The sequence below is a fragment of the Podarcis gaigeae genome (assembly GCF_964106915.1).
Source record: "Podarcis gaigeae genome assembly, chromosome: 13".
In the NCBI taxonomy this organism is placed as follows: Eukaryota; Metazoa; Chordata; class Lepidosauria; order Squamata; family Lacertidae; genus Podarcis; species Podarcis gaigeae.
This window is the reverse complement of record NC_139689.1, coordinates 5,284,963-5,405,928: the sequence shown is the minus strand read 5'-3', so window position 1 is coordinate 5,405,928 and position 120,966 is coordinate 5,284,963. Positions and strand designations below refer to the sequence as shown.

At 47.5% G+C, this 120,966-nt stretch overlaps 3 protein-coding genes and 1 long non-coding RNA gene across 8 annotated transcripts; 1 reads left to right on the top strand and 3 right to left on the bottom strand.

Annotated features, from left to right (window-relative positions):
• The first annotated feature begins 15,322 nt into the window (after window positions 1-15,322).
• Window positions 15,323-41,253, top strand: LOC310828826 (arachidonate 12-lipoxygenase, 12R-type-like). 2 transcript variants are annotated; one of them, XM_083706737.1, is made up of 14 exons: window positions 15,323-15,542; window positions 17,767-17,971; window positions 19,015-19,099; window positions 20,734-20,856; window positions 21,965-22,068; window positions 25,199-25,371; window positions 28,406-28,549; window positions 29,500-29,703; window positions 32,250-32,336; window positions 33,765-33,934; window positions 35,343-35,464; window positions 35,616-35,716; window positions 36,587-36,757; window positions 40,208-41,253. In XM_083706737.1, exons 1-14 carry the CDS (start codon window positions 15,522-15,524, stop codon window positions 40,385-40,387), a joined length of 1,890 nt encoding a protein of 629 aa, XP_083562863.1. In that variant the 5' UTR covers window positions 15,323-15,521; the 3' UTR covers window positions 40,388-41,253. The 2 variants fall into 2 exon arrangements, with proteins under 2 accessions (XP_083562863.1, XP_083562862.1); XM_083706736.1 differs by lacking the exon at window positions 15,323-15,542 and adding an exon at window positions 15,640-15,894.
• A 2,166-nt stretch (window positions 41,254-43,419) lies between these two features.
• Window positions 43,420-66,740, bottom strand: LOC310828824 (hydroperoxide isomerase ALOXE3-like). The gene is made up of 14 exons (XM_083706733.1): window positions 66,309-66,740; window positions 58,779-58,983; window positions 57,973-58,054; window positions 57,087-57,209; window positions 55,020-55,123; window positions 53,102-53,274; window positions 52,004-52,147; window positions 50,531-50,734; window positions 49,069-49,155; window positions 48,800-48,969; window positions 47,924-48,045; window positions 47,023-47,123; window positions 44,800-44,970; window positions 43,420-43,695 (listed from the first exon to the last, which is right to left on the bottom strand). Exons 1-14 carry the CDS (start codon window positions 66,453-66,455, stop codon window positions 43,504-43,506), a joined length of 2,025 nt encoding a protein of 674 aa, XP_083562859.1. The 5' UTR covers window positions 66,456-66,740; the 3' UTR covers window positions 43,420-43,503.
• On the bottom strand, window positions 53,578-55,013 carry LOC310829142. Its single transcript, XR_014557188.1, has 2 exons — window positions 54,356-55,013; window positions 53,578-53,989 (listed from the first exon to the last, which is right to left on the bottom strand). It is a non-coding gene; the product is annotated as an uncharacterized lncRNA (long non-coding RNA).
• A 3,782-nt stretch (window positions 66,741-70,522) lies between the features above and the next one.
• On the bottom strand, window positions 70,523-120,557 carry GUCY2D (guanylate cyclase 2D, retinal). Of its 4 annotated transcripts, none has more exons than XM_083706566.1 (21): window positions 117,465-120,557; window positions 105,720-106,627; window positions 100,495-100,796; window positions 97,750-98,104; window positions 96,613-96,697; window positions 96,374-96,470; window positions 95,894-95,986; window positions 93,118-93,201; window positions 85,837-85,917; window positions 85,471-85,647; window positions 83,378-83,534; window positions 82,425-82,574; window positions 81,000-81,148; window positions 80,749-80,912; window positions 79,928-80,120; window positions 78,840-79,014; window positions 78,548-78,646; window positions 77,058-77,152; window positions 75,384-75,469; window positions 75,134-75,260; window positions 70,523-72,567 (listed from the first exon to the last, which is right to left on the bottom strand). In XM_083706566.1, exons 2-20 carry the CDS (start codon window positions 106,435-106,437, stop codon window positions 75,176-75,178), a joined length of 3,345 nt encoding a protein of 1,114 aa, XP_083562692.1. In that variant the 5' UTR covers window positions 106,438-106,627; window positions 117,465-120,557; the 3' UTR covers window positions 70,523-72,567; window positions 75,134-75,175. The 4 variants fall into 4 exon arrangements, with proteins under 4 accessions (XP_083562692.1, XP_083562694.1, XP_083562693.1 ...); XM_083706568.1 differs by lacking the exon at window positions 117,465-120,557 and adding an exon at window positions 112,154-112,416; XM_083706567.1 differs by lacking the exon at window positions 117,465-120,557 and adding an exon at window positions 111,952-112,147.
• Window positions 120,558-120,966: the final 409 nt, after the last annotated feature.

The following is a 120,966-nucleotide window of genomic DNA, read 5'->3' as shown; positions in this document are numbered from 1 at the left end:
GTTTTCCGCTCCTATTGAAATCAATAAAACTGTTGTGAACTCGTACCGGGACACTGGGTCTGACATCACTAGCGTCTCAAAAGATTTGGTTTTGCCTAGTCAGATGCAGGAAAGACCCTTAAAAATCAGTCCTTATGGGGTAGAAGAAATTTTGCAGCCCACAGCAATAGTCCCCCTTAAATACAAAGGTTACAGTGGGGACCATCTGGTAATTGTTCATGATCCAGAAGTTTGCAAAAGCCCAGTTTTGGTTGGGAATGATCTTGGGTTTCAAGTTTACTTGCAACAACAGCTAAATGGGGAATCGGTAACTGTAGCAACCTCCCCCACCCCCACCCCCCGGCAGGGAAGGATGTGGTGGAGTCCGAGACTGGGTTGAATGAAAAACCCGGAGGGGAGGGAGAGTTACCTGCCTTGGATGAGGATGCCAAGAAGGACCTTGGTGGTTCTATTGAACTGGGAGATCTGGGAGAGTTTGCTGCTGAACAAAGGGCTGACCCCTCCTTGCAGGGATGTCGGGAGGCGGTTGGAGCCCCTCTTCGAGGATCAAAGAAGGCCCAATTTGTGTATAAAAAGGGACTTTTGTATCGGCAATTTGTACCAAAAAAGGTGAAAGACAAGGATTTTGTTTTGCAGCTAGTGGTTCCAGAGAAGAAGCGATCTACTGTTCTTAGCTTAGCCCATGAAGACGGCTTAGCAGGTCATATGGGACTGCAAAAGACTTTAGAAAGACTTACTCGTTATTTTTACTGGCCTGAGGTGTATCAAACAACTAAAGCATTTGTACGTTCTTGTGTGATTTGCCAGAAGGTGGGGAATGACCGTGATAACTTGCCCAATGAGTTACAGAGTGTCCCCTTAGAAGCAAATGTTTTGGAAAAATGGGGAATTGATCTAGTGGGCCCCTTACCAAAACCCGCTCAGGAAAGCAGTATCTATGCGTGATCATTGATTATGCCTCTCGTTATGTGTATGCCACAAGTTTGACCAATACCTCTGCTAATAGTCTGGTTAAGGCTTTAATTTCTGCCTTTTGTTCCCTAGGAATTCCTAAGGTTTTGGTGAGCGATTTGGGAACTAATTTTATGGCTAAGGTCACCCATGAGGTTTTGCGTTTGTCTGAGGTGCGCCATCATACCTCTATTGCTTATCAACATCAAGGAAATGGGTTGGTGGAAAGAGTGCAAAAGACCTTGGTTCAAATGCTGCGCAAGTATGCCCTGGCCCATGGTTCCAGTTGGGACCAAGATTTGCCTTTGGTGGTGGCTGCTTACAATGATGCCCATCAAAGAAGCCTTGGGTTTGCACCTAACCAGCTATTTTTTGGAAGGCTTCTGAATACCCCCCTCTCAATGCTTCGAAAAGAGTGGGAAGGTTCAGAGGAAGAGATAAAACTGCCTTCTGTCAGTGAGTACTTTGCTCAACTAAAAGGAACTCTAGCCGACGTTTGGCAATTGGCCAAAGAGAATTTAGAGAATGCCTGATTAGAACAAAAAAGAGTACATGATGCCAGAGCGGTGTGCAAACAGTTTGAGGTGGGAGATCAAGTATGGATTTTAAGACCGTCTCGCCCCCACAAGTTAGATGTGAAATGGCAAGGTCCTGGTGTTGTGGAAGCAAGGCTGAGTCCTGTGCGTTACCTTGTAAGTTGCAAGGAATTGCACCCTGCTGCTCGCGAGTATCATGTTAATTCCTTGAAAGAATGTGTTGAACAAAAGATCTCTGTACTGGCCATTACGCGTAGTCAGGAAGAGGTGCCTGCTTCGCCTGTGGATCTTTTAACTGAGTACAAACAGGCTGGAAGCATTTCTGATGTATTGCAGTTGCCGAGTTTAAGTGAGACTCAGGCTAAAGAGCTTTATGAGGCACTGCAACCCTATAGCAACACTTTCAGCACCAAACCTGGTAAGACTCATCTGGCTCAGCATCATTTTGTCACGGGGGACGCCCCCCCTATTTCCTCACGTCCTTATCGGGTCGGTGAGGCACATGCGCAGAATATTGAAACTGAGCTGAAAGAAATGCTGGAGTTGGGAGTTATAGAACCTAGTAAAAGTGCTTGGGCTTCGCCCATAGTGCTGGTTCCAAAACCCGACGGATCCATTCGTTTTTGCGTGGACTATCGGAAAATTAATTTAGTCACTGTTCCTGATGTGTTTCCTTTGCCTAGAATTGACACATTGATTGAGAAGCTGGGACGGGCGAAATTCATCACAGTCATGGATTTGACGAAAGGTTATTGGCAAATCCCGCTGTCCCCAGAAGCTTCTGAGAAGTCTGCCTTTGTCACTCATGTAGGCTTGTACCAGTTCAAAGTGTTGCCGTTTGGATTGCGAAATGCTCCCGCAGCCTTCCAACGGCTAATTAATTCCTTGATTCATGACCTAAATGAGTTTTGCTGTGCTTATTTGGATGACCTGGCAATATTTTCTGAGACATGGCCAGAACATCTTAAACATGTGCAGAGAGTTTTGGCCCGGTTGCAGGAGGCAAACCTGACTGTTAAAATATCTAAATGTCAGTTTGCCCAAGGAGAAGTGGTGTATTTGGGATTTAGAGTGGGGTCGGGAAACATCAAGACCTTAGAGGCCAAGGTGCAGTGTATTCAAGATTGGCCTCGCCCCATCGTGAAAAAGGATGTACAGTCTTTTATAGGGTTGGTTAATTACTACCGACGCTTCGTTAATCACTTCTCAACTCTAGCTGCACCTCTTACTAACCTTTGTAAGAAATCCCTGCCAGTCAAAGTAAATTGGACTGAGGAGTGTCAGAGGGCTTTTGATTTGTTAAAGCACGCCCTTATGAGCTCCCAAGTCATGCTGGCTCCTGATCAGAGACGTCCGTTTGTAGTGCAAACTGATGCCAGTCAAACAGGGCTAGGAGCAGTTTTGCTTCAAGAAGATGAAGAAGGGAATTGGCGTCCTGTGGTTTACTTAAGTAAAAAGTTGTCCACTGCTGAACAAAATTATTCAACCATAGAGAAAGAGTGTTTTGCTTTGGTCTGGGCCCTAACCAAACTGCGGCCTTATCTGTGGGGTAACACCTTTGAGGTTCAAACGGACCATTCTCCCCTGTGTTGGTTGGAAAGGGTAAAATCATCCAATCAGAAACTGCTTAGGTGGAGTATGGCCCTTCAAGATTTTCAGTTTAATGTCACTCACATTGCAGGAAAGAACAACGTTGTTGCTGATACTTTGTCTAGAATGTACCAATCTGTGCCATGAAACTGTGTAAATATCGGATTAAGGGGGTGCTGCTAGTGATGTATGGTTTTAAAAGCTGCTAAAGCCCCCTGGACCGGATGATCTACCTCAGTGTGTAAATAATTTTCCTTGATGAAATTAGGGGACTTTACCCTTAATTTCATTCTAGAGGGGAGGGTGTAGTAAAGTGGGAATATTTAGAAAATTATTCTTTGGCCAAGCAAAAGAGAGTGAGGCCTTGTGGGAGTTTCATCAGCCACAAGGACCCTGGGAAAGGAATTGTGTATCTTTAAAATTCTAGACAACTGACTCCTCAGCTGAAAGGTTTATTAGAACCCAGGATGTCTTGATTAATGAAGGATCTAACACCGGAGTTCAATGATGTAAACATCCCCCCTCCCAGTGTTGTTATCTGCCCTTGAATTGCCTGGGAATGTGTCTCTGGCAGAAGGGAGGAAACCCTTTGATTTAAAAGTTTGAATTCCAAATTGGCCCAGCTGTCAAGAGGTAAATTGATAGACTAGCAAGCCGATCATTGGTGCGTTCAAAAAATAATTTGAGTTTATGATTGGCTTGAAAGTTACGACGCAGGTTGCAAATTGGAAATAAAAGATCAGAGAATCCTCTGCTCTTGGCCTCTCTGCCTTTGCCCTGCAAATCGCAAAGATGCCCGGCTCTATGGTTCCAGCTTTATAGGCCGCTATTCATCTTTTGAAATGGAGATCTTCGATCGTCTTCTACTTGCAGAGGCTTAAAGAACATTAACTATCCTATCTTTGTGTTAGAGTTGTAAGTATGTAATCTTAGTTAGTCTATGTAGCTTTGTTGTTTTCTTACCTGTAACGTTCTAAAAGATGTGCCTGCTATTTTAGCATGTTTCTTATGTTATTTTAAAATAAACATTTTAAAGATGAAACTGTTTTAGTTGTGTGCCTTTCCAAAAGGGAATAGCTAAGTCCTAGCCTTACGCTTGGTTACGCTATACCGTAGAACTTCTGCCTGCAAGTCTGTGGATACAGCTGGTAGAGAAGGGGACAGCCAGGCTAATGGGTCACGGCCTTCTCCCTGGGTTGTGATTCTGGATCCCCTGGATTAGAGGGAGTGGTGGCAGCCCTACCGGGTTTTGTTTGTTCTGTTTTGCAAAAACGTATGTTCGTCCGCCAACCCTGTCCTGGGCGTCCTGGTCTGGCCGGAGAGCAGAGACAGGAGAAGGGAGGGGCAAGAGGTTGGGGGACGAGCATTACTACAGTATCCAAATCTCAGGCCTGCCTCTCATCCCTCATCGATGATTTCATATTTCCGTGTCTCAATTTTACCTCTCCAAACTTGTCTCTGGCTCTGCGATCCTCACTCATTCAGAAGACAAATAACCTTTCGTCCATGGAGTGCAGATTTGCCTGTGTAGTGTACTCTTCCAACTATTTTTTATTTTTTGCTCTCGACGCTTCATCTGGCTCCATCCAATCCTGGCTTTTATCCAGCTCTCTGAAGTTTGTTGTTTCGGCTGCTCCCAAATCATTAATCTTTCCCGTCCAGCTGTTGTCCAAAGAAAACCTCCTTCTAAGACTTAGAAATGCAGTATCTTGCGCCTTGTTGAATTGTTCTTAAGCAGACTGTTTGCTATGTTGCAATATATGCTCACACAACACATTAAACTCCATCTCGATCCTGTCACTAGTTGTTGTTGTTTAGTCGTTTAGTCTTGTCTGACTCTTCGTGGCCCCATGGACCAGAGCACGCCAGGCACTCCTGTCTTCCACTGCCTCCCGCAGTTTGGCCAAACTCATGCTGGTAGCTTCGAGAACACTGTCCAACCATCTCGTCCTCTGTCATCCCCTTCTCCTTGGGCCCTCCATCTTTCCCAGCATCAGGGAGTCTTCTCTTCTCATGAGGTGGCCAAAGTCTTGGAGCCTCAGCTTCAGGATCTATCCTTCCAGTGAGCACTCAGGGCTGATTTCCTTCAGAATGGAGAAGTTTGATCTTCTTGCAGTCCATGGGACTCTCAAGAGTCTCCTCCAACACCATAATTCAAAAGCATCAATTCTTCGGCGATCAGCCTTCTTTATGGTCCAGCTCTCACTTCCATACATCACTACTGGGAAAACCATAGCTTTAACTATATGGACCTAGTCACTAGTTGTTGTTGTTACTCATTTAGTCGTGTCCGACTCTTTGTGACCCCCTGGACCAGAGCACGCCAGGCACTCCTGTCTTCCACTGCCTCCCGCAGTTTGGTCAAACTCATGCTGGTAGCTTCGAAAACACTGTCCAACCATCTTATCCTCCGTCGTCCCCTTCTCCTTGGGCCCTCAACCCAATTCCCTTGGAGATTGATGGCTTTCCCACAGAAATTGCCTTCTTCTCGATGGTGATAACCTCTGAATGGAGGAGAGGTCTACAAACAGGAATGTAGCCCTGCTGGCGAAATGGGGCATCCATTTTCAGGGGCAGTAAATGGGAGAAACAGGGACGCAGGTGGCGCTGTGGGTTAAAGCCTCAGTGCCTAGGACTTGCCGATCGAAAGGTCAGCGGTTCGAATCCCTGCGGCGGGGTGCGCTCCCGCTGCTCGGTCCCAGCGCCTGCCAACCTAGCAGTTCGAAAGCACGTCCGGGTGCAAGTAGATAAATAGGGACCGCTTACCAGCGGGAAGGTAAACGGCGTTTCCGTGTGCGGCTCTGGCTCGCCAGAGCAGCGATGTCACGCTGGCCACGTGACCCGGAAGTGTCTCCGGACAGCGCTGGCCCCTGGCCTCTTGAGTGAGATGGGCGCACAACCCCAGAGTCTGTCAAGACTGGCCCGTACGGGCAGGGGTACCTTTACCTTTACCTTTACCTAAATGGGAGAAGGGCCGTGGATCAGTGGGAGAGCACCTCCTGAGGGCCATTTGCCAACAGTGGGAGGAGGGGCGGTGGCAGAGCCACTGAATGGGCATTGTACCTTTGTGCAGTAAAATGTGCAGGAAACCTCTACACACACAGAGAGAGAGAGACGAAGTTGTAATTGTTTGCATATACTGCATGTATTAAGGGACGTGGGTGGTGCTGTGGGTTAAACCACAGAGCCTAGGGCTTGCCGATCAGAAGCCCCGCGTGGGGTGAGCTCCCGTTGTTCGGTCTCTCCTCCTGCCCACCTAGCAGTTCAAAAGCATGTCAAAGTGCAAGTAGATAAATAGGTACCACTCCAGCGGGAAGGTAAATGGCGTTTCCATGCGCTGCTCTGGTTCGCCAGAAGCGGCTTAGTCATGCTGGCCACATGACCCGGAAGCTGTACGCCGGCTCCCTCGGCCAATAAAGCGAGATGAGCGCCGCAACCCCAGAGTCGTCCACGACGGGACCTAATGGTCACTGGTCCCTTTACCTTTATTGCATATATTATTATTTTTTTCATTGAATTTATATACTGCCCTATACCCGCAGGTCTCAGGGGCTGTTCATAGAATAAAATCAGAATATAAAACCACAAAATGCATAATCAAAATAAAAACAACCCAATAGTGACATATTATACTACTTTTTTCATCTGCTTTTTATTTTTATTTTACTTTGTTCAAGTGAAATATTTTGAAATGGGGGTACCAGTTGCCAGGAATCAGAAGTGAGCAGGGCACGACTGTTGCGTTTTGGATCTGACCGTTGGGTTTCTCATCAGGGCAGCTGTGAGAAAAGGATGCTGGGACAGATGGGCCTTCTTTGGTCTGATCCAGTTCTTCTCGTGCTTTTGTGGATAGTGGAGAAAGAAGAATTTGGAAGGCTGGGAGTCATTTGGCAAAGGCTCGTTCTTTCCTAGGGAGGCCTGCTCTGTTTTAAGATGAGCCAGATTTCCGAAACAGAACACTGGGAGGCCTCAGGCCAGCGTGGAGACGCCAACACCCAGGAGAGGCAGGAAAGCTGGTTATGCACTGCCAGATTATGAGAGAGAGAGAGAGAGAGAGAGAGAGAGAGAGAGAGAGAGAAAGAAAGAAAGAAAGAAAGAAAGAAAGAAAGAAAGAAAGAAAGAAAGAAAGAAAGAACAAGAAATGTTTGCTATGCAGAAGGAAGGAGGGCCACTCCTAGGTCTTGTTCAAGAACGCAGTTCAGTTTTAAAAGCGCTGGTAGCATTAAGATAAATTCAACAGTAATAATAAGTTTTGATGGATGCAACAATGGATTACTGAATAGTTTAGCTGATGTAAAATATGCAGGGATGGATGGCATGCAAAATGAACCACGGAAAGAGAAGAGGGGAAGGCATTGATTTAAGGTTGCTTAAATGAATATTCTGAAATGTAAATCAGGAAATTTCATAAAAATTATATATATATGAAAAGAACACAGTTCAGCAACTTTGCCCTCACGTTTTCACAGACAAGCACCTTTGGCCAGGCTTTTTGCTATATTTTAATTCTTTGTGGCATCTGTCCTTTATGTAGCTCTCATGCTGCCTGCGTGACCTGTTATTGTTGCTCTTCTAGGAAAACATTAGTACCATCCTACTAAGTAAAGGGACCCCTGACCATTAGGTCCAGTGATGGCCAACTCTGGGTTTGCGGCGCTCATCTCGCTTTATTGGCCGAGGGAGCCGGCGTACGGCTTCCAGGTCATGTGGCCAGTATGACTAAGCTGCTTCTGGCAAACCAGAGCAGCACACGGAAACGCCGTTTACCTTCCTGCCGGAGCGGTACCTATTTATCTACTTGCACTTTGACGTGCTTTCGAACTGCTAGGTTGGCAGGAGCTGGGATCGAGCAACGGGAGCTCACCCCGTCGCGGGGATTCAAACCACCGACCTTCTGATCAGCAAGTCCTAGGCTCTGTGGTTTAACCCACAGCACCACCCACGTCCCTTACCATCCTGCTAGAAACCACCTATTGCCTGTGCAACTCTCCTGCTTGTTACTGTTATTCCCTCAGGAAAGTGTTAATACTATCCTGCTAGAAAACACCCATTGCTTGTTTGAAGACTAGGAGACTTACTGGCATCTGAACACGAGAAGAAAAACCTCATTCTCTTCTTTATCTACTCAATGAAAGCAGAACATTGCGGAATTTTTAGCGCTGATTAAAATAATGTTTATAAATTCATAACTTTTAATGAGTTTGCAAAAGTATGGACTTAATGAAGAAGTTCACACAAAGCATTCGGAGGGGAATCATAGCTATGTTATAACTCTGCACCATGTGCAAAGTCAGAACAGTTTCGAGCTCTTTTGGAAGTGAACTTATCAATTATATCATTAAAATCAGTAAGACGCAGTTTATCATTTTCTATGCAGAGCATGCTTAGATCAGGCAACTGATCTTGGAATGCTGTGGACCATAGATCATTCTTTATCCTTTTTAGTCTGGAAAACGAGCTTTTCCCAGTACAATGAATAATAATAATAATAATAATAATAAATTTATTATTTATACCTCACCCATCTGGCTGGGTTTCCCCAGCCACTCTGGGCAGCTTCCAACAAAATATTAAAATACAACAATTCATCAAATACTACATTAAAAGCTTCCCTAAACAGGGCTGCCTTCAGATGTCTTCTAAAAGTCAGATAGTTGTTTATTTCTTTGACATCTGATGGGAGGGCGTTCCACAGGGCGGGCGCCATTTGTAACCATTAAAGACAGGGAACAATCTGAAAATTGTTTCCACATTTGGAAAAGCTGTCCGAATTTTCTCCTGGAATATTGTCTGGCGCATATCTTGATGGCTGAAATTTTATTTTCGTTTGATGTGCAGATGGGGGCACAAGAATTTATCGACTAGACTAAGGTCAACATCCTTTGGGTACAATAACATCTTGACACTAATGTGAATCTGTTCCTTGGTTGCTTGCAAGATCACCAAAAATGAAAAATTGCCAGCTGCACTCCTATACACGGCTCCTGTTTTGTCTATATTGGCTTCAAGAGCATCCAGGGATAAACTTGTCCTGTAGAGAAAGTTCATCTAAGGCTTTGGGTTGCTGCCTGTTGATTGTTTTGTTCTTTTCATACTCTCTGCCTTCTTTTGACAGTTTTGTACTCTACATCTGGTAGAGGACATTTTGTTCGCTGTTCAGTTTCATCAAAATTAGTCCAAGTGTTTGATACAAACTGCAATGGTGAGCTGTAAATAGTGTCCTATTTTGTAGTCTTTGGAGTACATTGCTATCTTTATGAAATTGGTCTAGTAAATATTTCCAGTTGATGAAAATGAATTCAAATTCTTCCATTTTCTGCAGAAGATTTTTAGCCTGCCATCAGTTTCACCACAGTAAATATGGCTGAGGGCTTTGACAATGTAATAACTTTTGCTAATAGCTGCAGTAGCTTTGGCATGATAAATGTTTTGGAACTTTTGACTCAAGAGGCAAGAATTATTTTTTTTTAGCACTACTCATTGTTTTTTAGAAGCTGAGGAAAAACAAAAAAGCTCATTTATTGGGGCAAAAATATCCACGGTATCCTGGCACCAGTCAACTGTGGTTTGTCCAATGAGATTTAGGGAATGCCCGGAGCATGGAATAAACTTTGCAAACTTGTTCTTTTCCAGAATTTTTTGTTAAATGCTGTTATACCTTACAACTATATTGGCTGCATTGTCACATGATTGACTGGAATCTGCTTCAAGTTTATTGAAATAGTTCAATATCGTCTCAGCCTTACTTTCACTGGCATGATCTTTCAGTTCAAAAACACTGGTAATCCATCAGTAGGAAAAACATATCTAACAAAGACAATGAGTGATATATAATGAATTGAAAAGGCTGTTTAAAATAACCTTTGTGAAAACAAAAACAGGAGCTTTTCTTTTGGGAATTACAGGGACAGAACTACCTAAATTGTATAGAAATTTATTTATGTATGTGACTACAGCAGCAAGAATGTTACTTGTCTCAAAATGGAAAGAAACAGAAGTCCCAGCAAAGGAAGAATGGATACAAAAACTTGTGGAATATGCAGAAATGGCAAAACTCACCGGAAGAATAAGAAATCAAGATAACGAACTTTTTATAAAAGAATGGAAATGGCTTATTGAATATTTACAGATAAATTGCAAACAGATAAAAACATTGGCAGGATTATTGTAATAACCTGCAGTTTCATAAGAGTTTATATTTAAAGTAGACAATTAAAGGAGCAAATTAAATGAATTTGGATATGCAGAAGATATCAAAAAATAAATTTAAGGAACCGCAGAAAGAGGGGGAAGGAAGTCAGACAGACAGGAAGGAAGGAAAGAAAACCTGGATGTACATTTCCAAAATATAAGATAAAAAACAAATAAAACAATACCTACACACAGCAACAGTATTTTGTGCTGTGTAGGCTCCTATTTGTTATGTGCCAATGGCTTTCGATACCTATTAGGTCTATAAATTACCGTACAGCATGTATTCAACCCAAAAAACAGAGACAATTTGTTGTTGACAAAGGACAGCTGGACATATAAAGGGCCCCATTATCTTCAGTAGCTGAGGGCCTCATCAAATCCGGCCCTGAGTCAAAATCTTCTATTATTGTGATTCATAGTGATATAAAAGAATCCTCACTTGTTCTCAAAACGCACACTATAATGAAAAAGACAGTGATCTGATCATTTGCGTGACTTCGCCATGTGATTCTGAGTACCTTTTAAAGCTTCTGTAAAGTTTATTAAACCGTAAGTGCTCACTTGTGTAACTGTTATGCAGTCCTAGCTTCATATGCCATGTATTTAATGTTATTAAGCAACTGGGCCTGCCTGATTTTTATTTTTAATTAATTAGTACTACACTGCTAGAAACTACCCACTGCCTGTGTGACCCTCCTACGGTCCCTGCGCCTCCTTTTTATGGAATCAGTGCCATTATTTAAGCAGGCCAGCGCAGTAGCAAAACAAAGCAGCGAACCCACCTCCTAATAGGTTTCCAAAGGCAGAAAATCTAATTAGTGCCTCCCTTCCAGTGGCCAAAGTGTAACTCTGTTTTTATAAAGCATCAGTCAAATAATTGACCAGTTGCCAGCTTCTAAGGGTTCCAAAATTCAGCACCTCTAGTGACCAACCGCTCATTTCTTCTGCTCCCAATGTTCGGGCAGTTGAATCCTGACAAGATAGAAGTACTGTTTTGGGGGGGACAGGAGGCGGGCAGGTGTGGAGGACTCCCTGGTCCTCAATGGGGCAACTGTGCTTGGGGGCTACCAAGTAGGGGCTACTTGGGGCTACCATTGAAGGTGACCCAGAAACTGCAACTAATCCAGAATGTGGCAGCCAGACTGGGGACTGGGAGCAGCCGCCGAGACCACATAACACCGGTCCTGAAAGACCTACATTGGCTCCCAGTACATTTCCGAGTATAATTCAAAGTGTTGGCGCTGACCTTGAAAGCCCTAAACGGCCTCAGCCCAGTTTTCCCAGCCACTCTGGGCAGCTCCCAACAGAATTAATGATAATGATAATAATAATAATGCAATAAAACATCAAACATTAAAAACGTCCCTAAACAAGGTTGCCTACAGATGTCTTCTATAAGTCAGATAGTTGCTTATTTCCTTGACATCTGGTGGGAGGGTGTTCCACAGGGAGGGAGCCACCACCGAGAAGGCCCTCTGCCTGTTCCCTGTAACCTCACTTCTCACAAGAAGGGAACTGCCAGAAGGCCCTCGGAGCTGGACCTCAGTGAACGATGGGGGTGGAGACGCTCCTTCAGGAATACTGGGCCGAGGCTTTCACTGCTTCTAACTCTCTGCAGGCAACCCACAATTTGCACAGGGTAGGGGGCATTTTGGGTCACTGCACGCTTGCGTGAAAACCCGTGAAATTGAAACGCCCCGTTCTGCCCTTTTAGTGACGTCTTTTATGACATTTCCAGGTCACTTCTGGGTTTGGCGATTGTGCACAGATCAGTTGCACCTAAAAGGGGGGGGGCAACCGGTTCTCTAAACTCTGGCTTTATCTGTTGAGAAAGGGGCCCCACCCATTTGCCATCTCTCTCATAATCCTTTTGATCCTTTGTTCTCTTAATGGCCCATCACCCGGCACTTGCCCAAACATTAGTTCGATCCAGGAATTAGAGTTGCCTGGCGCATATTTTAACACTCCAGACTTTGATTGAATTCTAACACTTGCTGAATCCTGGGATTATAGGAGTCCAGCACTCACAAACTCAAAAAAATATTTCAGGAGATTGAATATTATGTTAAAGAGAAGATCCCTTACCCCATTTTAATACTATCTTGTGCTTTAAAGAAATGTGGCGTGAATCCTGAAATACTGTTCAAGGAGGGAGGAGAGTCAGGTTATATTCATTCAATCAATATTATTTTTGTAACACAGTTTGGGAGGGAAATTTAAATAAATTGTTAACGGAAAAATCCGAGGGCTCCCTTGGACAAAAACAAAGACACCAACCAGGATAACTTGGAGCAAAACAGCAGCCTGTAGGCTTGGCCTTTATTGATCTGTTGCAACAGGGTGCTCCCCTCACTTGCAGGAGAGAGGAAAGACACCGAAAAAATGGTGTGCAAGGTCTTATAAAGACTTTTGAAATTCCCATCCTATAGATCAAAACCACCCCCCAGAAACATCATACATACATCACAGAAAGGAGGGGTTGAGGGAGGAGTTGTGGTGGTAACCTGAGTGTCCTGTCACCTGGCTGGTTCCCCCTTTCCCCCTCCCCATGAGTACTTTCCAGGTGACAAAGGGGAGTTTGCAGTTTTCTGCCCCCAGAGGGAAGTGCTGATTATTGTTCTTTGTTCCAGTCCGTGCTGAATCCACTCCCATATGCAAGTTCTTTGTGGTTTTTTTTTTAATATTTTTTATTGATTTTCACAAACATAAAAGATAACATAAAAAACAAAAATAACAAAACATACAAACACACATGACACGACTTCCCCAAACCTCCCCTTCACTGCACCCTTATTTTTAGAACAACAATTTTTAGCAATCCTTCGTTCAAATTCATAGCTAATTTTCTTTAAAAAAATTTTTTTTAAAAAAAATTAAACTTTAACGGCTATAGTTCTCTATCTCATACCCCTTGACATCTTAGCATTCCAAAATTTTGCAACAGTTCTTAAGATATACTTTAAATTTTCCCCAGTCCTCTTCCACCGTCTCTCTCCTCTGGTCACGGATTCTGCCGGTCATCTCAGCCAGTCCCATAAATTCAGTCACCTTGGTCTGCCATTCTTCCAGAGTAGGTAATTCTTGAGTCTTCCAATACTTTGCTAGTAGAATTCTTGCTGCCGTGGTTGCGTACATGAAGAATGTTCTGTCTTCCTTTGGTACCATTTGGCCGACCATGCCCAAGAGAAAAGCCTCCGGTTTCTTAGCAAATGTCCTCTTAAGGATTTTCTTAATTTCATTATAGATCATTTCCCAGTAGGCCTTAATCTTTGGGCAGGTCCACCAAAGGTGATAGAAAGTTCCTTCACATTCATTGCATTTCCAACAATTATTATTGGGCAAATGATATATCTTTGCTAGCTTGACTGGGGTCATGTACCACCTATATATCATTTTCATTATATTCTCTTTTAAGGCACTACATGCCGTGAATTTAATGCCTGTGGTCCATAACCATTCCCAGTCTGCAAACATAATATCATGACCAATATCTTGTGCCCATTTAATCATTGCTGATTTTACTGTTTCATCTTGCGTGTTCCATTTCAGCGGCAAATTATACATTCTAGACAAATTTTTAGTATTGGGCTCCAATAATTCCGTTTCTAACTTTGACCTCTCCTTCTGAAATCCTAATTTCCTGTCCTGCTTAAACATCTCGTTAATCTGATGGTAATGTAACCAATCTCGGACTTTAGGTTTTAGTTTCTCCAAGCTCTGTAGTTTAAGATTTTCACCATCATGTTCTAAAATTTCGCAATATTTTGGCCAATCTGAATCCATATTAAGTTTTTTTTACCGCCTTGGCTTCCAGGGGTGACAACCACCTGGGGGTTTTATTCTCCAACAAATCTTTATAACGGTTCCATACATTAAACAATGCTTTCCTGACAATGTGGTTTTTAAAGCCTCTATGCACCTTTACCTTGTCATACCATAAATATGCATGCCAGCCGAAACTGTTATCATGTCCTTCTAGATCTAAGATGTCTGTGTTCTCAAGAAGTAGCCATTGTTTCAACCAGCAAAAAGCTGCTGCTTCATAGTAAAGTCTTAAGTCCGGCAGGGCAAAGCCCCCTCTATCCTTTGCATCAGTTAAGATCTTAAATTTTATTCTGGGCTTTTTGCCCTGCCAGACAAAATTAGATATATCTTTCTGCCACTTCTTGAAACAATCCATCTTGTCCAAAATTTGCAGTGTCTGAAACAAAAACAACAGTCTCGGCAATACATTCATTTTAATAGCAGCAATTCGGCCTAACAAGGAGAGTCTCAACCTAGACCATATGTCAAGATCTTTCTTCACCTCCAACCAACATTTCTCATAATTATCCTTAAATAAATTCACATTTTTAGATGTTAAGTTCACCCCCAGGTATTTCACTTTTTTTGTTATTTCCAAACCAGTTTCCCTTTGAAAGCAAGTTCTTTGTGATCTTGATGGTCTTCTGTCTAGGACCATCAGGGTTGGCATAGCAACTGGGCAGGGCTCCTGTGGATGTGCTGGGATGGTGAAGGGATTATGGCTGCCCTGTATCAAACCTTCCCCATTTTGTAGTCCTTCCTTCATGGAGTAAAATAAAAGTGGAACAGTGCAAATCCGATGTGTGGTTGATTTTCTATGAATTTATAACAGAAGCGTAGCGTATGTAGTGTGTGAGTGTGAGTGTGTGTGAAGTTTGTACAAACCGAATGATGGGGGGGGGGGGCTTTCCTGCTACAAAATGATGTGTTGATTAAAACAAGTAAGTAGAAAAATAAGAAGACTATCCTCTGTAAAGTAGTAGACGTGGCGACGCAGATCTTGCTGCGACAGCAGAGTTGGCAGCGAAATCCTTCGAAGTAGAAGGAGGCCCAGTTCCAGTTTCAGGCTGGATTAGTGCTGCAGCCTAACAGGCAGCTGACCTGGCAACATTGGGCATTATCCTGGCAACCCATCAGCCTGTGGAAATATGTTCCAGCGGCAGCTGGTATCGCATACTATGAACCCAGCCAATCCGATTACACAGCATGGTATGCTTGCTTTTGAAAGCCTGCGAGAATCTCTCATGTCAAGATTGCAGAGCCAAAGATAATCATTCCAGGTGAGGAGTCCTCTGGTGTTGTCATAATTTGTCACCCATTAGGTTTTTTTTTTAATCTTTCCTGGAGATAAAAGTAAGCCGGCTTTGCCTGCAGCCCCCGGCCTGAACCCAAGATCTCCCAGCATCTGATAAAGCTCCTGCGAAGTGAAATATCCCACCCACCTGCATGAACCTGCACCTGTCCCAGGTGAGTGTGCGTGGGAGTCAGGAGGGGCCGACTCCTGTTCACTCCCAAATTCTCTTCCAAGCGTCAGGCAGTGGGGGAACTGGCTGGGCTTCTCCTTTGAACAGCCAGACTCTGGGCGGGAAGCAGGAGGAGGGAGGGGGAAAATAAAAACCTCGCTGGCTTTCGTCAAGGTTTCTGGAAAAGTCCCGCAGCTGCAGCGTCCATGGCTAGTACCTACAAAATCCGGGTTGCCACAGGCAACTACCTGTGTGCAGGGACCATGGATTCGATCTCCATCACTTTGGTGGGGTCTCAAGGGGAGAGCCCCAAAACCCAGCTGGATAAATGCGGCAAAGACTTTTCGCCTGGAGAGGTGAGTGCTTTGGGTTTTCGGAATCCTGCCTAGCTCAGCATTGTCTACACTGATTTCAGCAGGATTTCAGCCCTAATTTTTCATTTCATTTCAGTTTTAATTCATGTACAGCCTTTCTATGTTACTATACACAAGGCAGTTCACAGCAACAAAATATACAGCGAAGAACACACACCTTATAATCATCTGATCCAATACAAAAAGTCATAACGAAATGTAACTTTAAAATGGAACGACTTATATCAAATAAAGTAATATGTAATAACCTATTAGGGACGCGGGTGGCGCTGTGGGTTAAACCACAGAGCCTAGGACTTGCCGATCAGAAGGTCGGCGGTTCAAATCCCCACCACAGGGTGAGCTCCCGTTGCTCGGTCCCTGCTCCTGCCAACCTAGCAGTTCGAAAGCACAAAGTAGATAAATAGGTACCACTCCAGCGGGAAGGTAAACGGCGTTTCCGTGCGCTGCTCTGGTTCTCCAGAAGCGGCTTAGTCATGCTGGCCACATGATCTGGAAGCTGTATGCCGGCTCCCTTGGCAAATAAAATGAGATGAGTGCCGCAACCCCAGAGTCGGCCATGACTGGACCTAATGGTCAAGGGTCCCTTTACCTTTACCTAATAACCTATTAGAATACAATAGTGCACGATAAAATTAACTCTCAAAACATCAAACAGAAACTTAGCAATGACAATAAACAATGATCAATACAAAGGACTGAAAGGCACAATGCATAAAATACCACGGTGCATGCAAAACTATGTAAAAGGATCAGATTAAGAAACAAAGGCAACATCCAAAATGATTATTTTTTTGAAAAAAAATCTATGAATTCCACTGCTCCTTTCCCAGCTGCTTCTGCTCTTCTGATAGCCTAGCGATGGGCTAAACCTTCGTGTAGATGCAGGTGATGGGGTGAGCAGGTGGAGAGATAAAGTCAGAACTGATTTATTGTGTACAGAACACTTTTGGGTTGGGTTAACTCTCAGGCTTACTGCCGGAATCCTTTAAGAAAGTCCTGTGTCCTTTTGCCGGAGGGGAAGGCGGTTGCGAAAACACCACCTTCTTTGCGTTTCACAGCCTCTCCCGGTCGCCATGATGCCTTAAACAATGGGTAGGCAAACTAAGGCCTGGGGGCCGGATCCGGCCCAGTCGCCTTCTGAATCCGGCTTGCAGACGGTCCGGGAATCAGCATGTTTATCCATGAGTAGAACGTGTCCTTTTATTTAAAATGCATCTCTGGGTTATTTGTGGGGCCTGCCTGGTGTTTCTACATGAGTAGAATGTGTCCTTTTACAGTGGTGCCCCGCAAGACGAACGCCTCGCAAGACGGAAAACCCGCTAGACGAAAGGGTTTTCCGTTTTGGAGGCGCTTCGCAAAACGAATTTCCCTATGGGCTTGCTTCGCAAGACGAAAATGTCTTGCGAGTTCCTGCGGGGTTTTTTTCCTCCCCCCCCCTTTTTCTAAGCCGCTAAGCCGCTTATCAGCTGATCCAATAAGCCAATAAGCCGCTAAAAGCCGCTAAACCACTAATAGCGCTAATCCTCTAATCCGTCAATGGATTAAATGGATGAAAAAACCGCTAGACGAAGAGAATCGCGGAACGGATTATTTTCGTCTTGCGTGGCACCACTGTATTTAAAATGCATCTCTGGGTTATTTGTGGGGCCTGCCTGGTGTTTTTACATGAGCAGAATGTGTCCTTTTATTTAAAATGCATCGCTGGGTTATTTGTGGGGAATAGGAATTCATTCATTTCCCCCCCTCCAAAATATAGTCCGGCCCCCCACAAGGTCTGAAGGACAGTGGACCGGCCCCCTGCTGAAGACGTTTGCTGACCCCTGCCTTAAACTCTCCCCTTCTGCCTCTCAGGTGGGTGAATATGTGGTCCAAAGCGAACAGGACTTGGGCCCCATCCTGCTGGTCCGGCTGCACAAGGAGAAGTACAGCATCTTCCCTCATACAAACTGGAACTGCAGCTATGTTGAAGTGGCCGCCCCCCAGGGAGAGACATATCGCTTTCCCTGCTACCAGTGGCTTCTGGGGTACCAGACCCTCGAGCTCAGAGAAGGGGCAGGTGAGAGACCTTGTCCGGCTTTCTGGTATTTCCACAGAGGGGAAGGAGTGACACCTTTCTGGCTTGGCGTATCACACCCAAGACTTCCTCCCTACTCGATTAGCATTCCTCGTGGCCAACAGCTCCGTGCTGCCACAGCCACCCACTCCATGAAGGACATATACAGTGGTACCTCGGGTTACAGACACTTCAGGTTACAGACTCCGCTAACCCAGAAATAGTGCTTCAGGTTAAGAACTTTGCTTCAGGATGAGAACAGAAATCGTGCTCCGGCGGCACGGCGGCAGCAGGAGGCCCCATTAGCTAAAGTGGTGCTTCAGGTTAGGAACAGTTTCAGGTTAAGAACGGACCTCCGTATTTTTCGCTCCATAAGACGCACTAAAATGTAAGGGGAAATGTGAATGCAGGGGGGGAGGCAGGGAGGAAAAGCCCCCGTGGCTCTTGCGGGCTTTCCCCCCGAAGGGAGAAGGGACTGACGCAGCCAGTGCACTCCTGTGGGCTTTTCTACGAGGTGGGGAAATTCCCCCACCTCCCGCAAAAGCAGGGAGAAGATCTGGGAGTAGCTGCTCCCTGAGGTGGGGGGAGAGGAATAATATTTTCCCCTTGATTTCCCCCTCTGAAAACTAGGTGCGCCTTATGGAGTGAAAAATATCGTAAGTACTTAACCCAAGGTACCACTGTATATATTTCATTGTAATTATGATTATTATTGACTTGCTCTTTAGCCAAAAAGGCTCCAGGTGCGGCTTACGAGGTCTGTGGCAAGGTAGTATCTGCCCTGAGGCTGACAGTCTGAAAGTCATGACACAAAAGGAGAAAACGATGGGGAGGGAAGAGGAAGGGAAGCAAGCTCAGGCTTGAGTTCTGGAAGCGGCAGTCCTTATTAGAATTAGATCTCTGGTTCTACAAAGACAGGGCTGTGGCCTCAAAGCTGGCCCTGGGTTCAGAGGGATGGAGCCAGGTTGCCAGAGAAAGCCCCGTCCTGCGATCTTTCCTCTCCCCCAAAACTCTCTTTCCATCCTGCCCGCCTCTCTTCCCTCCAGCCAAAACCGTTTGCATGGACAAGGAGAACCAGCTGCTCTTACAACATCGGAGGGATGAGCTGCGAGCGAAGCGACAGGCCTACAGGTGAGCAGATTCTGTGGCTAGCTCACCTGAACAGGCCGGGAGTCGGCTGCCGGAACGAGGCAATCTGTCAACATTGGGTTCTCCCCAGACAGCACCATATTGTACAATTTAAAGCACATTTCATACATGGTGTCAGGGAACTGACATCGGAGCCAGAAGTGGAGGCAGGGCTCCCAAGCGATGCCGCAGAAGGGCCAAGCAGGGAGAGAGGGAACTCATCGGCTGGGGAAGGAAATCAGCGTAACACCAGGGATAGAGGGGGGCGGATGGGGGAATCGGAGAGGGGGCTCCAGGACTCTTCGCCGGAGACCAGCGGGGAGAGCACAGGTCCTCCGCTACCCACACCCACCCTGCGCAGAAGACTTCAGCGCAGGGAAAGTAGGCGTAGACTTGGCGTCAAAGAACTTCTTTGCTGGAAGAAGTTCAAGAAACGCCCACTGACGGATTCTGCTAGCGACTGAACAGCCACGAAGTGAAGAGCTGTCCAGCCAGGAAAGGTTTAACCAGGCCACCTAGCCAGGAGTGGCGGCAACTTACGCACGAGCAACCCCATATAACCGTTACACATGGCTTCCCCCAAAGAGCGCATGCAGAATTTACCGTATTTTTCGCTCTATAGGACGCACCCGACCATAGGACACACCTTGTTTTAGAGGGGGAGAACAAGAAAGAAAAAATCTCCCCCTCTCTGCTCAGGGCCCCTTCAGCGAAGTGGCAGGAGAAACGGAGCCCCTTCCATTTCTCCTCCCACTTGGCTGAAGGTGCGCTGCGCAGCTCTCCCTCTCTGCTGAAGCCAGGAGAGTCTTGCTCTCCCGGCTTCAGCAAAAGGAACCCGAAGCCTTCGGAGCGCAGTGTGAGCTCCTGCTGCACTCCGGAGGCTTCAGGCGGCTATCCCTGAAGCCTGGAGAGCGAGAGGGGTTGGTGCGCACCGACCCCTCTCGCTCTCCAGGCTTCAGCGAAAGCAAGGCAAAGCCTCCGGAGTGCGGAAGAAGTGCTCCTTCTGTGCTTTGGAGGCTTCGCATTGCTATCGCTGAAGCCAAGGAGCCTGCATTCGTTCCAGTGGATGCACACGCATTTCTCCTTAATTTTTGGAGGGGGAAAAGTGGGTCCTATAGAGCGAAAAATACGGTAGGTTCCCGAGAATCTCAGCAACTTCCTAGTCCTCATGGTTGGCATAATATGCTTGGAAGTGTGAAATCTCAGGAGCCGAATAAGATTTCAGGGCGCTCCCTGAACCATACATTTAAAGCACTTCCTGCAAAGGAAACTGGGAGCTGTCCTTCGGCAAGGGTGCTGGGAATTGTAGCTCAGTGAGGGGGAACTACAGTTCCCAGGGTTCTTTGGGAGAAGTCGTGTGCGTTGAATGTACGGTGTGGCTCTCCCCAGAGTTTCTCACTTTTCCCTTCCACATTTCCAAATCACTTTGAGGGGCTTTTTCTATGTCCCTGTGAGTAAAATGAGCTGCATTTTACTGCAAAATTCCCTACACTCGTTTTTTTAAAGCTTTTGAGTAACGCACACATTTCTGCAAGCAATTTTCATCAAATATTTGTATTTTTGCTGACGTTAATTTTTATGGAGTTTCCCCCCATTTATGGATTTTTGCAAACATTTATGTTTATTTGTTGGGGCAGATATAAAGAATATCAACCGGGCTGGCCCCAATGCCTAGATGTTGACTGCGTAGACAATTTGCATCCAAACGATCAGTATTCCTGCCGCCGATACAGTGCCTTCCGGGTGCAAATGGTGGCTTCGTAAGTATCTGTTGGGCCATGGGCGGCAGAGGCGGGAGCTGGAGGAGGGATGAGAGTTCCCCAGGATCTGAACTTGTGCAAAAATTCTGGTTCAACCGTTTTGCTCATAGCAAATTTCTCACCCTGACCTGGCCACTGTGATCCATGCAACGGTCACCTCCAGACTGGATTATTGTAACTCGCTCTACGTGGGGCTGCCCTTGAGACTGACCCAGAAACTCCGGCGGGTGCAGAATGCCGCGGCGAGACTCCATACGGGGTCCTCGCTGCGAGATCACATTCACCCGGTGCTTTACCAGCTGCACTGCCTCCCGGTGGAGTACAGGATCAGGTTTAAGGTGCTGGTTTTAACCTTCAAAGCCCTATACGGCCTAGGACCCTCGTACCTACGGGACCGCCTCTCCTGGTATGCCCCGCGGAGGACCTTAAGGTCCACAAATGACAACATTTTGGAGGTCCCAGGTCGCAAGGTGGTTAGACTGGTCTCCACCAGGGCCGGGGCCTTTTCAGTACTGGCCCCGACTTGGTGGAACGCTCTGTCACAAGAGACTAGGGCCCTGCGGGACTTGACATCTTTCCGCAGGGCCTGCAAGACAGAGCTGTTCCACCAGGTCTTTGGCCAGGGCACAGCCTGACCCCCTCCTTTGGCAATCCTCACAGAACTCTAGCCCAATGGTTGCCATTAATCTGATTTGAATTAATTATATAATGAAATGATTTTAGAATGTTTTATCATTTTACTGTTGTCGGCTGGGGAGGGCGGGATATAAATATATTTATTATTATTATTATTATTATTATTATTATTATTGATTTTAAATGTACCGACAAGGGAACAACCGTGAATTGGCAAGAATGTACCTGTGTGTGGAATAAGCGGTGGAAGTATAAAATTCCCAGCCTTTTGGCCATTAAGGCTTATAGAGCAGACAGGAACTCAACAGGTGAAGTTCCTCGCTATCATGCTTATCTATGCTGTGGGAAATATCTATGCTGTAGCTGTTTTATTTCTGCCAGTCATTTGGGGGGGGGGCAGAAGCAAAGGGAGCTTTCGAGACCCAGTTTCCCGCACTCTTCAATACGTTTTATTTTCCTTTCTGAATGCCAGAGAAGTTGAGTTGAAACTGAAGGGCTTGCTGGATTGTAAGAATTCTTGGCGGAAGCTGGATGATGTACGAAGGGTTTTTTGGTTTTATCGATCCCCTGTTTCAGGTCAGTATCTTCATCCAGACCACATTCATCCTATAAATTATTATTATTATTATTATCATCATCATTATCATTATCATCATTATCATCATCATCATTATTATTATTATTATCATTATTATCATTTCTATACCACACTTCATCCAAAGATCACAGGGTGGATTACAGTATAAAAACAAAACAAAAAACATACCATGACAACAAACAAAACCAATAAACTCACCCCAAAGGCCTTGTTCTTGTTGAGTCGTTTAGTCGTGTCCGACTCTTCGTGGCCCCCTGGACCAGAGCACGCCAGGCCCTCCTGTCTTCCACTGCCTCCCGCAGTTTGGTCAAACTCATGCTGGTAGCTTCGAGAAGCACTGTCCCACCATCTCGTCCTCTGCCTTCCCCTTCTCCTTGTGCCCTCCATCTTTCCCAACATCAGGGTCTTTTCCAGGGAGTCTTCTCTTCTCATGAGGTGGCCAAATATTAGAGCCTCAGCTTCAGGATCTGTCCTTCCAGTGAGCACTCAGGGCTGATTTCCTTCCGAATGGAGAGGTTTGATCTTCTTGCAGTCCATGGGACTCTCCAGAGTCTCCTCCAGCACCAGAATTCAAAAGCATCCATTCTTTGGTGATCAGCCTTCTTTATGGTCCAGCTTTCACTTCCGTACATCACTACTGGGATAACCATAGCTTTGACTATACGGACCTTTGTTGGCAAGGTGATGTCTCTGCTTTTTAAGATGCTGTCCAGGTTTGTCATTGCTTTTCTCCCAAGAAGCAGGCGTCTTTTAATTTCATGGCTGCTGTCACCTTCTGCAGTGATCATGGAGCCCAAGAAAGTAAAACCTCTCACTGCCTCCATTTCTTCCCCTTCTATTTTCCAGGAGGTGATGCGACCAGTGGCCATGATCTTAGTTTTTTTGATGTTGAGCTTCAGACCATATTTGTGCTCTCCTCTTTCACCCTCAATAAAAGGTTCTTTAATTCCTCCTCACTTTCTGCCATCAAGGTTGTGTCATCTGCTTATCTGAGAGTTTAATTAGCCAAAGGCCTGGGAGAAGAGGAATCTTTTTGCCTGGCGCCGAAAGTGATGTAGTGAAGGCACCAGGTGAGCCTCTCTAGGGAGAGAGGATTCCACAAATGGGGAGCCAACGTAGAAAAGGCCCTTCCTTTTATTGCCACCATCCGGACCTCATACGAAGGAGGCCCACGAAGAAGGGCCTCAGGTGATCACTGGTTCCAGGGCAGTTCATCTGGAGAGAGGCAGTCCTTGAGCCGTTTAAGGCTTTATAGGCCAAAACCAGCACTTTCAGTTGAGAACGGGGAACTACCGTATTTTTCGCTCTATAACACGCACCAGACCATAACACACACATAGTTTTTAGAAGAGGAAAACAAGAAAAAAAATATTCTAAACGAAACAGTGGATGTATGATTTTTGTGGTTCATGCTATGGCCACAGACATGTGACCTGACAGTGAGTTTGGAGTAGTCCAATGCAAAAATCCTGAGGATCCATGTGGATCCATGCTTTGTAACCATGTTTTGCGCCATTGCGGCCCCATGAAACAGTGGGTGCGTGATTTTTTTGGTGCAAGATGTAGCCAGGGACAGGCTATGTGATCTGATGGTGAATTTGGGGTGACCCAGTGCAAAAATCCTGAGGATCCATGTGGATCTGTGCTTTGTAACCACATTTTAAGTGGGGAAGGAAGGAAAAGCACTCAAGGGACAAGGAGCACGCATGGGGTGTGTGGAGAAGGATGCTGCTAATAATGCCATTTAGCGAGCTGAGTGGGGAGGAGAGAGGGACAGAGAGCCTGCTTGCTTTAAAGGAGCCAACTGGACAGGAGCCGCTTACACTCGTGTAAGCAGCTCCTCTCCTCTCCTCTCCCGCTTTGCTCCTTTAAAGCAAGCAGGCTCTCTGTCCCTCTCTCCTCCCCACTCAGCGGCTCTTCTCCCGCTTTGCTGTTTCAAAGCGAGCCACGGAGGAGGGAAGGAAGGGGATCCATGGATCCTCTGCTCACAACTGCAACAGATCCCCCCCGCCACCCGTAGGCATTCCCTCCATAACACGCACAGACATTTCCCCTTACTTTCTAGGAGGAAAAAAGTGAGTGTTATGGTGCAAAAAATACGGTAATTGGCAGCCAGTGCAATTGCGCCAGGATTTATGTTATCTGCTCAAACCATCTTGGCCCGGCGAGGAACCTGACTGCCGAATTCTGCACCGGCTGAAGTTTCCGAACCATCTTCAGAGGCAGCCCAGCATATAACGGGTTGTAATCATCTAACCCCAAAGAATTCTGGGAGCTGTAGTTTGTTAAAGATGCTGAAAGTTGTCAATAGACCCCTGTTCCCCCCCTCAGAGGGGTAAAATCCCCAAAGTTCCCTTTGAAAAGGGATTGATAGTTAAACCACTCCGGAAATGGCATGGCTACGACCCTAAAATCTCATTCAGCTCCTGAGACTTCACAGTTCCAGCATCTTTTCCCAGCCATAAAGACGGCAAGTTCCTCTGGCTGAGATTCCCAGGAGCCTAAATTCTGTACCTGCTACCACTGTCTAACTCTAAGCCTTTTTCTGTGGCCACGCAGAATCCTGCCAAACATGCAGACCTATTAGACCCACTCGGTCTCGGTCCAGTATACCTGAAGGAGCATCTCCACCTCCATCGTTCTGCCCGGACACTGAGGTCCGGCGCCAAGGGCCTTCTGGCAGTTCCCTCGCTGCAAGAAGCCAAGTTACAGGGAACCAGGCAGAGGGCCTTCTCAGTGGTGGCACCCTCCCAATGGAACACCCTCCCACCAGATGTCAAAGAGAAAAATAACTACCAAACTTTTAGAAGACATCTAAAGGCAGCCCTGTTTAGGGAAGCTTTTAATGTTTAATAGGTTATTGTATTTTAGTGTTTTGTTGGAAGCCGCCCAAAGTGGCTGGGGGGACCCAGCCAGATGGGTGGGGTATAAATAATAGATGATGATGATGATGATGATTACTTTATGGATGGGAGGAACTGAGGACTGAAGGACTTTTGCGGTTCGTCCCTTCTGCCCCCACCTCTGAATAAAGGCCTCCTCTAGCACACCCACCAAAGGAAATCTGCCCTCTCTGATACCTTACCATGTGCATCTCTGTGTCCCCAGAATACGTCAGCATGCACTGGGATGAAGATGCTTTCTTTGGGTACCAGTATCTCAACGGAGTGAATCCCGTCGTCATCCGACGCTGCACCGAGATCCCCGCCAATTTCCCCGTCACACATGAGATGGTTGCCAAATCCTTGGAGAAGCACACCAGCCTGGAGGAGGAGCTGAAGGTAAGAAGACAGGACAGGCCCCCACACCTTCTGAACACAGCCTCACAAAGTCCTCAGCTGCCATCAGGGATGCCCTTCGCTCCATCCTCTCGCTTTGTTACTTTTTCATGAATTGTTGAGCCCACTTTGCTGCTCGTTCTCTTTCGCAATTTTGATGCTCTTTCGTAAGATTCTGTAATTGTCATTGAAAGCTTTGGTTGTTTGCGTTGTCTCCAATAATTTCACATAGTTTTGCTACAGACTTGGGATATATGAGTCAATGGAAAGAAGATACAATTTATATTATTAGACAGGCAGCTAGATAGATGCCACTTTTCTTTTCTTTTCAAAATAATTTTTATTCATTTTCCGATACGATAATCTTTATTGTCATTGTCCCATACAGAACAACCAAATTGAAAAATCTACATCAGACATTCAAAAACCAACAGGCCTGCTATCCCAGCTATCCCAGCCTGGTTAACCCCCTAAAAACTCTGATACCCCATAATTAAATACAGTATACTCCCACAGAGACTACCTTACGCTACGTTTAAAACCAAAATTGCATTTGGGTAGAAACTGTTTCTCAGGCGGCTAGTCCTAGTCTTTATAACCCTGTACCTTCTTCCAGAAGGCAGAAGCTGAAAGAGATCATTTCCGGGGTGCCTGCTATCCTGCGCTATCTCTGCAGCTTTCTTATGGCACCTGGAAGCATAGATTTGATCCAAGGTGGGAAGAGTGCGCCCAATTATTCTCTCTGCAGTCTTTACAACCCTGGACAGCATTGTTTTTTGCCTGACCGTGCAGCTCCCAAACCACACACACAGACCGTAAGTTAATACACTCTCAACAGTACAATTTGAACATATATAATTACATCATTATTTCCACTTGACCTCTTTGGCTCTTTTGAGCCTATCAACCTCCTCCCCTCCCACCTCTTGGCTTTCAAAGTAAACCTTCATATCACAGCATTTTATATATTTGCGGGCCCACGCACTAACCCTGTCCTTGGGTCCCCTACCCCCCCACCACAAATGATGAGACCTGACAACAAGCTATGGGTTCGAATTGGCCACAACTTTATTGAATTCAGATGTAGGCAACCTGGAAATGGCCTTAGAAGGTATTCCTCTCAACCCCACGGGGGGGCTGAGGATGTGGAGGAAGAAAGTGAGGGGACCACAACTGTGAACTTACACAGCACACCCACGCACAACACCGCATTGTGAGTTTGGCCTACGTGCTGCCTCTCTAGGGCCAGGGACTCCCACAAACACCCTTTAACGCAGCCTTTCTCAACCTGTGGGTCCCCAGATGTTGTTGAACTACAACTCCCATCACCCCTAGCTAGCAAGGCCAGAGCTCAGGGATGATGGGAGTTGTAGTCCAACAGCATCTGGGGACCCACAGGTTGAGAACCGCTGCTTTAACGGGACCTGCAAAAACGCCGCGGCCACCCCCTTTCACTTGAAGATAGACTAAAGGATACCACCCCCTTTCACTTGAAGATAGACTAAAGGATACCTAACATGAGTCTTGGCCGGGGAGCAGCCCCTAAACGTACCCCCAGGCCACACCCCCACTGGCAGCCCATTGGCCCACCAGGTGAGGGGGCCAAGCCCGCAGTTACCTGGTGAGTGACACCTGGCCAGGTGGCACTGCTCGGGGCCGCAGACTCCGCCCACCTGTTGGGAAGGGGTGAGCGGGAATTTCCAGTTCTAATAAGACAACACAAAATACCTCCAAGTTTAAATAAATATAGAAACAAATATATTTTAGATGTCCTCCTTATGTTGAGATTCGTAGAGACACCATTGATCCTTTGCTGAAGAGGCTCACTGATCTTTCAGACAAGTCTAAACTGAATTCTCTCCTCTTAGGCAAAGATCATAAGACGACCTGGCTGGTAGCCAGATTCTGCGCCCAGATTTGTAGGCATATATCATCCTCTAGAATAAAATAGCTTACTAGGGAAATGCTGAAGTTGTCCTTTGGGGCGCCTCAGGGTCAATTTCTTATGGTAGCCCAAATCTCAGTTGTACAGGTGTATGTATATATCTCAATTTTAACTCATGAGCTATTGCTGCAGTCTGTTCCGATTGTATATTTTATCTTTTATGAACGCTGTTTTTCTTGTGTTGTATTATGTGAGCTGGTCTTTGACCGTAATAAATTATCTCTCTATCTCAATATAGAAAGGTAAACAATTTCTCATCACAAATCTTCAGATAACCCTACTAGTGTTGTTAATTGTTTACAATGATCTTTCAAATATCGTATAAATTTGCTCCAGTCCTTTTGGAATACTTGTTCAAGCTGCTTTCAGATTTTCCCCGTCAGCTTTGCCAGTTCCTCAAAGTCCATCGTTTTCATCTTCCACTCTTCTTTCGTGGTGTTTCTTGTTTCCATTTTGGGGCTAAAAGTGTTCTTGCCGCTGTTGTTTCATACATGAACAGTCTTTTATCTTTTCTTGGTACCTCTTCACCTACTATACCCAGTAAAAAGGCTTCTGTTTTTTTAAAACAAAAGTGGTTTTGAACATTTACTTTAACTCATTATATATCGTTTCCCAGAAAGCCTTTACTAGACAGATGCCATTTTTCATTTTGGAGGCATATTATTCTCCTACCTCACCCCTCTGTCCTATTAATGGCAGGCTTTGACTTACAGAGGGGACGCGGGTGGCGCTGTGGGTTAAACCACAGGGCCTAGGGCTTGCCGATCAGAAGGTCGGCAGTTCGAATCCCCGCAACAGGGTGAGCTCCCGTTGCTCGGTCCCTGCTCCTGCCAACCTGGCAGTTTGAAAGCACATCAATTGCAAGTAGATAAATAGGTACCACTCCGGGGGGGAAGGTAAACGGCGTTTCCGTGCGCTGCTCTAGTTTGCCAGAAGCGGCTTAGTCATGCAGGCCACATGACCCGGAAGCTGTACGCCGGCTCCCTTGGCCATTAAAGCGAGATGAGCGCCACAGCCCCAGAGTTGGCCACGACTGGACCTAATGGTCAGGGGTCCCTTTACCTTTACCTTTACCTTTACCTTGACTTACAGAAGGGCACCATCTTCCTCATCGACTGCCAGATTCTGGAAGGCGTTCCGGCCGCCAAACTGAACGGTTCCCTCCAGCATATCTCGGCTCCTCTCTGCCTCCTGCACTCGACTCCCCTAGGGGAGATGATCCCCATTGCCATCCAGGTAACGCCCGTCTCCCTCTGGGGTGGCAAATTCCACCAAGCCCCCCACCCCGGAGCTGGAGGGATTAATTCTCTTCCTCACCCTCTTTCTCCCCCCCCCCACCCTCTTATACCACAACGCTCAGGCACTTCTGTTATTTCAGTTCCCACGAAACAACCCAGAGCAACTGATAATAAAATCATAGATTTTTCAGCAGGGGGCCAGTCCACTGTCCCTCAGACCTTGTGGGGGGCCGGACTGTATTCTGGAAAAAAAAATATATGATGAATTCCTATGCCCCACAAATAACCCAGAGATGCATTTTAAATAAAAGGACACATTCTACTAATGGAAAAACACACTGATTCCGGGACCGTCCGGGGGCCAGATTTAGAAGGTGATTGGGCTGGATCCGGCCCCCAGGCCTTAGTTTGCCTACCCATGGTTTAGAGCAGTGGTGTCCAAACTTTTTTTCAAAGAGGGCCGGATTTGATGAAGTGAAGGGCCATGAGTTGTTGAACTTTTTTTAGGGTTGAAGTCGTTGAAGGTTTTTTGGGGATTTTTACCCCTGGACATAAACTGCCATAGGGGCCAGATTAAACTGATTAGGCCCCCGAAATGGACTTTGGACATGCCTGGTTTAGAGGATAAAGATTCCTGGCTTTGTGCTGTTGCCTCAAGGACGGGGGCCTGGTGGATGAATAGTTTTGTACAACTCAGAAGTGCAAACTTATTCCTACGGAAGCCTGACTGCAAAAAAAAATGGGTTTACTCCGTGTTGACCTGCGACACCATTTTCACTTCCCTCCCAAGCATAGCTGTCAACTTTTCCCTTTTCTTGTGAGGAATCCTATTTGGAATAAGGGGATTTCCCTTAAAAAAAAGGAAATGTTGACAGCTATGCTCCCAAGGGACTAGTAACTTGCTCTCGAAAAACAACGACGGCCTCAACAATGTTTTCCTGTTTCCAGCTCACCCAGCAACCCGGACCAGAGAGCCCCGTCTTCTTGCCCACCGATTCAGAGTGGGACTGGGCGCTGGCAAAGCTCTGGGTGCGAAACAGCACTTTCCACATCCACGAGGTGCTCACCCACCTGCTGTACACCCACCTGGTGGTGGAAGTCTTCCTGCTGGCCACCCTGCGGCAACTGCCCATGTGCCACCCGGTGCACAAGGTAGGTTTGGGTTGCAGGGAGGGCCGGCCCTGCCGTTGGGCAGCGTGAGGTGGCTGCCTCAAGCGGCCACATTCTGGGAGGCGGTGGTGCCCCTCAGCTCTTCCTCCTGAGCTCCCTGACCCTCTCCTTGGAGAAGAGAGCTGTGTATCACAGCTCTAGGTAAAGGGACCAGAAATATACTCGGAGTCGAGTGTGGATTTCATGCTCTTTATTCAGCTCATAGTAGTGAGGAGGAATGGAAGTTCCCCCAGAATGTCTGCTTTATATATATTATTTACACAATGGGGCCCACGTGATTGGCTAATTCTGGGATTCACCTGTAGGCCAATCAGGTTGCGGATTCACTTCCACCTGGAGCTGGATTGGGTGGCTCCTGTGGACCAATCAGACTGCTGCATTCTGAATCCTATTGTTTTAGGACCAATCAGACTGCTGCCTTTTGGATCCTATTCAACTCAGTACATAACATAGTTCATGGTCCCTTTGCGGGCAAGACAGGACAACATAACAAGACCCCTGACCAGTCGCAGACGACTCTGGGGTTGCGGCGCTCATCTTGCTTTACTGGCCAAAGTAGCCGGCGTTTGTCCACTTCCGCAGACAGTTTTTCTGGGTCATGTTGCCAGCAGGACTAAGCCGCTTCTGGCGAAACCAGAGCAGCGCACGGAAATGCCGTTGACCTTCCCGCCAGAGCGGTACCTATTTATCTACTTGCACTTTGACGTGCTTTTGAACTGCTAGGTTGGCAGGAGCAGGGACTGAGCAACGGGAGCTCACTCCGTCACGGGGATTTGAACCGCCGACCTTCCCATCGGCAAGCCCTAGGCTCTGTGGTTTAGACCACAGCGCCACCCGCGTCCTCCTAGTCACACCGCTAGTCCTCCTCATTTGTGGCTACCCTGTTGACATCCCTCAGGGGCATTGCAGTGCCCCCTTGCAAGTACTGAAGCTGGATTAGTTGCTACATTTTCTGGAATGGGTACATGACATTTTGTCCTTTGAAATTTACGCCTCTCTGAATTTTTTTCATGGCAGTTGTTTTCCAGTCATGCACAGCAAAAATGCACATAACAGGGCAAAGTGTGCATATGAATGCATATAATAGTGAAAAGAAGGTACAAAATTGGATTATTATTATTATTATTGTAATAAATGAAAATCTGCCCTTATTCCCTTATGGGGGACACAAGAGCCCTTATAGAGTCCTTTGTAGGTTCTCCATCGGCCGGAGAAAATAACAGAGGCCAACCAGAGAATATTGAGAAGCAAAGCAGCTAGTAAGCCTGATCTTTATTGAACTGTTGCAACAGGGTGCCCCCTTCACAGGCAGGAGAAAAAAGAGGATCCCAAACAAAGGTGTGCCCGCCCTTATAAAGACATTTGAAATTGCCCACCCTGGAGTCCAAGACCACCCCCAGATACATCATCCCTACATCACAGAAAGGGCAGTCTACAGCAGAAATCTGAGTGCGTTGTTTACCTCCTGTCTGGCAGGTTACCTGTTAATGCTTACTTGATTGGATACCCTGGGGAGCCTGGCCAGTCTTTTGTAATGATAAATACTTAGTTCCTGAGCCAGGTCACAGGCTCACCCTATTCATACACAGACATACCCTTAAGACAGGATTTGTGAAGGAAAAGACAATGGGGAGGCTTTTCCACTTTGACCTTGCAGAGAAATCATTTGGTCAGTTTGAGAATCAAAATGGTTTCGGGGCTGTTTTCCTGTGCTGCTTCAGACATGTGGTTTATATATTTATGTACGTGGTTGCTTGGTACATTTATGAACATTTATTATATATATAAGACCTTAATTTTTTTATTTCATTATTATTAGGGAATTGGCTTTGCAACAAATGTGTCTGTTAAGTCCAACAGCATGCAAAGACACATATGTTGGGAGAAATTCACTCTAAACCTCCTTCATGGGATGTTTTTAAACAAAGGGAGGGGTGGTCATCTGCCACAGATTTTTTAACTGCGTTGTAGGGGGTTGGACCTGTGACCCTTTGGGGTCCCTTAAAGGTAAAGGTAAAGGGGCCCCTGATCATTAGGTCCAGTCGTGGCCGACTCTGGGGTTGCGGCGCTCATCTCGCTTTATTGGCCGGGGGAGCCGGCGTACAGCTTCCGGGTCATGTGGCCAGCAGGACTAAGCCGCTTCTGGCGAACCAGAGCAGCGCACGGAAACGCCGTTTACCTTCCCGCTGGAGCGGTACCTATTGATCTACTTGCGCTTTGACGTGCTTTTGAACTGCTAGGTGGGCAGGAGCTGGGACAGAGCAACGGGAGCTCACCCCATAGCGGGGATTCGAACCGCCGACCTTCTGATCGACGAGTCCTAGGCTCTGTGGTTTAACCCACAGCACCACCCGCATTGGGGTCCCTTACGATTCTGCAATTCTATGAAAATATTTGTGGAGGGAGGACATACCCAGAGTTGGCCTGAGCAAGGTTTGGGGAAGGGGATGATCTCACCTCTCCCTTGGGCTCCCCCCACCCTCTGTGACCTCCTTTCTCTGACCTTGTTTTATCTCTCTCACCTGCAGCTGTTAATCCCACACTTCAGATATACGCTCCATATCAACGTCCTGGGCAGGGGGAATCTCTTTGCTCCAGGCGGCCTCATGGACCTGGTAAGCGCGGATTTGCTTAACCCTTAGTAGTCTGATCCTGGGGGCAGTTGCCCATGATTAAGATTTTGCCCCACATATGGGAAATAAACTGTTAATAATAATAATAATAATAAATTATTTATACCCCACCCATCTGGCTGGGTTTCCCCAGCCACTCTGGGCGGCTTCCAACAGAATATTAAAAACACGATAAAACATCAAACATTAAAAACTTCCCTAAACAGTGCTGCCTTCAGATGTCTTCTAAAAGTCAGGTAGTTGTTTATTTCCTTGACATCTGGTGGGAGGGAGTTCCACAGGGCGGGTGCCACCACCGAGAAGGCCCTCTGCCTGGTTCCCTGTAACCTCACTTCTTGCAGGGAGGGAACCACCAGAAGGCCCTCAGAGCTGGACCTCCGTGTCCAGACTGAACGATGGGGGTGGAATATGCACAGCTTGCAGACATATAGAACATATAGAATGAGAGAACAAGAACATATGTTTAGAGAAGATTGGAAAGCGTTTATTGAATATATATTGGAAATAACTGTACAGCCAAAAATGCTGGCTGCATTGAGATAAATTCAGCTGTGTAAATAAGTTTTGATGGATGGAATACTGAATGGTATAGTTTTTGTAAAATATGCAGGGGTTTTTTTATATGTAACATGAACCATGGAAAGAGGAGAAGGGAAGTCATTAATAATAATAATAATAATAATAATAATAATAATAATAATAATAATAATTTATTTATACCCTGCCCATCTGGCTGGGCCTCCCCAGCCACTCTGGGCGGCTTCCATAGAAAGCAAAAATACAGTATCACACATTAAAAACTTCCCTGAACAGGGCTGCCTTAAGATATCTTCTGAATGTCAGGTAGTTGTTTATCGCTTTGACATCTGCTGGATTTTTGCAGATAAAATCACTCAGATTCGGGAAGATATCTTAAGGATGTAAGAAAGAGTACTTTAAACTGTAAAACAGAAAATTTAATAAAAAATTATATACAAAAAAAGAAGAAATAATCATAATAGCAGCAGCAGCAGCAGCAGCAGCAGCAGCAACAACAACAACAACAACAACAACAACAACAACAACAACAACAACAACAACAACAACAACAACAACAACAACAACAACAACAACATGAATACAGGTGCTTTCCTGTTTCTGAGCTCAACAGCTTACCTGCTTCACATACCATCCAACTTTTTCAGACCCCAAACTGGGACATGTGTCTTCTGGGATGCTCTCCCAGGAGATTTTCCCGACCCATACCTCTCTGCCCCTCCCAGGTGCTTTTTCAGCGCAAGAGCACCCAAAATGGCTGCCGTGATCTCTCATAAAAAAACGAGATGTCCCTTTTTCCCAGGGCACTTGGCAGCTTTGCATCTGCTCCACTGTGTTTCAAGCTCCTGAAAAAGGGCCTTTTCTCTCTCCCAGGCCACGGCCACGGGCTTCCACGGTCTGTCACACCTGCTGGCTAAAGGTCTTTCAAAGCTGACATATTCCACCCTCTGCCTCCCCGACGACCTCCGAGAGAGGGGGCTGGAGTCGCTCCCCGGCTACTACTACAAGGAGGACGGCATGAAGCTCTGGGAAGCCATCGAGAGGTGCGATCCTGGCTCTGGGAGGGCGGAGAGGGACAAAGCGGAAAGCGAGAGCAAGCCTTCCTGCAGGGGACGCTGGGAGGGCTGCAAAGGCAGACCTCCAGCCCATCTCTTCAAATCCTGGAATTCCTAGACTTGGGAAGGAACAAGATTTAAACTACAGTGGTACCTCGGGTTACAGACGCTTCAGGTTACAGGCGCTTCAGATTACAGACTCCACTAACCAATGGCGTAGCGTGGGTTGTCAGCACCCGGGGCAAGGCAAGTAATTTGCACCCCCTAACCCGTGGATTTGCGCCCCTTAACCCTAACCCTAACCCCCAGATGTTGCGCCCGGTGCGGCTGGCCCCCCCTGCACCCCCCACGCTACGCCACTGCCGCTAACCCAAAAATAGTACCTCGGGTTAAGAAATTTGCTTCAGGATGAGAACAGAAATCGTGCTCCGGCGGCACAGCAGTAGTGGGAGGCCCCATTAGCTAAAGTGGTGCTTCAGGTTAAGAACAGTTTCATGTTAAGTACGGCTCTCCGGAACGAATTAAGTACATAACCAGAGGTGCCACTGTATTGCTAAGTAGTTCACGTCATTTGCAAGCATAATCTCACAGGGGAAGAAGCCATCATTACGGACACGCTTAGGTCAAGAGAGTCTCTCTGGCGCCTTCGTCGGTAAGATAGTTCAACCATCTGATATATCAGTCTGTGAGACTAGATGAGGCCAATGGAGGCCCATCTACTGCGGCATTCTCTTTTTGCAGTGACCAATAATAATAATAATAATAATAATTTTATTTATACCCTGCCACTCTGGGCGGCTCCCAACAGAATATTTAAAAAAAACGATAAAACATCAAACATTAAAAACTTCCCTGAACAGGGCTGCCTTTTAGATGTCTTCTAAATGTCAGAGAGTTGTGTATTTCCTTGACACCTGGTGTGAGGGCATTCCACAGGGTGGGAGCCACTACTGAGAAGGCCCTCTGCCTGGTTCCCTGTAACTTGGTTTCTCGCAGGGAGGGAACCGCCAGAAGGCCCTCGGCGCTGGACCTCAGTGTCCGGGCAGAACGATGGGGGTGGAGACTCTCCTTCAGGTATATTGGGCCTTTGAAGCCGTTTAGGGTTTCAAGGTCAGCACCAGCACTTTGAATTGTGCTTGGAAACGTACTGGGAGCCAATGTAGGTCTTTCGGGACCGGTGTTATGTGGTCTTGGCGGCCGCTCCCAATCACCAGTCTGGCTGCCGCCTTCTAGTCTAGCATACCACAGTCATTCTTTGCCAGCTGGGGACTGATGGGAGTTGTAATCCCACACCTCCGGAGGCCAACAGATTAGGCACGAGAAAAACCATTTTCTCCTCCTGTGTCCTCACCGGCCACTGCCACTGACTCTTTCCCTTCTCCTCTCATTGCTGCAGCTTTGTGAAGGGCATTGTCCATCTCTACTACAAAAGTGACGGTTCTGTCAAGGAGGATCCTGAACTCCAGGCCTGGGTGGCTGAGATTTTCGACAAGTGCTTTTTCCATCGAGAGTCCTCTGGTAAGATCTGCTTCCCGCACCCTCTTCATCGCAAGCTACAAAAATGGCCGCCGGACCCTGAATCGCCTCATGCTGCGACCACCTCTCGGGGAGGTTGTGGGGGTCAGTTGAGCGGGGCGGCATCTTGACCCCGATTTTGCTCTCCTTCCAGGCTTCCCTGAACATCTAGAAACCATTGCCCAGCTCACCAAATACCTCACCATGGTAATATTTACCTGCTCCATCCGCCATGCCAGCGTCAACAACGGCCAGGTTGGGGTCTTCATCTTTCTCTTGCTCTTTAACTCTGTGGAATGCAAATGATTGCATAGAGAGGGAGAGGAGAGGGAGAATCGTGTGTATGTGTGAGGGGTGGGTCAGAACAGCATTCCTTATCCTCATGGAAGGGGACGCGGGTGGCACTGCGGTCTAAACCACTGAGCCTCTTGGGCTTGCCGATCGGAAGGTCGGTGGTTCGAATCCCCGCAATGGGGTGAGCTCCCGTTGCTCTGTCCCGGCTCCTGCCAACCTAGCAATTTGAAAGCATACCAGTGCAAGTAGATAAATAGGTACCACTTTGGCGGGAAGGTAAATGGCATTTCCGTGCGCTGCTCTGGTTCGCCAGAAGCGGCTTAGTCCTGCTGGCCACATGACCCAGAAAGCTGTCTGCGGACAAACACCGGCTCCCTCGGCCTGAAAGCAAGATGAGCGCCGCAACCCCATAGTTGCCTTTGACTGGACATAACCGTCCAGGGGTCCTTTACCTTTACCTATCCACATGCCCCCCAGATGTCATTGGACTCCAGTTTCTACCAACCACAACCACCACAGCCAATGGCCAGGGGAAACAGGAGTGGTCTCCAGCAACACCTGGAGGGCACCAGGTTGGGGAGGAGTGGTGTAGACAATTCTGAGCCAGGTGGGCCAAGGGACGACATCCGTAGAAGGCAGCTTTCAATGCTTGTCCCCCAGTCTCACCCAATGGAGAATCTCCTTCCTTCCTCCAAAGTCCGATCCCAGCGAACATCCTGTGGATCTAACAGGTAACCCATCTCCCCTGGTGGAGGCGGAGGAAGGGTGCCAGGGGTGCCAGGTATCTTTTGACCACCCAGAGCCCTCTAACCTCCAACTCTTCTTCTCCAGTTTGATTTTGGCGCCTGGATGCCCAACTACCCCTCCTCCATGAGGAAGGCACCCCCGAAAATCAAGGGCAGGGCGACATTCGAGAGCTTCCTGGAGACTTTGCCGGACGTCAGCACTACCTGTAACACTTTGCTGCTCCTTTGGCTGCTTAGCAAGGGACAGGCGGATAGGGTACGAGGAAGATGGAAGGGACCTTGATGGAGAGTGTTTATTGGGTTGTTATTTTGATTATATATGTTGTGGTTTTATGTTTTGATTTTGTTCGGTGAACTGCCCTGAGACCTCCGGCTATACGGCGGTATATAAATTCAATACAGTGGTACCTCGGGTTACATACGCTTCAGGTTACATACGCTTCAGGTTACAGACTCTGCTAACCCAGAAATAGTACTTCAGGTTAAGAACTTTGCTTCAGGGTGAGAACAGAAATCGTGCTCCAGCGGCGCTGCAGCAGCAGGAGGCCCCATTAGCTAAAGTGGTGCTTCAGGTTAAGAACAGTTTCAGGTTAAGAACGGACCTCCGGAACGAATTACGTACTTAACCCGAGGTACCACTGTAAATCAATCATCATCATCATCAGGGGTCAGCAGACTTTTTCAGCAGGGGGCCGGTCCACTATCCCTCAGACCTTGTGGGGGGCCAGACTATATTTTTTGGGGGGGGAATGAACGAATTCCTATGCCCCACAAATGACCTAGAGATTCATTTTAAATAAAAGGGCACCTTCTACTCATGTAAAAACACACTGATTCCTGGACCGTCTGCGGGCCGGATTGAGAAGGCGATTGGGCCGGATCTGGCCCCCGGGCCTTAGTTTGCCTACCCATGATCATCATCATCATGGACCCTTAGAATTGTAGAGTTGGAAGGGAAACCAAGGATCATCTAGACCAACCCGCCCGCAATGTGGGTATCTCAGCTAAAGCATCCATGACAAGTGGCCATCTCCTCCTTATCCGGGACACAGCACAGCCAGAGCAAGAAAAGGTGTGTGCTGTATTCTGCTACAAAGCAACCAAAGGGCCAACCTGAATGGGACAGTGTCGAGTAGTGGTTAGTGTTGGACTAACTCGGCGATGAGGCTCCCTTGGTGAAGTTGGGCTAGTCATTCTCTGTCGGCCTGGCCTACCTTGCAAAGTTGTTGTTAGGGTAAAAGTGTGTTGAGGAGAAACCATGTATGCAGCTGCCATGAGCCCCTTGGAGGAAAAAGGGGGGGTGAAGGGTGGGATTCAATTAGGTTTCACTCACTGAAATAAATGCACACAGTTAATTCGTTTCAGCGAATCTGCTCTGAGGAAAACTTAGTTCAATCCCACCCTAAATGTAATAATATTAGGAATATCGGGGGTATTAGATTCAGTTCACATTTATAGGCAAAATTATCTAATTCACACTTTTTGGGGGGGTGGGGAACACAAATCGAAATGCAGCCATCCATTGGAAGTTGTAATTCCCTGAATTCTGCAATGCGATTCTTTAGCCAAGCAAGATGTTTACAAAAATACAACATAATCATTTGAAAAATTGTATATGAGGCAACATTTCAGACAAAGAGGTCATATTAGGAGAAATCCGCACCGAAATGCTGATTAATTTTCACGAGGAATTGCTTTTTATTTTTTTATTTTGATACTTTCGCAAATTCATTGACATGTGAATAACTGAATTTTAGAATGGCAAAATGAGAAACTGAGAAAAACCAAAGCCGACAGATTCGCCCATCACTAAGTAATATAATCTGAAATTCATTTTATTTATTTAACAAATCTTACATGCGGTTTACTAGAACAAAACACCTCTAAGCAATTTATTGTTTTCCTACAAAGTGGTTCAATTAATTGTTACGGCTCTGAATTTTATTGCGTTATTATCTTCCTTAGTGGGTCATGGGCTATTACCATCAAAAAGTTATTCCCAATGTTGAGTCAGAATCTCCTTTTTGTGACTTTAATCCATTGGTTTAAAGTCTGGAGCAAGACAAAAAAAGCTTGCTCCATCTTCTGTGGAACATACCTTTAGCTATTTAAAGATGGCTATAATTGTCACATCTCAGATTCCTAAACATCCCCAACTCCTTCCACCATTCAAACTTGTTCGCCCTCCTCTGCACACCTTCCAGCTTCTCAATATCCTTTTTTAAACTGTGATGCCCAGAACTGGACACAGTATTCCAGGTGAGATCTGACCAAGGCAGAATAGAGTGGGACTATTACTTCCTTTGTCCTGGACACTAGACTTCTGCTGATGCAGCCTAGAATAGCATTAGCCTTTGTTGCTGCTGCATCACGCTGCCAACTTGTGTTAAGCTTGCGGTCTATTAAGGCCCCTAGTTCCTTTTCACATGGTCTATGCTTTTTTACAGGGTGGGGGGTAGAGGGCACTGGGGACGAGTTTATGTGGGATGTAATCCACTGGGAGCAGTCAAGTACAACATTCCTTGTTTTCCTAGAGTGGACATGCAAGGGAATGTTTGGTCCAGCCAGTTGAAACTTCCTGTTCCTCCTGGCCCGGAGCATCCTTCCTTGCGCATGGGACTAGTGGGTGGGCATGGCCTTTCTAGACCTGGTAAAAGGACGAGGCATGTTGCCACTCTCCCTCTTTCCCATCTTCTTTTCATCCCATGAACTTCCTGGAACGAACTGCTGGCTGCCAGCCAAGCAGTCCCTCAGGTCATCTCCCTTATGGGGTAAACCTGTTAGTATAAGTTTGTAACTTTAAGCCTTAAGCCTGTCTTCAGGGATCACACTGTGCTCTGCCTGATCGTGAGTAAACTTTCTTCTTATTGCTTATGAATAAGAATATGGCGTCTTTATTCTTTTAGGAGGGATTCAAGGGGCTGTTGTTGTTGAGTCGTTTAGTCATGTCTGACTCTTCGTGCCCCCCTGGACCAGAGCACACCAAGCTCTCCTGTCTTCCACTGTCTCCCACAGTTTGGTCAAACTCATGTTGGCCACTTCGAGAACACTGTCCCACCATCTCGTCCTCTGTCGTCCCCTTCTCCTTGTGCCCTCCATCTTTCCCAACATCAGGGTCTTTTCCAGGGAGTCTTCTCTTCTCATGAGGTGGCCAAAGCCTTGGAGCCTCAGCTTCAGGATCTGTCCTTCCAGTGAGCACTCAGGGCTGATTTCCTTCAGAATGGATCAGTTTGATCTTCTTGCAGTCCATGGGACTCTCAAGAGTCTCCTCCAGCACCAGAATTCAAAAGCAGCCATTCTTCGACCATCAGCCTTCTTTATGGTCCAGCTCTCACTTCCACACATCACTACTGGGAAAACCAGAGCTTTAACTATACAGATCTTTGTCAGCAAGGTGATATCTCTGCTTTTTAAGATACTGTCTTGTCTTACCAAGCAAATATTAGAACACATTTCAATCTGGACAAGCCAGATTGAATTGCGTATTGTCTTAAGAAATTCACACTAGTTTGCAACTAGCTTTCTGCTGTGTAAAGGGGACTGCACTTTGCTGTGTAAAGGAACTTGCTAATGCAAGTTAGGATGTTAATAAACAATATATCCTCTCCTGCCACCCTGAACATTCCCACAGTTTCTAGCACCAAGGGGGCAGTGGCTGGGAAACACCTTTTCTAGAACCTCACCCTCGTTTCTTGTCTCCCTCCAGAGACCGCTGGGGTGCTATCCTGATGAACATTTCACAGAAGAGCGGCCGAAGGAGGTAATCGCAGCTTTCCAGAACCGCCTGGCCCAGATCTCCATGGAAATTGAGGAGCGGAACCGGAGACTGCCTCTTCCGTACCACTATCTCAACCCTCCGGAAGTAGAAAACAGCACGTCCATCTGAGCACAGCTGTCTCCCAGCCTGCTCTGCAAAGAGGCGCCTTGAAGACTACGGATCCTAAAAGGCAGAAACCCAAGGATAGCAGCAACGGTGCCCTATGGACCTGCCACACCCCATAGCGTTGAAACGTTGAACCTCCAAATTGGGGCTTTGAGGCCTGATGTTTGCAAGGGTGACCAGATCAGGCAGGAGAGTGGAGTTGTCCATCTTTTCCAGCTCTATTTTGTACGGCATTCACTACTGTTGCTCCTGAAATTGCTCACCTGCTCCTCCAACACCCCCCAAAAAATATATTGGAGAAACTGCAGAACATCACATGGCGATGGTCCATTCGAAATGCACCTTGGCCTCCTTTCTGCCGGACCCCTAGGAAATCTCAGGCCTCCAAGGCTAGATTTGGGACAGGTAGACAAAGTTGCATCTTAACCTAGTCGAACTGTGGAAGTCATTCCCACGGGAGGCAGTGATGGCTGTCAACTTGGGCAGCTTTGGAAAAGGAGCACACAGGATAAGGCTGTAAACGTCTGCGAAGCCTCAATGGCTAGCTTCTCCCTCCACTGTAGGAGGCGACGTGTCTCTGAAAACCAGTCGCTGGGGCTCATCTGTGGGGAGACCACTGCTGCTGATCTCAAATGCTGCTTGTGGACTTGCCCCTGGGATATCTATGTTAGGATATAGTTCCGTTCCACCTTAAAAGGAACAGGCATGACTGTTGTGTGTCTCATGCCTGTTTACATTCCAGCACAGCTTGCTGGGAACTTCCGTTGTATATTGCTTTTGCTATGCTGCTGTTTGCTTGGACACGAAGGGAAGCAGACATGTTTTTCCTTTGTTCCTGATGCTGAATAAACGCTTGTAAATAACGCTTACACATGTCTCTGTACGCCACTTCCGTTGTGAGAAGTTATTCACTCGGCTGATAAGAGCGTGCTCAGCTTCTGAAGGCTTCTGAGGCTTGAGTCGCTGATTGATGCTGTTCTGAGAACCGGAGTTTGCCCGGCTGCTGGCCGGTGGCTGGAGCCAGCTGGGGGCCTGCCAAATGCCCCCCCCCCCGTCTCCCCGGACGCATCCCAACAATCTGCTTGGCTGCTGTGAGAACACGATGGTGGACCTAGATATGTCTTTCATCTGACTGATCATGTGCTCTTCCTTCCTTACTAAGTTTCGCTAGTTGCAAAAACGACCGGTTTTCCAATTTGTGCACCAGTTGCTCTTATTGTGATGGCCTGGGAATCGGATTCAGAGGCTGAACCTGAGGAATCCCAGCCTGCACAGGAGTCCCTGCCTCCAGAACCATCTGAGCCGGGGCTGAGGCTTGAACCTGAAGGGCCCTCACCTGTGCTGGATCCTCAGGAGCAGACACAAGCTGAATCCGCTCTGGCTCCTGAGATGATGGAGGACCCATTGCCTGCAGGTGCTCCACTCTCAGCCCTGTCAGGGGAAGCTGAGGTTGCCTCTGGGTCCGGTAACCTTCCAGCTTCTCCTGAGCTGCAGAGGCTCAGGACAGAGAGGCGGAGGGAACTAAGTTCCCGCAGGAGGAGTGCTTGCCTCCAGGCCAGGAGAGGCAAGTCACCTGTGGACCGGGGCTGCCCTATGCCTCAGGGCAGATAAAAGCCAGCCAGCCCAGTCCCAGGTTGTGGGAGCAACATTGCTGGTAGCCTCTTCCTGCCTGCACCCTGTCCTGCTCTTCTGCCAGAGTTCCTAACCATGCCCAACTCCTTGCCTTGGACCCTGCTTCAGCTTTGGACCGGACACAGACCACGCCGCACGGTACCCCCCCCCCAGGACCAGCACACTTATCTTTGGACGCTTTCCCTCTGTATTTCTAGGGAGTGACTAATAAACATGTCCCTTTCGAGCTTGCCTAACCATTACAGAATCATAGAATTGGAAGGGACCCGAGGGTCACCCAGCCCAACCCTCTGCAATGCAGGATTCTCAACGAAAGCACCCATGACAGATGACCATCTATTAATATATCTTGTGCCCCAAATATTTGGTTTTGGAGAGTTGTGGAAGTACTGTAACTATTTGGGATTCACTTTGAATTACATTTTTGAGGAGATGTATACAAATGCCCCCATTTCCCTAGCAATCGGGATGTCTTGGGTTACCCATGTTTCAAATGTTGTGGCTTCAGCTCAGGCTTCGCTCAATGGGGTGGTGGCCCCCCGATGTTTCGGACTACAATTCCCATCAGCCCTGGCAACATACGATCATGTCACGGGTGCTCAAGTTGAGATTCCTGCATAGCAGGGGATTAGACTAAATGACCGTTGGGGGTCTCTTCCAACTCTACAATTCTATGGCTCTCTGTTGGCTGGGGCCGATGGGAGTTATGTTCCAAAACATCTGGACGCCACCCTGTGCGTCCAGTAGGGAGTAGGATTATTGTGACTAAGGAACAAAGCCCCAAGCAGGAGAGTCAGAGCAATGTTGGGCGTTTGCTTGAATCCAAGGTTGTGGCTATGGAACAAACTAGAGTCTCTTGGGATCAGCTCAGGTTGTATATATAGTATGTGTAAATAAACCATATATCATAAAGACACCACAGTCTTTGCTGTGCCTCATTCCCAAAAGGGAGCAAAAACCCTGGCGAGTGTCTGGAACCCCTAAAATCTCACACCACTGAGAGATTGCGGTGGTGTGCAACACTGGTGTCAGAAGTGGGATCTGTGTTTCCTGGAGGAGGGCCTGTGAGTGAAGCATGACTGAGCTGAAACGGAGGGCGGAATAGCAATAATCCCTGAGCCACTTGAACAAATGGAGCAGCAAGAGAACCAGCAGTTCAGTGAAATGAAGCAGAGTGCATGAGGAGCATCATTAGAGAAAAAAGCGTGACTCTATGCGAGGTGAGGGCCCTGCTAGAAGACGGTGCTAACTGTATGTCATAGGATACTGGGGCTGATGGGAGTTGTAGTCCAAAACATCTGACAGGCAGCTGGTTGCCGAAGTGTAACTTGCAATACCCACCCCAAAGTGACTCACTGCGCTGAGGCTGATATTCACTGCGTCTATGTGAATCACACTTATCAGAATGTGCACCCAAATATAGGCAAATGTAATACGGTAACAAATATCGGAAGAGCGGCGTGAAATGGATTCACCACCCGCAGAGCTTATATAGCGACGCTGTTCTCTATCTCAGGCGGGTACAGGTACTCATAGCCAGAAGGGATCAGTTTGGAGACAGACTCGTTCCTTTCCTCGATTTCCTGGGAGATCCTCTGCAGGTCATGCTGAAAAGCCTCAATGAGACCTTTTGGAGCATCCTCCGTGAAATGCTCCTCAGGATATTTCCCCAAGCGTATCTGTCAAAAAGAGGGAAAGTATCTGGCTAAGCAAGAATAGCAGGCCCCAAGAGGCAGATACGATGGAGGAGGTTAAGGGGTGATATGATAGCCATGTTCAAATATATAAAAGGATGTCACATAGAGGAGGAAGAAAGGTTGTTTTCTGCTGCTCCAGAGAAGCGGACACGGAGCAATGGAGCCAAACTACAAGAAAGAAGATTCCACCTGAACATTAGGAAGAACTTCCTGACAGTAAGAGCTGTTTGACAGTGGAATTTGCTGCCAAGGAGTGTGGTGGAGTCTCCTTCTTTGGAGGTCTTTAAGCAGAGGCTTGACAACCATATGTCAGGAGTGCTCTGATGGGGTTTCCTGCTTGGCAGGGGGTTGGACTCCATGGCCTTGTGGTCTCTTCCAACTCTATGATTCTATGATTCTATAATTCCAGGATGGGGTTGCCAGGTCAGGATCATCCCAGACCCTGAGATTTGAAGGCCCCTGGTGATGTCACAGGGCAGGCCCTGGAGATGGAGGTTAATTGGGAGAGGGGAGAAGAAGAGAGCAGAACCACCCCCGCCCTTGCAACCGGTTCCTGTCAGGCTGTAGCTTGCAACTGCATGCACAGTCTTCTTAATATTTTCACTGTTGTTATTAAAGGCACTCTTCGTCTTTTAACCACAGAACTGTAGGGTTGGGAGACAACTGAGGGTCATCTTGTTGAATGGTCTCTTTAAATGTGAAGGTTCATTATTGTTCCACAAGATTTCTTTAAGGGCCAGAGCAAATAACATGACCTAGTTTTACAGCTGTGGATCAGTACAGCAGGTGCTGTGTTAATTAAGCTGTGTCAGCAATTGGGTATAGTATATAAAGAGCAGCACCTAGCTCCAACAGTGCCCTGGTGGTTGGGTCATGCTTACAGATATATTATAATTAATGTAAAAGGAGTTTTTGTTTTTGTTATTAAAACCTAGTTAAATTATTTTGTGTTCCTTGCAATGTGTGGTCTCCCCAGCAAGCTTTCTGCAGCACAACTAATCTGCAAATAGCCAACACATCTATCCCAACCCCCGGCAAGGCGGGAATCTCAGCTCAAGCATCCGTGGCAGACGGCCTCCCACTCACCATATCTGGAGATTTGGAACTCAGCAACCACAACGTGCTCAGGATGGTGCAGGTGGTGTTGATGGGCGGGATGGTGTCTAAATAGCCCTTCAGGTTTGCTGCCCCCTTGGTCTGAGGCGGCGGCTTCCTCATGGAGGGGGGGAAGTTGGGCATCCACGCCCCCAAGTCAAACTGTGAATAAAAGCAATCGCCCCCCCCCCAAGGATTAAGAACGCAAAGAGGTGAGCTATGCAATCGATAGGCATACAAATTTGTGAAATAAAGATAAATACAGGTGAAACTCGGAAAATTAGAATATTGTGGGAAAGTTCGTTTATTTCAGTAATTCAACTTAAAAAGTGAAACTAATATATGAGATAGACTCATGACATGCAAAGCGAGGTATGTCAAGACTTTGTTTGGTATAATTGTGATGTTTATGGCGTACAGCTAATGAAAACCCTAAATTAACAATCTCAGAAAATTAGAATATTAAATGAAATCAGCAAAACAAGGACTGCAAATAGAGCAATACTGGACCTCTGAGAAGTAGAAGCATGCATATGTACTCAGTGCTTGGTTTGGGCCCCTTTTGCATCAATTACTGCCTCAGTGTGGCGTGTCATGGATGCTCTCAGCATGTGGCACTGCTGAGGTGTTATGGAAGACCAGGAAGCTTCAATAGCAGCCTTCAGCTCTTCTGCATTGCTCGGTCTCATGTCTCTCATCTTTCTCTTGGCAATGCCCCATAGATTCTCTATGGGGATCAGGTCAGGCGAGTTTGCTGACCAATCAAGCACAGTAATCCCATGGGCATTGAACCAGGTTTTGGTACTTTTGGCGGTGTGGGCAGGTGCCAAAGTCCTGCTGGAAAATGAAGTCAGCATTCCCACAAAGCTCGTCTGCGGAAGGAAGCGTGAAGTGCTCCAAAATCTCCTGGTAGACGGCTGTGTTGACCCTGGACTTAATGGAGCACAGTGGACCAACACCAGCTGACGACATGGCTCCCCAAATCTCTTTTCTGATGAGAGCAGCTTTTGCATCTCATTTGGAAACCAAGGACCCAGAGTCTGGAGGAAGAACGGGGAGGCACACAATGCCAGATGCTTGAAGTCCAGTGTGAAGTTTCCACAGTCATACATGCTTTGCATGTCATAAGTCTATCTCATATATTAGTTTCACCTTTTAAGTTGAATTACTGAAATAAAAAGAGACGCGGGTGGCGCTGTGGGTAAAAGCCTCAGCGCCTAGGGCTTGCCAATCGAAAGGTCGCGGTTCGAATCCCCGCGGCGGGGTGCGCTCCCGTTGCTCGGTCCCAGCGCCTGCCAACCTAGCAGTTTGAAAGCACCCTCGGGTGCAAGTAGATAAATAGGGACCGCTTTCTAGCGGGAAGGTAAACGGCGTTTCCGTGTGCAGCTCTGGCTCGCCAGAGCAGCGATGTCACGCTGGCCACGTGACCCGGAAGTGTCTTCGGACAGCGCTGGCCCCTGGCCTCTTGAGTGAGATGGGCGCACAACCCCAGAGTCTGGCAAGACTGGCCCGTACGGGCAGGGGTACCTTTACCTTTACCTTTACTGAAATAAATGAACTTTTCCATGATATTCTAATTTTCCGAGTTTCACCTGTATGAAAGCTCTGCTCCATCGGAAATCTTGTTGGAAGTTTCAGGACAAAGAAAAGACTTTGCCACACGTCACATTCAAAACAAAAAAAATTCCTTCCAGTAACACCTTAAAGACCAACTAAGTTAGTTCAGAACTAAGAAAGCTCCTACCAAGAACTAACTTAGTTGGTCTTTAAGGTGCTACTGGAAGGAATTTTTTTTGTTTTGACTATGGCAGACCAACACGGCTACCTATCTGTAACACGTCACATTGTTAAACTATGGAACTTGCTCCTGCAGGAGGCAACGAAGGCCGCCAATCTGGACGGCTTTGAACAAGGATCAGGCAAATTTATGGGCTATTGATGGCTTCTGGCCAAAACAGCTACGCTTTTCTCTTTTGGCCCATTGACACCATAAAAGTAATCTGGTTCAACAGTCATTTTAGCTCCCCAGAGAACCATCAGAGCTGTCTTCAGGGTGGGACATTTTGGGATCTTTTCCCAGTATTCTTTGGGGCAAGCCATGAAAGTTAAAACTATCATATAAAACCCAACATAGGCTTGTAGGCAGGCCTGCTTAGTCTGCCTCGCGATGTCTACCTGCCTGGAGGTAAATATGAGGGCGCACCCCTCTCCTACCTGCCCACTGTTGACGGCAGAGTGCTGGGCCGAGCTGGTATAAATTGCCATCGTGAAGAACTTCTTGACCTCTTTCACAGTTTTGAATGCGGAAGGGATGCCTGCGAAGAGGAAGAGGAAAGCTAAATCCACAACAGTTATTAATCAGGAGTGAGTCCTTTCAATAAGGAGGGGTGCAATATACGGGCAGGCACACGCATTGTGTTGCCATATGCAAATCTCGTTAGATTTCTTTCAAAAACTATGTAGTCCTCATGATCAGCTTTAACATAATGAGCATCTATTAATGGTTCTATACCGTCCGACATTTCAAGGATAAATTCCAGGACACAATTTTCCAGGGCACCATCTACCCGTTTTTTCTCACGAGGGAATGGCGGCCATTTTGAACATGGTCATATTGAACGATTTCATGCCACAACACCCCCCCCCCAAAAAAACAGCGCTTTCCCCAGGCATGGCACCCAAAATTGCATGTTTTGGGGTGCTCCACAAGACTGCAGTCCTCAAAAACGCTTTTTTTGGGGGGGTCGCGGTACAGAAACATGCAAAATCATGGTGTCCAAAATGGTCACCATTCTCTCGTGTGAAAAAACAGAGTGTCGTGGGTTTTCAGGGACACTTGCAGGGTATGTGGTGCTGGACCTTTCAGGACTGTTGAAACATCCAAGAGTCAGTTGGCAGATATTTTCACTTTCTGTTTTATGGGGACTATTCACCTGTTTGACCTATTGACCATATACCTCAGTCCCATGTGACTTAGAGTCCATTGAACAGCATTAAGGTACACTGAGGAGCATGGCATGCATGGCTACTTTTATAACCATTGGTGGATTCTTAACCCCCTCCCGCTGTTCATTGCTATAGGAAATCCCATAATTTTATGAGGGCTGGGCAATACCAGAGGACTCTTGTTTCAGGAAGCCTTTTGTGAAGACGTCATTTATCCAGGACTGCAGCTCAAAATCATCCTGCACAGAGCGGTCGTCTTTGTAATACAAGTCGACAATGCCAGAGACAAATCTATGGGAAAGAGTCAAATAAAGGGGAAATAAGAGAAAGCTCAGCTTGCAGAATTGAGACCTCCTCGTGGACCACTTGGTCCTCCACCCACAGAGAAAGGAGATTGTGGGATGCTAAGTCTCCTCCACATCCAGCACATTAATAATAATAATAGGGCTGTAAAATAGAAATAGAGGAGGGAACTGGATCAAGGGGTTATAGCCCTTCTGAGCTACAAGTACAGACACAAAATTCCCTTCACTTTGTCAATGGTGAGCTCCTAGGAATTAGTTGTTGTTGTTGTCGTTGTTGTTGTTTATTTATTTATACCCTACCCATCTGGCTGGGTTTCCGCAGCCACTCTGGGCAGCTTCCAACAGAATATATTAAAAACACGACCAAATATCAAACATTAAAAACTTCCCTGAACAGGGCTGCCTTCAGATGTCTTCTAAAAGTCAAATAGTTGTTTATTTCCTTGACATCTGATGGGAGGGCATTCCACAGGGCGGGCGCCACCACCAAGAAGGCCCTCTGCCTGGTTCCCTGAAACCTCGCTTCTCGCAGGGAGGGAACTACCAGAAGGCCCTCAGCGCTGGACCTCAGTGTCCAGGCAGAAAGATGTTCCACCACCTGAGTCGGAGCCCCCCAACCCCCCCTTTGTATTCCTGCACACAGATGCAAACACACACACACACACACCACGTCCACATCCTTGAATTTTGCTCCAGGCAAAATGGAGACCAACACAGTCCCACCCACGCCCTTCCCTGACCTCTCCACGGCTGCCCAGATCTTCAGGCCGTCCTCCTTGTAGTAATAATTGGGCAGCGAGGACACCCCGCGAGCTTCCAGGTCTTCTGAGAGGCAGAGGGAGGAGTAGGTCATGGTCTTCAAGTCCCTTTGCAGCAGCTCAACCAAGCCCTGCAGTCCAAGGCCAGTTGCCTGGAGACATGGGGTGGGGGAAAGGGAGTCACAACCTGGAAGGAGCAGTAAAACCTGATTCTTCTCAGGCAGGGTAGCGAGACCCCCAGGGCAGCTTACCTTGTCGAAGACGCCATCCTTTGAAATGAGGCGCTCCCGGGCCAAGGCATTGATGTGGAGGGTGTAGCGGGTGTGGGGGATCAGGAGCTGTAGAAGACGGGAGAGGACGGCTTTGTTAATGGCTTAAAAAAAAGATAAAGCGACCCCTGACCATTAGGTCCAGTCGTGACCGACTCTGGGGTTGCGACGCTCATCTCGCTTTACTGGCCGAGGGAGCCGGCGTACAGCTTCCGGGTCATGTGGCCAGCATGACTAAGCCGCTTCTGGCGAACCAGAGCACTGCACGGAAACGCCATTTACCTTCCCACCGGAGCAGTACCTATTTATCTACTTTGACAAGCTTTCGTACTGCTAGGTTGGCAGGAGCAGGGACCCAGCAATGGGAGCTCACCCCATCGCAGGGATTCGAACTACCGACCTTCTGATTGGCAAATCCTAGGCTCTGTGGTTTAACCCACAGCGCCACCCACGTCCCAGTTAATGGTCTAATGTACATCAAAATGGGGAGTGAGTCTATAATGTGCCAGTATTGTATGCTGTGAAGCACAGCTGGAAATTTCGAAGCACCGACCAGAGAAGAGTGCCAGACCAAGCTGATGGAATGGCAAGATCGGAAACCAGGAAGGCCAAATATTTGCTTCAGGTTGTGTGTTTTCAGTTTGCGTCCTGCGGCAACCCAGAAGTACCGGAAAGGGTTACTTTCGGGTTTCGCCGCTCACGCATGCGCAGACGCGCAAAAATGATGTCGCGGGCATGCGCGGAAGCGGCAAATTGCGACCTGTGCACGCGCAGACACGGGTTGCGTTCCTTTCAGGTTGTGAATGGGCCTCCGGAACAGATCCCATTTGCAACCAGAGGTGCCACTTTTTTTGAGAGACCACTGTAAAGAGTTGAAATCATTGGCAGGAATACAATGACACTAGTAAAGTAACATGAACTCTGGATACTAGGGATATATAATAGATGTTGTTTAGTCGTTTAGTCGTGTCCAACTCTTTGTGACCCCTGGACCAGAGCTCACCAGGCACTCCTGTCTTCCACTGCCTTCCACAGTTTGGTCAAAATATAAGAGACTTTGGTCGGCCCTCAAGGCCCTTCACTTCATCAAATCTGGCCCCCTTTGAAAAAAGTTTGTACACCCCTGTCTTAGAGTATTAGGATGAAACTTTAACACATGATAAAAGCCTGTGGTGTCATCAGGACAAGTTATTTGTTGTTTACTTTTTTTGTTTACTGTTGTAATATTTGTTTTCTCAAAATTTATCTTCTGTACCATGAAAATAAATAAAAGCATTATTAAAAAAATAATAATCTGTGAGCATCCATCTTGGGTGCCATACTCTCTTTGTTCCAAGCTACTGAAGAGAATGGATGTGCTTCCTTTCTGTCTCCAGTGCAGTCTTTTGGGTAGGCCCGGTCCCAAGTTCCACCAGGCTCAAGGACACGGAATTGGCAGTCTCACCTTATAGAGCGGGTGGCACATGGGGAGGTGACGCAGGGTGGCTATGGTGAACACCTCTGCCAGCAGGTGGGTTCGGAGCAGGTGGGTGAGGACCTGGTGCACCTGGAAGTCAGCGTTTCGCACCCAGGTCTTGGCCAGGATCCAGTCCCATTCGGAGTCACTCGGTAGGAAGATGGGAGCCTTTGGGCCAGGGGTCTGGCTGAGCTGTGGGGGTGGCAGAATACAACATTGGCTCCATTTATTCCTACTCTCTGTTTCCTGTTTCTTGGACAGTCTCTGATCCATAAGAGGACCTATACCATGATTGCAGAGGTTCCTCAGGAGTCTTTGGTGAGATTCTTCATCAAAAGCTTTTTGATAAATCTAGTTACAATAAATTGTAAGTTCTCTGCCCTGCTTATCAGGCTCTGGGATGCTGTCACGAGATCGGGAGAGCATCCCAGAATCCAGTAAGCAAGGCAGAGAAATTGACAGCACTTTCCATGCCAGGAAAACGAAGCGTCACAGCTCTTTGCCTTGCGTGCCATTAATTTGTAGGATTCCAAACAGCCATCCTTCAATCATATAAGTGCCGCCAGGAGCCGGTCAGCAATAACTCACACGGTGTCAGCGAAATTAACTCTTCATTCAAAGAAGCGAACAGCTCAGAAGGCCAGGCCTAGTGAGCACACAACTATTCCTGGTAGATCTAGCCCAGGCATCCCCAACCTGCAGCCCTCCAGATGTTTTGGCCTACAACTCCCATGATCCTTAGCTAACAGGACCAGTGGTCAGGGATGATGGGAATTGTAGTCCCAAACATCTGGAGGGCCGAAGGTTGGGGATACCTGATCTAGCCCCAATGAGGTCCCCAGGCCTTCCCACAGCTACCTAAGTCTCCTCTTCCCCCAGGACCTTCCTAAGCAATCTGAGACTCCTTTGACTTGTCTCTCTTTGCTCCGCCCTTTTCATTCCTCCCCGTGTTCTGGGAGACCAGGCAGGGAAGGGAGCTGGAAGACCCCCTAGATTCTTCACCATCCTCATTTCTGTTTCCTGGCCCCCTTTCTTTCCACTCTTCTCTCCTGGCTCCGAGTCTGAACTGCTCTCTGCCGCAGCCTCTTCCTGCTCACTAAACCCTGTTGTCTCTTCAGCTTCCGACACCTTCTCCTCCTAGTCTGCTCCCTCTTCTGCCTCTTACAGCTCATTGTCGTCCTGCCACCACTCCCCAGGCACTGAGCCTTCTTCCCTCGGGGGCTGCCCGGCTGGTGCCTCCCACCATTCCTTGGTACCCAGTCAGTCCATGACAGTAAGGTTGAAATCGTGCAAGTTGACTCTGTGCAATTGACAGCATTACCCGATTTAAAGTACGAAGTTGCAGAGTACCGCAGAGAACCACCAGAGGTCGCCTTCGGTCCATGATGGAGGCACAGCCTCCCTTCCCCACTGCTATCTCCCAAAGCATCTTCTGAGCCCCCAGCCACCCCAACCTGTTACCTGGATGGCGAGGGGCATAAGCTGCTCCTGGGCTGTGAGATGCAGCAAGCACAGGGGGGCTGCTAGGTATTGCTGGCGGTTGTTATTGATTCCTGCAGACAGCCCCTCCAGGATGCGGTAGTCAGCAATGAAGATGGACCCCTTCTGTTTGGGAGAAGAACACAAGCCTCTGTCACGGCTCCATCTGGTACACAGGATGAGACCCTACCTGCCCGCTGTCTGTCTCGCCAGAGTGGTGCATGCTCTGGTTAGCTCCCGCTTGGACTACTGCAATGCGCTCTACGTGGGGCGACCTTTGAAGGTGACCCAGAAATTGCAACTAATCCAGAATGTGGCAGCCAGACTGGTCACTGGGAGTGGCCACCAGGACCACATAACACTGGTCCTGAAAGACATACGTTGGCTCCCAGGACGTTTCCGAGCACAATTCAAAGTGTTGGTGCTGACCTTGAAAGCCCTCGGTCCTGTATACCTGAAGGAGCGCCTCCACGTCCATCATTCTGCTTGGACACTGAGGTCCAGCGCCGAGGACCTTCTGGTGGTTCCATCACTTACAGGGAACCAGGCAGAGGGACTTCTCGGTGGTGGCACCCGCCCTGTGGAACACCCTCCCATCAGACGTCAAGGAAATAACTATCTGACTTTCAGAAGACATCAGAAGGCAGCCCTGTTTAGGGAGGTTTTGAATGTTTGATGTTTTATCTTGTTTTTAATATTCTGTTGGGAGCCGCCCAGAGTGGCTAAGGAAACCCAGCCAGATGGGCAGAGTATTAATAATGTTGTTGTTTAGTCGTTTAGTTGTGTCCAACTTTTGTGACCCCCTGGACCAGAGCACGCCAGGCACTCCTGTCTTCTACTGCCTCCAGCAGTTTGGTCAAACTCATGCTGGTAGCTTCGAGAACACTGTCCCACCATCTCGTCCTCCGTCGTCCCCTTCTCCTTGTGTCCTCAATCTTTCCCAACAAATAATAATAATAATAATAATAATAATAAACAATATCAGCAGCAGCATCGAGGAGAGGTGTGCAGCTTGTGTGCCACTTCTGGTGCAACAGCGTTTCACCATCAGCCGAGCTGCAGAGCGTTTTCCCTCCTCACCTCCAGCTCCTTCTGCAGTGTGGTGGAGGCCCCAAGGGACTTGGCCACCATGTCCTGAGTCACAGGGAAGTTGGATGGAATCTCAGTGCATCTTTGGATCATTCTGGGGTTCAGACCGTTCAGAAACTGGTACCCAAAGAACACGTCGTCTTTCCAGTGCTTCACAACGTATCCTAGGAACAGAGGGAGCTGTCTTAGACCGTGGAATTGAAACAAGCGAGAGCCTCAAAACACAAGAGCACCAAGTCAGGGCTGAAGTGTGTGGAGATTCCCCTGCATGGGGAACATCTGATATGGGAAGGGTCTCAGTTCCTCTCTTCCTGATCCCGGATAGCTTAGTCTACCTTTTACATGGGTCTGCCTCCTGGAGTCACGAAACGAATGCAAAATTAATAGAAGAGTCTGATCTTCTGGTCAGTTACCAATCAATTTTATTTTATTTTTAAAAGGTGCATTCGGGGTTTTTTTCTTGTTAGGGGTTTTTTTTTGGGGGGGGAGGAGGCTGTACAGTTTTCCTTTCAGTGTCAGGCAGTGTGGTGTAGTGGTTAGAGCCACTCCCATCATCCCTGATCACTGGCAATGCTGGCTAGGAATGATGGGAGTTGCAGTCCAACAACATAAAGGGACCCACGGCTGAGAAAGGCCAGGTTAGAGTGTTCTGACTAGGACCCGGGAGACCAGGGTTCGAATCAGCACTCAGGCCTGAAGCTCACTGAGTAGCCTCAGGCCAGTCACTGCCTCACATTGCAACCTACATCAAAGGGTTGTTGGGGGATTAAATGAGGAGTGGAAAAACTATATAGGCCACCTTCCAGTCCATGGAGAAAAAGGAGGGATATAAATGCAACCAATCAATCAATTCCTTGTTCTCTTTTGCTGCCTACTAACCTGCCCCGTTAGTAGGGACGCGGGTGGCGCTGTGGCTTAAACCACAGAGCTTAGGACTTGCCGATCAGAAGGTCGGCGGTTCGAATCCCCGTGATGGGGTGAGCTCTTGTTGCTCAGTCCCTGCTCCTGCCAACCTAGCAGTTCGAAAGCACATCAAAGTACAAGTAGATAAATAGGTACCGCTCTGGCGGGAAGGTAAACGGCGTTTCCGTGCGCTGCTCTGGTTTGCTAGAAGCGGTTTAGTCATGCTGGCCACATGACCCGGAAGCTGTACACCGGCTCCCTCGGCCAATAAAGCGAGATGAGCGCCGCAACCCCAGAGTCGTCTGCAACTGGACCTAATGGTCAGGGCTCCCTTTACCCAACCTGCCCTGTATCTCCCAACTGAAAGCCTCAAAGACTGGCCTGCTGCGTTGGATTGGTAATTATGACATTTAGTGATCTCATTTGCTCAAGAGCTTATAACTGTTTTGCAACTAGAGGAGGTTAGGAGGCGATTATGCATTTTTCCCAGCCTGATTGCTTTGTCAATGCCAGTTATTACTTCATACCATTAATTAGTTGCAAACTGTCTCAAATTGCTTTACGTTGCTTCAAATTTCATTATAGGTACATTGCTTCATTATTTTACAGACTTTGCTTTATAGCCAACAAATTCCGCAGGCTTTCCTAACACCATTAAGCTTTGGACACCCACGAACCGAGCTACTCCCTGTTCCGCTGCTGAGCAAATTAAAAGCTTGACTGAAGGATCCCGTGAGCGTCAGCGCGTTGGCCAGGATTTGACGCTAACCTCAAATGGATCTCCACATGAGGAGGTTCGGGTGTTGTTAAATCAGTGGCAACCGCTTTTGGGGCTTCACAGGTCCCATTCACAGTAGGTTCCATTGTGTTGCTAAATCAGGAAAGAGCCCAGGACCAGATTTCTGGAAACCAACCCCGATCTCTAGGTAGCTGCAAACGAAATTCACACTATGGGGGTCTATCAGAGGCTGCTTGCAGTGAGTTTTGAACAGGGCTACCATCTTACTGGACAAATCCGTCTCGGTGAACAAGAAGACTTTGTTAATATCTTCCAGCTTCTCCCAGGACTCTTGGCTATCGGAGTACCCTCTCAGCTTGAGCTCCACCTGCCTGGAGTCAGAAGGGAACAATGTGGGGATGAACGTCAAGGGCTGAGGATGAAATGTGCTCTTCCTTGTCCTTTAAAAGTGCCCTATGAACAGGAAACAGCCCCACCACACCCCTCCGCCAATCTACTACAGTGGTACCTTGGTTCTCAAACTCAATTCGTTCTGGAAGCCCGTTCCAAAACCAAGGCATGCTTTCCCATAGAAAGTAATGCAAAAAGGATTACAGTGGACGCTCGGGTTGCAAACGTGATCCGTGCGGGAGGCACGTTCACAACCCACAGTGACGTGTCTGTGCACATGCGGGTTGCGATCTGGCGCTTCTGCACATGCACAAAGCGTGATTTAGCGCTTCTGCACATGTGTGACCGCCGAAACCCGGATGTATCCCATTCCGGTACTTCCGGGTTTTGGCGCGTCCATAACCCAAAAAAACACAACCTGAAGCATCTGCAAACCATGATATGACTGTAATCTGTTCCAGACTTTTAAAAACAAACCCCAAAACAGCAATTTGACATGAACTTTACTATCTAACGAGACCACGGATCCATAAAATGAAAGCAATAAACAGTACTGCAGTCACACAATCAATCAATCAGTAGCTGAACCGGGTTCCACACAGTCACACACCAAAAAAAAAAAAAAAGAGCTACAAAAATGCAAAATGAATAGCGAAAACAGACAGACCTCAGCGTAACACTCCAAACGGAAGTGTGGCACTCAAATCAATAGCATAACACTCAAAACGGAGCACGTTCGGCTTCTGAAAAATGTTCGCAAACCAGAACACTTACTTCCAGGTTTGCAGTGTTTGGGTTCCAAATTGTTTGAGAACCAAGGCGCAAGGTACCACTGTACTTACTGACAGCATTTGTACACTGCAATAGCAATACTCTTTGGGCAGCTTCCAAAGCTAAAATACAACAACGAATCAATCATCAATAGAAGTCAAGGCGAGAATTTCAGCAGCGGCCAGTAAAACAGTGTAATACGATATAGAGAGCATCACTAAATGCAAGAAGCCATCATCTCCACCCCATGACATTCTCATGGAGGAAAGACATGGTGGATGAGCAATCTCACATGCTCTTTCTGAGGTGACCTGCCTGGCACCAGCCTTGTCTTCCTTCTGGCGCCACACAAAGACAGTCTTTTGCTGGATAGCTCCGTCGGTTAGAGTATGGTGACCAAGGTCGCAGGTTCGATACCCATATGGGGCAGCTGCATATTCCTGCATTGCAGGGGGTTCGAGTAGATGATCTTTGGGGTCCCTTGCAACTCTACAATTCTATTTTCCTTGGTATTTGGGCAGCGCAAATGATATGATACTGAAATGTTCCATCTGCTATCAATATGTGTACATAATTTCATTATTATATTATTATTGCTTTACTTTGGTTGTCAGTCACTTTGGGACTTTTTTTGGTATTTCCTGCATGGCAGATTTCTGAGGGGATATCCTGAGATCTTTCCTAGGCACTGTAGGAGGTGTGAATGGCCAGAGCAACGTTGACTAGCGTCATTCCTCCTTCCAGAATTCTCCTTCCCCTTGTCTGCTTGTTATGTATTCAGTGGTCTGTTTTTGCCTGAGCTTGGGTCTGGACTAAGGATTCTGAGGCCCTGTGTTCTGATTCGATACATGTTGTCCAATCACAGAACATTTCAGGATTCGGGCCTCTGCCATTGGCCCTGAAACTCTGAGTCATGATTCGCAGTTTGGAAGTTTAGACAGCCAATCACATTGAGAGTGGGAGTGGCCCAGGCCTTCAGAAATGTATATAAGCAGTTGCTTTGCCCCTGTTGTCCAGTTCTGTTGTTCTTGCTGTTGCCTCGTGGGAACCCACCTATACTTCACTGTCTACCACAGACCCTGGGCTGGAACTGCCTGTGCGTAGCCCAGAAAATGGTCTGTGTTAAGGAACGTGATCTGCCACCAACATTGCAGCTTCTTTCCCCAAACTTACTGGGCTTTGGAGCGATTGACAAAATCCGCCGCTTTGACGAAAGAAAACCTGATGTTTGTGTCCAGTTCCTTGGGGGATGCAACGTCCAGATGGAAAGGAACGCCCTCAGCAAACTTCTTCCACCTGTGCAGAAGGAAATCAAGATCACAATGTCATGGACCAGCCACTCTGGGCAGCTCCCAACAGAATATTAAAAACACGATAAAACATTCAAAACTTCCCTAAACAGGCCTTCCTTCAGATGTCTTCTAAAAGTCATATAGTTCTTTATTTTCTTGACATCTGGTGGGAGGGCGTTCCACAGGGAGGGTGCCACCACCGAGAAGGCCCTCTGCCTGGTTTCCTGTAACTTTGCTTCTCGCAAAGTGAGGGAACCGCCAGAAGGCCCTCGGAGCTGGACCTCAGTGTCCGGGCAGAACGATGGGGGTGGAGACGCTCCTTCAGGTATACTGGGTGAGAAGCAAAGCTACAGGGAACCAGGCAGAGGGCCTTCTCGGTGGTGGCACCCACCCTGTGGAACGCCCTCCCATCAGATGTCAAAGAGAAAACAACTACCTGACTTTTAGAAGACATCTGAAGGCAGCCCTGTTCAGGGAAGCTTTTAATGTGTGACATATTAGTGTATTCTTTGTCTTTGTTGGAAGCCGCCCAGAGTGGCTGGGGAAACCCAGCCAGATGGGTGGGGTACAAATAACAATTATTTATTATTATTATTATTATTATTATTATTATTATTATTATTATTACACTCTGAACATTGGAAATGAGGAATGAGGACTAAACACACCCACCCCTGAGAGCTGGAGGCAGAACCCAGGAATCCATTACACAGACACACAAACACACACAGGTTGCCTGTCTAGAAGTTTACAGCAGCCACACTCACTCGTAGCAAGATTGTCTTTGCTGAAGCTGCTTCTTCCGGTGGTCCTTGAGCGAAGGAAGAGTATCCATAGCTGGTGTCTTCGCTGGAGGGACACAGAGAGAGAGAGAGATGGTGTTTATTATGTCAGCCTGCTTCATTCGGTTCAGATCTGGTACAGTGCTCCCTTGGTTCTCAAACGCCTTGGTACTCAAACAACTTGGAACCCAAACCCTGCACACCCGGAAGTGTTCCAGTTTGCGAACTTTATTCGGAAGCCACACATGCTCCGTTTTGAATGCCTCGCTTCCGTTTGGAGTGTTACACCGAGGTCTGTCTGTTTTTGCTATTTATTTTGCGTTTCTGCGGCTCTTTTTTTGTTTTGTTTTTGTGACTGTGTGGAACCCAGTTCAGCTACTGGTTGGTTGTGTGACTGCAGTACGTTGCTTATTACTTTCATTTTATGGATCAATGGTCTCGTTAGATAGTAAAATTCATGTTTAAATTGCTGTTTTAGGGGTTGTTTTTAAAAGTCTGGAACGGATCGATCCATTTTGCATTACTTTCTATGGGAAAGCGTGCCTTGGTTTTGGAACGCTTTGGTTTTGGAACCGACTTCTGGAACGGATTAAGTTTGAGAACCAAGGTACCACTGTAGTTTATATTTTCTTATGAACAGTAAATACCATTTATCACTATGTTGGGGGGGCATGCTGTCCAAACAATCAACAGGCTAAAAGATGATTTTGCAGAGTAGGGACCTTCTTCGTCTCTCTCTCTCTCTCTCTCTCTCTCTCTCTCTCTCTCTCTCTCCAAGCAAGCGTACTTACCCGATCCCTCCCTCAGCTCCAGGGTATCAGAGCCCGCAATCCACTGATAGCATGGAAATCTATAGACTTCTCCTTTGGGGGACGTCACGGTGACAAAACTACAGTACCAGCTAGTGGACAGCAGATTAGACACAACTTCTTTGTGGAGACGGAGAAGCACGATTTCCCCCAGCTCCTGCTCACAGGTGACTTTGTAGTCCCTCACCTGCAACAGAAAAGTCGGGAGATCCAGAGGCAGCCTTAGAAAGCAGGAAGGGATGATAAAGAGACAGATTTCAACTCCAGGTGAAAAACCTCACCTTTAACTTAGCCTGTAGGCTCTATGGGAATTATCAAAGTCCTCAGCCATCCTTGGCGCTGCGGACCTCAGAAGAACCCCATCCTCACTCAGGCAGCTAGCTGCTTGTTGGACTAACCTACCGTTATTGATGGATGCAACAAATAGAATTTACTTGCCTCAGCAGCCCCTTCCCCAAATAAAAGCAGAGACGGTGTTTGCATCCCTACCCCACCCCCGTGATGGGTGAGTCATTCGAAGATGGGCCAGAACTCTGTCTGCAAAGATAGCAGTTTCTGGGAAGAAATGGGGAATTATTATTATTATTATTATTATTATTATTATTATTATTATGTATTTGTACCACACCCATCTGGCTGGGTTTCCCCAGCCACTCTGGGCAACTTCCAACAAAGATTAAAAATACATTAAAATGTCACACATTAAAAACTTTCCTGAACAGGCATCTGATGTGAGGGTGTTCCACAGGGCGGGCGCCACTACCAAGAAGGCCCTCTCCCTGGTTCCCTGTAGCTTTGCTCCTCGCAGTGAGGGAACTGCCAGAAGGCCCTGGGAGCTGGATCTCAGTGTCCGGGCTGGACGATGGGGGTGGAGACACTCCTTCAGGTATACAGGACCGAGGCCGTTTAGGGCTTTAAAGGCCAGCACCAACACTTTGAATTGTGCCTGGGGAAGTGAGCTTATCTTGAGAAGGGAACTTATCTCGAAACTTGCTTGGAAATGAATTTCCCCAGGAGAGGAACTGGTGGGGTGGGGTTCTTGTGTTTTACTTGCTTGCAGAATTCTATCTTGTTCTGGATGTCATCAAATATTCTGCTGATAGTTGTTTGTCTCACACTACAAAAACCCTGCTCTGATCTGGGTATGGCGCTCAGCTTTTGGGAGCTATCCCACTGCAGCCAGATTAATAAACCAAAGGCTTTTCCTCAGAGAACCCGGTGTCTTGTCTTATTGACTGAGAATCCTGCAACATTATAAGAAAATCTGGGGGTCCAACTCCCCATCAAGAGATCCAATACCCCAGAATCTTCCTGGTGTAGAACAGAATGTCCCTATTTTCATCAGAGAAATGCTGGAGGGTATGCAATAGGTGTGGATGAGGCCCATTCATTCATTCATCCATTCATTGCATTTATGTACTAGCCCTCATCCAGAGGTCACAGGGCCCTCCTTCCCCCCCCCCAAGCAGCTCACGGGGGTGTACACAGGTCACCCCATCTCATTTAATCCCCACTACAACCCTGAGAGGTAGGGTTAGGGTGAGAGAGGCAGTGACAGGCCCCCAAGGTCACCCAGTGAGTTTCATGGACGAGTGGAGATTCGAACCCTGGTCTCCCCCAGGTTCCAGTCCAGCAATCTAACCATTGCACCACACTGAACTGCCTACACTGAGTCAGACCATTGGTCCCTCTAGAGCCATACAATCCATCACTGGGGAAGCTGAAGGGTCTCATTCCCTTCCAGGGGGCCACATGTGGATGGTGGGCTGCTCAGAGGCAAAGGTGTTGTTGTTTAGTCGTATAGTCATGTCCGACTCTTCGTGGCCCCTGGACCAGAGCACGCCAGGCCCTCCTGTCTTCCACTGCCTCCCGCAGTTTGGTCAAACTCATGCTGGTCCCTTCGAGAACACTGTCCCACCATCTCGTCCTCCATCGTCCTCTTCTCCTTGTGCCCTCCATCTTTCCCAACATCAGGGTCTTTTCCAGGGAGTCTTCTCTTCTCATGAGGTGGCCAAAGTCTTGGAGCCTCAGCTTCAGGATCTGTCCTTCCAGTGAGCCCTCAGGGCTGATTTCCTTCAGAATGGAGAGGTTTGATCTTCTTGCAGTCCATGGGACTCTCCAGAGTCTCCTCCAGCACCAGAATTCAAAAGCATCAATTCTTCAGCGATCAGCCTTCTTTATGGTCCAGCTCTCACTTCCATACATCACTACTGGGAAAACCAGAGCTTTAACTATACGGGCCTTTGTTGGCAAGGCAAAGTTGGGGCAGAGCAATTAATTTTAATTTCACCTTTGTACAGTAGACCAATTCCTACACATGCTTGCCCATTCCTCTGCCCTCCACCCGGGCAAAGGAGAAGTATTATCAAAATTCCAGGATGTTTTCCACCATTGTGCAGTCACATGGGGAGGGGTGCATCCTGCGGAGACTCTCCAGGACGAGATAAGAGGGGCTGGAAGATTGCATTTTGGCCCTAGGATTGTGTTTCCCCACTCCTCATTCACACTGATTGCATACCCTTCGAGTGATAAAGAAACTAAAAGGAGGTGGACTACAGTTAAGGATTTATTATGTTTTCAGAATGTATTAGAAAAATTATACATAAAGCTTTATTGTTTTGTGTACATTTGAATGTAAGATAAAACATATGCAAAGGGACTTGACAGGAAGTCAACGTTGAAGAAAAGATTTTGGAAGATAAAAGGGGGGGGAAATATTTACTTTATTATCATTTTCTGTGCGGGTGTGGGAGTGTGGGTGTCTGCACATATGTGTGCTGTTGTATGCAATGTTTGGGAGGAAATAAGACGGTAAATAACAAATAACAAACTAAATATCGATGTATGTAAGTTTTATTTCTTAATCATATTTAGTGGTAGTATGGCTGTATTGTTTTTTGTAACATAAAACCATTCAATAAAAAATATTTTTTTTAAAAAAAAAGATTGCATACCCTTCATTCATAAATAAATGAAACATAAATGCAATAAATAAAAATATTGCATTCCTTTGCTGGACTTGGTTTTCTTCAGAACAAGACCATTACAAAAGCCGCTTGCAACAGAGTACAGCTTAAGTTAAGAAAGAAAACGTAAGTTTCACAACCTAGTTCTTCCGGATATTCTCCGGTTATGGGAACCAATGGTTTGCCAACAGCAAAGAATGAAGGAAGGAAGAAGCCATAATACTCACTTCTGGGGAAAAGAGGAAACACCCACCAGATTTCCCTACAGGAGGGCAATCCGTTGCAAGTTACAGAGTAGAAAACAGGCGGTGGGGGAAGGGTTAAGCACCAGCTCAACTTCCGCTGCCCTTCAATGCCCCATTATAGCTCTTGCACTCAGAAATGCAGCCTGGATTCTGTCAGAATGTGGGGGTTTTTTTGTTTTTTGAAAATGATTTTTATTGATTTTCAAGTTTTAACAGTAATATAATACCGTAGTAAGAGATTTTACTTTCTTGGGCTCCATGATCACTGCAGATGGTGACAGCAACCACGAAATTAAAAGACGCCTGCTCCTTGGGAGAAAAGCAATCACAAACCTAGACAGCATCTTAAAAAGCAAAGATATCACCTTGCCAACAAAGGTCCGTATAGTTAAAGCCATGGTTTTCCCAGTAGTGATGTATGGAAGTGAGAGCTGGACCATAAAGAAGGCTGATCGCCAAAGAATGGATGCTTTTGAATTCTGGTGCTGGAGGAGACTCTTGAGAGTCCCATGGACTGCAAGAAGATCAAACCTCTCCATACTGAAGGAAATCAGCCCTGAGTGCTCACTGGAAGGACAGATCCTGAAGCTGAGGCTCCAAGACTTTGGCCACCTCATGAGAAGAGAAGACTCCCTGGAAAAGACCCTGACGCTGGGAAAGATGGAGGGCACAAGGAGAAGGGGACGACAGAGGACAAGATGGTGGGACAGTGTTCTTGAAGCTACCAGTATGGGTTTGACCAAACTGTGGGAGGCAGTGGAGGACAGGAGGGCCTGGCGTGCTCTGGTCCAGGGGGTCACGAAGAGTCGGACACGACTAAACGACTAAACAACAGTAACAAATAATACCGTAACATAACCACCATTATATCATTTGCTCTCAGTAGCACCTAAGAGACCAACTAAGTTTGTTATTGGTATGAGCTTTCGTGTGCATGCACACTTCTTCACAGCGACGACCAGAGCGGCAGCAGCACCACACATAAGAGGAAGCCCTTCAGCTGCATCCTCAGCGCCAGCCCCATGAGCTCGCCAAAGCTGCCAGCCCCCTAGCTGCTCAGCCTCCCGCCGCTGTGGGAGCCATGGCCGACTGCGTGTCGGTGGCGGCTCTATGAATAAAAGGCCGCGTCGGAATTTACCTCAGCACTGCGCAGGGATCAATCAGTCCCCGCGCCGCTGAAAAGGCGTGTCGGAGATGCTTTCTGCACCGCGTTTAGGCAAATGTCGACGCGGCCTTTTGGCCTCAGACCCTTAACGGGGGTTTTCAAATGGCTGTGCAGGCAGATTCGTGACCCTTTCACGCCGCATCTGGCCCCCGGGCCATTGTTTGCCGACCCCTGGTTTTTGCCATAGTATGGTGACCTTTACATAGCTTCTGTATTTGTTGCTGGTGGCAGCGGGGAGATGATGGAGGGAAGCATAGTGGTGGTATTTAGTCCCCATGTTCAAGCATTTATGCACAAGTATGTGCTGTAGAGGGACGCAGGTGGCGCTGTGGATTAAACCACAGAGCCTAGGACTTGCTGATCAGAAGGTCGGCGGTTCGAATCCCCACCACGGGGTGAGCTCCCATTGCTCGGTCCCTGATCCTGCCAACCTAGCAGTTCAAAAGCACCTCAAAGTGCAAGTAGATAAATAGGTACTGTTCCGGCGGGAAGGTAAACGGCGTTTCCGTGCACTGCTCTGGTTCGCCAGAAGCGGCTTAGTCCTGCTGGCCACATGACCCGGAAGCTGTACGCCTACTCCCTTGGCCAGTTAAGCGAGATGAGCACCACAACCCCCGAGTCGGCCACGACTGGACCGCAGGGACCAATCAGTCCCCACGCCACAGGGGTCCCTTTACCTTTTATGTGCTTTAGAAGCAAATTGACCCTTTCCATGCCTTCCTGCCAAAGATGTCTAGTGTTATGTATTGAAGTTCTCACCTTCGGACATTCCTTGGGTGCCGGCCCTGGTAGTGGGAGTCACTGGGACCCGTTTGTACCAGGTGGCCCTCGAGAACGGACGCTTGTGGCGCCAGCACATAGACCCTCTAAGGCGCAGGGTTGGGGATTTGGACACTACCGCTGTGCCCCCAACTGTGGCCCCAGCTCCGGAGCGGTCACTAATGGAAGGCGAGGCTCCGCCTACATCTTCTTCACAAACTGTCGGGTGTGGAGCCGAGCCAAGCCATTTCGGTGGGTCTGCCTAGCTCTCCAGAGACTCAGACCACTGCCGTGCCTGACCATCCGCCGAGTCCGCTCTCGGTGGTTCCTTTGACAGCAGCGGAGCCAGGGAACTTGGGCTCAACACCACGTTTGGTCACACCACAGTCGCAGCCAGTATCGGGCGGCCACCCGGACTCTGGTACTGGCCCTCAGCGGTTTGGCAGGGTTTCCAAGCACCCAGCGTATTTAAAAGACTATGTTCACTGGTCAAACTGCACATGTAAAGCTGTATGGTGAATAGGGTCAATTAATATGCTTATGTGCCTTACTGACACCAATAAGGGTATTGCTGTATGTAATGGAACCACTATGATTGCAACTCATGCCTTATCTCGGTGTGGAGGGGTGTTATGTATTGAAGTTCTCACTCTCGCCACCAGGAGTATCATGTACAGTGGTACTTCGGGATGCGAATGGGATCTGTTCCAGAGCTCCGTTCGCATCCCGAAGCGAACGTAACAAGCGAGGGCGCATCTGCGCATGTGTGGGTCACATTTTGCCACTTCCGCGCATGCGCGTGACGTCATTTTGAGCGTCTGCGCATGCCCGAGCAGCAAAACCCGAACGTGACGCACTCCATTACTTCCGGGTTGCCGTGGAGCGCAACTCGAACGTGCTCAACCCAAAGCACATTCCACCTGAGGTATGACTGTGTATAGTTTTCACTCAGGTTCACGTCAGTTAATTTAGGCGGGAAACCCTGGGTTGTTGTTGTTACAGTGTTGACAGCCGGCTGCCTATAAAAGCAGGCCAGCTGAGCTGTTTGCTGTTCAGTTCCGTTCCAGCTTACTTATAAAGAACTACTTGGAGAAATCTCTGTGTCGTCTGCTATGTCCACCCACTATTTAATAGCTAGCAGTGGCATAGCGTGGGGGGTGCAGGGGGGGACGGCTGCACCGGGCGCAACATCTGGGGGGGCGCTCGCACTCGCAGCTCTCTGCCCCTACCTGGCTCACTCACTCTCTCTCACTGCAGTGCTGGCTGTGTGAATCCGATCCGAGCCGCGGGGTCGCTGCCCACTGTGGAGGGGGTGGGTGCCAGGCGTGCGGTGCGGAGAGAGAGCGAGGGACTATCTGGGGGAGGGACAGTGCAGCGGCGGCCCAGTGCAGCGCTGAGCATGGGAGAGAACCACACCAGACCAGACCAGGCAGCAGCAAGAAGAAGCTGGCAGCGGCGGCAGGTTAGGGGTTAGGGGGCGCAAATTACTTACCTTGCCCCGGGTTAGGGGGCGCAAATTACTTGCCTTGCCCTGGGTGCTGACAACCCACGCTACGCCACTGATAGCTAGGAAGCCCCTGGGGTTGAAAATGAGCTCTGGGGCCCCATATGCATGTGTTATGCATTGATATTAATTGGAATCTGTATAATTGGCAAAACTCTGGTAATATTGGGTCAATATCGGAAAATTAATAAAGAAAATGTTTTCAAAAGAAATTACATGGGTGGAGCCTTGAGATTCCTTCTCCTGACCTAATTTTAAAGTCATCAAGTTTCAGACACAGTTAAACTTGCTTGGGGGAAAGTGGAGAAGACCACACAAAATTAATAGGGCCAAGATGTCTCGTATTATTTTGAATTAATATTCTATGAAATCATCATTAGACATTTTTATATTGATGGGTTTTTATTCAAAACTCAGTGCATATAGAACACTCTGTTTAAATGTAAGTGGAAGCATTTAACTGGAAAACCACTGACTTGTTACATAGTATTGGGAAGGGGGGGGGAAGCTATGGCCAGAGGCGTAGAAATAAACACACCTAACTATTTATCAGCAAGTTTTAACATGGAATGCATGAGCAGGCGAAAGCGAAGGCTGATTTCAGGCACGTATCAAACCAGCAAAGCAAACAGACAAACACAATTGCTCCTCAGGAGAAAATGCAACAACAGATTTTTCATTTTCCCAGTAGCAGAAAAGCATACTTAACATTTTACTTCTTAAGTATTATTTTTTTGCTCCTTGGGGAAGATTTGACTCTGCTTTTCAGTTACCCAGCTCACTGGAGGGAAATGTAAGATATGCCCTTTTTTAAAAAATAAATGTTCTGCTGCCTGCCACCCCCCACAACCCATCCTGTTCAGAACTACTCACCGCTCCTCTGTAGAAATCTGGGCCCCAGTTGTCCAGCACAGTTTTGGGGCTCTCGCCATGGGTGCCCACCAAGGTGGCAAAAACTGAGTCAATGGTGCCAGCGCGGAGCTGCTTCCCAGTCACCACCTGGACGTTGTATGTGGCCATGCTGGAGGCTCAAGTAATGTGGGCTAGCTGGCGTGCACGACCCCTTGGGAGCGGGTTGTTCAGGACGTCCCAGGCACCCTCCTCTCTACCTCCTCTCTCAATAATGGGTCGTGCGAAGAAGCCAACCTTTTCAGCAAAAAGGAACAGCCCCACCCTTCCTACATCAGAACTCCACCCCTGGTGCCCAGGTGTCAGAAGAAGATAGTGACCTTCAACCCACCCATGCCTGGAGTGGCCAAATTCTTTGGCCTGATCCAGGATGCCTGTGCAAGAGAGATAGAGAGAGAATGAATAGGTGCTTAAGGGAGACTTGAGGAAAGAGGAGGAAAAGAAAAGAACAAAGTGGGCAGAGATTAAAGAAACAAAGTGTGGTTTGATTTCATCATTTTTGGCAACAGTAAAATGAACGATTCATCTCCTCCTTCGCAGTATAGGAAGGTTTGCGGGGGTCTTGAAATAAACAACTCTTTTGATAGATTTAATAAATTTTGGTGTGTGTTATGATTTGCGTGTAAATGATTATTCCTTTGCTACACCTGTGGAGGAGTACAGTGGTGTCTCTGGTTAAGAACTTAATTCGTTCTGGAGGTCCATTCTTAACCTGAAACTGTACTTAACCTGAAGCACCACTTTAGCTAATGGGGCCTCCCACTGCTGCCGCGCCACCGGAGCACAATTTCTGTTCTCATCCTGAAGCAAATTCTTAACCTGAAGCACTATTTCTGGGTTAGTGGAGTCTGTAACCTGAAGCGTCTGTAACCCGAGGTACCACTGTACTGGGACATTTTTATTCTTATGACACCTGGAACCACAGGGTCTGTTGTTGGCGTTTCAATTGCAGTTTGTTAGCTGCAGTGCTCCAGTGTAAGTTGGTTTGCTGGCTGAGGGAAGGGTGAGGGTGCGCTGCAATCGCCTCAACATACTTTGCGTGGACAGGCGGAGTCCCCCACATCCCGGGCGGCCCCTCCTGTCATGTGGAATAATGACTCAAGACAACGTGCTATGGGATTAAATTGGCCACAACTTGTATATTTCAGATGTGGGTAGAACTTGGCTCAGGCATTGGGCATTATCCCTCCCCAGCTGGGGACCTAGGGAACATCAGGGTTATCCATTCGGGGGGGATGGGCCGGCTCTGGAGAACATATGTTCAAGCAGAGATAGCCGCCCCCGTTACACCGCTGGCGCCGGGGAGAGCAATGACGACCTCTCGGCGTACGGTCAAAGCCTCCCTTCAGAAACCCCTTTAACAGGGAACCCTGGCATCGCCGCTGCAAAGAGGAAGATAGACTAAAGGATTCCGCCCAAGGCCTGATATCGCCAAAGTTGTGACATTTTGCTACGGGAAAGGTAAAACCTGCCAATGCAGGGGAATTCCTTTCCAGCACTTTAACAGCAACCTTAACGTAGCAGCGCCTGCATACCTGTGAAGAAAAGTTAACCTGCAAAATAAGACTGAACTGAGGGTGGGTAGCGTGGGAGAAGCTCTGGAGCCAAGTGAGGATTCCCAGGTAAGATCCTCCCTCTATTGTGCGAGCAGGTAGTCCCTCCCCTACCTGGCCTGGTCTCCTTGGCATCGCTTCCCCCCAGGCGGGATTGGACAACTGACTGAGGTAGGCGGAGACCTCCAGGTACCCCACCTGGGGGAAGGCAAAGCCAAGCCTGTGTTGATAGAGCCGCTCCAGATCCAGGGGCTGTGCGCATCCACGCAAAGGGCGCCCCCCCCCCCATTTTATGCGGGGAGCGGTCATTATTGAACAGGTAGCTTCCTCTGCTTGTGGATTTACTTATTCTCAAATACCCTATAAAAATGGGGGGTGGGGGAGAGAGAAAAGCAGGGCTGGATTTCGATGAAGAGAGGCCCTCAGCTCCTCCCACCCTCACAACTAGAAGAAAATGGAAGAGCGTTATAAACTAAATTGAGTGAAGCTCAAGGGTAATGATGGGTATTTAAAATTCTGCAATTCACAATTTCTCCTCTAAAGGACATCAGAAAACCTCATCAAAATTTGTTTGTCTAAGTTTGTCACTTTCAATGTACACAATGCTCAGTGCGGACAACCTCTCTTGAGACATCGTGGCCCTTAATTCATTTTAAATTCTTTTTAAATGGGGGAGGGCAGGCAGGCTGGGTAGGCCCCCTACATCTAGAGGTCCTAGGCTTCAGCCTACGTAGCCTATACAGTGGTACCTCGGGTTAAGTACTTAATTCGTCCTGGAGGTCCATTCTTAACCTGAAATTGTTCTTAACCTGAAGCACCACTGTAGCTAATGGGGCCTCCTGCTGCCGCCGCACCACCAGAGCCCGATTTCTGTTCTCATCCTGAAGAAAAGTTCTTAACCCAAGGTACTATTTCTGGGTGAGCATAGTCTGTAACCTGAAGCGTCTGTAACCCGAGGTACCACTGTGCATAAATCCGGCACTGGAGAAAAGAAGCAAAGTGGATGCAGAACAACACCGAAAACAACTTTTGAGGAAAGATGTTGTTGTTCAGCTACCGCCAGAAAACTGGAGTCATCGTTGCAAGACACCGGAAGGTGCGTTTGTGGTTTTGTTTCTTCATTGTTAGAATTAACCAGCTGTGCTTGAGAAATATTGCTTGTGCCTGTCATCGTGAAGATCCACTGCCGATCTGCCTCTCCTCATCTGTAACAGAGATGGGTGGATTCCTGCCTGGCCTGCAGCTATCCAGAAACAGGCAGAAACTCAGCTGGTGAAGTTTTCCAAGCAGGCAAAATAGTGCAGCTAATAATATTCTTTCTCCAAAGGAATCATTTAGCGCATGGTTTAACCATTAAGCTATTTGTGTGAAATTTTGCCTCATATACAATTTTTCACATGATTGTGTTGTATTTTTGTAACATCTTGCTTGACTAGAGAATTGCATTGCAAAATTCAGGGAAATACAACTTCCAACAGATGGCATTTCGATTTGTGTTCCTCCCCCCAAAAAGTGTGAATTAGGTAGTTTTGCCTATAAATGTGAACTGAATCTAACACCCCCAACATTCCTAATATTATTACATTTAGGGTGGTATTGAACTAAATTTTCCTCAGAGCAGATTCGCTGAAACGAATTAACTGTGTGCATTTATTTCAGTGAGTGAAACCTAATTGAATCCCACCCTTCACCCCCCCCTTTTTCCTCCAAGGGGCTCATGGCAGCTGCATACATGGTTTCTCCTCAACACACTTTTACCCTAACAACAACTTTGCAAGGTAGGCCAGGCCGACAGAGAATGACTAGCCCAACTTCACCAAGGGAGCCTCATCGCCGAGTTAGTCCAACACTAACCACTACTCGACACTGTCCCATTCAGGTTGGCCCTTTGGTTGCTTTGTAGCAGAATACAGCACACACCTTTTCTTGCTCTGGCTGTGCTGTGTCCCGGATAAGGAGGGGATGGCCATCTGTCATGGATGCTTTAGTTGAGATACCCACATTGCGGGCGGGTTGGACTAGATGATCCTCGGTTTCCCTTCCAACTCTACAATTCTAAGAGTCCATGATGATGATGATCATGGGTAGGCAAACTAAGATCCGGGGGCCGAATCCGGCCCAATCGCCTTCTCAATCCGGCCCGCGGTCGGGGAATCAATGTGTTTTTACATGAGTAGAATGTGTCCTTTTATTTAAAATGCATCTCTGGGTTATTTGTGGGGCCTGCCTGGTGTTTTTACATGAGTAGAATGTGTCCTTTTATTTAAAAATGCATCTCTGGGTTATTTGTGGGGCCTGCCTGGTGTTTTTACATGAGTAGAATGTGTCCTTTTATTTAAAATGCATCTCTGGGTTATTTGTGAGGCATAGGAATTTGTTCATTTCCCCCCCCCCCCAAATACAGTCCGGCCCCCCACAAGGTCTGAGGGACAGTGGACAGGCCCCCTGCTGAAAATGTCTGCTGACCCCTGATTTAGCGTCTGCCTGTGTGCAGTTGGGCCAGCTCAGGAACACATCCTGGGAGGACTGGGGGTGAGCCAGTACTAACTCGGTTTAAGGGCAAAACCCCAACTGCAGTGTAAGCCCCGCTTGGGCAGGTCAAATAATCCAACACACCCCTTAGGATCACTAGTCTGGCCCTTTAATTGCAGAGTTCGCACATACAGTCATTTATGGACCAGCTGCAAAGCACCTACTGGGCATTCCCATAGGATACAGAGTATAAGGATCGCCTCTGCCATGTCGCAAGGATGCATATATTGTACACATACATTCTTAGCCTCCCCGACCCCCACAGATGCTACCACTGCCCTGTACCCTCGCCGCTCAGATCAGCAAAATAACATTGCAAAAAACACCATATATATATATATATATATATATAATTAAATAAAATATCCCAATGCTGATAATAAGAATGAAGAAAATAAGTACAATTTGTACACAGTCTATGAAAATGATAGACAAATTCTGAGGCCAGCCAATCCTTGCCCAGTGGGGAAATGGTAATTGATTGCCACTGCCTGCCCCTTTAAGGAAAATATTTTTTTGCCTGGTGACAAATAACAAAAATCCCTTTGAAGAAATATAATCTTATATACATACTGCTCAATTGCATGTGCCATCTCACCACAGGATGACATGTCTTCTAACAGTTTTGCCTGCAGATAGATACCGGGAGCAAAGTTTTGCTCTGCGTATTGAGCAAGCTTTTGAAATTCAGACAAAGACAGTCAACCACAGATGACCTCCGAGGATCAATTCCAACAACCCCTTTGAAACCAATTATTTGAATCCGAAGATGAAAATGAGCCAGGTTTTCGAAGTATCACCTGGGATTTCTGAGGAAAAATTGCTGCCGTGGGTAAATTTATAGCCAAAAACCCTTCTGAAAGCCGATTTCCAACGCTTTTCTGAAACGTAACTCGTAACACACAGGCTGTTTCAAGGGACATCCCATTAAGAAAACTCTTCTGGGGTGCAGAATACTATTCGCAATAGGTTTGTAGATCAGAACAAATGTTTGCAGCCCCAACCCATCCTCCAACTTGCCCCAATCCCTTCCTCATCTCCTTGAATGCTTAGCCTGGCTGCAGAATGTCCAGCTGGAGGCTTAATGTCGAATACTAAATGACATCCCAGAGAGATCCATATTTTCACCCGGGAGATTCGGGGCTACTGTCAAGATACTCCACACCCTCCTCACTTCTCCACTCTAAACAGCCCAGTCCCAAAGTATCTGTTTACTGTTCTTTATTACTGGTTCTAAAGAAACGTTAGGGCTCAAGGGTTTGTAATACGCGGCCACCCCCTTAAGAAGAAAAGCCAATTTCTGAAAGTCCTGCAAGTATTCCCATCAGGAAACGCTGTCATCTAGTGGTTAGCTATATGAGCTGAATTCCCAAAGGATGGTTCGCTTGCTTAAACATGGGGCCATGATGAATCTCCAGGCACATCCTGTCTGATAAGGCTCCTCAACCTCCTCCCTCCCAGTTTAATCTCCACATGGAACCTGCCCGTTCTCCGAAAAGAGAAGGGGCAGTGAATCTACACCGCGCCAAGGCCACTCTGCTACCTGCTGGGTCTACAGACACAAGTGCTTAGAGTGGGACAGGAACAAAGCCTGCTCCCTCTAGCCCCAAACATGGCTCCATTTAACCAGATCACCAGGACTGTCCTCTATGGAATCATTCTGCATTGGCCACAAGAAACCATGACAGAGTCCCCGTCCCCCCGTCGACCCTAATCCACTCCGAAGAAACCCTCTCCAAAAACAGGCCTTCCACCACCCTTCCATTATAGTCTGTGGCAATGGAGGCGAGAGAGAAGAATCCACAGCCGTTCTCGGATTTGGCCGGAAGTCCCGCCGCACACTGGACACTTTTCGTTTTCCTTTTTTGGTTGGAGAGTGAATTCTAGGTTGGCCAAAGGTCCTTTGTGCACCAGAGCCAGCAAGAGTGGCAGAGGAAGAGAGAAGAGTGAAGAAAGGGTGAGTCCAAGATGGCCGCGGGCGAAGGAGGCTGCGAGTCCCTCGAGGACCAACTGCGGATTCATCCCCCTTCCAAAGGTCGCTCCTGACTACCTGCCTCGCAGGCTGCGTGAAAGGCCTCATCAGAGTTGGTTAGAAAGCGGCGGCAGGTGCAGGCCACAGGTCTCTGTTGCTGTTTGAGCTGCATAAACAGGAGAAAGAGAGTTAGGTAAGACCACAGAAGCATAGAGCAGTGTTTCCCAACCTTGTGCCTCCAGCTGTTTTTGAACTACAACTCCCATCATCCCTGACTAGCAAGACCAGTGGTCAGGGATGATGGGAATTGTAGTTCAAAAACAGCTGGAGGCACAAGGTTGGGAAACACTGGCATAGAGGACCATCTAGTCTAATCCCTTGCAGTGCAGGAATCTGCAGCTGTCCCTTATGGGGATCAAACCCACAACCTGGGCATTGTCAGCAACACACTCTAACCAACCGAGTTATCCAGCAGATCAAAAGTGTGAAATGCCCCGGAGCAATCCACTCCACTATGGGGTGCTCTATGCCAGTGTTTCCCAACCTTGTGCCTCCAGCTGTTTTTGAACTACAACTCCCATCATCCTTGACTAGCAAGACCAGTGGCAAGTCCAAAAACAGCTGGAGGCACAAGGTTGGGAAACATTGCTCTAGGCCATATCTCTATGGCCAGAGAGAGAAATAAGTAGGCCGTAGGAAGTCCTACGTTACACTATCCTGTGCTGCAGCATATGGAATCACAGGATCATAGGACTGCGATCCCAGGGCCATCTAGCCCAAGTCCCAGCAATGCAGGAAACACAGCTAAAGAATCCCTGATAGAAGGCTGTCCAACCTCTGTTTAAAAACCTCCAACCAAAAACAGCCCACCACCTTCCGAGGGAGTCCGTTCCACAGCCCAACAACTCTTCTCTCTCTCTCTCTCTCTCTCTCTCTCTCTCTCTCTCTCTCTTTATTAAAGATTTTCATGTTTTACAGAAGTGTAATGTCTCTCATATTTTTTCCATGTAACATTTTTACAAATCTGTTTCATTTGTTGAGACATTAGGGGGAGAGGGGGGGGGGGGAGAAGGGGTGGAGGGAGGGAAGATGGGTGGGGGTGGGGTCGGGTGGCAATGTTTCTGTTATGCTTAATGTATGTGGGGTTTGGTGTCAGCGTTGCATGTGCTGTTCACTTGTGTTCCCTTGGTGGTGAGAGAGGTTGGGGTTGGCCTAGGGTGTGGTTGTTTGTTCGAGATTGCCTGTGGTGATCTTTGCTTTCGTGTGTGAGTGGGCTGGGTGGGTGTTTTGGATCAGGTTAGCCATATTGATTTGTATGCTGTTGGTGGATTATTGTCGTTGTCTTCAGCCCAACACTTGTTGTAATGGAAGGTAAAGGTAAAGGGACCCCTGACCATTAGTTGGCCGACTCTGGGGTTGCGGGGCTCATCTTGCTTTATTGGCCGAGGGTCAATACAGCTTCCGGGTCATGTGGCCAGCATGACTAAGCCGCTTCTGGCGAACCAGAGCAGTGCACAGAAATGCCGTTTACCTCCCCGCTGGAGCGGTTCCTATTTATCTACTTGCACTTGACGTGCTTTCGACCTGCTAGGTGGGCAGGAGCAGGGACTGAGCAACGGGAGCTCACCCCGTCGCAGGGATTTGAACCACCGACCTTCTGATCGGCAAGCCCTAGGCTGGAGAAATCTGACTTTCCTCGGCTTCTCATTTTCCCGTTCTTTTCCTACCACATTTCCACACCAGTTTGCATTTTCTTCTTTTAAAGTCCTTGCATTTCTTGTACATGTTTTTGCCCAATACACATGTTTTTTCAAGCAATGATACTCGCTGATATGTGCAGTTCTTTACCCCCCCCCCCAATACATGCATTTCTTTACACATTCTTTGGTTGAAGATCCTTGATGCAGAATGTGGAGACGTATAAATGCCAAAGGGTCTTGTTCAGGGCATGGCAAATTAGGTAGCTTCACCCTGAAATTCAAACCGACCTGAATTTCTCCCCCAGTCCCTAACATCTTCAAATCCAGAAACCAGGCAGAGGAATGAGAAAATGCAGGTGGCTCAAAGCTACTTGCTGGAGATGGGGCATTAGAAGTGAAGAGAGAAGACACAAGAATCCGAGACCATATAACATCCGTCTTGAAAGTCCTACACTGGCTCCCAGTACGTTTTCAAGCACAATTCAAAGTGTTGGTGCTGACCTTTAAAGCCCTAAACAGCCTCAAAGGGCCACTATATCTGAAGGAGCGTCTCCACCCCCATTGTTCTGCCTGGACACTGAGGTCCAACACTGAGGGCCTTCTGGTGGTTCCCTCCCTGCGAGAAGCCAAGTTACAGGGAACTAGGCAGAGGGACTTCTCGGTAGTGGCACCCGCTCCGTGGAACGCCCTCCCATCAGATGTCAAAGAGATAAACAACTACCAAACTTTTAGAAGACATCTGAAGGCACCCCTGTTTAGGGAAGCTTTTAATGTTTAATAGCTTCTTGCATTTTAGTGTTTTGTTGGAAGCCACCCAGAGTGGCTGGGGAAACCCAGCCAGATGGGCGGGGTATAAATAATAAATTATTATTATTATTATCCTTTCTCCACACCCCTGAAGTAACAGGAGGATTCAGGGCAGATCACATTTTGCAAGGATAGGAGAGGAGCTCAAAGTCTCTTGGAGGCAGAGGCTGGGTGTGCAAGTCCAAGGGCACATGTTTCACCCCCCCCCTTCTGTCCCAGCCTCACCTCCATCACAAGTGGGCTCATGTTAACATGGCTGCTCTCTGGCTACGCATTCCCTCCGCGTGCTTTCTCTAGCTTCTTCCTTCGGTCTTCTGGGATCTCGTGCATGCTTATCCCATGGTTGCTCGCCCTGGAAGCAGAGAAGAGAAACAGGGGGTTTGTGTGGAGAAGGGGGCCGTGTCCCCCAAGAGCCCAGAGCCCACCCTATTCTGTTCCAAAGCTGGATGTTCTGTTCCTTGTCCTCTGAACTCACCCTGGCTGTAGGTCAGGGGGCGTGGGGATAGGTTTGTTAAAGCCCGCACGGCCTGTAAGCCAAAATGTCTCTTCAGTGCCTTTTCCCTGCGGAGAAAAAGAAAGAGGCTGATGCGGGTGCAAGGACATGTTTCGGATGAACTCCCTGAGCACCAAGAGCAGCCCCCCCCCCCAAATCCTTGCAACAGGTGACACCAGAAGTGTTTTGCCAACACAGCAGTTCCCAAGGCAGGTGCTACCTCCCCTTGGGCGAGGGGGCAGTGGGATTACCTGGGGGGGGGCTAAGAGGCAAGGGGGCAGCAGTGGGCTAAGAACTTACTTCTAAACCACCTCTTAATGGTTCATGCCCAGGTGAGGGAATAACACCTTAAAGAGAAATGCAGCCAAGAGAGATATACAAGCTTAGCGTCCCAGTTTATTAAGAGATAAGCGACAGCATTTCCAAACCAGGAGTTCAGAGGACCACCAGTTAGGAGAACTGTGTCCGAGGCACATTTTAACACAGCTTGCATGGGGTTTTCAGAAACATATAAGCTCATATAATGCATACGTGAAAGGTCAGGGAGCTAAAGCTGTTTTGCTTCTCTTCGTTATCCTCTTTCACCCATTACCTTGGGTGCCCCGGTCTCTTGATGCCTTAGACCGTTCATTTCACACACTTACTGTCTGTCTTCTTGACAAGCAGACATCCAAAAAGTCCTTAACATACCGTTCCTATAGCTTCCCCCCTGGGAAGACTCAAGGCAAGAACAGCCTGTCACATAAACATTCTGTTGCTACACTATGCAAGGAGCACTCAGATATACAGGGTGGGTCAGGGCTGAGAAGTCCAGATAGCACAAAAGTCATTAGAGCATCGATACACAGGTTCCATTACAGAAGGTAAATGTAGGGATTACCAAAGCACATACATTTTATTCCGTGCTAAATTCTATAAATTCTATTAAGTGCTAGATGGGCTAACTAATTTCATAAAACAGTGTATCTGAAGAAGTGTGCATGCACACGAAAGCTCATACCAAGAACTAACTTAGTTGGTCTCTAAGGTGCTACTGGAAGGAATTTTTTTGTTTTGACTATGGCAGACCAACACGGCTACCTATCTGTAATTCATAAAACAGAGGAGGTACACTGCAGGTGTAAAGGACTATCATCTTGAGAAGCTGGTTGTCCCTGGAACAAGTTAATCCATTTTGCCAAATTAAATACACTACTTAGTTGTAAATCAATTTTGAATAATTGTGCAATCGATGGCTACGGTTTTGAATTCCATTGTGCTCTTATCTTCCTTAGTGGGTTGGGCAAACGGCTATTCTGAACAATGCTTTTTACAGGGTAGGGTAGGCGGCACTGGGGATGGATTTATGCAACGGGATGGGCGAGGCAGTGGCCCCAAACAGTTTGGGAACTGCTGATCTAGCAGTTCCAAAGCACACACAGGTGTGCTGCCCACACTGGGGCTGCTCTGTTTGCTTCCCTGCCAGAGAAACCATCACCCATGGACACACATACTAATGAAGGGGGCGTCTCTTTTGCTTGCCAGAGGGCTCCCCCCTCCCCCATCCTAGTGATTTGGGTCTGTTCTGCATCCTCTGGGTGGAGCGTTGACCGGAGATAGGAGGGAGAATTGGAGGGTCCTTGCAGTCGGAAGACGCCCCTCCCTTGCCCCAGGTACCTTGAGCTCTGTCTTGCCTCGGAGGTCCAGCTTGTAGCCCTCCTTGAGGTCATGTAGGATCTGAACGGTGCGGATGTTGACGTGGATTCGATAAGCTGTGGAGACAGCAGGTGGGGGGTGAGATGTGGATGCCTCTGGGAGACATAGGAGCATAAGAAGGGTCTTCTGGATCAGGCCCATCTCCTCCAGCATCCTGTTCTCACAGTGGCCAACCAGATGCCCGTGGGAAATCCACAAGCAGGATTTGAGCACATGAGTCCTGCTCCCTCCAGTGGCTTCCAGCAACTGGTCTCCAGAAGCATTGCTGCCTCCATAGCCCTCGCCTCCTCCATGAATTTGTCCACCCCACTTTTAAAGTCATCTGTGTTGGTGGCCATCACTGCCACCTGTGGGAGCAAGTTTCATGGTTTAACGCTGTGTGAAGGAGGACTTTCTTTTATCCATCCTAAACACTTCATTGGCTATCCATGAGTTCTAGTGTTATGAGAAAGGGAGAAAACCCTCCCCCCCCCCCCGACCAATGGCTGGGATCCCAAAACCAGGGGAAGGGGCATGCATGCTTAGTGTGCAAAAGGTCCCAGGTTTAATCATAGAGTTGGAAGAGACCACAAGGGCCATCGAGTCCAACTCCCTGCCAAGCAGGAAACACCATCAGAGCACTCCTGACATATGGTTGTCAGGCCTCTGCTTAAAGACCTCCAAAGAAGGAGACTCCACCACACTCCTTGGCAGCAAATTCCACTGTCAAACAGCTCTTACTGTCAGGAAGTTCTTCCTAATGTTTAATCCCCAGCATCTCCTTGTGAGGCTGAGAAAGGCGCCGGCCTGAATCCCTGGAGAGCCATTAATGCCACCATGGATCGAAGCTTCATACACAGCAGAGGCCCTTCCTCGAATTTCTATTTGCTCCCTAATCTATCGCCATAAAGTTTGATGGCTTTTTAAATTATTGCCTTTTATTCCTATGTTTGTTGGAAGCCACCCGGAGTGGCTGGGACAACCCAGTCAGATGGGAAGGGTGTAAGAAATATAATATTATTATTAGGTAAAAGGGTAAAGGGACTCCTGACCATTAGGTCCAGTCGTGGCCGACTCTGGGGTTGCGGCGCTCATCTCGCTTTATTGGCCGAGTGAGCCGGCGTACAGCTTCCGGGTCATGTGGCCAGCAGGACTAAGCCGCTTCTGGCGAATCAGAGCAGCGTACGGAAACGCTCTTTACCTTCCCGCCGGAGCGGTACCTATTTATCTACTCGCACTTTGACATGCTTTCGAACTGCTAGGTTGGCAGGAGGAGGGACCGAGCAACCCCGTGGCGGGGATTCAAACTGCTGACCTTCTGATCAGCAAGTCCTAGGCTCTGTGGTTTAACCCACAGAGCCACCCGCGTCCCTACAATATTATTATTAGTGGCATCCAAATTGGGCAGACTCCACCCCCAGCAGAAACCCCCTCCCCCTGCAGCCCCCCAGTCTAGGCCATGTGCTACTCACGCAGTCCTGTGGACTCCATCCGTGAGGCGGTGTTGACTGTGTCTCCGAAAAGACAGTACCGTGGCATCGTCAGCCCCACCACACCAGCCACGCAAGGCCCTGCCATGGGAAACAGATCAGCCTTGAGCTCAGAGGTTTCTTCAACCTTAAAAGCTCTCCCCATCACCTCTCCCCTCCTGCCCTGTTGAGCTCTCTTCAGAAGAGCCCAGTAAGGGTGGATAGGGCCACAAAGTACAGGTGGGTCCCTGTGGCTGGAGGCCATTGCAGCAGCCCTGCCTTCGTGACAGCCTACCTGAGTGCAGGCCGATGCGGATCCGTACTGGCACTTCTGGCATGTGACGCATCTTGAAGGTGCCGACAGCGCTGAGGATATCCAGCGACATGTTGGCGATCTCACCTGCGTGCCGGTTGCCGTTGCGCTTGGGCAGTCCGGAAGCAACCATGTAGGCATCGCCAATGGTCTCCACCTGTTGGGAGAAGCCAGGTGGAAATGGAGCCCGTTCTCAAGGGAGGAGGCCATGGATTCAGGGGACACCTCGAGCCAGGAACAGGGCCTGCTCTGAGAACCAGGCTTTGCCTCATCAGTAGAGTTCCTGATGCCAGCACCTCTCCAGCCTGAAGAGGTCACGTTGCCTGCCCACACTGGGTTCCAGTTCAGAGGCCGCAGCAGAACCCAGAGCTCCACCACGCTGCTGGAGGCAGCAGCTTCAGAAGCAGTCTGGGCTCCTTTAAGGGGAGAGGCTCCACCCACCTAGCTGCCCAGAGGAAGTTGCAGTCCTAGTTAAGGCTCAGTCGGGATTCCCTGGAATGAATGTCCCCATCCTGCCTTGTCTGACAGCCAGCATGTGTGTCACCTGGAGCTCTCCAGGGTGCTAACCACCTTGCTACTTAGCCTTTAAGGATGTTGACCTCTGGTTTATCAGACCTGCATCTATCATCTGAGTTGACTGACCTTTGCTTGACCTGACTTCACCTCCTGGCTCCTAAATTTTTACTAGCAATATGTGACCTGTTTATCCCTGGACATATCTATATCTAGCACATTCTCCACTCAGGCTAAAATCCTGTCCCATGCCCAGGACAGAACCCTAGTAGGGGTTGAGTCCATGATGAAAGAGGCTCCCCCAGTTGCCAGAGGGCCAGGGAGACCTAGGAAATGGACCCTGAAGAACATCCCTCTCCTGATTATCACTAGGAAGCCGTTCAGGAGCCCTAGAAGCATCCTCCACTTCCCAGCCAATCTGAGTTTCGCTTGGCAACACTAAACACCCGTGTCGTCCTATCTTCTTTTCTTTCACATCCCTTGGATCCTCCAAGCCCCAGCCTTTCTTGGCCTCCTGCCCACAGTAAAGGTGGCTGACAGAGCCGACAGGTCTGTACCTTATAGACATCATGGGAGCCGATGATGGCATCAAAGAGGGTGTAAAGGTCATTCAGAAGGTCAACCACCTCAATGGGCTCACTCATGGCTGAGATGGTGGTGAAGCCCACAATGTCACTGAAGTACAAGGTCACCTCTTCAAAATACTCTGGTTCCACTGGAGCGCCAGTCTTCAGGGCCTCCGCTACTGAACTGAAGGGGTGACAAGCAGAAATGTCAGCCAGTCTCTCCTTTGGAGCATCAGAAAGCACTTAAGGGTGCCTGTAATTGCAATTAACAATATGTTTAAAAAACAGCTTCCCCCAATTTCTCTCCAAGCTTAGCAATTCTCACTGCTGACAGAACATATTAATCCCAGCAAAGCAAGGAAGGGGCAGCAAGAAAAATCCTTGCTTCATGGCTCAGAAGGGAGCTCAGAAAAGGGGAGCCTTAAAAAAAGATGGGAAACTTTGAGAAACAGAGAAAGAGCGGTTGGAGAAAATAAATGAGGACAAAAAAACGCCACGCCCCCCCCCGAAATAAAGGAGGAGATGAAAGAATAGCTAGGGTGTAAGAGAACAGATTGAAGGAGAGAGACTCCAAACAGGTTGTTGCACTGAGCTGAGACAGGAAACGGACTGAGCCTCAACAGGAAGAGAGCAGAAATGTCTTCTGTAGAAGTTTCGGGCATTTCCTGTACCTGACCTGCAACACAACCCACTTGGAGACCTCTTACATGCACAGGTGAACAGGCAATTCCCTCATTTCTAGGAATGTCAGGCCATCAGGACACGCTCTGGTTGCCCCACTTAAGCTCCGCACATAATTTCCACAGACTCACGGGGGCAACATCTGCGTCAACAACTTGTCTGTCTTTTGCTTCTCAACCTCCAGCTCTTCCGTTCGCTCCCGGATCAAGTCCTCCAAGTTGCTGGAGTACTGCTCCAACATCCGTAGCATGGAGTCGATGATGTTTGTCTTCCGACCTTTGTTGATGCTCTTGAACTGCAGGAGAGGGACGGAAGGGGCATTAGGAAGCGATCTCCTACCCTCTGGGATCCTGGCAAATAGCTACTCGGGAGGCCCACTCACCTGGTCAAAAATCTGGTTGATGTTTGGCCTTTTCTCAGGCTGCTCACTCCAGCACTGCTTCATCAGCTGAATGCACTCCATCGGGGCTTGGTCTACCGAAACAGAGGGCCGGCAGAGTGGGGGCGGCTTTTCTACTTTCTTGATGATCTCTGTCGGACAAGGAAAACAATTCGCTTCTGTCCTGGGCAGGCCAACTCCTCTCCACTCTGCAATCACTGCATAAACTACCTGCTTCACACAGCACTCTGTGTTTCAGCAACCAAACCCTACAACAGGGCCTGTCCTCTGCATGTAATCAACCAGCCACCCTGCACCCTTTCTTAACTCCCGCCATGTTTCTGCTCCACTTGACTCGGGGCCCTGCGCGTTAACTCACCTACCCACCACAGCAACCCTGCTCAACTCTCCAAACCAAACCAATGTGATAGCCATCCTCAAATATCTTAAGAGCTGCCCCATGGAATATGGAGCAAGTTTGCTTTCTCCTGCCCTGGAGGGTAGGACTCAATGGCTTCAAGTTACAAGAAAGGAGATTCCGACTAAACATTAGGAAGAACTTTCTGACAGTAAGAGCGGTTCAACAGTGGAATGGACTCTTCTTCCTTGGAGGTTTTTAAGCAGAGGTTGGATGGCATCTGTCATGGATGCTTTAGTTGAGATCCCTGCATTGCAGGGAGTTTAGCTCTATGGTTCTAACTTTTCCATATTTGTCATCCAGCATGACCAACTCCAGAGTGACCCTCCAATTCACACCAGACAAAGTTTGCCATGGAAAAGCAATGTGGTAATGCCATGTTAAATGCCATAGTTAAAGCTATGATTTTCCCAGGAGTGATGTATGGAAGTGAGAGCTGGACCATAAAGAAGACTGATTGCCGAAGAATGGATGCTTCTGAATTCTGGTGCTGGAGGAGACTCTGGAGAGTCCCATGGACTGCAAGAAGATCAAACCTCTCCATTCTTAAGGAAATCAGCCCTGAGTGCTCACTGGAAAGACAAATCCTGAAGCTGAGGCTCCAAGACTTTGGCCACCTCATGAGAAGTGAAGACTCCCTGGAAAAGCCCCTGGTGTTGGGAAAGATTGAGAGCACTAGGAGAAGGGGACGACAGAGGACGAGATGGTGGGACAGTGTTGTCGAAGCTACTAACATGAGTTTGACCAGACTGTGGGAGGCAGTGGAAGACAGGAGTGCCTCGCGAGCTCTGGTCTGTGGGGCCACGAAGAGTCGGACACGACTAAACAACTAAACAACAACAACAATGCCATGTTACATGGGATGGGCCCGTTGTTCAGGAGCAGAGCCTCTGCTTGGCATGTAGAAAGGCCAGGCTCAAAAATAGTCATACAGACAAGGAAAGTTTGGGGATGGGATCTGGCCTGTCACCACCAATCCCTGTCACCACCAATCCCTGCCCTTTATATACCTTCAGGGGTCATGTCCAGCATGCAATAGGGGGCAGCACGGCATATGACTTCCTGCATAATTATGGAGATACTGAAGACATCTCCCCGGAAAGAGCCTTTCCGCTCCTGGGATGGGTCTCGCAGTAGCTCAGGCGCCGTCCATAACCGGTCTAGAAGGGGGCATGGGAAACAAAAATCAAGCACTTTGAGGCGTCCCCTCCTCCATCATACCCAGCCTTCTCTGCCTCTCATTCCCTGCATCTGCAGGCATTCTCTATAGCTCCATCGGTCTGTTCCCTTTATTATGGATTCCCTCTCCAAATCTAACAAGGGGAGCAAAACCTGCAGCCTCCTCCAAGGCCAGCGGTGGAGACTTCCTCGCTCCTCTCTTGTTCAGCCACTGGCTGCTTGAAACACAGCGGATGTGTGTACCTGAGTTATGCAGCCCCTTGCTAAAAACCTGCTCCCAAAGTCCCTGTTAAAATTGCTGGGAATAAAGAGTGCAACTTGAAATGTTTGGGCACTGTTTCTCTACAGACACCTAAGATTCAGCCTCCTTTCATAACTTAGAAAATGCAGAGGTGGACGCAATCTTTGCTGCTATCTATATTTCTGGTTGACAGGCCGGCAAAATCCCAGAGTGCTCTTTGCCGCTGATCTCTAATCCAGTGTTTCCCAACCTTGTGCCTCCAGCTGTTTTTGGACTACAATTCCCATCATCCCTTGCCACTGGTCTTGCTAGTCAGGGATGATGGGAGTTGTAGTTCAAAAACAGCTGGAGGCACAAGGTTGGGAATGATTCCGTGGAAAAACTGCGCCAGCCAGTAGAGCAATGTATGTCACTGCTTTTAAAAAGCATTTCATAGCAAGGAGCAGCAACGACACCTTCCCTGCTTAGCAAAGCTCTCTGCAACATACCCCAGACTTTGCGTGTCTCCCTTCCCTGTCCCAGGTCCCAACTTCCCCTGCTAACCCTCTGGGCTCGGTGTCTCTCGTGGGATCTTCTGGGCCTCCAACAGCTCGTTGTAGCCATGGTCGGTGACCTTGAGGACAAAGCGGCCATCCACCACACAGTTCCGAGACTTCAGCCGCCCATGTGGGAAGTCATGATGGTGAAGGTATTTCATCCCCTGGAGAGCAGAGGGAAGAAAGGGGTGAAGTGTCTGCTCACAGCTCTGCTCTATTGCTTGGATCTCCTCCCAAGAACAGCAGCACCCATTTCTCTCTTTCCTCCCTCCTACTGCCAGGACATATTTGAAGCCAGCCTTTGCCAACCTGCTGCCCTCCAGATGTTTTGGACTGAAATCCCTACAGCTTGTCCACATTTCTGTTTGCCATGCCTAAAAAACATGGGTCCAGTATACCTGAAGGAGCGTCTCCACCCCCATCATTCTGCCCGGACACTGAGGTCCAGCTCCGAGGGCCTTCTGGCAGTTCCCTCCCTGCGAGAAGCCAAGTTACAGGGAACCAGGCAGAGGGCCTTCTCGGTGGTGGCGCCCGCCCTGTGGAACACCCTCCCACCAGATGTCAAAGAGAAAAACAACTACCAGACTTTTAGAAGACATCTGAAGGTAGCCCTGTTTAGGGAAGCTTTTAATGTTTAATAGACTATTGTATTTTAATATTCTGTTGAAAGCCGCCCAGAGTGGCTGGGGAAACCCAGTCAGATGGGTGGGGTATAAATAATATATTATTATTATTATTATTATTATCCAAGCAATTTCCCACTTGCCCCATGCTTTCTAGGCACAGGTCTGAGCAGATTTGCCTTTGTCCTGCTATCCCCTAGAAAACCTGTGCTATCCCCACGGAAAACCCTATTGCCATTTGTTCCAATTCAGCGATAAATGGTATGTTTTCCCAGGGGAAAGGGGTAGGAAAAAGTAGATGAGCTGCTAGGCTTTCTGAGGCTGATGGGAGCTGTAAAACAACTGGAGTACACCTGGTTGTGAAGACTGGTTCTAAGCCAATCCAGATGTTTTTGACAAATAGACCAGGAGGTTTGGGCAGCAGTGTCCAGCCTGCTGAACTGCATAAGTTGGAAAACCCACAAAATTATTCCTATTACACTGCCCACCCACCCACCCACCCACCTGTGGTGGACTCTCCAGTATGATTCTGCCAACAAGTTTCCCTTGTTCTATAGAACACCTCTGACTTCTCTGTCAGGCAAGCAAGACCCCTGGATACTGCAAAATCCAGATGGATTGGGGAAGAGACACAAGTCAGCAGTCGAGTATCTGTTTGGCTTGTATAAGGTCCCAGGTTCAGTTACTGGATGGGAATGTCACTGCCTGCTAACCCTGCTTGTGGACTTTCCCAGAGGCAACTGACTTGCCACAGCAAGAAGGAAGATGCTGGACAAAAAGGAACTGTGGTCTGATCCAGCAGGACTCTGCGGTTCAGTGGCGGAGCTTCATGCTCCGGCACCGGGGGGGGCGGAAAGCAGGCGGGGGGAGGGCTGGCGCGCATCCTGGAGGCAAGGCGCGCCGCCTGCATGGGCAGGGCACCCAGCGGGGGCGGGGGGACAGCCGTGATGGTACCCTGCCGGGATCGCGCTGCCGGGGGCAGTGTGCTCCCCCCGCACTCCTCTTCCTCCGCCAGTACTGTGGTTTCTGTTATGTATTCAGTGGTCTGTGTTTGCCTGAGCTTCAGTCTGGACTAAGGATTCTGAGCTCCTGTGTTCTGATTCAATACACGACATCCAGTCACGGAACATTTCAGGATTTTGGCTTCTGCCATTGGCTCTTGAACTCTGAGTCGTGATTCGCAGCGTGGAAGTTTAGACAGCCAATCACATTGGGAGCGGGAGTGGCCCAGGCCTTCAGAAATGTATATAAGCAGTTGCTTTGCCCGTTTCCCAATTATGTGGTTCTTGCTGTTATCACTGTGCCTTGCCTTGTGGGAACCCACCTACACTTCAGTTTCCTTTCCTGTTCCCATCAGAGATGTCCTGCTCCTCTTCCTAGGATGGGTAAATCCCCTTCGTGCCAAGTTCCCAGCCTGGCATTACCTACCCACTCAGATCCCCAAAACCAGATCGCTAGATCCCTCTCCCCCAAGCACCTTAATAAGGTCTAGCAGCAAGGACGACTTGAACATCCAGTCCAGCTTCATGTCCTCGTTATTGATTAGATCCTCAAGGCTGCCACGTGTGCAGTGCTCTGAGACCACGGCAAAGATCCCACAGTCATGGAAGAAGCCCAGGAAAAGGTTCACATTTTCGTGTCGCAGGTCCCGGAGCTGAAGGTGAGGGGAAGTAACAAGAACGGAGGGATGAGAGGAGGGAGCCCCCGGAGGATAGGGGCTGTTGGAGGACCGTCCAGTAGAAGGCGCTGTGCATAGTCCTAGTGGTCAGGTTGGGAATTGCACTCACCCACTGAAGCAGCAGGGACCCCCAATGGCCACAGAGGGTAGCGCAAGAGCACTAACCTTTAAGAATGCTGTTTTGGTGGCAGGTTTGATTTCAGTGTGCTTTTCGCCTGGGAATTTCTTCAGCCACACCCAGTCACCCTGGGAAGGAAAACAAGGGAGGGCATGAATGTTCACCCTCTTAAGATAATCCATCTGAAAGAAGGAAGACACAAACCCTCCCCACAGCCTGAAAGGCTCACAGAAGGAAGGGGAAAGAGGTAAATATATATGCATTTAAGCAAGAGGAGTGGAGAGTGAAGCAAGGAATGAACAGAACACAACCCCAGAGAGACCAGGAAAGGCAAATTGGCCCAGCCAAGCTAACAGGGACCTCTTAACCCCCAAGAGAAAGAAAACAGCAGGGCAAAGGGGTCTTGCAAAGTAACAGCAAAGCAGTTACCTTATACTCTCAAATTCTTCACAGACTGAGACTACCAGGGTACAACCTCCCTTCCACAAGATCATCTTCAAGCACCTTTCTCAAAGTGCCCCACATCAAATGAGGTTCAGTAGGTGAGTATGGTAGAATGGTAGACAAGACATTTTGGGTGGTATGGAATGCCCTCCCTGGAGAGGTTCACCTGGCACCTATCCTATTATTTCCCCATGCCTTTTAAGGTGCAATCCTGTACTAGCCCCGTGTCATTGACTACAATGACTACATTGCCATGGCAGAGCATATGGTGTAATTCCAATACCCAATGTCAGCACAACACTGCCAGGATATACCGTGTTTTTCGCTCTATAAGATTCACCCAACCATAAGAGCCACCTAGTTTTAGAGGAGAACAAGGAAAAAAAGTTCTCTCCCTCTCTACTCAGCGCCTCTCCAGCAAAGCGGGAGGAGAAATGGAAGGGGCTCCGTTTCTCCTCTCGCTTCGCTGAAGGGGCACTGCGCTGAGAGGGAAAGCTGCACAGCGGCTCTCCAGCGAAGCGAAGCCAGGAGAGCAAGAGGGATCAATCTCTCTTATTCTCCTGGCTTCAGCGAAAGCTGCGCAGCCTGCATTCACGCCATAAGACGCACACACACTTCCCCTTACTTTTTAGGAGGGGGAAAGTGCGCCTTATGGAGCAAAAAATACGACAATCCCCACACAGGGAGACCATAACTCAGATGGCAGAGAGTGTAGCATGGGGCTTCATGCACATCTTATGCATGCTTAGTGCTCACAGGAGGAAACTCTGGTGCAGGGGGCTATAAGGAAAGAGGCACTTTGTGCAAAAAGTGGGGTGGGGGGACTTTGCAAGAAGCTTGCATCCCAAGAACACGTGTGATCTGAAGCATGTTGCTAAAACTTCTCCTAGAACCCTCGGGAAGACCAGGACAGGTGAGCCAAGGAAAGTTTGGGAAGTGGAAGACGCTTGCTGCAATGCAGCTTTTGCCAACCTGGTGCCCTTCAGATGTTTTGGACTACAACCCTAATTCAAAAAAGGGTTGTTGAGGCAAGGCTTAAACCTCTGGAACAAGCCATGCCTGGTTATTCTTCAGCAAGACTTGTCCTTCAGCATCAGACTTCCCTAAACTGGTGCCTGGTGGGGCTTGTTATCCAAAACAAATGGATGGCGCCAGCTTGTGGGTGGCCGGTACCATGTGCAACTGCTGAAACTGTCTCCTCCCATCCCCTCATTCCTTTGTCTTACCTGAACTACATGGCTTCAACAGTCTTCCTTCCCTGCCCACCTGCGGAAATAGCAGGTGGGCAGGATGCCCCTGCACGCTCTCTTTTGGCAAGAGCCAGGGATGCCAACCATTGCCACTGCTGGCCAACCACTTATGCTCCCTTCCTGCCTCACAGGAACCACACCCCAGATGCATGGAGCAGGACAAACAGGGGGAAGGAGTACGACCCCGATCACTGCAGCCTCCCCCTTAATGGCACAGTGGAGAGGAAGGCAGAGGCATGAATGGAGGCAGGGCTGCATTCACACGTGGCCCCACTCCCTCTTCTCTCTTTGACTGCATATACATTAAAATGCAGCTACGTCGTTCTTTTCCTCAATTCAGACTGAAGCTAGTTTGCAGGGAAATCTCAGTATTTCATAAGAAATGACAGAATATACCGTATGTTTTGCTCTACAAGACTCACTTTTTCCCTCCTAAAAAGTAAGGGGAAATGTGTGTGCATCTTATGGAGCGAATGCAGGCTGCGCCGCTATCCCAGAAGCCAGAACAGCAAGAGGGATTGATGCTTTCACTGCGCAGCGATCCCTCTTGCTGTTCTAGCTTCTGAGATTCAGAATATTTCTTTTCTTGTTTTCCTCCTCCAAAAACTAGGTGCGTCTTGTGGTCTTATAGAGCGAAAAATACAGTATATGGATCGCAGCTAACGTTTTGTGTCCACCACTTCCCAAATCAGTGCTGGGAGCGCACAGGATGCAATCTTACACTCCCTTCACAAGGCAAAGATACAGGATCCATCCTACTCCCTGTTCTGTGGAGGCCAGGAGGGAGTCCCACAGTGAATAAGTCTGTGCACATGCTCCCATTTATTCTGCATCCACAGCAATTCCACTGCTGGTTTGGGAAGCCGTGCAAACAGGAAATCCACACCTATCCTCAAAATTTGGTGGGTCAGGATCTGCTAGACCTGTCTTTTATTTGCATAAATGTATTTGGCTTGATTTCCTTTATGTTTTAATTTATTGTGTTTACTGCAATTGGTTTAAGTCCTGCTACTGTGTTTGTAAATATCTTTAAGTCATTTGTATGAGCAAATCAACTAAATAATAATAATAGTAATATCCTGCCATTTCTTATGAAATACTGCATTTTTATACATTTTACCTTAAACCAGCTTTGCTCTGAACTGCAGAAAGATAGATAGATAGATGATAGATATATAGATATATATGTGGCCTAGCCACATTTTAAGCAGGTAATATGCACACAGTCCAACTTGTCTAATCTGTGAACTATATCACATGAGACACTTGACCTCCCAACCTGTGAATTTAGCACAAGGCAATCATCGCACCACCTTTTCCCATCTCCCAGGTCTACCCCATGGAACAAAAAAGGGAGGATTTAAAAAGAAATTTTGTTAATCAGCAGTGCTTCTAAGGTCGCTATGGCATATGTTTAGTACTAATCAAAATACCTTGCTACTACCTTGCCCTGCCCCTCCTCAGGATAGAAGTTTGCCAAGCCAGCATGCATTGTGTGATCCTGCTAATACATTTGGTTTCCCACAGCCAGATTCTCAGGTCACAGAGGCAGAAATGGGAGCTGGAAGCCATTTGGATTCGCCACACTCAATGGTAATCCCCCTCTAAAGTCTTCCAGTAGTCAATTAAACAATATTACTTTCCCCACCTTCTAAAAATCTTACAACAAAATAATTCAGGAATGGGATTAATAATTATTCCCCATAACCAACTTCTTTTATTTAAAAAAAATATGTAGCATTTCTTGTGATTTTCAGTAGTAAAGTCTTTCCTTCCTTCTATTTCTAAGCAAACCTCCACAATAACCATTCCGAGGACACCAGAAAGGTCTTCTAGGTAAACCAGCAAAATAACACTGAGTTGGTGCACTAACAGATGTGCACCTCTCTAGGAACCAATTTTGCTACAAGGTAATTTGCAAAACGAGGCAGGGAAATTTGCAGAAAAAGGAGGGGGCAAGGGAAGGCTTTTGAAGCACTCATGGGATTAGGATGTAGCCAGCCATCCTGCAAAGCCGGAAACAAACAAAAGCTTGTTTAGGCCCCTGTGTGCTACAGAACAGAAGGTGTCTGCTTATTCACACGCCTTACCCGTTCTTGTATGAAGCAAAGACTGGGCGGAGGGGGGGGCAGTCTGGTTTTTACATCAAAACCTCCCTATGGAATTTACCTGCCCAGATTACTGGCAGGGAGGAAAAGACAGGGTGGGGGCAAGTTTGTCTCCTATCACCTGCACACTCCCTTTCGATTACAAATTTCACATCTCTTTTGCACACGCGTATGCACACACACACAAACAGAGAGAGAGAGAGAGAGAGAGAGAGAGAGAGAGAGAGAGAGAGAGAGGAATCCTCTGCACACTAGGGGAAAATATCTTAGGTACTGTATGATTTCTATGTTCAGAAGCTGTCGCCAGTAATTTAAATTAAGCAATATATTCCATCCTTGAAAATATTCGTAAGAATTGGGGCGGCAACATTTAAGTTGCATTTACTAATCTTAGATGAAACTGTTTAATCAAGTGAAAAGGCAGCTATGATTAAATTAGGCAACACTTTCTTTTTGATAGGTTGAACATTTCAATATGAAAATATAAATTTAAGAAGTGCAGATGGCGGAGGAGGTATCTTCCCTACCACACACAACTTTCACTTTGCACCTGGAGGGAATTCCTCTTCTAATAGCATGCCTGTTGAGACCAGTATATGTAAGATGAAGGATAGCAGACTATTCAATTAAGTTGTAGTGTACTGATTAAATCTGCACACATTTGCAAGTGTCTGCAGATTTAATCAGTCGGGTACAACTTATTTGATTAGTGAGCTAAGATTGCTTTAAAGGGTGTGACAGCACTGTTAAGAATGGAATCATCTATGCTGGTCATAGGTTGTAGGTTTGGGCCTGTATTCCACAGCCAATGCCGGCCCACCCATGAGGGGGTGAAGTGACCCCTTCAGGCAGCAGAGTCCACAGGGGCAACAGATACCGATGTGGATCTCATACCCTCCAACATTTCTCCAGTGGAAATAAGGACATCCTATTTCATAATAATGCCAATAATTTTATTACTTGTACCCCACCCATCTGCTTGGGTTTCCCCAGCTACTCTGGACGGCTTCCAACATATATAAAAAATCACACGTTAAAACAACTTCCATATAGAGGGCTGCCTTCAGATGTTTTCCAAAGGTTGTATAATTACTTATCTCCTCGGCTCGAAGGTTGTATAACTCTACGCCCTCCAACATTTCTCTGATGATAACAGGGACATCCTAAGGAAAAGCGGGTCTTTCCAGGATCAAATCAGAAACTGGGACGACTTCTGTAAATCTAGGACTGTCCCTGGAAAACAGGGACACTTGAAGGGTCTAGCCCCTTGTTACTGATGTGAATCTTCACCAACCCCTTCTTCCTTGGGAGGGAGGGGGCACCATTTTGGGGTTCACATCAGGTGCCAAGATGTCTTGGCCCCGTCCACAGCAGAGAAAGATGCTACATGGAGTTGGACTGAAGAGGTTACCTGGTCAGAGGAAGCATGTGAGAGATCTGCATTGGCTCCCAGTACGTTTCCGAGCACAATTCAAAGTGTTGGTGTTGACCTTTAAAGCCCTAAACGGCCTCGGCCCAGTATACCTGAAGGAGCGTCTCCACCCCCATCATTCAGCCTGGACACTGAGATCCAGTGCCGAGGGCCTTCTGGCGGTTCCCTCATTGCGAGAAGTGAGGCTACAGGGAACCAGACAGAGGGCCTTCTCGGTAGTGGCGCCCACCCTGTGGAACGCCCTCCCTTCAGATGTGAAGGAAATGCCACAGGTATGAAATTCACGGCATGTAATGCCCTAAGAGAAACTTTAATGAAAATGATTTATAGGTGGTACATGACACCAGTCAAGCTTGCAAAAATTTACCATTTGCCCGAAAATAAATGTTGGAAATGTAATGAGACTGAAGGTACATTCTTTCACCTTTGGTGGACATGCCCAAAGATTAAGACATTCTGGGAGATGATTTATAACGAAATGAAAAAGGTATTCAAATATACCTTCCTGAAGAAACCAGAGGCCTTTCTCCTGGGCATGGTCTGCCAATTGGTGTCAAAGAAGGATAGAACTTTCTTTATGTATGCAACAACAGCAGCAAGAATACTTATTGCAAAGTACTGGAAGACACAAGATTTACCCACCCGGGAAGAATGGCAGATGAAGTTGATGAACTATATGGAACTGGCGGAAATGACTGGCAGAATCCGAGACCAGGGAGAAGAGTCGGTGGAAGAAGATTGGAAAAAGTTTAAAGACTATTTACAGAAATATTGTAAAATTAATGAATGTTAGAAAAATGTGGGAATGAAGTTACAGTGGTGCCCCGCAAGACGGAAAACCCGCTAGACGAAAGGGTTTTCCGTTTTGGAGGCGCTTCGCAAAACGAATTTCCCTATGGGCTTGCTTCGCAAGACGAAAATGTCTTGCGAGTTCCTGTGGGGTTTTTTCCCTCCCCCCCTTTTCCTAAGCCGCTAAGCCACTTATCAGCTGATCCGCTGATAAGCCGCTTAACAGCTGATCGCTAAAAGCCGCTAAACCGCTAATAGTGCTAATCCGCTAAGCTGTCAATGGGCTTGCTTCGCAAGACGAAAAAACCGCTATACGAAGAGCCTCACGGAACGGATTAATTTCGTCTTGCGAGGCACCACTGTATATGGCTTTAGTAGAAATGTTATAAGGAATTAAGTATAAATAGATTATTAGAGTATTAAAAGAAAAAATAAGGTTAGAATATGTTAAGATAATTATAGGATAGAAAACAGAGGAAGATGGAAAGGAATTGCTGAAACAATTAACAGAAGTGGAATACAAAAAGGGAGGTGTGAGGAGGTCATTGAAATAAGCGAATGAAGGATAGGATGATGAAATTGTATGATGTGTTGTAAATTGTTTTTATTTTGTTGTGTTAGTTTAATATGTTAGTGTTGTGTGGTGTTTTTGTATTGTATTGTATTGTATTGTCTATTTTGTTTTGTAATGTCTGTAATGTTTAAATTGTTGGAAAAGTAATAAATATTATTAAAAATAAAAAAAACAGATGTGAAGGAAATAAGCAGCTATCCTATCTTTAAAAGACATCTGAAGACAGCCCTGTTCAGGGAAGTTTTTAATATTTAATGCTGTACTGTTTTTAACACTTGATTGGGAGCCGCCCAGAGTATTTTTATTTTTATTTGTAGTTGTGCTTAAGCCCCATACAACAACTCATTTGTAAATTAAGCACTTCACCTATAATTTCTCTCTCTCTCTCTCTCTCTCTCTCACACACACACACACACACAATATTTTTTCCAGCAAACCACCAATCTGAACCTGTTTTCTACCTCCCATTTCAATCCTTGCCAATACCTTCTCCCCAGAGGAGGAAGGGTGGCCTGCAAGTAGGGAGTGGGGTGGGGAATGAAGTAACAAGTGCCATAGCCAACTTTTTTCCTCCTCTCATTTTTGAGAGGAGGGAAAAAACCCCTAACACAACAGAATGCATGAGAGCTAAAAAGGTCAAGTGAGGGGAGGGTGTAAAAACCAAACTGAAAGGCAGAGCAGACTGGCAAAAAGGCACAACTTAAAAGGGCCTTTTGCCAAACGGGACTTACCTGGACCGCGGCTATTACGCCTTGGCTGTTAAACAAAAGGAGGAGCAAGGGGACTTGGCTGGTGAATTTTGGCTTGTCCTCGCCCTAAGGATAGCAGGAAGCAGGCGGTCAAAAATAAATGATGCTGGTGGTGGGTGGAAGGGGTGGGGGGGCAGAAAGAGAGGGCAAAACCCAGAATGACAGGTGTATGAACTGGGGTAGGGTGCTCCCTCAACTCTCTCTCTGGGCCTGATCAATGGGAGTTCATAATTACGAGGGTGCCTCTGAGCATGTGCTAAGTACATTTCCAGGACAACCTGCCCCACCCTCCAACAAGCAATGCTGGAGATGGGAGCAATGGGCTTCTCAGACAGACATGCTGCGGATTCAAACCCCTCTTCAGGGATTAAACACTGAACTCTCTCAGCAAACTGTAGGATGGGAACCAGGTGAGTAGAGCTGTGGGGCCGGGGAAGGCAGCAGTGAGCTGGAGAAGATGGGGGCACTTACAGTGTCGAGCACACAGTGACAGTGCCCTGGCTAGGCTCACAAGGATCATTAAAGATGCCTTGGGGTTTTGCACAAAAACACACTTTTGTCAGAGCAGACTTAAGGATCCTTGTGTGGGGCAGTGCTACCACCCCAGAGAGATTGTGGGGAGAGGGGAGGCATAGCCTCTCAGCTGTGTTCACTTAAGCCACATTCACACCAGGTATTTAAAGCACCACAGTACCACTTGAAAGAGTCGTGGCTTCCCCCAAAGAATTCTGGGAGTTGTAGTTTGTTAACCATTCCCAGAATGGTTTAGCGATCAGCCCCTCTTCTTGGGGAACTCTGGGAATGGTAACTCTGTGGGAGGAAAAGCATTCTCCGGACAACTCTCAGCACCTCCCACAATTCTTTGCGGTGGGGGAACCACGACTGCTTAAAGTGGTATCCTAGTGCTTTAATTCATATGCTGTGAACATGACCTTTACAGGAATTAGCATGGACTTGGGGCAGAGCACCACAGACCCCAGGGCTGGATTATGGCCAACAGGGAAACAACTGCTTCTAGAGAAGGGCCTGTCGCCACGGCTTCCTGGTTTCCTAGCAACAGCCTCCCTGCCATGACCATAGGGGTCGCAACCCTAGCCTCTGTAACATCCCAATCATGAGCCCAATAAATGTGGTTGAGTACTGAGGCGGGAAGGAGAGGGTGCCCAGCCACACATCACTTCCTGACCAATACGGTGCAGGAAAAGGTGATGAATTGGGGGACGGGGGAGCAAGCAAGGTCTCCAGGGAGCAGGGAGCAGTGTTGGCAAGCAGAGCCACGCTGAGATCAGTGGCGGGAGCTGCAGGAATCAGCGAGGTCACCCTTCACAGAGGGATGGGCCTGGGCATGCTCCCTGAACAGGTAAGCCCCTCCAGCCCCCTACTGCTGAGCCAGTGGCAGCCAACTGCCCCTCACCAGTCACTGAATGTGGGGTTGCTGTGCTTTGCTCACTTTCTTTTTACAGGGCATCCACACTATGCCGCAGCTGAGGAGTGGAGCATCTGCTTTGCATGGGCAAAGGCCCAGGTTCTAGCTGCAATGGCATCGTTCTCACTATAGCCAGCTTCCTATGGCGTCCTGGGTTTTGCCCATAGTTCTCCTGTGTCTTCCTGTGACCTCAGGAAGGCCTCCTTTTTTTTCTTTCAAAAAGAGGCATTCATGCTTTTCACACTACTTTTCTGACTTAATAAAGAAAGGTGGGGTTTTGTCATGGGCATTAATCAGGCAACTGAACCTACCATACCTCAGCCTTTTGCAACGGGCAACATTGTTAAATCCTTGTTTGTTTTTGAACTCTATCTTTTAATTAGTGTCAAAATGCTTTTCTAGCTATGTTTTCCTTAAAATATAAATACCAGTACTGTGCTACAACCCCCCATGATGCTATATTAAAAATATTTTTTTAAAAAAAATGTATTTCATTTTGACAAATATCAGCACAGCGTAAAACTTCTCATAAGAAGTAATGCAGTTGAGAGCAACAGTCATTTACATTTTCAAAGCACACCACATTCCATGTCAGCTGTAATTATTCAATAATTTAATTTTAAAATTATAGCCAGAAAAGCCCTTCAGAACTAATTAAAAGAGCAATTTTTTTTGGGGGGGGGGACAGATGGAGGTTATAAAATGTCCCCCACCACAAGGGTCATACTGAGTGTGTTCTGAGCTTCAAATGACACGCCTACCGTGTGGACAGGGCATAATGGGATGTACACAAAGAAAAGGCACAATATTCCAGGTGGTGGAGGAAAGTCAGTTGCAATTCCGCTTGTAGCGTACAACGGAAGAGCAATGATGGGATTGTGGCAGGAGTCACCAATCAGGAAGCAGCCTCAGCCTCTCAAAATGGCACCCGTCGTGACAGGAAGTGGGCGATGGCTGGAAAATGCAAAATGGCAAGGACCCTGGGAGGATATATTTCAAAACAAAACACCGTTATATAAAGGTGAAGGGAGATTCAGCAGTGCCAATGAAAAAGGATGTGTGTGGAATAGAACTGTTTAGAATGAGTGGAAAGGAAATGGCTTGGCATCACCATCAAAACCCGCCACCTGATTTTAGTGCATTCTTTCCAGCCTCCACCCATCCGCAATGATGATATCAGTGCTGGCACTGCCCCAGGAAAGGCTGCTGGCAAGAACACCATCTGCGCCTCCCGAGGAAACGGCTTTGCACCAGAGGCTTCTCCTGGCCCACCCACTAGTAACTGGGAAAGAGGGAGGGTGCAGGACTGTGAAGGAGGGGACATGCTTTTACCTCAACCACAGCCATGTTGCTGTTTTCTGCATTTGCCGCCACACTCTTGAGGCTTTTCATGTCCGACATACTCTTTCGACTGTCGTCCATTTTCTGGGGGGGGGATGAAGAGGGAAGAAGAACCATGAACTGAGGAACAGCTTTCTTATTCTTAACTTGGACCTTTATCATACAGTAACGGCCCTTGGCCAATACCGCAACCCTCTAACATGGCATCTGCGTTCTCAAACAGTTCTGGCCCAACCATCATACCCATCCAACGTCTGAAGGCGAGAATCTGCTCCTACATAACCAAAGACAGCCGCCCTTTCCATCCACTGTCCTTTATTTCAGTTGCATGAAGCAACCGTCGTAGAAACATTGAGTATTACTATTACTCGCATTGCTCGTTTGGATCCCTCTCTGACTTAGCAGTGCTCCATCTTGCCAGCCTCTCCTTAGTCTCCTCAATGGTCCCTCGCACAGAGACAAACCCCTCACCTTCTTGCTGTTCTGGGTATGGATGAAGGTCAAGTCGTCCATGGTGAGGACAATCTTGTCGGGCCCCTTCATTAGCTGGGCATGCTGAAACTGCCGCCTGTGGGAATCAACGACACGAGCAGAGCAGAAATAAAAAATGGTCGTTTGTAAAGATAAAGCACGCAGCACGGGGAGGTCCCGAAATCCGAAATGTCAGCTGTCCAGCAGACCTAGTCACCAGGGGTGTTTGCGTAACTCACCTGAGATGAAAAGCAAGGGCAGCTCCACCCACCATCAAGCAGATAGCCAGGAGGAATATGAGAAGGATAAAACCAGCATTCACCCCTGAAGGAGAAGGAGAAGAGTGTCACCACTGGCGACCACTTCCAGGAACCAGGCTTGAGAGGCTATTTCCAGCTCCATCAACATCTCCTCCATAAGGGGAGTTCCATGCAAAATATCTCCACCCACCCATTGTAGCATTACAAATCCTGACAGAGATGCCTTTTGCCTTCTCCCCAGACTTTCCTTGTCTTCTCTTCCCTGCATGACTTTACCATAAGACACCCAAGCCTATAAAATCAACAGCTCCTTTCCCCCCTTCCTAAAGCGCCATTGTGGGCGCTGTGATCTCACCCCCCAAAAAAGCACGTCCTTAGGGACTGCGATCTCACACGGGTCATGTGATTCACGCAGGAGTGTGGCGCCGAAAGACGTGCGTCCCAGTTGGAGGGTCTGCGAGTGGAGTATATGAGGTGGGCTGGCTAGCTGGCAGGACACATAGCTAGCGTATATGAGGTTGGTTGATCGATCAACTGGATGGTATATTTGAAGTTGGTGGGATGGCTGGCTAGGATAGAACAGGGCTTTCAGTACGGAGCTGACTTTCTCTCAAAATAAGGCAGGCACCTACAATCTTAGGCTTTCAACTCTTTTCACTTGGGCGTTCACACCTTAGTATTAGTATTGCTAATTTCCCTTCATGACCAGAACTGGAATCATGTGAAATTTGTTTCGCACTGTTTTTAACGGTACACTAATAGGTGGTATTCAACAAAAAATTATTTAGAACAGTCCCACAGAAATTAACTTTGTGTGCAATTTCCCCTATATACACATTTTTGCAAAGCGATTTCCCATAATATAATGAAATTTTGTATGTTATTTTCAGTAACATATGCACATTTTACCCTAGTATATGCATTTTTGTACTCATTACTGGTCTGGAGAAATGCACTGCAAAATTCAGGGAAGAGCAAATTTCAGAAAGGATGGCCGAGTCTCAGTTCTCGTATTGTTTGGGAAAGTGCGAATTAGGGAGGTTGGCCTTTAAATGCGAACCAAGTTCCTCTCCCTCTCCATCCTTGCACACCCAGGCAGCTCACTTCAGCACTCACCCCCACTGCAGATTGTGACCGAGTCAAACCAGCAGATGGAGTCCGTGTCCGGACTGGAACTATGAGGCCAATGGATCGTGTGCCCAGCGTAGCGCAGAGTTCGAGCACCGACGTTCACACTGTAGGTGGGCCAGAGGCGGTTGCCCTTCCCATTTGTGTCCAGTATGATATAGGGGAGCACGGCATCTCCGTATTCATCAGCTGACACTGGCTGGCTGAAGCCTTCCAGCTCAAAGTCTTTGGCATGCTCTGCAATGGTGGAGCCCATCACCCACTTGCCGGACTTCCGAGTATTCTCCACTGCCTTGGCCAGGAAGTAGATGGAGTTAAAGATAGTACCAAACAGGGGGTGTGCCTTTAAAGAGAAGCAAACAAGAGTTAGGACCAGGTTCTTAAATTCTGCAACCTAAATAAATGATGCTACAATGATACATTTTCTTGATTCCCCTCATTTGTTTTGCTCGCCTTACAAGAGTGAAGGCACTACTGTGCCCTGTGCTGTCCTACTTTGTTCATTGCTCTGCAATACTGCCACATTATTGCTGTCCAGAAGGGCTATAGCGCAACGAAAGCAGAACAACAACAAAAAGCAGAACATTAGGGGTACCAAAAGTTGTGGGATTTCAGCAGGAAGTTACAGGATATGAGCTGATAAGAAAAGGAGTTGTATGAATGACCACCCCAAAACATTTGCAGGTGCAAACAGTTCTGAAAGTGGGATCATGTAGGGCTGCTCCAGTAGCTTCATGACCACAAATCAGCATGAACATGCAACAGAATGATGTCTGGAAGGACCAAAATAGTTTTGTGGGCGCTGAATTCTGTGCTGCATTATTGTTATTACTTACAGTGGTACCTCAGGTTAAGTACTTAATTCGTTCCGGAGGTCCGTTCTTAACCTGAAACTGTTCTTAACCTGAAGCACCACTTTAGCTAATGGGGCCTCCTGCTGCCGCCGCACCGCCGGAGCACGATTTCTGTTCTCATCCTGAAGCAAAGTTCTTAACCCGAAGGTACTATTTCTGGGTTAGCGGAGTCTGTAACCTGAAGCATATGTAACCTGAAGCGTATGTAACCCAAGGTACCACTGTACTTACTTAAAAGGTAAAGGGACCCCTGACCATTAGGTCCAGTCGTGACTGACTCTGGGGTTGCACGCTCATCTCGCGCTATAGGCCGAAGGAGCTGGCGTTTGTCCGCAGACAGCTTCTGGGTCATGTGGCCAGCATGACTAAGCCGCTTCTGGTGAACCAGAGCAGCACACGGAAACTCCGTTTACCTTCCTGCTGGAGTGGTCCCTATTTATCTACTTGCACTTTGATGTGCTTTCGAACTGCTAGGTTGGCAGGAGCAGGGACCGAGCAACGGGAGCTCACCCCGTCGCGGGGATTCGAACCACCGACCTTCGGCAAGATCAGCAAGTCCTAGGCTCTGTGGTTTAACCCACAGCGCCACCCGCTTACTTACTTACTTACTTAAAATTATAGACTGCCCTCTCATGTCAAATATCAGGGCAACGTGCAACCAGATTTACAAAGGGGGTAAAATACTCTTTAAAACAATGCAGAATCATCGTAAAAATGTCTGGCTCATCTTAAAGGTTTAAACTGCAAAATAGGGTGGTTCGTAAAAAACTTTTTTTAAAAAAATGCCTGCTCCAAAGGTCTTATCTTAGTACACTAGGAATTATATAGCTATATCTGAATTTTCATGCATATCAGTTAATATCTTGAACCTCCTTCATGAAAATAGCTGTTTACTTGCCCATTTTCCTATGTCGTGAAGGCTGAAATTTCAGTTCAGTGGAGCAGGGTCAAGATATTAACTGATATGCTTGAAAGTTCAGATATAGCTATATAATCCCTAGTGAGTTAAAAAGAAGACCTTTGGAGAAGGCATTTTTTTAAAAAAAGGTTTTTTATGAACAGCCCTGCTGCAGAGTATGCACACAAAAAAGTATCCAAGAGCCATCAGAAGGTCAGAAGTGAGGATGCATGCCAAACTGCTGCTGGAAGAGTATTCCGCAGCAGTGCTAAAATGCCCTTCATTCAGGCAGATCTAAAAATGAATGCAGTTGTGAGCACACAGCGCTCTGGACGGCATAGGGAACCTCCTAAATCTGAGCCTCTCCTGCACCTCAAACAGCAATCATCATCATCATCATCATCATTTATTATTTATACCCCGCCCATCTGGCTGGGTTTCCCCAGCCACTCTGGGCGGCTTTCAACCGAATATTAAAATACAACAATCTATTAAACATTAAAAGCTTCCCTAAACAGGGCTGCCTTCAGATGTCTTCTAAAAGTCTGGTAGTTGTTTTTCTCTTTGACATCTGGTGGGAGGGCGTTCCACAGGGTGGGTGCCACTACCGAGAAGGCCCTCTGCCTGGTTCCCTGTAACTTGGCTTCTCACAGGGAGGGAACCGTCAGAAGGCCCTCGGCACTGGACCTCAGTGTCCGGGCAGAACAATGAGGGTCAGTGGCGTAGCGTGGGGGGTGCAGGGGGGCCGGCCGCACCGGGCGCAACATCTGGGGGGGCGCTCGCACTCACAGCTCTCTGCCCCCTGCTAAAATCCATGGGTTAGGGGGCGCAAATTACTTGCCTTGCCCTGGGTGCTGACAACCCACGCTACGCCACTGATGACGGTGGAGACGCTCCTTCAGGTCTACTGGACCGAGGCCCTGCTGGGGCCATCCCTTGTACCTGCCCACCACCACCCACTGCCTCTTTCCTCAGATGCACCTTGTCAGCATCCAGGTGACCAGGGATTTCCCTCTTCTCCTGAGCCTCCCTGAAAGTCTGCCGGAAGGACTGCTCCGGGGAGTCGATGGTGATGGTGAGCACCGCGTCGTAGGCCATGCGGAGTTTGAGGCTGTCATCCAGCACAGGGTAGGACTCCTTCTGGTAGGGCATGCTGTAAGTCAGGGCGTCGTAGGGGATGAAAACGTAGGTCCCATCTGTCATACGCAGGTCCTCGGCCTTCTCCAGCAGGAGGCGCTGTTCCTCCCCACCCAGCAGGGCAGAGTGCATGCACATGACGATCACTGGATAGGAAAGGAATGAGGAGGAAGAAATGGGCAGGGTAGACAGTCGGAAGAAGAAGAAGAGGAGTTTGGATTTGATATCCCGCCTTTCACTCCCCTTCAGGAGTCTCAAAGCGGCTAACATTCTCCTTTCCCTTCCTCCCCCACAACAAACACTCTGTGAGGTGAGTGGGGCTGAGAGACTTCAAAGAAGTGTGACTGGCCCAAGGTCACCCAGCAGCTGCATGTGGAGGAGTGGAGACTCGAACCCAGTTCCCCAGATTACGAGACTACCGCTCTTAACCAGGGTTAGGCCAGGCAAGGGTCAGCCAACCTTTTCAGCAGGGGGCCGGTCCACTGTCCCTCAGACCTTGTGGGGGGCCAGACTATGTTTGGGGGGGGTGAACAAATTCCTATGCCCCACAAATAACCCAGAGATGCATTTTAAATAAAAGCACACATGTAAAAACACGCTGATTCCCGGACCGTCTGCGGGCCAGATTTAGAATGCGATTGGGCCGGATCCGGCCCCCGGGTCTTAGTTTGCCTACCTATGGGTTAGGGATTAGGAGGAAAATCAGTGTAAGGTCCAGAGCTCACCAAGGGACCGCAGTGAGATGAAGAGCTCTGTGTATGTGCAGACTGACCTTCTGCAAAATGGACTGCCTCTACTAATATGAGCCAGCCCAGACCCTGCATTTATCCCCTCTCCATGCGCCCTCTCCAAAGGAGATGCAGAGGGCGGCAACATGAGAACAGGTCCTTTCTGTGGTGGCTCCCCACTTATGGAATGCCCTCCCCAGGAAGGGAAGCCTGGCACCATCACTGGCTATTCTTAGGCACCAGGCAGGAATGTTTCCCTTCTGTCAGTTTGGGGGCCCTTTACGCTGGAAAGTTTTAGATATTGCGACCTCCCTTAGGATGTCGGTAGGATGTGTTAGACTGTCTTTGATGTATATGAATGCGTTTAGCTTTTATTTTGCTATAGCTTTGGAGCAGTTTTTATTTTTGCTTTGGGTTCCTTTTTGCCAAAAAAAGTGACCATTTTAAGTACAATTATAATAATATTAAGGGATGCGGGTGGTGCTGTGGGTTAAACCACAGAGCCTAGGACTTGCCGATCAGAAGGTCGGTGGTTCGAATCCCCGTGACGGGGTGAGCTCCCGTTGCTCGGTCCCTGCTCCTGCCAACCTAGCAGTTCGAAAACATGTCAAAGTCCAAGTAGATGAATCGGTACCGCTCCGGCGGGAAGGTAAACGGTGTTTCTGTGCGCTGCTCTGGTTCGCCAGAAGCGGCTTTTTCATGCTGGCCACATGACCCAAAAGCTCTACGCTGGCTCCCTCAGCCAATAAAGCAAGATGGGTGCCACAACCCCAGAGTTGGCCACCACTTGACCTAATGGTCAGGGGTCCCTTTACTTTTACTTTTATAATAATATTAATATGCTAAAGCCATGTCTATAACATACATTTAATGCACGTTGCTTTCCCAAAGATCCTGGGAGATATACTGTGAATTTTTAAACTTTTTTATGTTTAAAACTATTGTAAGTTTTTCTTGATTTTATCTTTTGGTAAAGCGCTTTGAGGTGTGTGTGTTTCTAAACAACCAAGTAGTGTATAAAATTTATGAAATAAGTATCTTACACCTCACATACCTACTAGTTCCAGGACTCTTCATAGCAGTGATATCTGACCACCATCCCTGCACAGCAACAGCAACAGCAGCCTTTGACTTCCAGATGTTTTGGGCTACAAACCATGACCCGCCCCAGCCAGTACAGATGTTGTCCAAAACATCGGGATGACACAAGGTTGGGGAAGGTTGCTTTGGAGCAGTGCTTTGGGACTACAGTTCCCATCATTGCTAGCTAGCAGGACCAGTGGTCAGGGATGATGGGAACTGTAGTCCCAAAAACAGCCGGAGACCCAAGTTTGGGGAAGGTGGCTTTAGAACCACAAGCAGTCTTACCATTCCTTCTCAGGCAGCTGATTTTTTAAGGGGGCAGGTACCATTAGAGAGGGTCAGCATATCGGATCAGTTTGGATAAAGGGAGGTTTAGACATTTTTAAAAATAATAACGTAGTTTATGTTTACTAGGTGTGCAATTTGGTTTTGACTACAATGCACAGGAGGGGAGGTTGACACTTTCCCTCCCCAGCCATGATATTGATGGAAATAATGTGCTTATCACCACACTACTTAATTGGTGCTACTTAACTGTACAACTAATGGCAGAGGGGCCGTATGGTAATTTTAGACTCCAGACATAATGGTCTTATGGAACACCCTTCTTTAGGTGGTCCATTCCTGTCCATTCCTCCGAAGTGGGGCCATGGACATCTGCCCTAAAATCCTGCCCTGGCTAAGGGAAAGTTTCCTTTTCAAAGTTTATTTTCAATGGGGTTGCTGCTGGGGGATAGGAATGGGGAGAAATTTGATTCAGTTCACATAGGGTTGCCATATTTCAAACAGTGAAAATCTGGTCAGGAAAAAACGTTGTTGAGTTTTTGGGGGGTAAAGTTGTTGAGTGGGGTTGGGGGGGGCAAAGCAGTATTCCATATATAGAGAGATTCCGAATGTATGGCAAGCCTAAAGGTAAAGGTAAAGGGACCCTGACCGTTAGGTCCAGTCATGACCGACTCTGGGGTTGCGGTGCTCATCTTGCTTTACTGGCCAAGGGAGCCGGGTCATGTGGCCAGCATGACTAAGCCACTTCTGGTGAATCAGAGCAGCGCACGGAAACACCGTTTACCTTCCCGCCGGAGTGGTACCTATTTATCTACTTGCACTTTGACGGGCTTTCAAACTGCTAAGTTGGCAGGATCAGGAACCGAGCAACCGGAGCTCACCTTGTTGCGGGGATCTGAACTGCCAACCTTCTGATCAGCAAGCCCTAGGCTCTGTGGTTTAGACCACAGCACCACCCACATCCCATGGCAACCCTAGTTCACATTTAAAGTCAAATTTACACAATTCGCGCTTTGCGAAACAATGCGCAACAAAGAGACATCCTTCAAAATTTGCATTTCTCCAAAGTCCATTCTCCAGTCAATAAATGTGTACAACAGTGCATTGCATTAGGGTCAACTGTGCATATATCAGTGAAGATAGTGTACAAGAGCATTGTATTAGGGGGAAAGTCTTGCAAAATGTGTATATTGTTACAGGCGCGCCAGTTTCTGCCCAATATGAGGGGCGGGCGCATGCGTGCAACATCACATGTTGGGAGGGTGCCCGACGCGACTCGTCACATACTCTGAAAGGCCCAGCAGAGCCAGCCATGACTGCAGCTAGGCCCAGTGTAGCCTAGTTGCAGCTACGGGAGGGCCTGATGGAGCCCATTGTGACTGTGGCTCCTCTTGCACGCTCTCACACACACCTCTGAATCCTCCTATTGCACCTCTTCCCCAGATACGCCTTCTTCCAAAGTAAGCTTCCAGTGAGTGGAGAAATCAATTAGCAGCAGCTCCTCAGCTCCAGCCAGCTCACCTTTCTCTGACATGTTGCCTTCCCCCTTGCCTTCAGCTGCCCACCCACATTCTGGATCTCTTCAGCTGCCCCTTCCATCTGGGTGCCTTGCAGCTGGGCTCCTGGGTCACTTTCAACCCCCTGTGGCATCTCATTTGGCAGGGCCCTCACCTCGCATGGAGTCACACTTTCCTGTCCAGGGAACCTTCTCACCCAAGCTACTCTTATTCTATCAAACTGCTCACTTTGTCACTGCTCTATTCTCTCAAGCCACTCGAGGGCTGTTGCTATTCCTCCATCCATCTCTACTCAGGCACGCCTCGCTCACAGGCCCTCCTCCAGGAAACAGGAATCCCACATCTGACACCACTGTTGCGCGCCACCCCAATCTCTCAGTGGTGTGAGGTTCCAGTCGCTTACCCATGGTTCATGTTTCCTTGTGGAGCGAAGCATAGCAGAAACTGTGGTGTCTTTATGATATGTGATTTATTTATACACATATACCCTGAGCCCACCCTGGAGGGGTTCATAGCATTGACACCCCAAAATAGCCTTGCTTCTCCCACAGCCGCTGCCTTGGATTCAAACAGAAATCAAGCATTGCTCAGACTCTCTCTCTCCAGCTTGCTGCTTTGCTTCTAAGCTCACACCACTCCCAGCTCCCTGCCTTTGTCCTTCTAACTAGCCATGAGTTAGGGGAAGGGGCCCAACCCTTTTGCTGTCTTGATCATATCGCCTTCCTTTGCTTACTTAATGGACCATCACTCAGGCTATCATTTCCACAGGATGCCGGCCTAGCTTATATTTTAACACACGCGGGATTCAGGGGTTAAAAGAGTCTCAGCATACAGCCGACACACACGCACCCGGCAAATTCAGATGTTGGGTACGTCACCATTATCCAGTGTGGACCAGTTCATGGAGGGCAATCGTAGGGTGTTACAAACTATATCTGGAAAGTTCCTGAGGGTCATTAGAAGTCTCTGCTAGACAGAGATAAGGAAGTACTGTAGGTGTTGTGCCATCTTCCCCTTCAAAAATGTTCTGTATGTGTTTTCAACCTAAATGTCCTGGTTCACCTGCTTTTATACAGAGACAGAAAGCACTAAAGTCACATTCTTACTTCATCTTGATAAGCAATATTTTCTTAACCTCCATTGTGCATCTGGGTTGAACCACAATTTATCATGACGCAACAGCTTGGAAGCTTTTCTTGGCAAATGCTTTTGTGTTGTGATCCTGCATATCTCTTGTACCATCAGGCTACTTCTTAAAAGTATGGGTCAGGCTGTCATACGTACGTGATTGCACCTTATAGAACAGTTGCTGCTCATTTAAAGTGACTACGTGAACTGACCTTATCCACACTGACTAAGAACCTCAGCAGAACCTAGAAGTTTTCTAACAATTATCCCCCAAATATCAGACCCTTTGAGAGTCGTGCAAGCACATGTGGCCCCAACCCAGCCATACCTCGTACATCATAGGCCCTCTGTACCCGGCGGAGGGCATCCCGTGCCCCATTCGGTTCGTCCTCCATGGTGGTCACGACAGTGACAGGGAGGCCAAAGTTGCGCAACGACTCAGCCAGACCTTGCCCTACTTCCACCCAGAGGTCCTGACCGGAGCTGATCACCGCAACGTGGGCCCAGCGGAAGTACTTGAGCACGGTGTAGAGGACGGCGGAGGCCTGGGGCAGTGGCCGGGAAAAGGTGCCGAAACGTTCCACCTCGGCATCGTCAGTCAGGCAAGACCAGGAGAAGACGGGCTTGTTCCAAGCTCTGCCCAGCAGCCCAGCTGCCTCGCAGGTGGCTGGGTTGACCGGGCCCACGAAGCCAGAGGCATAGCGCTCCGAGTTGACAAAGCTAACCATGGCCTGAGACGACTTGCAGTCTTCGTTGAGGAGGACATAGTCAAACCAGTAGCCCTGGTTCAGAGTAGGGTCCTTGTTGATGCGGGCAACGGCCAGCTTGGCCGCTGCGTCAGGGTAGGCCCTGGCGTAGATGGAGTCGCAGGTCCAAGGGCCCATCACACCCACCTTGAAGGTTGACGGCAGGACACGGCAGGGCAAAGAGAGGAACAAGAGCCAGAAGAGGAGGGTTTGCCGGCGGGGGCCCTTGTAGCAGGCCCACCTGGGGTGGTTGGAAAGGCGGAGCAGGAATCTGTGGAAGCCAAGCCAGGCTAGGATCATGGTGTCGCAGAGCCCGGGAATGGCGCAACGGTGGGGGAAGGGGGAAGGGAGGGGAAGAAGAGGGAGAAGGCACAGCTCACAAATCCTTTAGTTCCTCAGGGGCCAGGGCCAGAAGTCTTTTGTCGGAGTGGGTCCATTTGCCGCCATCAACTTGGTTAAGATTCACCGCACACAGTCAAGAGAAATCACCCTGGAATAGAGGGAAAAAAAATCACACTATGCTGGGAAAAGGATGCTTGAGGCCCTGCGCATAGCTGTGGGGATCAGTGGGCATTGCCACAAACAACCCCGTTCATGTCCTGTGTTTGTTTTTAATCTCATTTCTTTAAAAAAGGGGGGGGGTTTAAGACTGGGTAGCGTTACGCAGCCCGCAGAAAGTTGGGTAAACAGCATGCGGACAAACACCTCTCCACTTTGGGCAGCCATCTTGTTAGCGAAGGCCAGCTTGTTGCCCGTAGCAACTACCTCACCATCTTCACAGGTGTAAAATGAACAAAAAGCACCACTCCAGGTTAGCTACTGCTGAGCCATATTTGTTGCCCAGCTTTTAGGGCTTGTGGTGCTTACAAATATAATTTGCTTCGCATTTCTTTTGGGCAAGGCAAACAATCCCATAGTGTAACTGGGGCGGTTGGGGGCAGATATCACCACACTTCCCACAGAGAGAGAGAGGTCATGACAGGAGAGGCAGCCAGCTGCTTTGGCCAAGTCCACCCTATTCTACCAGCCTTGGGCGGTATTATCCAAATTACTGTTCTGCTCATGCTCCAGCACCTCAACGAAGCTGCCCCATCCCTCAAATCCTAATCTTGCAGCTGAACTAAAACAGGATTAGCCTTTTGGCCCCAGCTGCCTCTTCGTATTAGGTGTGAATCGGTGCGATGGCGCTCACGTGCCCACAAGTGCTCAGCAGGTCACCTCTACCAACTCCTTTTACCCTTTACTATGAATAATGTTGCAAGGTGTGTTTGTGTGTGTGGAGTTATAGAGGGGGAAAGAGCTATCAGGTCTTAATTTTACACCCTTTGGAGAAAAACTGGAAATGTGAGGGAAAGCTGGAAAACCACAAGCATGGGTTGTGTTTTCTTTTAACTCAATGATGGCATGTAAGGTCTGTTTCAATGTGTTATTTGAAACCAACAGGCATAATGATATTTGTTACTGATGGTCAAGAACATAGATCTGCTTTACTGAAAAAAAATATTGTCTTTGCCACACCTTTAACACTTATTGGAATTTTTACACTGGCTCATTCTTGCATTTTCCCAAACATAATAATTTTCTGGGTGAATAGCATTCCCCCACCCCAATCTATGTACTAGATTTACGCTCACTGTGGCCCATGCTATTTTTTAATTTATTTATAGTATGCAATGGCTTCTATGTGGCTGGTTAGAAACCAGCTTTCTCCAGCTGATAAGTGTTGTGTAGCAACATTAGCAAGTTCCAAAATCCCAAATACCAGAATTTGAGGTGGGGCAAGGACTTAATTATAAGACATGCTGGACATTTTACAGAGCTCCGATGCCTATATATATATATATTTTTAAATTAAAGATTGCATAGATTAAAACGGAATTAATCTTTCAAAATGTGAGTTTGCAAAAATATTTGGTGGGAGGGGCACATATTTAAAACATCCACAAAAATATGCTTCTATGCTATTCTCATTATCCCACTGGGAAGAGCTTTTGCATTATGCAACACAAGACAAGTCTACCTATTTTCATCTGACAAAGGTCAAGCGACTTGCCTTTCCACACCTGTGGATCTATTAAAAACTGAGTGCAAAGCTGGTGACCTACATTTACGATTCGGTGGAACGTTGTGAAATTCAGCAAGGCACAGCTCCTAATGAAGAAACCACATGAATGTTTCTCTGGCTGAATCCCACTGAATGAAGATGCCCGTATTTGCTTTTGACACAGATGAGTTTTCCACGCAAGACTAGAGTGGGTCCCAATCAGGCCTATTCTGGTCTCAAATCCGGGTCCTGAAATAGGCTGTGAAAATTACACCTTATTGTCTAGACGCTGCCTGCTTCTTCTGCCCCCTATCTCCCTCTACTCCATAGGTTGGATGGACAGCAACGACCATAATCCCTGACCACTAGTCATGCTAGCTGAGACAGAGGGGAGTCATCTGGAGGGTCATAGCCTAACCATGCCTGCTCTGGTCTCTCTTTCACACACACCATTTCAGAGGGTAAATCTTTCCCACCCCCTGCAACACAACGACAAACATCACCTGTACATCTGCATCTTTGATGCATCTTTTATAGATACAAGGGTTAACTACACTGTTTCATGGAGGGTAAGGCTATCGGTGGCTACTAGCAATGACCACTGTGATGTATCTTACCTGCCTACAGAGTGTCTCACCAGAGTGGTGCATGCTCTGGTTATCTCCCGCTTGGACTACTGCAATGCACTCTACGTGGGGCTACCTTTGAAGGTGACCCGGAAACTACAACTAATCCAGAATGGTGACTGGGAGCGGCCGCCGAGACCACATAACACTGATCCTGAAAGACCTACACTGGCTCCCAGGACGTTTCCGAGCACAATTCAAAGTGTTGGTGTTGACCTTGAAAGCTCTAAATGGCCTCAGTCCGGTATACCCGAAGGAGCATCTCTAGCCCCATCGTTCTGCCTGGACACTGAGGTTCAGCTCCAAGCAGTGGCATAGCGTGGGTTGTCAGCACCCGGGGCAAGGCAAGTAATTTGACCCCCTAACTCGTGGATTTACGCCCCCTAACCCTAACCCCCAGATGTTGTGCCCGGTGTGGCCGGCCCCCCTGCACCCCCCACGCTACGCCACTGGCTCCGAGGGCCTCCTGGTGGTTCCCTCACTGCAAGAAGCAAAGTTACAGGGAACCAGGCAGAGGGCCTTCTCAGTGGTGGCTCCTGCTCTGTGGAACGCCCTCCCACCAGATGTCAAAGAGATAAAAAAACTACCAGACTTTTTGAAGACATCTGAAGGCAGCCCTGTTTAGGGAAGCTTTTAATGTTTAAAAGGCTATTGTATTTTAATATTCTGTTGGAAGTGGCCCAGAGTGGCTGGGGAAACCCAGCCAGATGGGTGCTGTATAAATAAATAAATAAATAATAATAATAATGCCTCCATCCCTGATGAAAAATAGCAGCCCCTACCCATAAAGAGAGAGAGTTTCCAGACAGCCTTGAGCTCTGGCAACTCTTGCTTTAGAAAACAAATACGGAGAACACGAATGCTCATCATCCCTAGATGGATGCGAAGGGGACCACGCAGCTCCAGAGAGCCCCACAACTTCATGGGGCCTATAGGACAAAACTAACCAACCCCCTTTTTTGCCCTCCACAGGAAATGCACCTCATTCAATTTCCTTTGGGGTTTACTCATCGGATGAGAAGGGGGTGCAGGCCTGACTGATCCTATTTGGCTCAGGGGAAGAATGCGTCACCGCCAGCACCACACAAACACAACCTTGGGTCATGCTGGCCGATGAACCCGCAATCATAGATATGAATATATGTATTAGTTTTGTACCAGTTATTTTTATTGTTTCTGTAGCATGTGCTTTGGCTAGCTTTGTTTTGGGATCATTCATGCAATTTGCTGTGCAGTAACTTTTGCACAACATAATTATTTTATTTTATCTATTACTCACTCACAACCCAGAATTATGCATGGCTTTCTGAGACAGGCATGCCCAAGGACCAATCAGGAAGCAGGTGCTTTAAGGCCCGGCCTCCGTGTTCTGAGGAGATTTCCAACCCCCCAAAAATATATTTTATTAATTTTCCACAAATTTTGCGCATATAATTTCAATGCATAATAAACATTTATTTTGTTTTTTTAATTAAACAAAAACAAAAACTGAGGAGATAATTTTGACAAGGAGACCTGTTTTAATTCCTTCGCGCTCTCAAAGAAGCGTTGTCCACAAGCTGCCTGACTAAAGCTGCTAACAAGGGCTTTGCTGGACCTTCAACAGCAAAGAGAAAATCAATTTTTACACAGCTTTGAAGCAGGGATAGTGTAAAAAACAACAACCCCAAAACTGGCATGCCACACTCTCTCCTGTTTCATAAAAGTCCCCCCTCTGATTCTCCTGGCACATTACACCTGTCGTTTTGTACAAAGCGGTGTCCTGAAAAAGATTAGGAGAAATAAGTCTTCTTATAGTAGAAACCTGAAACTATTTAAATCGCCTCTTATAAGTCAGGCCCTTTGTCTGTGGAGAAGAGGATTCTTCCTCTCCTTTACGAGGGAGAATTGCATTTGTGTTGACAGGAAAATGGTGGCCAGAGGAACAGGGACAACGTCAAACACAGCTTCAAAACACAAACCGCAATGGATAAATTAGTCATATTTAAACCAACTGGGGCTGGGGAGATTTTGAGTGACTAGAAAAATTCTAAACAAAATAAAAAAAATCCTTCCAGTAGCACCTTAAAGACCAACTTAGTTCTAGGTATGAGCTTTCGTGTGAATGCACACTTCTTCAGATACATGCACACGAAAGCTCATACCTAGAACTAACTTAGTTGGTCTTTAAGGTGCTACTGGAAGGAATTTTTTTATTTTGTTTTGACTATGACAGACCAACACGGCTACCTATCTGTAACTAGAAAAATTCTAGTCAGGGCCGGCCTGCTCATGAGGCAGCCTGAAGCGGCTGCCTCAGGCGGCAGAATCACATGGGGCGGCACCCCTGCTCCCGCTCCAAGGGCCATGGCGGCAGCTTCTCCTGGCAAGATCTCTTAAGATTCCTGAGAGATCTTGCCAGAAGCCGCAGCAGGAGAAGTAGGGGCACAGCACCACAGATGGGGGTCCTGCTTCCGGGGGTCAGTCCTGTCCCCCTCACTGGCCATGATGGCTTTGCTGCCAGCAGTCGTTGGTCAGGGGGCATAGACAGTGTCGACCTCTGATAAGCCCGAGTGCCCCAGTTAACTGGCTAGCAAGTTTTAAAATATATAGGGGTGTGTTGTTATTTTTAACATAAGCACTTGTAAAAGCTGCAACTGCCATCTTAGAGGAGGATGGAGGCCTTCCGCCTTCTCTCTCACACATGAGGAAATAGGTCCTCTAAGATGCAACACCTTAAAAAACAAAGAAAGGGCGGGTCTTGTTTCAAAACGGTTGTTTCCTCAAATGCAAATGAATTAATTGAGCCAATTAAAGTATCTTTTGATCAGCTGGCAGCCCTAAAGACATAAAAAAAAAAACCCAAATCCAAACTGCACAATAATAAATAATAATAATTTTTTATTTATACCCTGCCCTTCCCGGTTCAGAAAACCGGGTTCAGGGCGGCTAACAACAAATTTAAAGCACTTAATTGATGCAACAAAAAGCAGCATAAAATAAAGTATAAAACGTGATTAACATTTGTGCCACATCAGTGCCACATCAGCTTGAACATTGAAGTCCGTGCATCTGTAGATTATTAGGGCTACGTTTTCTAATTCCATCTGAGGCACATAGGAAAATGAGAACAGATCAGATTAGACATTATTATCCTGTGCTTACAATAAACCCCTCGGGGGTCCGCTGGTTATGCTCTACTGATGCGGCAAATTACTGGAAGTCCCTTAACTTGGCAGGTTAAAGGTGGCGGCTCTGACATGACCTATGGGGGAAAGGCATGTTTCATGCACAAGCCAGTCCACACATGAATCTCTTGGAAAGCGATGCCAAATGACGGTTTGCTTGTATGACTCAGCCACCGCACCTGAAATCACCACAGATATATCACCCGGTGTCAACTCAGACCATAACACTTGCCCCGGGAGACAGATCACACATTTGACTGAGAGGCGTCGAGTGGATGAACAAATGAAGGGGGAAATTTCATTACTAGATTATTCAATTGCAGTCTGTGGCTTTATTAGGATCTATTTTTCAGGCCTTGAATCACAGTCGGCTTGCTTAAGCAACGGGGTGTTTTGTAACTGGTTGGCAGAAACGAAGTTGGTAACTAAGGGTCTGCCTTTGCTATACTTAAGATATATACATTGCTTAAGGTCTTGCGCCTGGAAACAGACAACAGGAAACACCTTAAACCACAAAGAAACAGACTAAGAATATTGTGAGTGGACAGGATTGGAAAATTCCCCACACGTGCTCTATCCCTAAATTTATGAAGTAATGCAGTTAGTCTCTGGATTGCTATATATCTGCAATCCATATGTAAGCTCAAGTTTGCCAAAATCTTTTGACTGGCTAAAAGTAGAGTTGCCAAAAAGTTGCTGAGCTTTTTCTAGGAAATACAAACAGACATTTTGCTGATTTCTGCCGGTTAAATCCCGGACACTTGACAACCCTACTAAAAGCCATCGCATGTGTCCTGATGGATGGCTATAGGTATTTTATTAACCCCTGAGCGCATGATGCAATCTTTCCTTGGCCCTCCAAGGGCACGCATGTACTCTATAGACTCACTCAAGACTTCTCTGATTGGCATTTCCTATTTGGGACCTCCATCAGTGGACCCCGGGGCTAAATTTCACTCTCCAAAAATGGTGTCTTCGGGAGGGAAAGGAGAATACTGTGACTTGGGGGGTGGACATGGGGCAGTTCACAATACCTAATGTTAACCAAGGAATGACAAGAGACAACAGATTAAAAATTTAGGGAAGCTTTTAATGTTTGATGCATTACGGTATTTTAATATTTTGTTGGAAGCCGCCCAAAGTGGCTGGGGAAGCCCAGCCAGATGGGCGGGTATAAATAAAAAAATATTATATTATTATTATTATTATTATTATTATTATTATTATACAGCAAAGGAGACCTAAGGAGGCTAGTACACTGGTCTTCAACTGGTGGGTGGCGGTCTGATCTGAGGTGGGTGGCAACAGCAGTACTACCACATACAAATATATGGTGAAAAGTGAAGAAATAGGTCCCCAAAGGCAATTGTGGGTCCAATGACTGAAAATGCTGAAGACTTCTGGGCTAGTGGGAAGCAGACTTGGGCAACTGAATGAGAATCACTCCATGCATGCAAGCCCCACATGCCTTCTCCATGGGGAAATGACCAAAGCTCTGGAGAAAAGCTTGCGTGAAGTTGCACCAAACAGGAGGTAGGAGAGAGGGAAATGGCCGGCAGATCTTTCCACCACCGGCTGCCCTGTAACTCCTCCAAGAGGTTGTGCACTCAGGTACACAACACACGTGGAGGAAATTAAGTAGGGTGGACATACAGTAAGTGGCTTAGCCATAAATTGCCCCAAGACATTGTGAAGTGTCTTTGCCTAGAGAGGGAGATCTTCTGAGCCCCCACTGGAGATGGGACTGTTTTCACATAATCTTTTTGTTATGGGCCTTAATATTCAAAATGCATTAGTAGCATAGTGTTTATAGTCAAAAGCTATATCACAAGATGAGAAATCAACTTTCCTACTTTCTCCAAGACCCTTTGTAGATGAGAAATATCTCCCTCTCAAACACACACACACACACACATACACAGACAGCAGCTATTGTGATAATACCTGTTTGTTGCACCAATGTTGTGGGTAGCTATGGGATGGTACCTATGACATCATAGCAACAAGAACAAGAAGTTCCACTTCTCCTAAGCACACTATCCAGAAGAATCTAAGAGATCATGCCCTTTTACTTAATCTTCAAAAGGCAGAATGGAGGGATGCCCTCAGCACTACACAACACTCTCCCCCCCCCCCCAATTTCTATCAAGAATGAACAACTAGCTACACACATATGCAATTTTTTTTGGGGGGGTGATGTCTATCATATGTAGTGTACAGATATTTATCAGATAGTATAGTGCTACTTGGCTTTCCCAATTATGTTGTTGTTGTTGTTGTTGTTGTTGTTGTTGTTGTTAACCCGCCCTTCCCCTAAGGTCCCAGGGTAGGATATATTTAAAACACAGTATTAAAAACATGTTTAGAATCTACTTTTTAAATAGACGTTATCTGAAAGGGCCAAAGAGGGGTCAAATCCAAATCTAGCCATGATTGTTTTCTAATGCAATTCTCTGGCACATGCCAGGATATTAACCATCCTGGACCCTGTGATCAGGAGATGATGCTTTGTTTGTGGTGCCACCACTGGGGGTTGCCCTGACAGCACTGGCACACGACAGAGCCTTCTTGGTGGGGGTTCCCTGCTTGCAGAATGCCCTTCCTCGTGAGGTGTGCCCACCTCCCTCATTATTGACTTTCAGGAGAAATCTAAAAACACCCGTTTACTCATGCATTTGACGCCTGAAATATTCTGTTCCTGGCAATGCTGAAATCAGTGGCTGAGAGGATTTGATTGTGGTCAGAATGTTTTTAATGAATTTGTTTTTCTGATGATGTGTTTGCCTCCATGGGCTGCTTTGGGTAGAAGGGTGAGATATTAATTGAATGAATGAATGAATGAATGAATGAATGAATGAATGATGTGGCAGAGTCCCTTTTGAACTCCACACATGTATTCACCATTTTGAGAGATAGGCATTGATAGCCATCAACGCTCTTCCAGCATATTATCAGCTACACCAACTGGACATGAGTAGGACCAGAAATACCTCCCCCCCGACACACACACACACACACAAACACACACACAAACTCCGAAACATATTAACAGAGGAGGACCTCCTGAATTTGCTTCTGCTTCCCTGAGAGAGAGAGATCTCCACAACTCAGGCCATTTACGTACATGCAGAAGAGAATCAAATGCTAATAATCCCACACCTTTTTTTAAAAAAAAAAAAACACCACTCCCACTTGCAGAGCTATTATGACTATACAAGGATTTTAGCCTTGCCTGCAGTGGGGCATGCTGTTTTCCTGTATTCAGAGGGGTGTGGATTTGTAGGAGAGTCCTGACATCATCATCATCATCATCATCCATTTATTTATACCATGCCCTCCCCAGCCAGAGCAGGGTTCAGGGCGGCTAACACCAGTAAAATCACAATAAAAACATAATGGGGGGGGGGACCAATTTAAAATACGGGTTAAAATACAATTTAAAATGCAGCCTCATTTTAATAGTAGCCCATAGTTCAAAACCATAAGGGGAGGGAAACATAAGGGTCAGACTGAGTCCAAACCAAAGGCCTGCGGAAGAGCTCTGTCTTGCAGGCCATGCGGAAAGATGTCAAGTCCCGCAGGGCCCTAGTCTCTTGTGACAGAGCTTTCCACCAAGTTGGGGCCAGTACTGAAAAGGCCCTGGCCCTAGTTGAGACCAATCTCATCACCTTGTGACTTGGGACCTCCAAAGTGTTGTCATTTGTGGACCTTAAGGTCCTCCGCGGGGCATACCACATAGAGAACTCCCCACCAGCTGCCTGAAGTGGTGGAGTCTGGGAATAGCTTTGCCACTCGATCCTGATGACTGTTTTAAGTGCAGAGAATGTCCTGTGCAAAATAATTGTCATTATTATATACAATGATTTTTTTTCTGGCCTCCCTTGCAAGGAATGCACACCTACATAAGGGAGTGTGGGAGGAACAGGATAGGAAAGGACCGCAATCCTGAATAAATTGGCAGCAGTCGCATGAACGAAAGGTAAAGAGTCACAGTGCATGTCTGCTACACACAGGCAGAAGTGCAGGGAACAGCACCGTCCCACAGAAGTGCATTTAGCATCTTAGCTGCATAGCTTTCAGTGTGCGCTGAAAATGCACACCTCTTTATCCTGGTCTTTGGCGGTTTAGGTATTTTGCATTGCGGGACCACCTCTTTCGTTGCATTTATACTGCCCTATTGCATTTGGAATAGGGACACGGGTGGCGCTGTGGGTTAAACCACAGAGCCTAGGACTTGCCGATCAGAAGGTCGGCAGTTTGAATCCCTGCGACAGGGTGAGCTCCCATTGCTCGGTCCCTGCTCCTGCCAACCTAGCAGTTCGAAAGCACGTCAAAGTGCAAGTAGATAAATAGGTACCACTCTGGCGGGAAGGTAAACAGTGTTTCTGTGCCCTGCTCTGGTTCGCCAGAAGCGGCTTAGTCATGCTGGCCACATGACCTGGAAGCTGTACGCCGGCTCCCTCGGCCAATAAAGCAAGATGAGCGCCGCAACCCCAGAGTCGGTCACAACTGGACCTAATGGTCAGGGGTCCCTTTACCTTTACCTATTGCATTTGGAACTGTTTACATGTTTGTTTGTTTGTTTGTTTGTTTGTTTGTTTGTAACATAGAATCATCTAATTTTAAAGTTGGAACAGATCCCAAGGGGTATCTAGTCAAACTTCCTACAATGCAGGAATCTCAACATGCGTTCCCCTATCCAAAAATAGTGTTACAGTTGTATATTAGATTCTTGTAATCTGTCCTGGTGCCTTACGCTGAAGAACAGGTAAGAAAATCTAATCAATAAATGAAATACTGCACAAAAAGAACAACAGAAAGATGGCAGACAACAACCTTCAGACTGAAACAGACAAATCACACAAACACACACACACCCCAATTTTAAATCAAGCCTATAATATTATAATTTTATGCTCAGACAGAAACTACAAAACAAAAGGAAGGGGAACTATTTCTTTTAGTTGGTCCATCTCACATTTGGGGTTGACTTCCGCTGGATCTAGCTTAATGGTCCCTCTTCGCCAGGCACCACCTCCCTTCTAAACCACCTCTGATCCACATTCTAAGTGTGCTAGATAAATGGGGATACTTTCAGGGAGTTTTAATCCTCACCTCTGAGACCTTGTTTTACCCAGACCATTATACTGGTCATGTCCAAACAGCTCCTCCCTTCTCTGCAAGAACCTCCCCTGCCCCATTGCACTTTGCTGCGGCTTCACTGCGCAGCGTGAAATGGGTACAATTTCAGTTCCCTGTCCTCCAAACAGATAATAGCAGAGATCAAGATCTGTAGCAGAGGCATTCCTACACTCGGAGAATTAAAATGCCCATGACTTTTACAGCATTTGAGACTAGATCGTCACCACCAATATCGCAGGCACAGAAAACCCATGGAGAAATTGACTCCTGCCAATGCATAATGAAGTTTCCCATCCATCCCCTTTTCTGCACTATGCAGGGAACACAAATCTTAATAGTTGCATTTACCTTTTTGCTTATTTGACAACATGTCAAGCTGCACCCTATCCCACCCTGGGTAACTTCCTCTGATGAAGCCCCAGGCTGCCCAGAGCCAGGAGATCCCAGTGAGCAGACAGAGTCCAACTCTGGCAATGATCAGAAGACCTTTGCGTCCAGAGAGAGACCGGACCCCCGAAACATGTCTCTAAAGGTTTCCAAAGAAGGACTTTTGAGGTAGGTCCCTAACTCTTCTGGAGCAGAAGAACCATCTCTCAATTTGAGAGCAAAGACATTCAGGCTAGCTAGCAAAGGAGTGTGTGCCTAAGAGCCCAAAATAGAGCTACTCATGAGTAAAGGTTCTTGGGGAGAGAGTTCCCCACCTCACCCCCCAAAAAAGTGACAGAAAAGTGCACTGGAAAGTGTGAGGTAACAGCCACTAGCTGACAAGGACTTGTAACCTAGGTGTCGCAAACCTCAGGATGAATGTTCAGGAGGCATTGTATAACCTCTGCCCATGTTTTCTGTGTGAACATCATCAGCGTGAATGTTCAAGCATGGAAGCTCTCTCCTGTTGTTGTTGTTGTTGTTGTTTAGTCGTTTAGTCGTGTCCGACTCTTCGTGACCCCCTGGACCAGAGCACGCCAGGCCCTCCTGTCTTCCACTGCCTCCCGCAGTTTGGTCATACTCATGCTGGTAGCTTCGAGAACACTGTCCCACCATCTCGCCCTGTCGTCCCCTTCTCCTTGTGCCCTCCATCTTTCCCAACATCAGGGTCTTTTCCAGGGAGTCTTCTCTTCTCATGAGGTGGCCAAAGTATTGGAGCCTCAGCTTCAGGATCTGTCCTTCCAGTGAGCACTCAGGGCTGATTTCCTTCAGAATGGAGAGGTTGGATCTTCTTGCAATCCATGGGACTCTCCAGAGTCTTCTCCAGCACCAGAATTCAAAAGCATCCATTCTTTGGCGATCAGCCTTCTTTATGGTCCAGCTTTCACTTCCATACATCAGCTCTGTCCTAAATTCTGCTTTTCAGATTCCACTTACTCCACTTACTCAATGAATTCCTGACCCCCGTCTGTCATTGACCCAGGCACGGCGGGGTTTAACTTGCCCTCTCTGCCCAAGTTTTGACCCAGTTGGAGCAGAACACTTGTGAACTTGCTCTCTCTCACACACAAAGAGAGAGGTGTACGTATATACCAAGTTCTGAAATACAGGAGCATTTCAAGTTTAAAAGACGCAGCGTGCGACATCTGAACATGAGAGCATTCTTTCTGGGTTACAGGAATTATTTCCAAAATAAATATTTCAATCATACTTTGATAAGTTACAACACACTATTGCGCTGTGAATCTCTCGCACATGTCTTCACCTGTCAGCTATGTTGGAGAGAATGCGTTTGGGAATAAGAAGCATGCCAGAGACATTCCCTTGCCCCACTCTCTGCCCCTCCTGTGATATGTGTTGTGCCTGATCCTGAGGCCTTCTGCCAGATCTCTTCCTCCGCTTCACGATCCGAGACCAGGGAAGTTAGGCAATTGTAGACTCTGGAATTAATGGTCTTGTTGGGGGTGCATTTTGCAGGCATATCTGCCTTGGTAGCTCACTCCGTAGAGCATGAGACTCTTAATCTCAAGGTGGTGGGTTTGAGCCCCACATTGGGCCAAAGTTTCCTGCATTGTAGGGGGTTGGACTAGATAACCCTCACGGTCCCTTCCAGCTCTACAATTCCATGATTCTATGATCTGCACCGAAATCCCACTCTGGTGGTACCACAGGGAAAACAGATTCAACGGCAGGCAGGAATTCCCCCGACACACACTAAACAGGACAAGTAAAACTTTCACTGTCTCTCAAAGGTTCTGGCTGAATGAATGAATTATTTGGTATAGAAACACGTAACAGCAACAGGATCCCCTCTTGCTTCTCTCCCTACAGCAGTTGGCTTCTTCCTCTTAAAAGCTTTAGCAAAAACTCACTGCTGGTGTCGGGAATAGTGAGCGGCAGAGCTGATGTTTGGAGGGTTATCAGAGAAGGAGGTTTGCCTCTGAACACGCACTGCTGGGAAAGTGGGGAAAGGCCTGTTCCCCTCAGGTCCTGCTGGCAGCCTTCTTAGGAATCATCTCGCTGGTCACTGTGAGAAGGGGATGGTGAAGTGGATGGGCCTCTGGCCTGATCCAGTGGGGTTCTGAGCATGCTAATGGAATGCATCAAGTTTATAATCAAATTAAGGGCACTGGTAATAAAACCCTGCTTTAGCGCCAGCCAGACATGAATCAATCCTACAAGATCCAAGACAATCCCAATTATTAAGAGCACAGAGGCTGGTCAAATACAGAGAAGTCAGAAGTCAAAATGGCCAATGTGATGACTGGATGATGTATCTGGGGTGCTTTTGAGTGGAAGAAGGCATTTAACATGAAATTAGGGGGTGGACAAGTCTCTCAATTTTGTTTCTCTCTGTTTCTCGTTTTCGAGTCTTCAGTACACATCTCCACATGTTTGCAGGATTATTATTTTTAAGTCCCCACGAAAATTCAACAGTGTCTCTCCTAATACACATCTTCTTGTAAGCAATTCCTGCCCCCCCAAATATCGTGAATTCTTATAACCAATTTCCTTTAACATGGCGCATTTCTGTATGCTATTTGCAGCAACACGTGCATGATTATGAACTTTTCCTCCTAAGACACACCTCTTTTTGGTTGGGGGGAAAAAGGCATCGCAATATTCAGAGAAGTGTCAATTCCAAAGGATAGCTGTGCAGTGGTTTGCATATTGTTGCATATTTCTTCCCCAGCCCTACAAGGAACCGAAAGATGCAGAAAGACTTGATAAAAAGATGGAGGGTTGATGAAGTGGGGCATTCAAGATGGAGGAGAGATTAAGTCATGTGGCTGAGAGGGACGGAGCAAAGTGAGGGGCACAGGGATATAGAAGAGAACGATCACGGCTTTGATGAAAGGAGAAATCAGATTATTTTGATGGCTATCAGCAGTGTAACGATTGCAGGAATGGGAAGAATCACAGCAAAAGAATTATGTTAAGGGACAGAGGACTAGAAGATTTCAACAGCATGGACTGGAATGGGAGACAAGGGAAACTAGAAGGAATGACTTGAGATGTTCAAATATATAAAAGGATGTCACATAGAGGAGGGAGAAAGGTTGTTTCCTGCTGCTCCAGAGAAGCGGACACGGAGCAATGGATCCAAACTACAGGAAAGAAGATTCCACCTAAACATTAGGAAGAACTTCCTGACAGTAAGAGCTGTTTGACAGTTGAATTTGCTGCCCAGGAGTGTGGTGGAGTCTCCTTCTTTGGAGGTCTTTAAGCAGAGGCTTGACAACCATATGTCAGGAGTGCTCTGATGGGGTTTCCTGCTTGGCAGGGGGTTGGACTCCATGGCCCTTGTGGTCTCTTCCAACTCTAGGATTCTATGATCTCCAGCAGAAAACTCAACCGCCTCTCTCCTGTTGCCTCCACCTACTCTAAAAACCTGTTCCTTAACTATAAGAACTAAAGGGAGGCC

What these genes read in the sequence shown, in the direction of transcription:
- LOC310828824 (XM_083706733.1), bottom strand. Translation starts at nt 66,455, where the DNA reads ATGGCCACATACAACGTCCAGGTGGTGACTGGGAAGCAGCTCCGCGCT. An exon ending in GGAGCTGAGGGAGGGATCGG is followed by an intron (nt 58,055 to 58,778) that starts GTAAGTACGCTT and finishes GTGTCCCTCCAG; the next exon opens with CGAAGACACCAGCTATGGAT. An exon ending in TTATGCCCCTCGCCATCCAG is followed by an intron (nt 50,735 to 52,003) that starts GTAACAGGTTGG and finishes CCACCCCCACAG; the next exon opens with CTCAGCCAGACCCCTGGCCC.
- LOC310828826 (XM_083706736.1), top strand. Translation starts at nt 15,745, where the DNA reads ATGGCTAGTACCTACAAAATCCGGGTTGCCACAGGCAACTACCTGTGT. An exon ending in TGATCCCCATTGCCATCCAG is followed by an intron (nt 28,550 to 29,499) that starts GTAACGCCCGTC and finishes TCCTGTTTCCAG; the next exon opens with CTCACCCAGCAACCCGGACC. An exon ending in TGTGCCACCCGGTGCACAAG is followed by an intron (nt 29,704 to 32,249) that starts GTAGGTTTGGGT and finishes TCTCACCTGCAG; the next exon opens with CTGTTAATCCCACACTTCAG.
- GUCY2D (XM_083706566.1), bottom strand. Translation starts at nt 106,437, where the DNA reads ATGATCCTAGCCTGGCTTGGCTTCCACAGATTCCTGCTCCGCCTTTCC. An exon ending in GCCCTTGCTTTTCATCTCAG is followed by an intron (nt 96,471 to 96,612) that starts GTGAGTTACGCA and finishes TGATTCCCACAG; the next exon opens with GCGGCAGTTTCAGCATGCCC. An exon ending in GCTGGACATGACCCCTGAAG is followed by an intron (nt 81,149 to 82,424) that starts GTATATAAAGGG and finishes CTTGTCCGACAG; the next exon opens with AGATCATCAAGAAAGTAGAA.